At 32.6% G+C, this 119097-nt stretch overlaps 8 protein-coding genes across 14 annotated transcripts; 2 read left to right on the top strand and 6 right to left on the bottom strand.

Annotated features, from left to right (window-relative positions):
• Positions 1–5618: 5618 nt before the first annotated feature.
• Positions 5619–11080, bottom strand: LOC149486029 (glyoxalase domain-containing protein 4). The gene is made up of 5 exons (XM_089699323.1): positions 10823–11080; positions 10490–10539; positions 10021–10286; positions 7890–8045; positions 5619–6541 (listed from the first exon to the last, which is right to left on the bottom strand). The coding sequence occupies exons 1-5, from the start codon at positions 10910–10912 to the stop codon at positions 6249–6251; spliced, it is 855 nt and encodes a 284-aa protein (XP_089555449.1). The 5' UTR covers positions 10913–11080; the 3' UTR covers positions 5619–6248.
• A 1701-nt stretch (positions 11081–12781) lies between these two features.
• On the bottom strand, positions 12782–31174 carry IA-2 (tyrosine phosphatase IA-2). 3 transcript variants are annotated; one of them, XM_089699320.1, is made up of 24 exons: positions 31107–31174; positions 30675–30967; positions 29462–29551; positions 24563–24616; positions 24423–24486; positions 24038–24172; positions 23824–23917; positions 23595–23727; positions 22994–23512; positions 20325–20456; positions 19892–20053; positions 19318–19408; positions 19138–19227; positions 18971–19050; positions 18797–18864; positions 18409–18630; positions 17858–18003; positions 17598–17652; positions 17278–17499; positions 16059–16256; positions 15600–15766; positions 15372–15425; positions 14599–14776; positions 12782–14226 (listed from the first exon to the last, which is right to left on the bottom strand). In XM_089699320.1, the coding sequence occupies exons 3-24, from the start codon at positions 29544–29546 to the stop codon at positions 14116–14118; spliced, it is 3060 nt and encodes a 1019-aa protein (XP_089555446.1). In that variant the 5' UTR covers positions 29547–29551; positions 30675–30967; positions 31107–31174; the 3' UTR covers positions 12782–14115. The 3 variants fall into 3 exon arrangements, with proteins under 3 accessions (XP_089555446.1, XP_089555447.1, XP_089555448.1); XM_089699321.1 differs by having other exon boundaries at positions 18412–18630; XM_089699322.1 differs by lacking the exon at positions 19892–20053.
• A 1712-nt stretch (positions 31175–32886) lies between these two features.
• Ack (activated Cdc42 kinase) lies at positions 32887–44471 on the bottom strand. The gene is made up of 10 exons (XM_089699319.1): positions 44112–44471; positions 43780–44030; positions 43094–43508; positions 42461–42662; positions 41285–41480; positions 40815–40940; positions 40432–40508; positions 36823–37050; positions 36256–36378; positions 32887–36082 (listed from the first exon to the last, which is right to left on the bottom strand). The coding sequence occupies exons 1-10, from the start codon at positions 44196–44198 to the stop codon at positions 35064–35066; spliced, it is 2724 nt and encodes a 907-aa protein (XP_089555445.1). The 5' UTR covers positions 44199–44471; the 3' UTR covers positions 32887–35063.
• A 353-nt stretch (positions 44472–44824) lies between these two features.
• LOC149486026 (cilia- and flagella-associated protein 65-like) lies at positions 44825–55525 on the top strand. The gene is made up of 26 exons (XM_089699318.1): positions 44825–45331; positions 45985–46204; positions 46611–46765; positions 47274–47393; positions 48253–48535; positions 48785–48866; positions 48977–49151; positions 49375–49481; positions 49560–49692; positions 49941–50104; positions 50444–50611; positions 50691–50757; positions 50820–50990; positions 51166–51354; positions 51442–51518; positions 51749–52019; positions 52301–52540; positions 52841–53014; positions 53310–53453; positions 53547–53662; positions 53811–53930; positions 54099–54231; positions 54483–54620; positions 54880–54998; positions 55082–55204; positions 55314–55525. Exons 1-26 carry the CDS (start codon positions 45215–45217, stop codon positions 55411–55413), a joined length of 3906 nt encoding a protein of 1301 aa, XP_089555444.1. The 5' UTR covers positions 44825–45214; the 3' UTR covers positions 55414–55525.
• A 276-nt stretch (positions 55526–55801) lies between these two features.
• Positions 55802–61469, bottom strand: LOC149486025 (S1 RNA-binding domain-containing protein 1). Of its 2 annotated transcripts, none has more exons than XM_089699312.1 (12): positions 60897–61469; positions 60661–60814; positions 60356–60582; positions 59988–60239; positions 59671–59905; positions 59328–59449; positions 59034–59181; positions 58307–58390; positions 58018–58160; positions 57511–57723; positions 56301–56557; positions 55802–56047 (listed from the first exon to the last, which is right to left on the bottom strand). In XM_089699312.1, the coding sequence occupies exons 1-12, from the start codon at positions 61277–61279 to the stop codon at positions 55860–55862; spliced, it is 2406 nt and encodes an 801-aa protein (XP_089555438.1). In that variant the 5' UTR covers positions 61280–61469; the 3' UTR covers positions 55802–55859. The 2 variants fall into 2 exon arrangements, with proteins under 2 accessions (XP_089555438.1, XP_089555439.1); XM_089699313.1 differs by having other exon boundaries at positions 61333–61458.
• Positions 61470–61806: 337 nt separating this feature from the next.
• LOC149486024 (protein-lysine N-methyltransferase EEF2KMT) lies at positions 61807–63952 on the bottom strand. Its single transcript, XM_089699317.1, has 5 exons — positions 63574–63952; positions 63177–63500; positions 62834–63092; positions 62545–62760; positions 61807–62161 (listed from the first exon to the last, which is right to left on the bottom strand). Exons 1-5 carry the CDS (start codon positions 63793–63795, stop codon positions 62055–62057), a joined length of 1128 nt encoding a protein of 375 aa, XP_089555443.1. The 5' UTR covers positions 63796–63952; the 3' UTR covers positions 61807–62054.
• Positions 63953–64172: 220 nt separating this feature from the next.
• Positions 64173–67423, top strand: LOC149486023 (mitochondrial inner membrane protease ATP23 homolog). Its single transcript, XM_089699310.1, has 5 exons — positions 64173–64573; positions 64731–64776; positions 64943–65024; positions 65481–65705; positions 66491–67423. Exons 1-5 carry the CDS (start codon positions 64348–64350, stop codon positions 66683–66685), a joined length of 774 nt encoding a protein of 257 aa, XP_089555436.1. The 5' UTR covers positions 64173–64347; the 3' UTR covers positions 66686–67423.
• Positions 67424–68369: 946 nt separating this feature from the next.
• LOC149486022 (gamma-aminobutyric acid receptor subunit delta-like) lies at positions 68370–82155 on the bottom strand. Of its 4 annotated transcripts, none has more exons than XM_089699307.1 (10): positions 81502–82155; positions 75661–75728; positions 74437–74504; positions 73633–73850; positions 73028–73110; positions 72329–72481; positions 70987–71185; positions 70145–70352; positions 69743–69853; positions 68370–68848 (listed from the first exon to the last, which is right to left on the bottom strand). In XM_089699307.1, exons 1-10 carry the CDS (start codon positions 81591–81593, stop codon positions 68630–68632), a joined length of 1419 nt encoding a protein of 472 aa, XP_089555433.1. In that variant the 5' UTR covers positions 81594–82155; the 3' UTR covers positions 68370–68629. The 4 variants fall into 4 exon arrangements, with proteins under 4 accessions (XP_089555433.1, XP_089555435.1, XP_089555432.1 ...); XM_089699309.1 differs by having other exon boundaries at positions 73633–73853; positions 75661–75724; positions 81502–82154; XM_089699306.1 differs by having other exon boundaries at positions 73633–73853; positions 81502–82153.
• Between the last annotated feature and the right edge of the window lie 36942 nt (positions 82156–119097).

Genomic DNA, 119097 nt, shown 5'->3' with positions numbered 1-119097 from the left:
CCTTTTTAGTAATATTTTAATGGCACATCAGTCAAGTAGGTCTAATACAAATAATAAACTCGTTAATTACTAAAAATTAACATGACGCAGGCTATTATATTCGGAAGTAGGCAATTAATCTCGAAAATCGACTGGACCAATTTTCCGAACGTCATCGTTGATGGTGTACTTATCCCGTACAGCACGCAGGTTAAAAATCTTGGCCTCACTCTTGACCAAACTTTCTCCTGGGATGAGCAAATTAAACAAGTGAAAAAAAGGGTTTTTTCTTCTGCTTTTTCCTTACGGCGCTTACGCAACTTTCTTCCAATCTCAACCAAAACTGCGTTAGCTCAATCCCTCCTCCTTCCTCTCCTTGATTTTTCTGACTCCTGCTATCCTGATATTCGTGAATATCAGCTGGACACCCTTGAGAAGCTTCAAAATTTCTGTGTCAGATTTATATTTGGACTACGTAAATTTGACCATGTCTCTGAGCACAGAATACATAATAGTAGCTAAACGCTACAGAACGGACACTCTCCGCCTCCCGCCAAAATTAAACTTACCTCACCCCCGCGCGATGAGACATAAAATGGGCCATATTTTTCTGCAAGGACGATACGCAACGAAGATTGACAACATTAATCAAATTGACTTAAAGAAATTTTATTATTTTGGATTTGTGATTATCGTTTTTCGTAGAAAATGGTTAGATATTGTGCTGTTTACGGATGTATTTCATCAGAAAAACGCGAATTTTTTTTACGCTAGTCACAATTGTGCCAACCATAAAGCGTTAACACACACATTTGCAGTCTCTACAGTGTGACTGTCAAAACGATCATTTTGTATGGAGTGTCCGGGGTGTGCTCTGAGTTTAGGAAAAGATTAAAGTGGCTCCCCATCCGCCAACGCCGGGATACTCATTTGCTGCATCTTCTGTACACTATTCTATTTAGCCCTAAGTCACCGCAATACTTAAAGGACAACTTTGAGTATTTAAGCTCTAGCAATTCCCTCTCTCTTCGTTCTTCCAACCTGTTATTACTATGCACTCCTATCCACCATTCCAATTTTTTCAACAACTCTTTTACTGTTCGTGCTATCCAACTTTGGAACGCTTTACCTGAGAGTGTTAGACGCGCTAAAACGCTCTCCTCTTTTAAATCACTATTAAAAGATCACTACCTTTCCTTACTGTAGCTTTTTCCCTACCTTTCTGTTTCTGCTTGCTGACATCTGTAACTGTAACCATTGTTTTTGAATGTCTTATCATCTGTGTACTATGGCTTGTGTATAGTATGTATTTTGTAATATGTATGTGTATGTTTAGTATGTATTTAATATTATGTATGTGTATGTACAATATGTATTTTAGTAATATTTTATGTATGTATTTTAGTATGTACCTACATATTTTTGAAGTATATAATATGCAATATTTAGTTTATATAAATATGTGTGTAAATGTGTCTATTTTACATTATTTGCAATGTATTGTTATATGTAATTGTAATTATAGTCATTTATTTTGCGCTATCCCACGACCTTCTTACATTTCCTTTCCTACCAGGTTGCCTGGTAGAGATTGCTGTTCAGCAATAAGGCCGCCTTTTGTACAAATGATGCCTTTGTAATTTTGTTCTTTTTTTTCTGCTTTGTCCATTCATGTTTGTACAATGAAGTATTATAAATAAATAAATAAATAAATAAATGACGCCTTATGCGTAACATCAATTATAATCAGTCGAATCAACAAAATGTTTTATTGCATTCTTATATAACTAAATCTTTGACATAAATAGTTATTAACTATCAGTAATTTTTTTAAGTATTAGGTACAATCAGTGCTATAAATTATTTAAGTAAAAATATTCGAAAAAAATGTCAAAGATCAATTGGAAACACATTAATCTGACAAGTAGTTTGAATATGGCTCCATACAGCAAATGCAGCAGGATTAATCCTCTTCTCCTTCATCACCTTCTTCGTTTCCTCTCTTTTTTTGAGAACCTTAACCTTTTCAGTTTTACTGCCTGGTTTTGATCTTTTTCTTTCTTTGGTTTCTTCAGTAGGGATGGTGAAACAAATAAACACATTAAATCAACAATAAATTAATGCATTAATCCTTGTACTTTTTATTTCTTAGCTATAATCAGATGTTAAATTTTAACCGAGGAGAGTTGAAACAGTCTGTTTAAAAACACCTCAGTGAGAAAAATCCTCCCAATTTTTATTCAAATCACGATCAAGCAGTAAATACACAGAAATAAAATTTACCAAGTATATTTCATGAATCTATAGATAATGAGATTTCAAAACGTATATAACTCAACCCAAAATACAAAACCACTAATAAAGTACGAGCATCGTAAAAATTCGTGAAATACTTACTTTTAGCGATTTTCGAATTTCGGCACATGTCATTCAGAACTACACAACTGCACAACTGACGTCATCGGCGTAAACTGACGCGATAGCGGGTGGTGGGAGGTGGTTAAAAACTACGTTTCCAGATCGCTAACGGTTTTAGGTTCCGAGAAATCGGGACTGTTTCAACTCACCTTTGTTTCAAAACCCCTCGGTCTCCCCTACATAGATAGATTCTAAAGAGCTATAACGTTTAATACCTATATCTATGAATTACAATGGAGGTTATAAAATAATACGATTGTCTTTGAAACTATATACGTATTATTTGTATCTAGGTAAGTTAGTAGATAGTAAGAATTATCAATGTTATGTTTGTATATAATCCTGCTATAATATTCTGATACACACAAAATAAATGTTTAAAGAAGGAAGTGATACCTACTACTCTACTACTCTACATAGAGGCGAACAAATACCTGCCCCCTAGACAAGGGGCTTTCTATTAGCGTAAAGTTCAATAGAATAGATTATGAATGTATGAGATTTACGTTTGATTACGACGACGACGACGATTGATTACGTCAATATCATACATTCATAATCTATTCTATTGAACTTTACGCTAATAGAAAGCCACTTGTCTAGGGGGGCTGTATAGGTAACTACCTACTGCGGATGTTTATTCCAAAAAAATGTTATGAGTATGAAGCATAAGTTGTGATTTTTTAATAATAAATTAATCTGGTTTAGAGGCTAGAGCTCCCATAACATACCTATCATGGCTGGCAGGAATCAGTCTATGGACCATAATATAATACACGTTAAATAATTGTCGAATCGAAAACACGTTACATAAAAATTGGACTGATCACGAATACTCTACTAAATAATATAGGTAGGTACCTACTACCTACTACAGGTATCTATTAAATTTAGTGAACCCTGGTCCGTGATGGGTGTGATGATAGTTTATAGAACTTGACATATTTAAGCCATCAGATAGGTAATAAAAGTGTTTAAATTACTTCTACAGGACAAAACAAAGAGCTACCAAGTAACAACTCAATTAACTCATATTATTTATTAGGAAATTATATAATTTAGTGAGAAGATACTTAAGTATATTTATTTGCTAAATTCATGAAAAACCTCCAATTCCTGACGATAATGCAGTGCTAGTTTGTGCCAGTTCATAAAAAAATATTAAAATCCAATAAAAGTTTTATCGGCGCAAGTTGCTGCTTAAAAATAACCCCATACCACAGCCCATACTAAAGTAGCTGAATGGTCGTTAAGTTTCTTAGATTACAGCACATCACGCGATGAAGCAGTATTGCAAACCACAACTCACAAGGAACAATAAGTATCCATCCACATAATAAATCGATCAATCTATACGTAATGTAACACTTTGTTTATTGGTAGATAAAGTATTCATGATGTACCTATTTCTATATATGTACCTATTTGGTGGTCGCCGTAAGATTATATAAAGATCATTAGATTATAATAATTTAACTGGCTAGGTATTGTTATTGACCTGTCGACAAATTGATCCGAAACATTTGCTTCCAATTAAATTAATTGTTATCCGTGACACTATGCACGCGATTTTAGATGGTAGAATATTATGTATTATGCCGAGAATTATTTAGGTACTTTTACCAAACGTCGGTCAGGGTGCAGTTTGCCGAGTCATTTAAATAAATTAATTCTTTGGCATATTATGTAGTTAGATATAAGCTAAGGATATAAGTTACATATTATTATGTAAAATTCAATTGTAAGATTGACATTATTTTAAAAGAGCAACTACCTATGGAGTTTCTTGTCGGTTCTTCTCCATAGATACTGCTTTCCGAATCGGTGGTAATTGTTAAAAACAGTTAAAAATATGTAATGACGATTCGAAAGTGCTTCTAAAAGAAGTCTAATTGAATAAATAAAATAAAAAAATGTAATCCGCTTCTTTAAATAAATTATATTAGCAAAATATAATTTGTTCAGATATGTAGAATCATTTTCGCAGGCTATTTTTTTTACATAAAAACAATTTTAAGAAAAAATAAAACAATCGTAACAATATATTTGTGCAGCTTCGCACACGCTTCCATAGCTGGTCCACTTACCTAGTTGGATCTTTGTAGACCCCCAGTGGAAAAAGTGAGGATCACTTATATTTTCTAACTAGCGGTCCGCCCCGGCTTCGCCCGTGGTACATGTTTACGTTTTCTCTACATAAGAACCATCCTCGTACTTCAAGGAATATAATAAAAAAAGAATTATCGAAATCGGTGCAGCCGCTCTCGAGTTATGCGCTTACCAACACATTTTGCGATTCATTTTTATATATAAGAAGATTGCCCATGCCCGATTAATCTTAAATTGCTCCTAATTGTCTGATCTATCGATCTCTGTGTATCTCTGCACAAAAAAAATAATGACACATGCAAGTAGCTTGTATTCGTTAAAAATATAGTCTTAGAGCTCATGGTGGCCAGTTTGATCAACTTTTATAAAATTTAATTTATAATGTTTTTCCACTTCCCAAACTTCTTACAAGATTATTCTTAAATAAATAAAGGAAAAACCTAAAAAACTCAGAAAAATCGTATAATAAATCATCTATATTCTAGGTAAATGAATAATACAGAACCAAATATCTCTGTTCCTAATACGTTTCGAGATTTGTGTCAATAATAACTTTTGCTTACAATATATTGCTCTTTTAAAATATTCAAGTTTCATCACTGGCTGCGAAAGTTCATCACGACGTCAACTTTACCCAAACCCCTTTGAGTAACATCTTTGTTTAAAAACAACTATGGATGCGCCGAAATAGAATACTGAAAGGTCTGAAAGATTGTGGTTCTGAACTCTGAAGCCACAGGCAATCGAGTTACACTCATTATATTATTGTATTTTATGCCAAATTGTGAATTGCACAAAGATCGAAATCATTGAGATTTCCTCATATTTTGTGTAATAAGTGTAGAAAATTCAAATAAAGGCATTTTTTGTCGTATTTTCGTGGCAATAAATTTACTTATAAGGGGAAAATACTTGAATTTCAGAAATATGTAGTCTTAAATTAGCCAATTAACATTTCACGAACTATAAAATAAAGTCCGTGGTGTAACTTAGACGAATCTATTTTTTTTTTCATTATTTAACTTGGACACGGAAAAGGTCGCTTTTTTCCTTCTTATTACTGAAGCATGGTCAACGATTTGCAAACTTGGTTCAGAAATAATACAATACAAGATGTAAGTAAGATATTTTAATAAATACCAAATTAAATTACAGGTTTACAGGTTATAGATACAGTATTTAAACATTTTTATTTTACAATCTGAATATGGAAATGTTTTATAAGTTACATCTTACAATGTGTATTATGCGCAATATGTAATAAAACTGAATTATAATATTGAAGATCTAAGTAATAAAACTGAGGAAAGAAATCTTAAGACTATAAGGACATATTATTACTAGTACCATAACCAATACATAGTTATTATTTAATATCACATACATAAATTAAGCTTAAAGCTAGCAAAATCGTAAAATAGAACTTCATACTTTATAGAACAATATTCTATAGCTATACTCATATATTTCATAAATTGTGCTCTTACGCTATAACGTGCGATAAAGAAAAAAATGATATATTACGACGGAGATCTAATCCCCTGTCACGCTTAAAATAATATTCAAAAGAATACTGACGTAAATTCAACTTTAAAGGTGAGAAAAAATCTGAAATAAAACTTATAACAAAGGGCTTATTTAATGGAATAAAGTACTCTATAAGGCAAATCTACATTCGGCATTTTTGTTTACAGGCTGTTTTTGCAATTGGAGACGAGTACAAAGAAAAATAATGGACACATTTACGCTCTAGACTTGTCTGCTTTAATATATTTGTCTAAAGAGGCGTCACTGCCGGGGTCCACCTGTGAGAGTTGGCGGAAACTCTCGTCATCGACGAAGCAAATTTCATGATCGTCTGGATCGGCTAAAATAATGACTCTGACGGTCGCTTTTCCGGGAGTATCTAGGGAAATGAGTGGGGTGAGAATTTTTCCTTTGGCTTCTTGAATTTTCTGATCGATGATTGGCTGCTCGTCGAAGGGACAAGAGAACGCTATGCGGCCGTACGCTTTCGCGTGGTTGACTGGCCCACCTGAAATAACAAAAATGTAATAAATTTATTGAATAATCTGCCTTATTGTGCAACTAATATTCCGGAGGGTAGGATGTATGTTATGTGTTTCTGCTATAAAATAGTCGGACTGTGGACGTCATCCTATTTGTATACGTATATCGTTCTGTGTAAATTAGTGTATTTTATAAAATTGCACAATATGATGTTCAGCGATGAACACAAATCTTCAATTAAATAAACGATATCATAACTCAATATGATAAATTGTGTATAGATAATAGAGCACTGTTTTATCAGACTAAACTACATACATAATAGACGATATGAATAAACTAACATAAGAAATATATTTGATCATTAACTATGAGTCAATACATGACTCATTATAATGACTAGCATGAAGGAGAAAAATACGGACAAAAAACCGCAATACTTTCAATTACTAAATTCGATGAATTGAAATTTTTAAACATGCGTTCTATTTTCCTGTATAAATTATAGCATTTGTGATATCCTCATTGTGTTTGTTAACACTAAATTATTTATATTTTAAAAAGGTATGTAATATATTAAATAGTCAATTGGAAATATTGAAAACAATATTTATCAATCATCTTCCAAAAACATGCACTGGAGAAAATAATTATCTCTCACGCTGGTATATTTCCAAGTGCAATGTCTGATAAGCTTTTGTAACACGTCGTCGCGAATATAATCAAATATTGCTTCGGTAACATTTATCTGTTTAAAGATTTATTTATATATATACAAAAAATAATCTCTCTTTCCCTTGGTCTTGCCACAACTTCACCTTATAATTCATCCAAGAAATAAAGTTTCCCTATTATTACATTACATACAATGACTGAATCGTGTAAATCTCTGTACATTTTTTAACGAAATAAAAATTATATTAAACTCTCATTAAAGCTGTGTTTTAGTCCATCTGTGTATAACCAATTTATTGCATTATCTATGGACGTCAGCATTGTCTATGACAAATGATAATCTGCGCCTATTATCTACCAAAAAAAAGGGCATTGTGTATATTTTTCGTAACAACACAAAGTGTGAGGGATCACGCGTTGATGTGTTAGAACACATTATTCGAAACGTGAACACTATCATAGTTCCTACTTATGACATCGCTATCTAATCATACATCTTTCAAGATCATAAAACATGAGTATACTTATATCATTTATCGAATAAATAAAATAAATCCGACTGTCTGGTTACAATTATATTGTTTAACCAAATGTATGCTATCTGCATTTTGAGACATAAAACAAAATGTATTTCATATTTCACAAAACAAAAAACCATAACAATCGAAGTCAAAACTATATAAAAAAATCATTCTTACCAATATCAACAAGTTCCAATTTGGCCTGATCCTCGCTAAAACCAAGGAGGGCTGATTTCTCCGTCTTCTCAAAGACCTTTAGTGTCAAAAGACCATTCCAGTAAGCTACGGATCTAGATAGACTTGAGCTAGCTAAAGCCACTTTGACAACTGGATCTGAAAATAATAGACAACATTTTTTTAATAAGGCCAATTTCCTCTTATCTCTCTATAATTATGATAATAAATATATATAGTTGAATTCAAAATATAAATATTTTGAATCAATCGATGAAGTTATTAAAATAATATATTATGACACTATAAAATTATCATGCAAAATTGGCCTTTTCCTGTAGTCAGGACTTGCCAGATTTTTATAGTTCTTCAATCCAGATAATAATCATCACATTATTTAACATGTTTCGAGATTGAATAAAACAAATTGTGTACAAAAACAATAAAATTGATTTTTCTGTTTTAAAAAATAAGACCTGGTTTTATCTTATTGGTCTTAATGTAATGATATAGAGCCCATCCTGTCTTGTGAAAGAGTTTTTCAAATTGGATCCGTAGTTTCTGACATTAGCGCATTCAAGCAAACATACAAACAAACTTTTGAGCTTTATAATAATACTAAAGATAAACTGAAATCGTGATGATTTGAAACTTTAGATAAGCAAATTTATACAATACATTTTGAGATAAAGAATACACATTTAGGTATGCGAGAGTAGTAACAGACATTCTTTTATGTAACTTTCCTCTAGCCTATGTGATTGATTCTTTGAAATACTGATAATATAGGTGATATCGAGACATGAACAATCATGGTTCGTCTAATAAGATTACAACTTAGCATATTAATGTATAATTTATGGTGAAATACTTATTTTATGTCAATGATTAAGATCTGATAGATAACATTTATATAACTATAGGACAATATCGATTTACGATCACCATAAATAAATAAAAAAGTATACTTTTCGTAATTACTAATTCGGTTTCGAGGTACAGTAGAATACTGAATATGTAATATGTTATTACATATATTAAGAAACAAATTAAAATAATATTTGTGAGCAAAAAACAAGTGTTTTTCTTTCTGCTTAGCCATAAAATACTAGTGTATTGTATGGAGCTTGACTTTATCTAAAGTAGTTTTAAACAATTACGTTATTGTTTTGCAAACTTGAGATAGAGCATGCTCTTGAATAATGACATAAAGTAAACAGTATTTAACATATAGAAAACTCTTATTCTATATTGTATTATTACCATATTAAATTTACCTATAATATAGTCTGTTAACAAGTTAGAGTAGTATTTTCTATTATTTGATTTTATGTGATTATCAAGAATTAATCACATTCAAAATCCATTAAAATCTTTAATTTCTAATCAAGTTAAAGTATTTACCTACTTGAAAATCAATCATTTATTCAATATTATTGAGTGATTGATCTGATTAGCGTTTAAAATGTTTATTAACAAGAATTATATTGAGATTGTATTTTCATAACATAATATGATAATAATAAATACATTAACTACTTGCTTTCTGCTATATGATATGATATATGCTTTATAAGACATATGTATTATATAATATGTTTTATTTTTACATCAAAACTTATTTTTTGATTATTTATTTGAACTAACTGCAAGAAATGTTTACTTATTAGGATTCCAGTTATGTTCTCCAAATTAAAGTACGAAGAGTTCATACAGTGTCAATGATCCATAAATGAAGCAAAAAGTTTTAACTTTTGTATTGAACAAAAAAAGTATGCAGAGAAACTGTTACTAATCTAAGAGCGTATACGCACTATGCGGGTAGCCGCATTGCGGGTAGCCGTCCGGCTGACCGCAAGCACAATTATGTACGTAATATTCATTTCTATGCGCACTGCGATGCGGCTACCGCAGACCGCATAGTGCGTATACGCTCTAAGGTGTTACAGTTAAATTCTTGTCATAATGCTTGTAGCATCCTAATACAAGATTTATTATATAATATGTATTATTTACACATTTAAAGTTATTTTTTGGTTATTTCATTTGAACTCCACACAACTTCTAACTTAAGGGACCATTTAAACATGTAATGTGTTGAAATGTAAACAATAAATAAATATGATTAAATTACCTTTGTCTGTAGGTTGTGGTTTATCAATGATGTAGAATTTGTAGCCCCCAGGAGCCTCCACATACTTCAAGCCATTCTCTTCTTTTACTGGCCAATTTGTAGCTGCAGCTCTCTTTAGACTTTCACTGGACTGGATTGTGATACCGAGGAAATCATTTCCTTGCTCATAATGAGTAATACCATAGTTGTATGTGAGTTCAACAACAAAATGATTGTCTTCTGGGCCATATCCTACCATGGTTTTGCTCCATCTGTTTGCATAAGGTCTGAAACAATAGGTTTTGAGTTAGAGATTATTATTTTTTGTGTTTTATAAGCAGGTATTCAAGTTAAATTTTAGTTTGAACGATAAATATACTGTTTCTATGAATCATTTTAATAATAATAATTAATGGAAAATTTTGAAATTTTATTACAAATATTTGGAATCATTAGTCAAGGAATTTTCATAATATTGTGCAAGACTTACCCATTGCATGCAGCTTCACAACCCTCCGTAAATTCTTCATGGCGTAAAACCTAAAAGTAGAAAATTATAAATTTACATTTGCTTCACATTTAATAAAATAAACACTTTATAGCTATATAAATAATCATATTACAGCAAAAAATAAATAAATATATTGTTTCACACAATGACTTGAATGTGCATGATTATAACCAGTCATGAGACCTTGAAAACTAATTATACGGTAAGGTTGAAAGCCTTCACAGTTCACTGCAAGTACTTGGGTAAAGCCCTTTAACACTTGAAAAGCCCTTTAAAAATATTGTGTAAGAATTGTAGCGTATAGGTACTTACTTGCATTCCTAAAACTTCTCTGTAAAATTTTGCGGTCAATGTTCTGTCGGCGACTTTGAAAACAAAATGTAAAGCGCGGCCTGTAACCATTTTGGAAAAACTTTCACTTAAATGTTCAATATCACAAAATAATAAACACTAATATTCACAGTTACAAATATTTTAGGTTGGTAATTGGTTGTAAAATTTGTCAAAACTCTAATCGCAATCGGCAATTCAAGTGATTCATGCAATATAGGTACCGTCTACCGAACCGACGACCGACTGTAAAATGCGAAAGCGTTTTTGACACTTGACAGTGACTTTGGCACTTTGGCAGTAATATAATGCTTTTCCTTTATACGTAGTGGTTTGTCGAAACCACAGGTCGAAACGCATATAAATACGTGCAAAGTTATTTATAGTTGTTTTTATTTGAAACATGTTTTGCTTTATTACAGCGGCTCCTGCTATTCATCAACAAATTTTCATAGAATTTGTTAAGATAAAGTCGATTGATTCTGAACAATATCTGTTTGGATTGAAAATTATTATAGGTACCTGATTTTGCCCACAATATCCATGATCTTTGACTTTCTTTTTTGCTTTCAGCACTTTCAGTATAAAAATGGTAACTATCTAATGATAACTTCAACATCATTGTAGTTAGTTATTATACAATTTTCAAACATGAAACTGCGCGGGCTTCATATTGGATACCTTCGACCAACAAAAATAAGGTCCTTGGCCCCTACATGAAGAGATTAGGTAGACAACGGTTTCGAACTTAGAAAGATTTAGTGAACTTCTTTTTAATTGCTCCGCAACCTGCTCCTACACGTTGTATCGTGATGTATTTATATAGCCTTTCTCGATAAAATATAGATTACTTACCTATTCAAATCAAATATATATGTATTATGTAATGTTACAATTCGAATTTCGAACCAGTAGTTCCTGAGATTGGCGCGTACAAGAAACAAACAAACAGTCTTAATATTAGTACGTAATATTTCAGTTATCACAACTTTTCATCACTTTCTGCATGATAAGCTAATCTTCGTAGAATTTATCTAGAATATTATGACTAGTGACTAGTCTAATACTACACTACGAACCCATTTTAGGATGTTCACGCTGTGTGTGCGTGTTATTATGTTAAGTATTTGTTGACTAGGTCTAGTCCTCTTCATTCGATTGCGATAACATTTGAAAATGATAATATGTCTAAGACATGACTAGTGATGATATTATATGTATAGATAAGCTGACAATGTAAATTGATATAACTAAGTAGTGGGTACACACCTAATTTGTGCAAGAAATAATTTATAAAATTGACAAGAAAATTTATTTGATCTACTTACCTTTTTGAATGCTTTCCTTTTTTGTTAATGAAGCACCCGAAAGAGTAAAAAAATCGATTGGGGTATGATTGGGATTGTATACTTATTGAATGCTTTATGATATGCTGTAACCATGGCCTTTGGAATGCCTACGGCAAAGCGCGGCGAGTCATATCGCTACGTTAAAAAAAAATTGAATTTTTTTATGAAATATTTTAGATAATTTTACTTTTTAATTAAATTAAGTTTAATAAACTACATAGCTATGCTTGAATTTAATAAAACAATGGTGTATGTTAGATTGAGGAATTTTGAAATAGTCCACACACCATACAACATCTTTACATAACCAGCCTTGTGAAGTATAAATATATCAACCTTAAAAGTATAATTTGTTGCGCAGTGTGTCGGTATATAACTGTGCAGTGCTGAATGCTTACTGACATGAGTTACGATTTGAGAGTCCTCAAGTCCACCTTCTTGTGGTCAATGCGACAAGTATAATTTAAATCGAAAAATAACAACAAAATGTTATGATACTTGTTATTCTGTTTTCACTTTTGTTATAAATTTAGGCTATGCATGGGTAATATAGTTTTTGCAAGGAAAGGAAATTGAAAAGAAATGAAGGGTATTGGACAGTTTAACTAACATCACCCTAGAACATTTTAATAATCAAAACAATTGAAGTCAATTCATTCACATTAATCTACATATAATTTCATACAGAAATACGGTTAAATATATTTTTTCCTTAAATCTAAACTACAATCATAGTTTCGTGGGTATGTTATATTTTTTTTTACATTTTCTTAAAATATGCAATAAATATAATTTTATAAATTTTATAAACATACACAGATACGTTAGACGAATCCTATTGTTTCTGCTAAAGTCTGTAAATATTATCTTTCTCTCATCTATCTGATTATTTTTATCAGGTATTCCGTTATTTGTGGATATGATCATGGAAAGATATTGTTTGTCTAAGTCAAAGTAGGTACATCAATATTGAAATATCCTATACAATAAATAACATAGGCGAGTAACTTAAACAATAACTTTAACTATTAAATATAACGTTGAATATATAGCCTCCATATAAAGATATAAGTTATTTAAAATTAACAATTAACTATAAATGCACGACGATAAATGGAAATATATTATGGCAACATAAAGTTTCGCTATAATCATATTATTTATGTAAGTACTTATTTATACATAGCTAGAAATTCTATACAATGTAATTCGAAAAATATAGTTTAGTGAAGATGGATCGCAATTATTTAATAAGCTAAATGATAACGTTAATCTTGTATATAGGTAGTTAAAGCGTTGGTAAAATTTGCTGAAAATAATTTCTGGTATATTCCATAAAAATAAGCAATTAGACCATTTTCAGAAGGCCGTGTTATATGAATAATAATATATATTATGACGGTTTAAAAATAAACTTTTGTAGCATAAGAAGGCTTGGTCAGTAGAGAACATATAATAAAAAAAAGATAGATTGAAATTGTAGACAGCCCAACAATTGACCACGTAAAATAGACTATCGTTTTAAAGGCTTACATAGATAACAGTGTCAACTTCGAGAAATAAGCACATAAATATTACAAATGGATAAAAGCTAATAACGTAGCTTTTAATAAAATATTACTTAATTTACGTATATCCGAAAACATTTAAACATATTAGAAAAGAGTTGAGAATCTCGCAAAATTAAAAAGAAAATTCCATAGACAATGTTTTAGTTTCATTTTAGGTATCAGTGCCAACACTTGCGCTATAACTATCCTCAGTCTTGCCAACATGCCTTTAATAAAAAGAATAATAAAGTTATTAGTGCCTTAATAAGTAGGTATAATAGTCGAAAATGTCCATTCGGCGAAATTCCCAACCTTTAACAACATTTAACGTAAATACTATATTAAATGCAAATATAAAGAAATCGGTGCGTTATTATTAATTGTGTTTTTCCTTTTCAGAGCCATCTTTGTCTTTCTCCTTTTCCTTTTCTTTTTTCTCTTGAAGTTGTTGCAAGTGCGCCGGTAGAGCCTTGAGAATTGCGTGTACCTTTACAAACAAAGAATGAAAAACAAAGAATGAAAGACAATAATTATAATCTGTAACTATACTTTAAAACCTATCTACGTACATATTTATAATTAAATTTATTTAATTTTCACTGCTTTTTTAAGACAAGGTGCGGTAGGTATTTTTTTTTCATATAAACGCTCTCGTCTATTTATTTATTATCTTTAAGCCCCGTATGCATGTTAAACATTTAACAGCATTACAGTTAAACCAACATATTAGGAGTAGGCAGGATAAGCAGGAGAAAATTGGCAACACTTATAAGTGGTGTAAACACGCAGTGCGTTATTAACTCTGTAACTTGCAGAGTTAATTGTTGCTCAAATGTTACCCACGATTACTAGGTTTTACCTCTTCAGCAACTGCCATGAGCACGAACTCGAACTGCTGCTTAGTAGCGACCATACGAGGTCGTTGGTCGCGAATATGTTCCAGGGTTGCCGCTATATCGATCTCCTTAGCGCCTTTCGCCATACGATTCAGGACCATGTCGATGAGACAGTATGTTCCGGTGCGGCCAGCTCCATCACTATTGGAGAAGAACTTGGTAAAATCGTATAGAATAGAAAAAAAATCCTGGGCAAAAGATCCGTTTTGAAAAGTTTGGTCAGTTGTAATTATAAATTCTTCAAAAAATGTAAAGTTTCGAGTACGGAAACTAGGTCAAAATGATTGTGATGAATTACGAAATAAATACATGTTATTATCTACTTGCAAATCATATTTAGCCACTTGAAAAACACATTAGTCATCTTACATGACACAATATTTTGATGGCGCTATAAACAGATTTTGCTGGGTAGTAAATACAACTTGATTTGAACTTGTATTATAGGTACATTTTGCATGAAAACTATATAGATATTCATAAATTATTAGCTGTCCCGGCAAACGTTGTTCTGCCGTACTCTTGTCACTTAGGAGTATGAAAAATAGATGTTGGCCGATTCTCAGGTACGTATACCCAATATGCATACAAAATTTCATGATAATCAGTCTAGCCGTTTCAGAGGAGTATGGTTACTAACATTGTTACATGAGAATTTTATATGTATTAGAGAGAGAAGAGAAGAGAGGATAACAAACATTATTTGATACAGAGAGTAATGATGAATAATGCATACCTGCAGTGAACCACGATGGGGCAAGATCGTCCTCTGTATGACTTGTTCACCTTCCTGAAATATAAACTCTCATTAATTTCATACTTGGTAACACTAAAAACGTTAAAGTACCTATTCGATATCGTATTTAAATAGCAATATGCAATTCAAGCTTAATCATTGGAATAGAGCAGAATATACCAAAAGCATTGATGAATGTATGCCAAAATATGTGAAAATTTTTAATACCTCCTGAATTCAAGCAACGCCTTGGTGGATGAAGGCACTCCGTTCTCAGGCCAAGACAGGAAGTGGAACTGGGTGACCGTACGAGTTTCGCTTGTGCGTTGGTTCTTCAGGTAGAAGCTACGGACCAGGTAGTCGTCGCACCAGATGTGTTCGCTCACGAGATGCACCTGAATTAGAAAAAGAAAATTATATTATTAGTTATGTACATATTTCATTCTTAATTTACTATTCTCTAAAGTCTGCAAGTTCACGTACTTTTACTGTTTTTTTATTTACATTTACGGTTTAAACAATTTTAAATATAATTGATTGCAATATTTTTTAATACTCACTTTCGTATCAAACTACGTTAATCTCTATTTCGTTTGGAATTTCTACTAATTTTTATTTATAAGATATAATGAAAAAGTGAAACAATTTGCTGATAATTTTATGCACCACTTAGTAACTACTTCATACCTCATAAATATGGTAAAGTTCAGATCCTTCCTCGGGCCAGTAACGGTGGCACAGTTGTTGTCCGTTCTCCGTAAGCCGGGTCAGCATCACCATGACAACGCTCCCCTGTTCCCAGACCATTTGCCAGAAGTCAGACGAAGTGTGCGGCATTGGGCCCGACGCGGCGATGTAGGCTGGGTTGCGAGGGTCATGATCAGTCTGCAATATAAATCATATAAAAAGACGTGTGGCATTCGGGGACTGCCGCGGTAAAGCTATTGCATAGCATGCCTTCAAGCCACACCTCCGCCGTGCCCGTCGGAGTAGGGAGCGTGAGGTTTTTTTCGTTACGGAATTTCTGGATTCGGTCCCCGCGCTCAAGGCCCGCGATAGAAGCTATGCAATAGCTTAATAGGCATAATAGGAGAGGTACTAATTTATTTTAGGCTATATTTACACAAGTGACATGGTCTTTAACTTCTCCATTCTATGCGGAATCTAATGATTTTATTTATTGAGTGTAGCAAGCATACAGTAAGTTCATATTTCTGCAACAAGATAAAAAGTAAAACAACTAAAACCCAACTACGACAAAAAACGACGCTGAAAAAGTATAAAACAAAAGTTAAATTGATGAACTAATAAAGAAGCTATGAACGAAAAGATGTGAATTATATGCAATCAGCCCATGAATACAGGTAAAGTCACAAGCAAATGCTAGTAATATATATATATTCAAAATGTGCAAGTAAAAAGCTTTCAAATGATACCAAACACGGCATATTTATCTTAACTTTATTTTTTTACTCTGTATATTTTGTCCGCTAGAGGGCGCCACATTAGATTTTGTGAAACCCCATATAGCCTATAACCAGCGGACAATTAAGACGCTTCTAATGATATGTCATTTGTCGAATTCTGATAAGTAGTTTAGAAGTTACGAGGGAACAGATGAACATACATACATACATACATACATATATACATACATACATACATACATACATACATACATACATACATAGCCTGTCAAAATCATAACCCTCCTTTTGCTTTGCCGTAGTCGGGTAAAAAGTAACCGAAGAAGACCGTAGTAAAATTCCGATTTATTATTCAATATTTGTTTCACAATTTGTAAGATAAACTGTTTAGAGTACTTTGAGTTGAGCTGAAAATAGGATAATTTTGTATCAAACTTTCTAACTGTTCGAATGAAAACTGTAAAAATAAATTTACTCACGATAGTAGAAGCATTGATGTAGTCAGATCCAAGGTGGTTCGACAGAGGGTTCAAAGTCACTCTAGCATGATCGTACGGAAGGCAATGGGAGTATCTATTCTTGCCAGTATTATCTGCCTTATAAGCCGCAGTGGTCGTATTCGGTTCAGCCTCGTAAGCGCAAAGAGCTTTCCACTCCTGTTCCAAACGGTCCTTGTTGCGCAAGTGATCTTCCATATAAGCCTGATAAAGATAAAAAATTAATTAATATGATGTAGAATATCTAAAAGGAATATCTCCTTGAGAACAAGAAAAGGCTAGGTATATAAAATATGACGTACCAAGACCATGTGGCCAGTAGATATGTCCATGTTAGTAAGTGCTGGTTCCTCGCTCCTGTCGAAGTTAAAATACGTTTCAAACCTTATTTTTTATTAATTGTTAATACCATAAAATTTAATTTAGATAACGGCATGGATTGTATTTCAAGTGTTCAAGTAACCAAAAAATACCTATGTTTTTATTAAAATTTTGAGGATTTTTACATTAAATTGATTATTTTTAGATGAATTTATGGTATTCTTCACAACAGTATACGTACCAAGATGAAGTGCTAGAGCGTGTGGAAGGCGAGTTGCCCTCAGGTTCCCGGGACAACGACGTGATGCGTTGCGGAGCCTCCGTGGGATGCGGTGCGGGAGCCTGCTTGCCAGTCATCTTGCCAGACATACGGGCACGACATAATTCCTGAGATTCAAATGCCTACGTATAGCGACATTATCGAGTTAAATTTTTGATCTAATTTGTTTTTGACGTGACAACGTCTTATAATTCGATAGAGCCGGCTGCACGCACGAAAAAACATGACTCCTGCGGCGTTACCTCGCTCTGAGGCGTTCCATAGGCTTGAAGTGCAAGCAAGAGCGCGGAACGAGCGACAAAGAAGCACAATCGGACGTTGGCACGTTCAACTATCGTCAGTAAACCGACTTTACAGACAACCAATTTTTTTTAAAGAAAATCTATGTGAATACAAGTCAAAGTACCTGTATGATCATTTAAATTGAGCTTTTGCATCAAAAGCTTAACGAAAAATATCAACTAAAATGATTTTATTAAAATTTACTTAAATAAATGGATCCCGGTAACCACTACCTGATAGTCTCTCGTAGCTTCAGCGTCGATCTCGGCAGCCGAAGACAGTCCTTGCATCTTCCTCTTTGAGCTCATGTCCCGTTTTAGCAGAACCGCAAAAATAACCACTCCAACAATAAGAACAGCCAAACTTCCAACCAGAGCAAGAAGAACCGGCAGTTCTAAGCCGAAATATTTAGGTTCTCGCACTGCGTCTTGGCGCATTACATGGTACTGAGTCTGGAAAAATCGCGCAAATAAACTAAACGATATTTACAAAGAGTACCTACTTAGTTAAGTGTCAATTTAATTTTTATTTATTTGTAACTATATAAAGATCGAATGGATGTAACATATTTATTTAATAAATAGTCTAATATTTAATATTTTAAATAGACGTGCTTACCCTATCACCAATACCACTGGCAATAATTTGTGCTCCTGTTTCTTTGGCAACTTTATCTTTCATGTTACCTAAAATTTCAGAATAACATCATTTAATGTCCTTCACACATAATATTAGATACTGTAAGTCAAAACATATAATGAAATAGTCAAAATAAGACATATTGAAGCATACCAATCTGCCTGGCTACTTCCTCCGCATTCCATCCTCGGTTATTATTTTCAACTTTAAAAGTGACCTCTGTAGGGTCAACTCTGTAATGTAGGATTAAACAGTAGTATTTAATTAAAGAAAAGACATAATATAATATAAACATGAATAAATTAAGCAAATAAAGTTACCGTGGATTTGTAAAAGTATCTTTCTCTAAACCGAGCATTTCTTCTAGTCTTGCAATAAAAGAGATGCCTTTTTCCCAGTTTGTAAGGAATCTGAGGCAAATGAAAAGCAAAATGTATGTATTATTAAGTAGTTTGGAAGCAACATTTTGTTTAATAACTAAAAAAAATATATGCTTGTACCTATTTTGAAATTTAACAAAGGCATAAGACGGGTCATATTGATATTCATTATTATTGATGTCACTCGGCTTTCCCACTGGCGCTTCGTGGTCTGAAAATAAATCTTTAAATTAATTTAAACAATGATCATCCACTACCATAAATTATATTTAAATTACAAAGACGTACAACATTATATTATACAAAATTCATGCATTTAAGGATTCTTATGAAGAAATCGTATTTTCGCGTCATTCTTCCATATTTGATCGTTTTGTGTTACATCTTGTGATATATATTTACACCGATAGCACCACAACATAAAAATTCGTTAAAAATAAGCAAATAAATATTGGAGGGAAAATAACAAAAAATAAAATAATAATTACACAAATATGTTGGGGAGTGTACGGAGAACCAGAGAGCATCATGCGAATTGTGAAAATCGAGAATAGAATGTGCTAATTTAGGGTACATTTAGTGCGTACAATCTAGAGAATATTTAGCAGTGCAGTTAGTATTTTAAAACACATTCTTCACGGACGCTAAATTGGCTTTATAGCTTTTAGCTACTTTAGGCCACCGTGACACTAACCTGTCACAGACATACTCTTATTGTGGTATAAAATCTTTAAAGCTTGCGCGTCCAGCCGTGGCCCAGGCTTTTTAACATCATCTCTTTCCCTACGTTTAAAGCCCAATTCTCTATCAAGTAAGTCTTGAAAATCTTCGGATAAGTAAAATTTTGAATTTTCACCTGAAACATTGTCGGTAGATATGTAATAGCCTTTGCTCTGGATGACTCTATCTCAGAGCTTTAAGGTTTTTAATGAGATCATGATTTTTAAATAACATAATAAAACCTAAGGAAAAACATGGAAAAATTAAAAAAATAATTTTGTATGTTACAAATTATTTCAAGAAAGTAAAGTAGTGTATTGGTTTTTATAGTGCCGATGCAAAGAAGCAACACAAATTTCGTTTTGCCTACATAATATTACAGGTAGAGAGAAGACTTTAATTCCAACCTTGCAACTCATTTGGACCTAAGGGTCCACCTTCAGCTACAACTGCACCTTGAGGCCTAAGTTTTGATCCAATAATTTTGCTCCAATAATTCATTAAGTATTCCATGTTTTTGTCGTATTTCGCTTTATTTCCTGGAAATGCAATGCCTATATTGAGCAATATTTACTTTAAAAACATATATATAAACTAGCTGTGCCCGCGACTTCGTCCGCGTGGAATAGTGACTGCATAGTAGTTACTACTTAACACACAATTATTGAGTAAACACGTCTTGAAACACGTACTATCATATACAACTAAATTATAAGTACTTACACATTATTATAAAGTTAATAAATAAAATAAATAATAACACAAAAGAACTGTTAGTAAAATTTATTACTAAACTGAGCTATAAAACTTAGGTACAGAAGAGTTCAAAATTTCCAGGAAGTGGTTATTCTCCCGCTCCCATATTCCTTCTACTTTCACAGACTTTCAACTTTTCCCTTTCACCCCTAGTAAATGGCAGAACCGATTTTGATCTAAATTCTAAACCATGTCTAATCATACCTATATATATTATGTACATGTCATATCCTTTCGTTTGGTACTCCATTTGGATTATGTATCCCCACTATCACCCCAAGGTGCCCTATATGTAATAAACAGATTAACCAATTTTGATAAAACATGACTAATTGTAATTCACACGTCATTTGATATGCCGCTTGATTATATTATTATTTGACCACATTCGATTATTCATTCCCACTTTTACCGCTATAAATCAATAAATGGATGAACCGATTTTGATTAAATATGCCTCATCATACTTCTCACGTCAGGTCATGCCCTTTCATTTGATATGCCACTTGGGTATATTATTTGACAACTTTTATTCCCACTTTTATACCTATATCCAATAAATGGATGAACCAATTTTGATAAAATATTGTACTTTACACGTCATGTCTTTCATTAGATAAGTTACTTGAGTATATTTGATAAAATTTATTTATTTATTCCCACTTTTACCCCTATATGAAAAAAGACGTTTCATTTGATATATCACTTGGGTATAACAGACAGCATTCGTTTTTCTCATTCCCACTTTTGCCCTACATATAATTATTGGATGAACCGATTTTGATTAAATATGCCTCATTATACTTCTCACGTCAGGTCATGATCAGGTCACCCTTTCATTTGATATGCCACTTGGGTATATTCGACAACTTTTATTCCCACTTTTATACCTACATATTATATCCAATAAATGGATGAACCAATTTTGATAAAATATTATGTCTTATTGTACTTTACACGTCATGTCTTTCATTGGATACGTCACTTGAGTATATTTGATAAAATTTATTTATTTATTCCCACTTTAACCCTTTTATATCAAATAAATTGATGAACCAATTTTGATATAATTTGACTTGTTATTTCTGACAGGTCGTCCTTTTTCATTTGATATAATATCACTTGGGTATAACAGACAACATTCGTTTTTTTCATTCCCACTTTTACCCCTCTATATAATAAATGGATGAACCGATTTTGATTAAATACCAATGCCTCATTATACTTCTCACGTCAGGTCATGCCCTTTCATATTTTGATATGCCACTTAGGTATATTTGACAACTTTTATTGCCACTTTTATCCAATAAATGGATGAACCAATTTTGAATATGTCTTATTGTACTTTACACGTCATGTCTTTCATTAGATACGTCACTTGAGTATATTTGTTAAAATTCATTTATTTATTCCCACTTTTACCCCTATATCAAATAAATGGATGAACCGATTTTGATAAAATTTGACTAATTGTTTCTGACATGTCGTCTATTTTCATTTGATATTATCACTTGGGTATAACCTACATTAACAACCTACATTAACAACTAACATGCGTTTTTTTCACCCCTATATAATATTATAATAAACAACTAATGTAACAAAAAAACCGCATCTAATTCGTATTACCCGTTAGCGAGCTACGGTGTCACAGACAGACACGCAATACACACATAGCGGTCATAACACCCCTCTTTTTGCGTCGGGGGTTAAAAATATAATACCTACGACATAATTTCAAAGACCTTTTATATAGAAAATTTACCTAGAAGTAACCATAATGCTATTTGTGCAGGTTTTAGACTTATGAGCAAAAATCTAAATAAAGGTCCTTTGACCCCCCCTACTACCCCCTCAGCATAACCACCCCCCCCCCCCACGCTTGGGGACTTTCGATATGATCATCTGGACATGTCAAGGAATAACTTTAGCGTATAATTTACGAAATAAAGTAATTCATGTATAGAATGCCTTAGCAAATGTTCGCTGTGATTACTTAAATGGTCATAACTTTTTTATTTATGAACCGATTGACATGAAATAAACACTAAATGTTAAATGAAGCTTACCAGAATATATTAGTGAAAACCGCATCTAAATCGGATAAGCCGTTTCTGAGATTAGCGTGTTCAAACATACAGACAAACAGACAAACAGACAAACAGACAAACAGACAAAAATTTTTTTAACAACAGTTTTGGGTTTGGGATCGATTTAGTAATAACCCCTGCTATTTTTTTTTTTACATATTTTCATTGTACAGACACCACTTTTCTAGAATTTTATTATATGTATTGATGATGAATGTTATGAGGGCTACCTTTAGATTTATATGGGCCTAATTCTCCACTCCCAGGTTCAACTAATTCATCTTCCATGCCATCTTCATCAAAGTAAATACGCGATTCTGGTATATCTCCGGGATTCTCATATTCAAAGGGAAAGTTTTTCGCTGCAAAACTCTGTCTATATTTTTCTAAAGCGTTAGATTTAACTTCTGCATCTAAAGGAGAAAATCGATTTCCCGTCAAATACTCTGCTGTATATGGCGGAGGTTTTGTTTTATATTTTCTAAAATGGGCGCCCAAACGTTGTTCGTCAGTAAAATCATTGGTTTCTGGATTCGGCTCAAGTTTGTTTTGTTGCAGAGATTTTTTCTCTTTGTCGATAAATTGTTCAAGTTCTGAATTCGGTCTATTTCCATGTGTCATCTGAGCTCGTAGTCTCTCGCGAAAACCTCCAAAAGGAACAATAGGAGACTCTTCACCTTCATTCATCATCATAATGTTACCTACTTTATCACCCAGGATGTCATTTTCAGAGGGATCATTGTCGGAAGCTGAATTGCAAAAATAGAAAAATAAATAACATTTATTATTGCGTAAATCAGACATAATTAACAGCGACAAGCTTTAACGTACCTTCTGATATTAAATACGGGACCGGCTCATCATCCGGCGTCAAAGGAGGATTATATATTTCATTTGCATAATCGGAATCAACTAATTGCGAATTTGGCATAAATCGTATGTAAGCTGTCTCGTCCGGTTCGACCTAGCGTAGAAACAAATTAAAAGTATTTTATGTGTGTAATAGGATCAAAAAAGTGCTAAACATAAATTATTAATCTTATAATTAAACAAAACTTACTTCTACATTTTCGTCACCTTCCATAATTGGCGCAGAACTTAGTTTAGGATCAGCGAACTGATCACATAACTTTGAGTTCACATTTGTCGGGTCACTGCAAATAGTGCCAAAGTATATCATCACTATCAATTGATCAGTTTAAGTACTACATATGTACTGTACAAACTGAAATAACATCTTTAGAATTAAAGAAGAAGAAGAAAGAAGTACTTACAGTTGTTGTCGCAAAGCATAGAGCATGCTCTGCAATACGCACTGGGTGTAAGCATGCTCCCAGCGGTACCCTTGGGTGGCTAGACGCTGCAGCTCCCCCTCGAACCATTGCAGCTGGGTGGAGCTCATGTCATATCTAAACATATGATTGTAATTTGAAGTTTTGAGGTATGAATTACCGAATCCGATATAAAATTAGATTTAGAATTTATTTAATTATGTTTTCTTTGTTTTCAGATACTTATGAAAAATAATAAAAAGAAATACTTAAAAATATTTTTTTTTACCGAAATTAGGTATATAAAAGAACATATAATTTTCGGTTAAAACTATATCCTATCTTAAACATTTGCGTAATAAAATGTATTACAATAAAATATACTCACTGGTAGAGCGCCCCCTCCTCCACATCGCTTTCGTAGATAGGGATGCACTTCCCGAAGGCGAAATCTATATAATATTAACAAATGTTTAAATACAAAAAAAAATAAGAACTAATTAAAATTAAAAAAAATATATGACATACCATCGTAGCACCATTCCGCGCCCTCTACGCACAAAGTCGAACTAAACAAACACCCTGCAGGAATACAAAAGAGATTTATTTGCTTTTATCCTTATATTTATAGTCCATTGAATGAGTCCCTCCAAGGGGGGTCTAGAGTGCGTGAGTTAGTAACGTAAGATGTTTCTTCGGAAACATGTCAAGAGTCCCTAGGTAATAAACATACTAAAACCCCGGGCCACTAGGAGGAGCCCCGGAGTGGGGAGAGGGGGGAAATGGGTCCATTTTTTCATTTTTCGCTTAAATCTCAAAAACGGTACATGTTAGAGAAAAACTTTCAAGGAAAAGTTGAAAGGCCATAAAATTATCTACAAGTTGTAACTAAATCGTTTTTTCCTATATCCTACTGTTTCTAAGTTATACGCAGTAAAACATGATTTTGGCTCAAACAATTTCCACATCAATCGATCAAAAAATATTTCTTTCTTCCAAAAAACTCAAATGTGCAACTTGTGACCAGTACTGATAGATTGCTCTTAATTAGGTCTATAATTGGTAAAATAAACACATTCCTCCATGGAAGCCTTTAGGAGGAATCGATTGTCAAAATATTATGTTAGGGCAGTTTGAGTTACTGAACTTGATCTTTTTATTTTTTTCTTCCAAAAAACTCAAAAGTGCAACTTGTGACTGGTACAGATAGATTGCTCATAATTAGGTCTATCATTGCTAAAAATACCAGATTCCACCACGGAGGCGTTTACGGGGAATTGAATTTTATCAGGGTAGTTACGATACATGAACTTTTTATTTTTTTTCTTCCAAAAAGCTCAAAAGTGCAACTTGTGACCGGTACAGATAGATTGCTCATAATTAGGTCTATCATTGATAAAAATACCAGATTCCACCATGGAGGCGTTTACGGGGAATTGAATTTTATTAGGGTAGTTAGTTAAAAAGTTCATCTATCGTAACTACCCTAATAAAATTCAATACCTCCTAAACGCCTCCATGGTGGAATCTGGTTTTTTTATTAATGATAGACCTAATTATGAGCAATCTATCGGTACCGGTCACAAGTTGCACTTTTGAGTTTTTTTGGAAGAAAAAAAATAAAAAGTTCAAGTATCGTATCTACCCTAATAAAATTCAATTCCCCGTAAACGCCTCCGTGGTGGAATCTAGTATTTTTATCAATGATAGACCTTATTATGAGCAATCTATCTGTACCGGTCACAAGTTGCACTTTTGAGTTTTTTGGAAGAAAAAAATAAAAAGATCAAGTTCAGTAACTCAAACTACCCTAATATAGTATTTTGACAATCGATTCCTCCTAAAGGCTTCCATGGAGGAATGTGTTTATTTTACCAATTATAGACCTAATTAAGAGCAATCTAACAGTACCGGTCACAAGTTGCACTTTTGAGTTTTTTGGAAGAAAAAAATAAAAAGATCAAGTTAAATAACTCAAACTACCCTAATATAGTATTTTGACAATCGATTCCTCCTAAAGGCTTCCATGGAGGAATGTGTTTATTTTACTAATTATAGACCTAATTAAGAGCAATCTATCAGTATCGGTCACAAGTTGCACTTTTGAGTTTTTTTGGAGAAAAAAAATAAAATGTTCAAGTATCGTAACTACCCTAATAAAATTCAATTCCCCGTAAACGCCTCCGTGGTGGAATCTAGTATTTTTATCAATGATAGACCCAATTATGAGCAATCTATCTGTACCGGTCACAAGTTGCACTTTTGAGTTTTTTGGAAGAAAAAAATAAAAAGATCAAGTTCAGTAACTCAAACTATCATAATATAATATTTTGACAATCGATTCCTCCTAAAGGCTTCCATGGAGGAATGTGTTTATTTTACCAATTATAGACCTAATTAAGAGCAATCTATCAGTACTGGTCACAAGTTGCACATTTGAGTTTTTTGGAAGAAAGAAATATTTTTTGATCGATTGATGTGGAAATTGTTTGAGCCAAAATCATGTTTTACTGCGTATAACTCAGAAACGGTAGGATATAGGAAAAAATAATTCAGGTACAACTTGTAGATAATTTTATGGCCTTTCAACTTTTCCTTGAAAGTTTTTCTCTAACATGTACCGTTTTTGAGATTTAAGCGAAAAATGAAAAAATGGACCCATTTCCCCCCTCCCCCCACTCCGGGGCTCCTCCTAGTGGCCCGGGGTTTTAGTATGTTTATTACCTAGGGACTCTTGACATGTTTCCGAAGAAACATCTTACGTTACTAACTCACGCACTCTAGAACTTTTTATTCAATGGACTATTATTAGAGTTAACGATAATTTATCTGTACAATAATTCACTTCTCCTTGTGACTCCAGCTCAATAGGTAATATTATCGTAGAATATATCAAATATCATTGTGAAGACCGTTAAGTTTATATTTGTAATAAATCAACAAGTAAAACCTAATAAAATAAGTTTGGAAGAACATTTAAAGTTGTACATATTCAAGCAAAACTAGAGATTACAAACACAAAGTACCTAAAATTAAAAATTCGAAAGTTTGAGAGCGTGGATAGTTCGTTACTTTTTCATACAAAAACGGATGGCAGTAAATATATAAGTAATATGAAATTTAGGCCAGAGAGATTATAGTCTGGATTTGCACATTAATAAACTGTTGTAACATATAATTATGTATTTTGTAAAATTAAATTGTAAAACTGACATGATTTAAAAGAGCAACTATGGAGTTTCTTGCCGGTTCTTCTCCGTAGATACTGCTTTCCGAATCGGTGGTAAATGTTAAAATATGTAATGACGTTTCAAAAGTGCTTCTATAATTAAGAAGTCTAATTGAATAAATAAATGTTTGAGTTTGAGTTTGAGTGTAAAGCTGTGAACTTTATTTTATTAACCCGCCATTGGTGACCTCATATGTCTGTGAGACCGGGCAGTTAAAGAAACCCAAATATTTTTGTCACCGTTTATCGAATTGCACTGTGGTTTCGAGTAGCTGCCTAATTTCGCGCCCCCTACCCTACCCCTACCCCACGACAGCGACGCGGGCGCACGTTACTGAGTTTTGGCCAAAACCCGGTGCGTGAGACCGGCGTCACCAACCAAGTAAGTAAAATGGTTATTGTGTATTTTTTTTATTTTACTTATTTTGATAAAGCTATTGTTGTAATTTATAGTTTAATCATATAATTCTATTATTAGTAAGTGTTTTGCTAGATTTGATCGATATTTTACAAGAAATTACGTGTTTTTTGTTCAAATTGTGAACACTGTTTCAGCATGTCTTACGAAAGTAATCAGTGTCGTCTCGAGGCTCTTTTGCAAGAAGCAGTATCTGATGAGGACAGATTACAAACGTCATCGGAAAGTGAATCTGGAAGTGACTTCGAACCAGATAATTTCGAACCAGATCGCACGTAGTACCAATAACTTGCTCTAGTTGTTTGGCTGTTGAAGATGAGTGATTTTAGTATTGTATATTTTTTTTTTTGGTCGAAGTATTACTATTTATGTTACTTCATTTTATGTTTTCAGTGTCATAAGACTGACTAAGCCTAATTTTACTGTTAAATAATTAAGATTGATGCTTTATTTTTGAGTTTTAAAAAAACTTTGTTAAAATACTTGACAATTTTAGTTATTTCAAATATTTTGTCTTATGCTAATAAAAGAGATTTGATTTATTAAATACCTATGTTTTATTGACAATAAAAGATCAAATTTTATATCTATCCCAATGAAAAGTAGCATGAACCGTCAATTACAGATAAACTCGTAGTCAAAAACCCCGGTGCGTGAGACCGGGGTCACCAACGCTGTAAGTCAAATTCACGTCACCAATGGCGGGTTAAAGTCCAATATAACCCTTAGAATATTATAACCTTTCAACCTATCTTTTTAAAAATATCATACAGTGAATGTCTCTATTACAGGTAGAGTTATTTTGTATTCACAATTTCAGAGCTTTTATTTTGTAGCCCTAGTAATAGATTATTATTGTAAAATAAGCATCAATCGTGATATGTTGACGTGATATATACAGAAACAGAAAATAGAAATCCTTAATTCAGTGTAGGTTTAATATTATGTAGGTATTCTTTGATATAAAATGAGAAAATTGCAACCCACGGGCCACGTTGCATGAAGGCATTTTCATTATATCTTATGAAATTTCTAGAAGATGCTCGAGTCTATTTTTATTCATCAAACGATTTTAATCTCGAAGATTCCTCTTTAGGAAAGGAGCATGAATAGGTATAATCTCTCGGTAGGTACATAAATAGATTTTAATCTTAAAACGTCGAACTTTTATGTTAGACATCAAATTTCATATAGTTATATTCAGTTACTCAATATATCTAGGTTATATCCCCTAAATTATTGTTTGGGTGTTTTAACTTTTAAGTTACAATTCAGTTCAAATTTTCGAGCTTTAAAGAGCTTGAAAGTTGGGGGATAATTAACGATAAATAAATATATTTTTTTAACAAATTGTACGGAAGCATATTATAATGCTTTAGCATACCTACCTTGTAAATATTAATCTTTATTCTTAATTAAATAATTTTTTAAATGACTAATCATACTGATAACAATTTTCATGCATTTGTGACCCCAAGCAGACAAAAATTCTAAAATTGTGTTGGTCTAAAACTAAAAAGATCTGCTGATTATTTCGTTTTCTTTTTCAATCGACTTCCGAAAAGGAGGTTCTAATTCGACCGTAGGTATTTTTAAACGATACATTTTTGATTTTAACTAAAAATCTTATCGACGGGTTTTAACTTTTAAATTATTTTACCAGTTCTACAATCTTAAATCCAAGTCTTAACCCAATTACATAGGCTATACCTATTTATTCCGACATGGAATAAAAAAAATCTGGTCAAAGCCGGGAAACAGATTATCATATTATACATACCTATGTTCCCATCAGCGTTCGAGGGCGCCAGCGTGCTCAGAAGCGCCAGCGCCCATAGTGTTGACCGAAGATACATTCGGCACATTACATCTGCAAATAATAATGTTTTCCAAAACCACAGAAGCAAAAACAATCGCAAAACAAATAATTTTGTCGCAGCTGTTGATATCTATTTACACAAAAACATGGCAAACAATGTTTCTTTACGAAATAATTTCAAAATGATCAAATTAAAAAAAAAACCTCAATTTACCTAGGTAATAAAATATATGTAATAATAACTATAGCAATCAATGAATAATAAATATTGGATCACCTATTCCATTTACTATTATCTAGTTTAACCTCCCCTTAGGTAGGTACTATGAGATTTCATGGGGCATTTAATTTATGGACCTAATAAACTTGATGGATGTCCGCTGTAGATTGATTTAAGCTTAGCTAAATTTAATTTCGTCCGACGTTATTGCCACTTTATTTTTATTAAACGAAAAGCTAACGTAATAAATACTTATACCTATGTTCACTTCGCGAGTTAGAAAAGGAAGATAAATTATGGGGGATTGTTATCTGGACTTCTATCTTTAAATAAGTGAATTTCACCAAATAATAAATGATATGTAGATAATATGTATGACGAACTTTAACACAGTTAACGTATTAGGGATTATGCCTAGTGTATTTTTAATAAAGGAGTAATAATTCATAAACGTTATTAATCTATCCGATAGCTACAGATATTGCCGTTACATAGATAGATTACATTGACGTAGGCATCCATGCCCTTTAGGTACATCCCACGCAAACGCTTGGCCTAAAAACTTTCATCCCTATTTATGGGGATTCATTCTAACAAATAAATGAATAATTATGAACCTTTAAATGTAGTTAAATAGCACAAATGTAATATAATTCAAATTCTCTTACAAGGGATGAATAAATGCGCACACCTACGCAGTTAGCTAGGATAATGTCAAAGGGTTCCTGGTTCTAAAAATAGAACAAGCTGATTGATTTTAAAACAAGGAAAAGAAATTAAGAAAAAGCTTCACGTACCAGATAACGATCTTATAAACAAACACATTATCAAAACATCTCATTAACACTTTTAAGTAACAGGTTTTATAAACGGCAACTACAAAGAATACATTCACAGGAAAAAAATCGTATGTGAAATGATGATTCTGTTTATATAAAAGGTAAGAATACGCACCGTTCAAGATCAGCAATGATTACTGTAGCATTAGCTATGCAGGAAACACTGAAATCTTTCACAGCGGACACTGAGACACGGCTTCAGGCGGGTCGTCCGCGGCGAGATGCAAAGCGGCCAGCTGTATCGCCCAGCGAGCCTGCGCACTCCGCTATATCGATCTTGCGCCCATCCATTCACACAATACGTTCGCCGCCTACATAACTCGATCCGACTAGATGTTATACTTCAATCATCATTAGATAACACAATATTAGCAATTGGTCCTCGAAGCTTCCACTCGAAGCACTTCACTGTAACGCGAAATGAGCTCAATAAATATAACGACCGAATTTAGAATGCAATAATATTTGGTCGACACCAAAATACACTTGAACCTTTAGTGTATTTGTCAATACATGAAAAAGGAAGAGAATAATTGAAATATATTGCCTTGTTTAGGTATAAAGCGGCGACACTATGCCGGGTTATCTTGGTACAGCGTTTTGCATGCTAATGACGTTTCGATAACGATGTTGGGGCTAGAGTCGATAAACGAAGCGATGCTTGGTACCTACAGCCACCCACATACAATCATTTATAAACCACATGATATTTTCAAGGAATAAATAGAATATAATACTATATTATAAAGTAACTTATTGGTAAAGTAACTGCCTACTGAGCCGACGGTCCCGGGTTCGATCCCCGGTCAGGGCAAATATTTGTGTGATGTCTGGGTGTTATTATCTATATATGTATTTATTAAATATTATATTTATCGTCGCCTAGTACCCACAACACAAGCCTTAATTGAGCTTACTGTGGGACTAGGTCGATTTGTGTAATAATGTCCTATAATATTTATTTATTTATTTATTTATATAGGGCTATTATATTAAAAGTTCGGATTGCTTTAAAAAAAGACATAGATATTAGTATTTCCTGGAATAAGAAAAGCTAATAGGAGTCATTTTATCTTTTGGAATAATTTTAGCTTGATTAAATCCAAAAATCAATTCGAAAAATACCCCCCCGTTTAAATTGAAATGTAAAAAGCAACTTACATCAGGATTCAAGTACACAAATAAACGTGACAAGTCGAGAGAAAAACGTTAAGCTCTAGTTTAGTAACTTGAGCGAGTAAAAAGACTTTTAACTTTTAATAAGCTTATTACTACTGTCTATGTTATGCTTAGTACGTTATAAAATTAATCCTCCTTGAAAAATAAATTATTTCATTACAGATTGTGTACCTACCTAATCAAGCCATGGTTACTTTTATGTTTTAACCCAATTTAGGGGAACCTACAAATCCATGAAGTAACATTTTATGTAGGATTAAAATAAAATACAAGAAATAAAGAAAATCTCTGTATTATGATAACACAATTATAATACACATGATATAGTACTACTAAATTTTACATACTTTAAACTACTATACAGTTTTTACAGGTAATGTAATCGAGAAAATCGTCTACACTTATCATAAGTAGGTATATGTTTAAAAATACTAACATGCATACATCTTGTAAGAATTTTTGAATAAGGAATCTATACAAATATCGAAGCAGCGCTCAAATAAAATCGGATTTCAATGAGCTCTATTATTGTACAATATCGAAATATATTCTATATACAGTTGAACCTCGATAACTTAAACCTCGATAACATAAAAACCTCTGTAACTTCAAAAAATAATATGTTCCCTTCCCATCAGAGCCCAAAACCTCTTTAACTTAAAATACGCAACCTCTATAACTTAAATAAATAATCTCTGTATTGGACCTCAGTAACTTAAAGAAATGTTTCCACAACCTCTATAACATAAAATTGTTTGTCAATGAGTCATTTAGAAAGAGTGTCAAAACAAAAGGTTTCGGTATTTATTGCTTACACGTGTTTACTATGTATTGTTAACGTAAACAATACATTACCTATTGTTTGCTTTATCGTAATTCTTCAAAGCTTTGCGGCGGTTAGCTTTATGATAACGACTTACTTGCATAATAAGTTTTTGATCGTTGTCCTGGAAACATCACTTTACTTACTGTGTGATAAAACTGGCTTAAAATGAGTCCAAAAAGAAAACTAACAACCCTCACCTACGCTGATAAATTAAAAGCTATAGAAACAGTGAAAAATGGATAGACCCTTGATAACTTAAAACCTCTATAACTTAAAATATTTTGTGTTTCCCTTGGACTTTAACTTATCGAGGTTCTACTGTACTTAGCAGCTTCTAGAACAGGTACGTAATGGCGAGGCACCATGTGAAAATAAATTCTGTCTTAACACCATACAATAAAATTAATTTTTCAATGCACTGATGAAGATATATAATATTTTAATAAGGAGATGGGTAAGCATTGTAAAAAAGGCTCTTATTTGAATATTCTGAGTGCAGTTATTCCTGTAAACGACTCAGAGCACAATTTGATACACTTCTACCTATAACTTCACTTTGTGAAGAGTAACTTATGAGCATTTAAATGTTAATTAAAAATATAAGCCATCATTACAGAAAGTCTAAAAGAATATAGGATTATGATTATTTCTATACATGTCATTTATTTTTGTTTCTAAACTGATATATCTTTGATACCTTTTAATTTCTGGCAACACTAGGCATATTTTTAACTACCTATTACAAAAATATATTATTTTTACGTTGTGAAATTACCCAAATCTTATAAGTATTTCTTGACTAAATTAACCAATTATTAGACTGCCGATATAAATTATATTATATAAATAATAACATACTTTTATAGTAACTAGTACACAGTTAAATATTTCTCAAAGACAATACGCGCAAGACACATCCAAAATCCAAATAATTGTAACATATTCATATATTATTTGGATCATGAATGCACAAATTAAAAATCAGTCAACAATTTGTTAAATTAAAGACTTTGTATCTAATTTAAACGCGATTTATTAATAATTTTCGTTGTGAAAACTTTACAGCAAGGCCACGTGTCTTCGCGTGACCACGCTCATTATAAAGTGATCGAAATAACGGGATAAAAATATAATTAATAAATCGTGTTTTATAGTATGAGAAAATTAAAAAGTTCGGCAGAAATAATTCATGTAGTTTTGAAAATGGCTAAAGTTATTCCTTATCATGTCAAGATGATAATATCGAAAGTCCTCAATGGTAAGCTGAGGATTTGGGCAGGGCCCTTTAGATTTTTTCTCATAAGTCTAAAACCTGCACAAATAGATTTTCAAATCTACACGAATTATTTCCGCCGATGGCTGTAAAGTCTTTGATATAATGTTCGCTTAATATGAAACACAAAATATAATACTTTGTAAATAGATAAGATGCAAAGAAATAGTATCGATAATAGATAATGCAAGGAATAATTTAGAAAATGAGGGTCACTGAAAAACTAAAATAAAATAATTCAAAATCGAGCCCGATTGTAAAAAGTACTCACACACACAAACAAAACTAGATACTAATCTAAATCAAAAATTATTACACATAATACAAATTCAAACAATTTATTATGTTTTAAAAACAATAATTCTATATGAGAACCTTTTGTGAGATAAATTGATATGATAAAGGTACTTTAACTAAGAGAACATAAATAGCATACACATAATATCTAAATTACTACAATGAACACACTACATAACTTAATCTCAAAATAATACTCTTCAAATCAGAACATAAAGCAACGAAATGGCATTTACCGTATTGTCAGTCTTCTGACGATGTGATTATGCTCATATATGGAATAATCAAGGGAATAATTTACTTGCTAAAAAAGCTTCTTATGGGTTAAGGGGCACATGCATTTCACTTTTAATTCACTGGTAGTCTAGGAGTCTGTTCTGGACAAAATAGTTAAGCCGAAGTTCTGCCAGACCCGTATAGATTAGTCTTCACTAATTAATGTTCACTGTAGAACGCTGGGCCTTTTTTAGAATGTTATGATTCAAATATACCGGGTATATGTCGACTTATAATCAAGAGTTAATAATATTTTGTGTCACTATATTTTCCATATGAGTAAATTACACTAACTGTTAATTTCAATTAGGACGAAATATTAAATTAAGAACATGTCTTAAAGTTAGAGATACTTAAAAAAGTTCTTGACAATAATTTTTCCCTAGAAATGGGAAGACAGTAAAGTTCGAATTAAAAATAAAAATGACTATATACAATAACGAATCTTCATATAGTAGAAATTTAAAGTAAAGAAAAACTAGTCGTATAGCTGCTTTGAACCGTAGGCAAAAAAAATAAAGAAAAACGCAAATTGCGTATTTCTTGTACGTAGCTGCATTGATCATCATATTATATTATTAAAAATTCGCGTATTTACAACGTCCAAAATCGTATCCTAATATATTGGATAAACTTGACATTACTAAAAAACGTCATTTAGGTTTAGAAGGGCAAGGTGGTGCGGGTCGATGCGGGCGCGGTGATGGCTCGTACACTTCGTCATACAAACACGCGTTCGAGTACGTTGCTTGCGCGTAATACTGGCTCGGTTCATTAATCTCACTGTATATGTTACTTTCCGAATCGTTCACTTCGTCATACGCCGCATTTCGAGACGTAGACGCCCCATAACCGTACCCGGAATACCCATATTGCCCCATATCCACATTCTGATACTTTAGCGCCGTGTAGTTTTTAGAATTCTCCAATTGCTCGCTGAAATTCCGCAACTTCTCCCCCTCGTCCTTTGGCACGTATATGTTCTTCTCGTAGTTGCTTGTCACTTTTGGTGTGGAATATTTCGTGTAATAGTCCTTCGTTTCTAATATGAACTGCTGCTGTTCAGGGTTTATGTCGAAATTGTTGTAAACGGGAAAATCGTCTCTGTACTCGACTGCACTGGTACCCGATGTGGAAGGACCATTTTTATTAATTGCACTATTAGCGTAAATTACGTCATAATTAGTGTTTTTCGATCTGAGATTCAACGATTCAGATATCCTATCATCTAGAGACATTTGTGCTAATGAGTTGGTTACGCTTAATTCTGAGAGAGCTTCGCTATTTGAGTATGTATTTGTGGGAGTGCCATATGATAGCGTGTTTAAACTAGAGCTAGCTGCGTTTTCGTATGTTTGTGAGTTTGAGAAATCATTGCTTGAATATGTGCGAGTGTGAGATTCGTTGGTTTCGTGTGGAGTATTTGCTACGTTAATATCATAGTTGGGTCTTGTGCTATAGGTTTCGTTTGGTCTAGTGATGGGCCAAAACTGCGATGTATCGAATGGATCATTTCGTGTGTTGTTTTGATTGTTGCTAGGGGTCGCTAGAACATTGAGACTGTCTAATGATTTAGCACCGTAGAGATTAGATTGTTGCTGCTGGCTCGTTGCATTAGACGAATAGGTTGGTAGGCTTTCTATGCTCTGTTGACCCCAATCGGCTTCATTACCTGATTAAACATTGACAAAATATATTACAATTAAAAATATTAAATAATAGTGTATGACGAAACACCAATACAGGTTTATTTTACTTAAACATGATTTATATTAACAATTTCATTCTATTATTAAAACTGAAACTGTTGTATGAGATCAGAAAAAAATATTATAAATAACTTACCAACTTCAGGTACATCGATAGGTTCGTCAAGAATAGACACGTTTTGACTGACTGGTTTTTTAGCGGGTGTCGTGCGACTCGTCGATGGAGGAAGATCCAGGTCGATCAGGAGATCTTCTTTAACTACAAATAAAATATTTTTGTCAGATTATGGTTTTGAAATGCACTTCATTTTTGAAAATTCTAAGAAAAAGTATTAGTCTGACCAGTATTTGTTCATATGTAATGAACGAGTTCTTTCCATGATTCTTCGCTAATACAGAATATATTTTTATTGACCATATTATTCAGTATTGCCAAGTTAAACAATGCTTATACGCGCGTTGTATAATATATTTTTTGTTTCTACAAAATACATGAAATACATTTATGAAAAATTGGGATGTTTTAATGTTTGTGTAAATGTGATTGATCGGCTAGTTGAAGGGCTTGCTGGCGCTGTTGCCGGCCCGCTGGCCACTAGCCAAGTGAACACTATCGTGCGATGTTGCCCGGAATTCTATTCCTGCCCTCATATGAGTGATAATTCCGAGATTACACTAATTTTTGCCATTTTTTTTAACTTACCCTGGTTCAAACTCCTCGATTGATTATCCCTAGCTGCCCTCGCGATTCTTTCATTATGCTGTAGCGTTCTATCATTGATAAGCTTGTTGTAGTTGAATTGCTTGCTGGCGCTGTTGCCGGCCCGCGTCGTTGAGGGCTGAGTGGACTCTATCGTGCGACGTTTGCGCAGAATCACTTCCGAATCGTCTGACGCGATTGGTATTTTCGATGGCGACGTTTGGGTGGAGTCTAAAAATTAATTTGATGATTATTTAAGATTTTAATTTTTCTTTTTTTGTGACCATTCTTTGTTGTATAATGTTTTAGGTTTCTCAAATATCAATTACATTTTGGAAGGTCTAGTCTATTCCTTATAATTTCCTTATAATATCAAACGAATATTTTATTTTACATAATATGCTGTTCTCTGACCATTTCTTATCATCGAATAAAAGCCCATTTAAATAATTTTTACAGATAACTAATAGATTAGTCCGGATAAACAGATAAAAATTGATCAAATGTAAATTAGCGTACTTGGGTACTTAAAAAAAATATTTCACTTAATTTGCGTGACCAATAAAAAAAAACACTAATTAGTACAGTACCTACTTAGTAATAATACTACTAATGTTAATAGTTGGTTTATCTTATTTTCGTTTTTTATAATATCACATTATTGAACACCTGTTTACTCGTATCGTTTCAAGTTCACAAGGCATTGCTATAAGTTGCACGTATCCTCCTGACCTTGTGTGATACGCGGCAAGGCTAATCCGCACCCAATTCATAATTAATGTAACAAGAAGAAATAATCGTATCCTTCTAATATTATAAATGCGAAAGTTTGTGAGGATGGATGTTTGTTACTCTTTCATGCAAATACTACTGAACCGATTACATTGAAATTTGGTATGTAGGTAGCTGAAGACCCAGAATAAGACATAGGCTTAGGATAAAAATCCCGGAAATCCCACAGGACCGTTCCTAGAAAAACACGCATAGTCCCGTGACTATGCGAGTTTTTCTATGAAATCGCGGGCAAAGCCGCGGGTGAAAATCTAGTTTACTATATTTTTCTTTTGGTTTCTATTTATTTAGTGATTATTATCGATACTTTATTTGTTTTAAACGAAGTTATGGGTGTAACGTAAAACAAACAATGAATAATTTATTTTGATATACAAGCGTTATTTCCACTTAGTCACTGATTGTGAATTTTAATGTTAATGTATTTATATTTTATACCACATGCGTTATAGTAAAATTGTATAGCTTGCTATCCGTCTTTGTTAATTGTTTGGGTACATTTTAGATCTCGAGTAGGAATATTGTGCACATTGTAGACCATAACTTCAAAATATTATGTAAAAAATGTGAAATACAGACGAACTTTTACTTGACTATAACAAAAGTAGGTACAGATGCGTTAATATTTGAACAATATATTGATGGACTATTGTTTCCTACATCACAATATCTCATACAAATCCCACGAGTTTACCTTAAGGACAAAGCTAGTCGTCCGCTAAACGGATGAATAAAATAAATTAGTCGTCCGATTACCGGATGAATAAAATAATTTAATCGTCCGATAACATCTATTTATCTATATAGTTAGGTTATCGGGGTTTCTTTAGAGAACTGCCGCACGTATTATAGGTTTTTTGTGGGGGGAGGAGGGGGGAGGAGGGCACACGTTGGTATTTGATTTTTTTTTTGCGCGTCGACAGAGCCCCGCTTCGCGGGGCTCCTATTTCTGTGTAGTTTTTTTTTAAGAAACCTAACCTAACCTAACCTAACGGCTAACCTAACCTAAACTTGATTTTTTTTTGCGCGTCGACGGAGCCCCGCTTCGCGGGGCTCCTGTTTCTGTGTAGTTTTTTTTTAAGAAACCTAACCTAACCTAACCTAAAGGCTAACCTAACCTAAACCTAACCTAACGAATTAAGGGCGAATATCTCGGCCATTTTTGATTTTAGAGAAAAGTTGTTCCTATAAAACATGCTTATATTAGCGTAATCTTTACGATAAAATAATAATAAATAGGTGTTATAATGACACCAACTCCATCAAAAATTTTCTAAGTCCTGCGCCCCCTTTGCTTTAGTCCAACCCAACTAGCTTTAGTGCCATATCACACTAGCGGATTGCGAGCGGTTTCAAAGCGGAGCGGGTGCGCAACGAATACGTTGCGGGCGCGCAACGAACACGCCGCGGTTGCGCAGCGAATTCGTTGCGGACGCGTCATTTTGTATACTCTCGCACAAAAGCCAGCCCTTCCGCCTTGCCTAACTTCCATTCAATATTTCCATCGTTTCTGTAGCACTCAATTTTTTAACCGTACTGTGGAAATGCACTTACTTAACAGTTAACTAAAGATGTAATAACAACTGGAGTTGTTAAAAAAAGGTGCTATAAAATTGAATTACTAGGACTTTTAGAATGTACCATACATTCCAAAAGTATGTAACGACTGACCAGTATAATCTCTCCCATAGCAACGTATGTTATAAAGAGATTTTGTGAACCTAATTATGAGCAAAGTGATAGTGAGTTGCTGGTTGCTTGATAAAATTTTCTATTCACTGCTATTTATCTAATAATAAGATAGCCCTGTTTTAGTTAAGGAGCTTTAACATTTATTTCACTAATGAACTTTCTTAATGAGCAATTAAGTTATCTGATTGCATTTCGACCAAGATTTAATAGATAAAACAATACCCTAAACATTAACATGTTATGAAACTCGTAAAAAATAATGATCTCATAATTATTATACTATCACAAGTTATAAGTAACAACCAGCACGGATTCCATTTTGTTAATGAGTGTACATGACTGCGACGTAAACGTTGCGCATCTGCCACGCGTCCGCAACGAATTCGCTGCGCAACCGCAACGTATTCGTTGCGCACCCGCTCCGCTTTGAAACCGCTCGCAATCCGCTAGTGTGATATGTCACTTAGTGTTAAAAGGTTATCTATTAATCCGAATAATCGGACGATTAAATTATTTTATTCATCCGGTAATCGGACGATTAAATTATTTTATTCATCCGGTAATCGGACGACTAATTTATTTTATTTATCCGTTTAGCGGACGACTAGACACTTCGTTACCTTAAAGACTATATAGATATATAGGTAGAAGATATCATTATGTCATGTAAATTTAAAGTCAGTTTTAAATTTATAATGAAAAAATAGAGCACTAAAACCTACAAAATTGACTTTTATACGTGATAGTGAAACTATGACGCATACGACACTCCTGCGTCGCCATATACGTAAATACGATAATGAACCTTACATAATAGCCTCGTGCGTTTCATATTTACTAAGCTATATGCATATGGTTTGATTAATATTGGACGAGATCAGAGATCTTTATGCAAACAATTATAATCTTGGAATTGTATGTTACGATGTATTATTAGATAATAAATAGTAAAGCTAAGTTATTACTTTTCCCAATTTTTAATCATTAGCTTTTACCTACAAAAAAATATGGTTATATTTTAAATTTCAATATGTTAACATGTTAAAATCCGTAGGCGCAACAAATCCTACGCAATACATAAAAATACGTCATTAAAGTCAAATAAACTTAAGAAACAAGGTTACTTACGCCTTCTGCTTGGTGATAGAGTTTGAGCTTTTTTCGTTACTGCAACATTTTTGTTCTTTGCCACCGTTACAATAGTGCTGAAAAAAAAAACACAGTTTCAGTATCACTATGCATTTAAAATTATTATTGCTGCAAATCTTTGCACTTGACAAACTTAAAAATATCACTATTGTTTATATTCAGTTTATGACAAACAAAAATTGAACTCTAACTATTCTAAATATGCAAAAAAATTAAAAAAAAATGCCGCAATGCACCAAAATTTTATAATGGAAATAAGCTATACATATTAGACTAAGTATTAGTAATTTCATGTCCTTTCGAAAATATTTCGAAAGGACATGAAATTACTAATCTATTAAATGATACAAATACAATATTACCTAGGAAATAGTCCGACTTCCAGCGTGCGTTGGTTCTGTCCCTTCCACCAGTGCAACTCGGGCCGTTTATCAATCAGGATAATAGAGTCGCCCGCCTCTATTGTCATCTGACCTTGCTTTCTGTAACTGAATTGATGGGAAACATTCAAATAACATCGCTATTTTGCGATATATCGATATTTAAGAAATATATTATTTATAAATTTCGAACCACAAAATTTTTTAAAATCTTTATAGATCTTTAAATACATTTATAAAGCATATTTCAGTACAGAACGAGAATGAGGATTTATTTTCCACAAAAATAAAATGTAAACACATTTATTAGAAGCTTCTGTTCAATCAAATACGTGTTCGACGAAAAAACATTGAAAAATAAATCATTGATAATTTTGTAAATACATGCATATTATACATTTAACAAACACCTACTCTACAATTAAAATAAACGAAAAGTTAAATTAACTTACCTCAAATCAGCAACAGCCGTTTCAAATTTATTAGCTTCCATATACTGCAAGATGCCGGCAAAAGTGGGTCGTTCTTTGGGATTCAAGTCCCAACACTGCATCATCAACATGTACACGTCTGGAGGACAGGCTTTAGGCGCTGATAGTCTTTGGCCTTCGCGCATTATGAGACGAAGAATTTCTGATCCATTTAAACCTATGTGGGAAGAAAAATATGATATATATTCTATTAGATTTCGCCCGCTTTGTCAAAATTATAGCAAATTATGTAATTATAACTTCTATGACATTTTATAGTCAATAGTATGAAAATTGGTGCAGTCGTTTTTGACTATCGCAATCAGAGAGTAAAACAACAAATTTATAGTGATGAAAAAAACAATGATGTTCATATAGTTCACATAAAGTGCAGAATCGATATAAATAAAGTGGCGTGCAAGTAAAAGTAGTGACTAATGTTACTCTATCATTTTTAAAGTAAACAGTAAGAAGCATCTATCAAGAAAGGCACTTAATAAATTCACTGTGCACCTATTTATCATAAATTAGCATCAACATAATAACAAACAGTGCAATGTATGTAGGTATAACACTTTCATTGAATGCTTACATAAGGAATATTATACTTTAATAATCATCTTTTTTAACATTGTTTCCGTATACAAAACAATTATTTAATCACACTCTAATGATATAAAATATTACATATACAATTAGAAATACATGTTAGAATGCAATAGTAAGACATTATAATTTTTGCCTAACTAAAGCTTGTATTCAAATGCAATTCAATGTCGTTATCATCATGTTTTATATTTTATAAAATCTTACTATTCCCAATAACACTTTATTTAATTTATGTCATAATTATTTAAAAAGAAAAAAATAGCTCATCATAACATCGGTTTAAGTGTGTAAATGCGATGGATGCAGGTTCGAATCACACTGCATATTATTGAAGTGAAACTTCTTTATCGGGGTTGGACAAAAATTTAGTGTAACACTTTTGCGTTACGCCGTACTCGTGACATTTTTGCGTTACGCCGTCCGCGTGACATTTTTCGTTACGCCATACTCGTGACATTTTTAAGGTCATAAAGAAGTTTCACTTCTTACGTGTGTACTCTAGTACACGCATACATTTTTTTTTTTAATTAATATTCTTCTACAAATTACCTATCCACGGCTCATCTCCAAACGTATACATCTCCCATAGAGCTACAGCGAACATCCACACATCGGACGCATGTGAGAACTGCCTCGACCGTAGTGACTCTGGCGCGCACCAGGGGAACGGCACTCGACGTCGTTCGCTCATCACGTAACAGTCGTCCGCGTCTGGGAGCGCTCGCATTAGACCGAAGTCACCGATTTTCACCTGCGGGAGTATATGTTGTTATTTTTTGTAAACACATTAATTTGTGTGAGAGACAATAATTCTATAAATTTATAATGGTTTTATACTGTGGTTTTATATCAAAAGAATAAATATTTAACTAATGCATGGATGAACTTTGTGTAATTTTAACTATTATTCTTTACAATATGTAAACTGCTGTAATTTAAAATTTCTCTTTCTAAAGCGTGTTAAAATTTAATTAAAAAAGTATTGAACATAATATGTTATAAAATAATTTATGAATACAAATTATTTGATTTAATCCATCAGTCCCCGGAATCACAGACACAATAGATAATCTATTGTGTTGCGCCCCGATCGGGGCGCTCGGTGGTCAATGGGTTAATACATAAACAATAAACAATTAATATTAAATGGGTTTTAAATGATAACAAAAACTAGTTTCTTACCAGTTCCAAGCTTGACAATAAAATATTTCTACACGCAAGGTCTCTGTGAAGAAATCTGCTTTTCTCCAAATAAGCCATGCCGGCCGCAACTTGTCCGGACCACTTTGATATGTAGTTTAATGACACTTTCCCATTCTGAGCTCTAATGTAGTCTAATAAAGCACCCATAGTAGCAAGCTCACACACCATCATCAAGGGATGGAACACAACTCCATGGAGTTTTATTAAATTAGGATGTTTCAAACTATGCATAGCCTCTACTTCCCTTCGGAAATCGTCATATATCCCTGGCTGAGAAAAGGCATCAGCTTTTAACACTTTGACAGCTACTGGAAGTGTTTTATTATGCTCTGACATTTTCCATTCACCCTTCCGTACAACACCAAATGATCCCTTGCCCAATTCATTTTGTAATCTACAAAACAATAATATTGTTGTACAATTTTTTCTAGTTATAAGTGTAATCTGTTCTATAGTGTAATTTTATTATTGTTTTTACACATGAAAAATGGTGATTACAGTTGAATAATGTTATGACTGGCCTAAATTGTTAAAAATAAATCTATTTTTGTTTTATTTATATACATATGAACTTTAAACAAAATAATATAAAATTAAAATTTATATAACATGCCTGAACAAAGCTAACAAATATTGGGGTAAAAATTACTAAACAATACACTCACACAATATCTTTTTCTAATATGATACATGTAGTTCTGCTTTCTGTTTGGGTCTGAGGTCTCAGTGCCAGTTCAGTCTTTTCTCTTGATACAGAACCTGAAGAGCCAAACAGTTTATTCCAAAATTTACGATTCCATAGTTGCAATTTCTTCTTTCTTACAGCATCTAGCAGCCTACGAATCCCTGGTTTACTAATTCCAATTCTCTCAAGATCTTCTGTGTGCACATAGTCAAAATGTGCTAGTCTAGTAATCTAAAACAGATATTGAAAGCATATTATTGAAATATTTGTCTATTCTCTTGATATAAATAAACTTTGTTTTTATTTACATACCTGTAATTGATCTCTGATTGGTAAATAAAATTGTTCCAATTGAACATTTTGCAAAATTTCACACAACCAATCAGTTCCTGAATCCATGTTGAATTATATATTGTGCATTTCTTGTTTTTTCTAAAGAATCTCTTTATAAGGTAACATTTCACGCAGGATGTAAAAATTGAGTAGCGAGAGCGTTGGAATACCAATATTATTGAGAATTAAACCATCTATAATTAAAAGAAATAGAATATTCACACTTTTTTACTTTCCTTAAATCATAATCACACAAATGTTTTGTATCTATAATCACATTTTTTTACGAGCGTAATTAAAAATTTCACATAAAAACGAACAAGCAATCACATCGCAAGCCTTCACAAAATGCAAATTGCAGAGTTTAGCTGTCAAACTTCAACCCGTTAATGACAGATAATACAGATAAATAATATGATACAACAAACATTACACTTCTTAAAACGGAACGTATTTTCAAAAAGTACAATTAACTTTTAGGCAAAATACGAAAAAATATGTAAACACACACAATACAACACCGACAACACCGACTACAACTTATATTGCTATTAATTGCATTATACCTTTCATGTAAAAAAAAACAATAATAAAAATCACCTATAATCAGCAGAGCCCATTTTTGTGAAATTGCAATTAAATTACATATTTGCAATGGAATTAGAAAATATTTTTTTTTTTTTCAAAATAATTATTATGAAAGTGGAATAGGGAATTTTGTGAAGATTTTTCTCTTGCGTGAAATTACCTGTGGAAATTAGAGTACAAAGCGCGGGTAGTTTTTCATTCAGATAAAAATTATTGTATGATTGATGAAAGTACATACTTACTTACCTATTTTTTGATAATTATTTTTGTCACATTTTTGTGAAAAAATTTATAGGTATACCACCAAGATACCCACGGTATCACACACGGTATACTACGGTCTGTGACTACGGTATACCATAACTTTTTCGGGACATAGAAAAATAATTAACACTATGGTAAATAATAAAAAAAAAAAAAATATTGCAGGTTTCTTTGACATTTTTCTTTAGCTGTTTGATAGAAAACGTTATTGACTAATTTAATGATAGATTATGAATATGCAGAACGTTTCTCTCGATAGTATATCTGATACGCGAAACGTCGATTTTGGTTGTTTACCTGTCGACACAGTAGCAGAAAAATCCATCACTATTCAAAACACAAGTGGGGTAAGTTAATTGCAGTTATTTTGAGCATCATATCATAAAACGTACGATTATGATATAGTAGGTACGTATTATTCCTAAGCCGGCGCCAGACATGGGGATCAAAGTTTGAGCACACATTTTCAAAACTTCGATCAAACTTTATATATGCACAAATGTATCCGGCTAGACTTGTATTTCAAATGATTTACGGGCACAGTTACCGCAAAGATGGCTCACAGAATAGACGACGATTTTGATGACTCCGTCAGACTGTTTTATTTGAGTGCCTTTAATTTTTTTGTTTGAAGTAGCTCAATAAATAATTCTATTACTGCGTCATTACCCCACTCCATTATTGACGCTCAAAATACCACTCACAGATTAAGTATTGCATACAACTGCTCCGTTCAGCGGCGCACACGCAACAAGTGTGGCAGGCCGCACAAACTTTGAACTTTGTTTACTTTGATGTGCGCACTAAAAACCGACACATGATGGCAAACAACAAATATGTGTTCAAACTTTGCACAAATACGCAAATGTCAGTGCCACACTTCGCGACTTTGTAGGTATTTGCGTATTTGAACATATGTCTGGCGCCGGCTCTAGAAGATGTCTTCAGCACCTCTGATTCTGCTAACAAAAAATCTAATTCAAATATTTTATCATTTCAGAAACCGTTAATATACCGGATATCGCACACCTATATTTTAAATAGTATAGACAAAGTTTTCAAAGTCGTTATAACTTCTACTTCTATAGATCCTTTGAAATGCGCCCAAGTAACAATTACTTTTAAGCCAAATATTCCGGGCCAATCATTTACTGAATATTATTTAATTGATGACATAATCGGAAATATGTATAGATTGATAGTCACTGGTAAATGTTATGGTAAGTGAGCTTTTTATAAAAGAACTAGCTTTCCGCCCGCGGCTTCGCCCGCATTTTCAAAGATAAACCCGCATAGTTCCCATTCCCGTGGGATTTCCGGGATAAAACCTATCCTATGTGTTAATCTAAGTTACCCTCTATATGTATGCTAAAATTCATTGTAATCGGTTCAGTAGTTTTTGCGTGAAAGAGTAACAAACATCCATACAAACTTTCACATTTATAATACATATTAAATAGGATTAATAGGATGACTATATTAGTTACCTTTATAGTTTATACTGATAAGTAAGGTAACTTGCATTATATTTTTTACCCTCTAACTAGCTATAACGTTACAACTACAGAACTTCTTAAAGTCTTTTCTAGAATATAAGTAGTTAATTTCAATTAATTATCTATTTAGGACCGGAAGTTAAGCTAAGCAGACGAAAACTGGTCTTCAGAATATGCAAAAATGTAACTGAACAAAGGCACGAGACAATAAACATTATAAATAAGTCCGCGATCGATGCACCTTACCAGTGGCTCCTACCGATCAGCGGTCAAGGATTTTTCCAAGTAAATAATTGTTTCTTTAAATGTTCATTACGCATTACGCAAACACGTAGGCGACTATTTCTTACAACGTTAATAATTATTGTACTAAAGGGTGGCGTGTCTCTCTTATTGCCAAGGGACACATTAATAATTTTAAATAGTATACCTACGTTAAACAGTAGATGTATCGTAGCATTAACTCTATACCAACTGCCCCCCTATGCAAGTGGCTTTCTGTTAGCGTAGCGTTCAATAGAATAGACTACGAATGTATGAGATTGACGTAAGCTGTAGATACGTTTATCTATTCTATTCTATTGAACGCTACGCTAACAGAAAGCCACTTGCATAGGGGGGCTGTTAGGTGATCCTAATTTTTGTCACTATTTTATTTAACCGAGACCAATGTAAATCTAACATTTAACTTTATCTATATTTTACTCTATGAGGTGTCCCCTAACCATAGACCCCTAACTTACCAACGTCTGAGAATACGCGCCATGTAGGATTTACATAATGTTATAATTAGATATCAACTGGAAATTGCGGAGTCGTTCGGGCATTCGAGACAATAACTGCAAATGTAATTTTCAACGGTTCAGCACTTGGCATATACACAACTGAACTAGTCTGTCTAGTTTTGCATCAGGTATGTTCATAAAACAAATATTTTAACGAAACTTGTTAATATTTTAAAGGACGATGATAAAACCAGCCTAAAATACTTACACTATTCTGTATCTACATAGTAACTATAACCACTATTTACATATTTTTATTTCAAAACTCCCGCATTACCAGCATTAGGTAAGTACTATGAATCTTTTGATAATAATTCAGCGATTGAGATATTATGCCGGAGCTGCGTTTCTCGATTTCCCTAGTACTTATAAAGAACGATTTATAAAATTACATAGTTGCGTACAAAAATAAAGATTGATACCTACGCAAAAAACAATAGTTTGGAAAATCCAAAAGTGCACACCTCATAATTTTTTTTTAATAATTATTTATTAATTATTATTTTTGTTTATTTAATAACAATTAAACCACATCGAATCAGACCTTGAAAAATGAAAGGGTTCTATTCCTGAGCATACTCAAGCGTAAGAGAAAAAAAAAGACTCGTTTAGTAAAGTATCTCGGTCGCTATCGTGTTAACAAGAAAACCCTCCGCACATACAGACAGTAGACACACGGACGTCCAAGACAGAACTTTTTTAAACTGTTTTTTAACTACATAGTTTAAATAACAAAAATGACATCAAAAATATCATGAATGTTAAAAATAGTGTTTTTTCTTAATATGTGTGTGTATGTATTATCTTACAAGTGCAATGTATGATACATAAAGACATTTTAAGTTTGAAAAATCAGATGTTTTGCGCGAAGTGACAGTAGTACCCACCTCAACGCTTCGCTTATGAGGCGTGAAATAGTGGTTGTTAGCGGGAATTTGTATTAAATTTTAATTCTAAATTTTTAATTAACCCAACTTCACCTTCAAGGAGCCCATCTTTTTAAATGTTATTGCGGCCGTCGTACTCCCTGGAAACCCCCTATATAATATACATGATCATGTATTTGAGAAAAATTGGAAACGCAAGCGAAGATTCGTACACCTTATGGAGAATAGTCTGAATCGTTTGGACTATATTCCGCCAGCTTCTGCGTTTGAGAGATACCTGGACTTTGGTACAGGCAGTGTGACAGACATTACCCTCAATATATCGCAGACGTTGTGTATCACTAACCATAGAGAGGAGGATGTGTACATTCTTTGGCTTTTAGGTAAAATGTTCCCTTTTTTTACTGACGCTTTCAAGATCGCCGTAGAATTTCGAAATATTTTTTTTTAGGAAATAGATTAGCCAAAATGTTTTTACCCAATACAGAAGAAGAATTTCTTTTATCATTGTACATAGTTGTTTATTCTTCTCACCTTGTTTACTACGTATAATATATTTTATGTAGGTACTTTGATCATAGTTTTCGGGAAGTAAAAAAAAACACCTAACTACTCTATGAATTGTGTTTCAGATCCTGATAACGTGTTTTTAATAGACCCCATTGAGGCAGTAATACCTCCTAATGAGTCAAGATTGTTTACTATCAGATTTAGGTAAAAAATACCTAATAATTAGCAGACCTTCAATAAAATAAGAATCAGACCTTCAATAAAATAAGAATAATATGTTCTGTGATAATAAGCACTTTAAAATTATATTACAGACCAGATTTCGATAACGAAGTGTATGGTTTCTTGCTATGTGGAGATTGTCAACAGAAAGTCTACGATAGTAACAATGAAGTTAAAATCAAACACACGTGGTTTAGGATACCGTGTATCGGAAATACTTGGTCACCGTGTACTGAATGGACTACGGAATGGGATTGTCCGGTTGAGGTTTGAATATTTAAATCTTATTTCATGAATAATGATGTTCTGGGACCATATGGACCGGAGTAATATACCTACGTGCACCTTTTATCATTTTTTGTAATTTTATAAGCGACGCAATGTAATAATGTAGAGTTCTCAAATTCTCATATATTTTAAAATCATCATATTTAAAATACTGTATAAGAGATTTATTTGCTTAAGTTTTATCAACATAATTTTTGTACAGGTGGTGATGCCACCAACAGTTCCTGCAAGAACAACGTTTGCCAATTTCATGCTATCCAATAAACATGACATTCCAATGCATTTTAAATTCGAGGCACCGTCGAATACGTAAGGGCATTTTCTAATAAATCCAATCTCATTTGTGTGTAATGTGGGTAAACGTAATAAATATCTAACTACCTTCAGAAATTATGTTTTGATGCCCATGTGTGGTATAGTCCAAGGAAGAGGTTGGCAAATAATAGCAGTTGCTTTAGAACCAAAGGCATTCGGAGAATACTGTGAAACTTGGGATTTGATAATAAATAAAGTTCAAAAGGTAATGAAAAATACTTACAAGTGACTTTCCTAAATAAATGTTGTATTACAGTGACAGTTATATTGTAAAATTTGTACCGACAATTAATGCGTTTTCTTGGCATAGTAAACCAACTCGACGTTTCCAAGTACCCTCATTTGTAGTATAAGTGTATAACCTCTATAAGGTTCAATATAGCTTAGCAAATGTTTTAATTTGTTAACCTTTTCTGCTCATAAATCAAAACATTTTAATATATAATTCACCAGGCTCGTATATGCCTTTTCGGAAACGCGGAAACTAGTAAGGTAGAAGTGATGTCACACGGCTACAGCCCGCAAGCGCACGCCTTGTACGAGTTCCCGCCCACTATCACGGGCTGCACCAACTATTGTACCGCGTACCTGCATAATCTTACCAGAATGAGTATACAGTAAGACGATATTCTTAGATAGAATAGATGGGGAAATACATAAGTTGTAGTTGATGTAAAAAAACTTCATAGGCTCTAGAAGCAGGTTTCTTGGGACAAGTTTTTGGCAGGAAATGAGAAGCATACCTACCTTTATAGCCCTCACATTTAACCGGATATTCTGTATAACAAAATAAGTAACTAGTAAATAATAACGAAACTGAACTGACTGAAATGACTGAAATAAGAGCTATTGTTTGAAGCAGCTTTAAGTAGTTTTAGCTATCTAGATTTTTTAGCTGAATATACTCTTCTAATCTCAACCGTACTGATGAAGTTGGTTATATTATTTGTTTATAGTATGCGTGTCTTAAACACTGTGCCGTGGTTGGGAGCTGACAATAACGGTTGCATAGTAATGTCCCCAAAGGAAATCCTCCGTTTCCATTGGTGGTTCTTTCCCAAAGAACCGAATAAAGTCTACGAAACGACCGTCACGTGTTCCTGCATCTGTCTTATTGATGACAGGTGAAATATCATTCATCATTCATTTGTATAAAATACCATTCGCAAAAAAACGTTTGAATAAAATATAATTGTGTTATAGACCTGTCGGTGAGCCATCTGAGCTGTTTATACGTATAACCGGCTTTTCTGAACTTCCGGATTTGAGGGTAAGTTGAGTTTTTTAGCCGTACAATGTGTTTATTTAAAAGTAAGATGATGCATGTTTTAGGTCTTGCCAAAAACCCTAAATATCCACGATGCTGTTGTTGAAGAGAGTGTTCTATTTACTATAACACTGTATAATTATGGATCATGTTATTTCACATCAAAACTTTATCATGTAATCGACGGTATGGGCGATGATCATAGTGGAGATAAATTTGAAATAGATTCTAATGTGGTAAAGATTTTTTAATAAATAATTGCCAATTCAAACAGTTCTTATTAAAACAAGGCATGCTATTATGATGACGTCCTTAATAAACCCAACGTTTCGTTAAATAAAATATAAGGGACCGATAACACGATGATTTTGCTGAAATATGTACCTATGATACAAATTTTATAAATTTTAGAATAGCCTCAAACCATCTAACCACTGCGAAGTAAAATTAAAAGTAACAGCGCACGGTGCGGGCTCCAGACAAATAGATATAAAATACACCGTGCTCTTTAGAACTGAGTTCGATGAAGTTGAGGAGATACAGCCAATAAAGAAAACAATTTGCATTGTTTGGTACCACGGTATCTATCCAACCATAAAGGTTAGATTTTACAATGTCTGCATCGAATTTGAGAATTACAACTGATTCACGTCGGCTTTCATGCAATTTGTGAATGTCCCGTTGCAGATAAAACGAACGATATCTGTTAAATGTCCAGTGATTTTGAGCAATCACTGCGTTTGGCATATTACCAATGTAAAAGAGTAAGTTGAACATTGCGATTTACAAAAAGTTCATAGTAGGTACCAATAGTACCTAACTTTTCTAATAACGTCTGCTATTGTCTTCATCACCAATTAATACATTCACAAGTTTAGATTCTACAATTTATTTTAACAACATCTAATACCTACATTCGTACCTAATCGTTTCTAATAGTTTCCAATGATTATTTTGAGTTCTGCGAATGTTAATCTTCATCACAATATTGCAGACTCAACAAAGCGTTAGAAGACTGTAGACCAAATAAGCCCCTAAACGTGAATCTATACGCACCAGATTTATGCTTACGCTCTGAGCGAGTTGAGTTAATCTTTATCATGGGTTGTGTGTACCGAGTGCCAGTGGCTTGGAACTTGAGGAGAGAGAAGATATGTGATTGTGAAATGGTGGAAGTACAACAGGGTATATCTACGTATGTGATGAAGCATACGTGCGTGCATAGGGCTCTGGTGGAACTGACCCCGAATAATGGAATAGTTTCGGTATGGAATTTGTCCTAGTTATGTACACAAGAGTATTTGGGAATAAAAATTGTGACAGGGAAAAGACAGAATATATTCTTGTTTTAGTTTTTAATAATTTAGAGAAGGTACTCCGATGCACAAATTTCGGCCAATTGAATTTGGAAAAAATACTGTACACACGCACCCCTAATCCGATGGGACTTAAGACCATCACAACAGTAGAGACAGTTTTAAAATCTATTCTAGTCTAGTCTATTTTAACCAGAAATGTTTATTTTTAAATGACCACTTAATTTTAGCCCACGAATCCAGGAATATTACAAATGAACCTACAATACTGTCTCGAAGGGAAGAATACCTTATGCTACATATTAACGATGTCGAATAACCGCACAATAAACATATTCATTAATATTTTCACGCACTTGAAGTCCAAAGGTGTTCTCACGCCACTAAGACGAAACGTCGAAAATAATGACTACCTGACCATATTGGACTGTGGGAGAGTACCTATTAATAACCTAGATCCTGTTATTCGAGTAAGTTAAGTTCCACTTTCGTATTATAGTGAAGCTTAATCAATTTAACGGCATTGGCACAGTTATACTGTTCAGTTTCATGATAATTATAGACAACGCAAAATACTAATTTTACACAACTATAACTAAATAAATAGGCTTCATGACGAAATGTATTTGCTCAATGAAGGTAGGATATAAAATCCTAGAAATGGAAAAAAATATCATTAAAAACGGATAGCAAAAGCGCCTCACCACGTCATTTGTTACGACTTTCCTTGGAGACGGTTTCTTTGGATTTATACGAAATCAATATTCCAGATTGTATGGCTTTACAACCCAACAGACGTATTTACCACATGGCGCTTACTTCGAGGAAACACGATAACTCCAGACACAGTCATACGATGCTTGCAATATTTCGCAGAAGTGCCTCCTTTGGACAAATTGGCTGTACCATTTGCTTTCATGCCTACTGAAATGATCGATTATGAGGTGATCCTAAGTATCTAAGACCATATCTAATGGAAAACTGTTTCTAAAATATTATTGCCTAGCTTTTTCTCCCGCTATCGCGTGATCGTTTTAACGCCATCTATCAGAATTTTTGAGAGATTAAAACACGCATCTTTTTGGTCTTCCCATAGGAATTTGATAGGAATGACATGTTTACCTATGGTAAAAAGTAGCCTATGTCACTCTTTAGCCTCCTTTCTATTTTCAGTCACAAAATTTATATATATATATATATTATTTATTTATTTATATAGACTATATTATTTATTTAAAGGTGGTATTCTTCTGCTCCTTCGGGTACGATATTGTCAAGATCTTGGTGAAGGGACAAGGCGGTTTACCAAATTGCATTGAAACTCGATTGGATATCCCAAGCTATGTGGAACAAGTTATCCGATCTGCGTGTACACAAAATATTGTATGTGTTTTGTTACAGATTTATCTTTTTTTATCCAATTTTGATTGTTAGTTCGTGTAATTAATAAAAAGTGTTAATAATAACGTGTTCAAGGTATATTTATCAAAGGATCATATAACTTTGCCAATTATGCCCACGCATTCACTCTCAAGAGATGTTATAGCTGTAAACAATGACACGGATCATGTTTTACGATTTATTTGGATGCCGTGAGTATTTTTAGTTTCACAAAATAATAGATTTAATTGGGGATAAATATATGAATATGAAACAAGCTGACCCACGCAACTTCGTGAGTAGTTAAAAGGAATATTTTTCATTGCTTCAGTCTTTATTGATAAAATTGACATTAAACAGGGAAAGAATAGCGAATATAGTTAACATTGTTATGACCCCGTGGTGGGGGGTGCTGCAACCGAAATCATCGGAATGGATTACTATGACTGTTTACACTCTTCAAGAGCCTGCGACATTTACGTAAGCTATTTCGCTCTCATTATTGAAAAAAATCAGATTATTAGACAAATTAGTAAGTTCATCTTGGATAAAGTAGACATCACACGTGATAAATCACTTTTGTACGAATCAATAGTTTTCATTGAAGTAAAAAAATGTATAGCAATTGTGCCTTATGTATGAATTTAGCACCACGATTGCTTGCGAGATTTTGGATTTAACGGAGCGAAGACGATATCAACGCAATGAACTTCTGAGAAGGAACAAAACAGAAAAATGCAACCAGGAATTCATTATCACAGAGGAAGGGATGTTCCATCCTGTAAGTTTATGTTAACAACATTACTATTTGTTCTAAATTTTAGAATAGAACATTGAACTGCATTGATTAAAACCTACAATTTAAGTAATAGTATCTCAATGATTTTAAAGGATGTTTTGAGAACGTAATTTAATTTTAATGTTCTCAAAATTTCCAAGATTCTTAATTCGTAGCAACTTCATCACAACGTGCTCCATAGAAATAATTTTCAGAAATACTTTTTCATTTTAAAATTATTTTACTCTTTGAAGGGTATCAATGATTTTCCTCCATACGTATTGGATCTCAAAAAACCTCAACCGTCATATTTGTCTATGACTGTATCCGTATCATCGAAAGGACAACGTGACGGTGTTCCGAGAATGCTAATGAAACAAATGTGGGAACAGGTGTCTTGCTTAACGATATTTTAAAATACATATTATTATTAGCAGATGTCGATTTTTGACTTGGACCAAAAAATAAAGTGATACATAACTACAATCAGACTCCAAAAGACGGATCACGGATGTTTAAACAAATTAAAATTTAATCGTACCGTAAGATCTCATAAGATAGAAACATGTTTTTTTTTCGAATAAAGTATAATATTTGAATCTAATAACTATCATGAGATGAAAGTAATTTTAAAATTATTTACACTAACAGGCACCACCGTATGATTTAATGTCATCCGATTTTAACGACTACGGCTCTTCTGGCGCTGGTACTAGTGGAAACAATATGACAGTTGCCGACATTATACGTATTATTGATGGAATATTATGGTGAGTCTGTTTACAGTTTATTTATTTATTCTTTGGACTTAAATTATTAAGAAATTTGAGGATGTCTAAATTAAAATTTTCAGGGACGCCATGCATAGCAAAATGTTTAAATATCATTTACAATATTATTCCAAGGAAGATTTACCTATGTATGGACACCTGTTAAAGGTGATGGAAACTGATTCCAAACCGAAACTCAGTAGAAGGTATTTCTTTTATTTTCTATGTCGTAAACTTCTTTTACTTTAATTAATATGTAAACTGTTTAAAAAAATATTTTTGTCATCTATTATCGGTGTATTTATTTGGTTTCAGGGTAACTTCGGGAATATGTGATGCTATCGTTAACAAGGCTGTTTTTCACGTTTACAATCTTAATTCAAGACGTGATGTTTCTATACTTGAAGCAGAATAATGTTCATTATTTAAATTAAAAATATTATTTTGTTTTCCATTCTTGTAGTTAGTGTTATTTAAGTTATATTAAAATGCACTATAATACAAGACATTAAAATATGAACTAAAAATGTCTTTGAATAGAGGAGTAGGTATATTATATACATATAGCGAACTAGCTTTCCACCCGCAGCTTCGCCCGCGCAGTCAAAGAAAAACCCGCATAGTTCCCGTTCCCGTGGGATTTCCGGGATAAAACGCGTATGTCCTTTCTCGGATATCAAAATATCTCTATACCAAATTTCATGCGAATTGGTTCAGTAGTTAAGGCGTTATTGAGTAACAGACAGACAGACAGAGTTACTTTCGCATTTATAATATTAAAGTATGGATTAATAAAACAACACTTCATTGAGATTATTTTTATTCAATCATTAACAAAGCTATCACAGTATAATCAGTCGTTTAGTCAAGTATCTTATCCAATCTAAGCTGTAGTTTCTTAGGTTTAGGGGTGTTTATCACAGTCACTGCTACTCGATCACCAAGTTTGGGGGTTTGGTTGCCTCCTAAATTACTTCTATGTATAAGCCCGTTGTCTCCAACCCCGCAATCGACGAAACATCCAAAAGGCACTACATTTCTTACAACACCTGAAAAATAAGATACAATTGTTAATTTTTCGAATTTTTCATATAAATGTATTTAATATTCGATCGATAACAATGAATGTCATAGGTTTAGGTTTGCAGGACAAAAAATAAAACAGTCTTTACCACAAAAATGGAAATTTATACGTGGATTATAATAATTAATGAGAAATGATTGGGTTATTTAAAAAAAAACAGACAATGCTCATATGAAGTTAAACTATAAAAAATAAAAGCTTTGTCTATGGTACTCTACCTGTCAACGAAGTTCCCGCCACCAACTGTTCGCTCGTTTGCACAGATAACGAATACACGGGCCTACAAAATGTGATCACATTGTCTTCATACGACTTCTGCTTGAACGCAGTAATGATCAACTCCAGTGTACTAACATCAGTGTCCAAATCTTTGCTTATTGATACTTTATCGATACTTTCCGTTTTTCCTTCTACTCTTTGAGGGAAATCTGGCCGTGTTAAATGTTTTATGTCGACGCCAATTTTCTTGGCAAATCTACAATGCGAAATAATTTTTATAAATTTTTCTTCATGCAAAGAATCTTATTAAATAAAAAAGTTTTGAATAAACTATTTGAATTACATACCTAAAATATTTATTAAACTATTGGACCAACAACGTCTTAAAATCTTGGAAGTTCTCAAGATAATATTACCACAGTATTACCATTATTTCCTACAGTAGTGCGACGAATGTACTTGTGCAGAGAAACGGAGGGGAACTGGCGGGGGTCGGGCGACGCGGGCCGCGTAAAGCAAACACGCTTAGTTTGCTTTACCTAGCGCGAAAGGATGACGCAGTCGTTTTTTTTGTGTAATAATTTTATTATACATAGGTACTTACATATTCTATTATGGCGCGCACAAACTGTTCGGTTTACGGATGTAAATCTACATTGAAATCCCAGAAGGAAACAATATTTCAGAAAGATTGTATTAATTGTATCTGTTGAATTAAAATGAAAGCTATGTATATGTTGTCCTCATTATTTTCTAATCAGATTGTACTTTCCAATGCGAATGCATTACTTAGTTAAATGTTATAATATACAATTAAGAACATCCAAAAATAAAGTGTCCACGTAAATAATATTTAGCAGTGCAATATCTGTAATTATATATTAATTATGAACAAATAATTACATCAGATTTAATAATCGCAATTATTTTGAATGTACATATGAATAAAGATTTCATCATAATATTAATAATCACAATTGTTTTATTTCCCATTTGTTGCAACCCTAGCGTATTTTCGTGTGGCAGCGTCATTACCTACGCTGGCGGCGGCATCGCGCGACATCAAAGGCGATTCCCTACTGTAGGAAATAATGGTAATACTGTGATATTACCGTGCAAGGACTTACGTGGAAAATTAATAACTTATTACTTAAACTGATCAAAATATGTACACAATAAGTAGCTTTGCTAATTATTATTATTACTCACAATTTAGCTACTCCATAGCTCTCTGGATGTATGATAGTGCTGTCCAATGGTTCAGAGCCTCCTATTATTTTCAAGAATCCAATACATTGTTGATACGTTATTTTTCCAATACCGGATACTTTTAGTATTTCAGCCCGCGTTTTGAAGGCACCGTTATCTTCGCGATACGATATTATTTTTTTAGCTCTCCCATCATTAAGGCCAGATATTCGCCTGTAAGTTATACAACGTGGTGCTAAAGTGTCGGGCGGTGGGATAAAGCAATTTATATTCGAGAAGTATGGAAAATTAGTTCAGAGTTAATAGCATTAAAAAAAAATTGCAACTTTTTCTCAGTTTGCGAAATTGTACGCGTTTGTAGAAATATTCCGTTTTCTCATTCGGTAAATGGCACACAACTTAGTTAAATAGGAATTTGCGCAAACATTTGACCTACGAATAAAAAAAAATATTCGTAAATTGTGACTTATTCTGGTGCCAATTAGGTGTAGATATATTATGTCTTACCTAAGCATAGCTTGAGATGCAGTGTTGATGTCCACTCCTACTAAACTGACAACTTTTTCAACAGCATTATCTAGCGCAGATTCAAGCATTTTTGCTGGAATGTCGTGTTGATATAATCCGACTCCTAAATTTTTTGGTTCAACCTATTGGAAATTAGAAAATCAGTGTTTGAATTATGTTTGTAGTTTCTTGTATGTTATTTGCCACATAGGTAAATAAGACACTCTTATTCGTTGGGAATAAACAGCATAGGAACATATCATATTCAATCTAATAAAATACGAATTACCTTAATTAATTCGCCCAGAGGATCTAACACCCTTCTGGCAATTGATAGAGCTGATATTAAATTTGGATCCATGTTTGGATGTTCCTGAAACCAAATTATATTATATATACCTAATTCGATAGCCACTCATCACGCAGTGTAATTCGAAATTCCACGCATTCGCGTGACCTAACGCAACGCACGAATGCGTGATCTAACGTTTGTATGGTATTCCATTTGTATACAACCTGTCCGGAATTTGGGGAACTATGCTCAAAGGAACTTTTAGTTTACGTAAAAGATGACATTATTTGAATAAGACGAAACACGTCCACAAAACGTGAGCGCTCGTAACAAAGATCGCGCGTGAATGCGTAAAAATACCGAACAATTATGCAGATCTTCACTCCCGCAGTGCAACATCATGTTTACATTAGTATAAATAAACACACTTATATACAAAATATTATATAGAACAGGGTATGCTTTTGACCAGAAATATAATAAAAATAAAAAAAATGTTGTGTGGTTTTATGAAACCACGGTAAAAGTGAAACTTAGGCACAAAATTATCGTATATCTGTACGATAATGACTCCGAACACTGCTTTATACCTACTCGGCAGCCGACCGTCACGCGACATGCGCTACACAGACCAAAAAGTTTGAGACGATGTAATAAAAGTTTCACTTTAATTAAAATAGATATGTTTAACTAGCTAGTTTAAACACTTTTAAAAATTATTTACCTTTTGTGCTTCCTTGCTAATGGAGTAAATAGAGGCGCCTTGTTCTGGTACAATGATAATTGGAATATCATCAGCTATGTGATGATATTTCAACCAAGTCTCTGTTTCCCGACAGGCTGTACCATTGCCCAAACCAATGAGTTCTACTCTAAAAATTGTTGAATTAGAAACTAATAATATTAAAACTACAAGAGATTATTATTTAAATACAGCATTTTATATAAACTTTAATCATGGTATAGTTTATACTAATAAATAAGTAGTTAAATACATATTTACATTAATATGATATACCTGTGTTTTCCTAATAATTCCTTTAATTCTCTTGCTGCATTGTCGTTGCTATTAGTATTGCGTAAATTAGGATATATCGTGCAAGCTTCTAATTTTGCACCATTTACATCAATTATACCTACCTGTAATAAAATTATTATCATGTTCAATTTTGTATATTATTATGAAATTTTCAAATGAACACAACATTACTTTATAAAGAAGTTTGAATTTATTAACCTATATTTTACTACATTTTTATTTCTTAACCCGTTGACCACCGAGCGCCCCGATCGGGGCGCGACACAATAGATTATCTATTGTGTCTGTGATTCCGGGGACTGATGGATTAATAGTAACATACTTTACATCCTGCTTTGAAACCAGGATCAAGACCTGCTATTCGTCTATTTTTAATTGGTTCAGTAAGTAAGTATTTTTCCAAATTTGCTGTAAATGTTTTGATTGCTTCCTTCTCAGCTGCTGCAGTAAGGTCAGATCTAACTTGTCGAGATAACCAGGGCTTTATAAGTCTATTGTAGGCATCTTGTAATCCCTTGTGCACCCAATGGTTACTTTTCCAAATTGAAAAGCAGAATCTGAAATAATCAAATATATATTTTGAATTGTAAATTTATCACAATGTATTAGTTACTTAAAATATATTTTATTTTAAATTACTTTTCAAGTTTATTATAAAACCAATCAGGCACAATAACTTTGACTGATAAAATTTTTTCATCTTCCCCTCTATTAATTGCTAATGTTTGGTAACTCTTCACAAAATGGACGGGACATTTCCACTCAAAATACAATTTGTATGTTTCAGGGTCTGATTTTGTGTCAATCTTCTTGTTCTCTTTATCCTTCTTTGGTTCTTTTGTGGAACTTTTTGTTCTACTGCTTTGTAAAGTGAATCTTGTTTCTTCTTTTCTGAAAATTTTACATTATGTTAAAAATATAAAATAGCACCTAATCTTAAATTATAATGGTATAATATATAACTAGTATATTGTAATTAGGTAGTAAGTTTTATAAAAACTACTTACAAACTCCTCATTTGCTCTAACACCCTTGTATCTTTATAAATGATATCAGCAACTATATGAGTTATATGTGTGTCTACTTTCTCTGCATTGGAAAGTTCCTCACAACCATCGCAGAGAGAGTTTATATCGATATATTCACCATTTAGTGCTCTAATTGCATATGGTTCTAGACCCAGATTTCTAGCTCTTTCAGCTAGTGATAAGGAATGTGATTTAAGAGGTGCATACTGGAATATAAATAATGTGTTTATTTATAAGAGCAACATCAAACATTATATTTTGAAAGATTAAAAACTATATCTTACCACTAAATCAAGCTCAGACAGATTTCTAGCATTCAGTATACTTTTCTCAATCTCTGGTGTGAGCTTTTTTGACTTTTTCAAACTTTCTAACACAGATTTGACTTTCTTTTTAAAATGGACAATATTCTGATAACTTTCATAAATTTCCTGAAGCCTGAAAATAGAACAGTGTTTGTTTGATTATAATTTAACTTTATTAGTTTACCTTTACTTATACTATTTTCGTTATTATTTACCGGTCGGGAAGTAAGTGATCAACGGCCTCCTTACGATACCTAGCAATAAAAGGCAAAGTGCAACCTTCATTTAACAATGTAATAAATTTTCGGGCTAACAGCTGTGGAACCTTTTCTACATATGAAAGCATATCATCTTCATTCCACAAATTGTTAGTTACATTATCGTTTGAACCAACCGAACTAATATCATCTGAGTTTTCAACATTCATTGTTGCTTTAGGTTTTAAAACTTTAGCTTCCTTCTTTGCAATTTTCTTGATTTTCTCTTTTGGCTCGCATACTGCAGATTTAGTCTTTTTAGTCAAAGGTACACTATTTTCCTCTTTTTCCTCTTTTATAACAGCTTTTCTTTTACGAGTAACAGGTTTTTTCCCGTCCATATTTAAAGAATATATGTATAGAGAAATATTAATTATAGACTTGTAGTTTTTACCCTTTACTGTTGTATTTATAAATAAACTGTTTGTTCATTCATTCAAATAATAAATAAATTGTTTGAAAATTAGAGCAGATACTTTTGTTATCATCGCAACAGCTGCTATTTGACGTACAGTAAACAGGTTTGCCAGTTCACCCAGTTGTGTTATACTCTGTCACTGTCAATATGTTCTTGTTTCTAGCAAGCATGCTAGCAAGTATAATTGGCGGGAAATATATAATTTCCTATTTAATTTACCAAAGTCGCTTTCTGAGTCCTTAAATTCCTATGTATGTTTAAATCTTAAAAACTACACAACGGATTTTGAGGTGGTTTTTTAAATAGATAGAATGATTCAAGAGGAAGGTTTTAGTGTAGTGTCATATTTTTACCGCCATACATCAATAGAAAAAGTTACAACTCACAACACTACTATTTTTATAATAAAACAAAACAAAAAATATCGTGTTATTTCTGCATTAGTCTAGTAAGTCTAGTTTTAGGTCTTATAAACCTTGTTAAGTTTCTGGCCAACCCTCCTAATGCTGTAGTCTATCTCTTCCTTTCGTGACATTTATTCCAAAATATTAAACTGTGAATTTTAATCCATTCCACTGCTAATCGAGATTTAAAAATTACCCCCAAACACTGCACATATGTATGTACTTATGTATGTTTGAATCCCTTTCTGTTTTCAATAATTTTCTAAAATTGTTGTCGAAAAGAAAACACAAAATTTATACTTTGTAGTTTATTTTTATAAAACATCTATTTACACTTGAATCCCATTCAATATGAACATTGCCTCTTACTGTTAATTTCTCTATGGACATATTCTGTGATTCTGTAAAAAAAAGCATTTGAGATTTAAACATATATTTAAGGTGTTTGTATATATACATTGTTTTTATTATAAATAAAAAATAAATAAATATTATAGGACATTATTACACAAATCGACCTAGTCCCACAGTAAGCTCAATTAAGGCTTGTGTTGTGGGTACTAGGCGACGATAAATATAATATCTAATAAATACAAATATGTATAGATAACACCCAGACCCAAGAACAAATAATTGAGTTCATCACACAAATATTTGCCCTGACCGGGGATCGAACCCGGGACCGTCGGCTCAGTAGGCAGTTACTTTACCACTGCGCCAACCGCATCATCAATTTCAAAATTTTATTGAAAATTATTTAAGTTTGTTGTTAATGCAATCTTACCTAAAACTGTAAAAAACTCTTTAAGTGTATCCTCATTGCGTATAATGCATGCAATGTATACTTCCATATGTTTATTGTTCTCAAATAATATTTTCAGAACATTTGAAAGTGGTTGCAATATAGAGGGATCATAGACAATATCAGCTCCAATTACAATGTCTGGACTTTCAATAGATTTTATATCTTCAACAAAATTCCAGTCCAACTTTGTAACACCTGTAACCAGTATTAATTTTTAATCTGTTTTTTTCAGTTTTTTTCATCATTGATCAGCTTGTGTCTATCTCACCTATCCTTTTATCGTCATACTCATAGATAATTGAATTATTTCCACAAATTTTGTTTGCATCTGCAAAATTTATTTGTATATTATCATTTATTGTATTTATAACATCATCATGACAATCCGTTAAGCTGATACTTGATATTTCACATAATTTTGCAACACAGATGCCTGTAAAACCTACACCAGACCCCAATTCTAGGACTTTTTTATTTTTAAATAGATCCTTATGACTAATTATCCAATCTGCCAATATTAATGCAGCCTGAAAAATGTTTCAACATAGTTTAAATACAAATTGTTACAATTAATAATTTAAATGATTTTAATTATTATTGGAAGTAACTACCTCCCAAGTTTTCATGCCTGTTGTGCCATTAATCACCATATTCTTTGTTTCTTTCATTGTAACTATATTTTTTAAATTATTGTCAATAACATAATGCCTGTAGCAAAAGTCATTTTTATTTTGTTTATTTGCCATTATTGAACACATGTAGTCATAGATGCCTTCATGAACTTCATGATGCGGCTCTAAATAATTCAAAATTGTTTTCAAATAAAGTCTAACAAATTCTGCACTTAATGGATACTTTTTTATAAGGATGTTATTTATAGTCAAATTTAAAAGCTGTTCTTGCACACTCCAACTTAATGTTTGTAGTTCATTGGCCTTTAAAGAAAAATAAAATATAAACAGATATAATTAAGGTTAATAAAGTGTTAATTGGAAGAAGTTATCTCACATCTAAATGAAACTTATATGACCCATTATAAAAATGTTTGGCCAGTTTATGAATAACTATATTTTCGTCAATTTGGATAGTATCCATCATCAGCATGTAATTTAAAATATTAATTTTTGGATTTGAAATCACTCCACTATCACTATAATTATTGTTTTGAAATTTGACAGGATAGTTTTTTTGAAACCATATGATGTTGCCACTTGCCACAAAAATAATCATAGAATTTAGAAACAATCTTTTTTTTCTCTCAATGAGTCACATCTGTGGGGTCTCACACATTCTGATGTTAGTTTCAATCACAATACAATACTATATTTTACTTCACTTCGAAAGTTATCCATTTCAAGTTCAATTTGAATCGAGAGTGAAGTATTATTCCCCGTTTTCCAATTACAGCACTAGAGCGCATTATGCGGCATAATGCTTAATGTTGATGCGTGCAATCGATGCCAACTGTGACAGAAAATAAAAGCTTGCAAATACGCAAATTGCATTCAAGTTTTACTTGCAAAATATGTAAATTTACTTTATGATAAGCTTGTATGTGCCCACCTTGTATATGCAGCAAGCTACGCCGGATCTATTTTACTGGTACGTGTATTCCATCCTTTAAATATTGACATTGACATATTTTGATTGCCAATTGTCAAATTTGACATTACCATTTACCAGCTAGAACTTGGAACTTCCATGAATAGGTTAGATTGGCCCATCTACGTACAGAATTTTGTGTAAGATTGTATAGATATTATTAAAATTTTACATGTAAATATGAACGCGGAAGCAACATCGCCTCAACCCGAGGCACAAGTGCAAGGAGATATGCTTAAACAAGAAAATGGTGACCCCAAAGGCGAATCATGGGGTTATGATCTTTATCCCGAGAGAAGAGGAACATTTAAGCCAAAATTGACTAACATTTTAATGGGAAAAGAAGGAAAAGAGGGCATAGAAAAATTTAAATGCGAGAAAAATGTTTATCATTGTGTAAAAAACAGTGAGTATCAAGTATGCTATGTAGGCCAGTATACAATAATATAAATATATAATGTAGTTTGCTCTTCTAGTCTCATAATAACTACTTTGCCAATTTAGCAATTAAATATTTTTCACTACTTAGGTACTTAATTCAAAATTATTTTATTAATTTCCAGGTCCTATTGTAAAAACAATGATGTCCGCTCTTAAAAGTTCTGGTTGGTTAGTTGTTTATATAATTATTTATTTTATTTTAACTATTCTCTAGTATTGTATCAGTTATAAACATGTTATTTTTACATTGTTTTCTTGAATATTGTTAAATACTTGTTAAGTAAACAAGTGAATAGGTTCACTTAAATTTAAATTAATTTTATTCTGATTTCAGCCCAGTTGATATTCGTAGACACATATCGTGTGAAGTGTGTGATTACTCAGTGAGTGGAGGGTATGATCCTCAACTGAATCAGGTATCTATGCCATTATCTATAATAATATTATAAAGCTGAAGAGTTTGTTTATTTTTTTGTTTGAACGCGCTAATCTCAGAAACTACTGGTCCGATTTGAAAAATTCTTTCGGTGTTAGATAGCCCATTTATCGAGGAATCCTATAGGCTTTATATCATACCGCTAAGACCAATAGGAGCAGAGCACTGCAGGTAAAAGCGTGGTAGCTAGTTTTATTATAATTGTCCTCAGTTGATTTATCTGATTTATTTTTGCATTATTAACATATCCCTACATAACATTTTTACTATAAGTATATAATTATGACTAATCTTTTAATTTTTTTTACAATGTATATTCTTAATTAAATATATTATGCTAATGCTTGCAATTGTATATGAACAATTTAACAAAATATAACAAACAACAAAAATCTAAAAAACGATGACAAAATTCTCTCAATAATTTATATTACAGATAGTTGTATGCCAAAACGTGTCAACAAGAAAAGCAATGGTGCAAGGAGTTCTCACTCATGAGATGATACACATGTTCGACTATTGCCGTAATCACTTGGACTTCAAGAATATGGAACACTTGGCGTGTACAGAGATCAGAGCAGCCAATCTAACACATTGTTCGTTCATCAGTGCCTGGTCGCAGGGCGATGCTTCTTGGTTTAAAGTCAAAAAAGCACATGAGGTATGTTAATACTACACATGGTATGTTTTTTTGTTATGTTGTATTATGCTAGGCGTCTATTACAGGCGGATCGGGCCGGGCCGCATCGCAACGGGCCGTCTCTAATGGACGCGCTGTTTGCTCCTGCGTCCACCTGTACGGGGCGCGGCGGACCGCCTAGGCGGATTTTATCTAACAGACGCTCGCCGCTCACATCCGCCTGCCTGCGTCCACTAGACGGGTCGGGGCGGGCCGGACCGCAGCGCACCGCCGGTAGAAATCCGCCTGCGAAGCGATATCCGCCAATGCGTTGCGGCCCGATCCGTCGCTAATGGACGATGTTTCATACAAAACATAGGCCGGCGTATTTTTGCGTTGCGATGCGGCCCGGCCCGATCCGCCTAGTGGACGCCAGCCATTAGTAGGTCTTAATATTGGCGCTTTAATGATTAAATTAATAATGAATAAGATTGATCAAAGTATTTAATACTAATTAAAAAGTAATATATATATCTCGAAACTTTAATTTGGTTAAGGCTGTATCATTATAGTTTACTTCATGGGAAGGCATTACATCATACATATAACATTTTCGAAAGCATGTTTGAAATGCATATTTCTATGAAACTATGTATTTAATCAAATTTTGCAATATCATAGTTTATTTCCAAATTATTTGAAAAATTTCCATTTTCCTGTCTCTTCCATTTCTTAAGTTAAACATGTAGATTGTAGAACATTGAAAATTGGTCTCTATATAAATAAATAATAAGATATTAATTGGCTCATAATCATTTTCTTTTCAGGATTGTGTCAAAACAAAAGCCCTGTATTCTGTGCTTGCAGTGAGGCAAATTGGAAAACTAGAAGCTGTTGAGATTATTGAAAAAGTTTTTCCCAAATGTTATAATGATTTAGAGCCAATTGGCAGAAGAATAAGACGAAATTCAGATGATATGATGAGAGTTTACAGAGATGCCTCATATTATGGTTATGTATAAATAATATATTTTAATTAGTCTAATAAATTAAATCATGTAGATATTAAATAGTGTACTATACTGGTTAGGAAACTAGAATAGTAAGAGGAAAAATAAAAGCAATACTTAATAATTAAAATAATGTCTTTTATTTCATTATTTTATATATTTACAATGGGTATATTTTAAAATGTTCATTTTTATGTTCTGCAAGTTTCACAATTTAATACTTGGCAATGAAATGCAATTACAATGTCCCCAATTATTTCATTATAATTAAAAATATGTAATATTTGTTATGGCAAACTTAAGAGTTGAACTGTAAGATTGTTCATAACAAATCGAGAATTAGCAATCTACTTTTATACAAAGCAGTTTTATTGCAAATCTAACTAAAACTACTCTTTACAATAGGTAAATAAATAATTATTGTTGTCATCAAATTATTAATTACATTCAAAGTGCTATTTGTGCATTGGCTTTGAAACTTTGAAACCGCATTATTATTGTATTTTTCAAAATTTACTTTGTGACTGAGATAGTCTTTATATAAAGGCTGCGTCTTATGTGATGTAAAAAAGTGTATGTGCAGCTTACGTTCGCCGACACACATGTATAAAAAACTTTAGTGTGTGTTTGAATTGCCGCTCTTTCTCGGTTTATAGCGATTATTATTATTCTAAGTACAAAAGACGAATATTTTCGTATGATGTGCCATAGTATGTTATTACTTATTAGGTATTTAGGTGTCGCTCACATGCTTCATGAAGCTGTGCTTTTGTTGTAGAAATTGGTTTCCTATTGCGTTCATTAAGTACCTAATAATTATGCAAATATGGTGCAAATGTGCATATAATATTATTATTTATAATCACCAGGCATTTGGTTGTATATTTATTATTATACGCAATTATTGTTTAAAGTGGTTGATATTTATTTTATACTTAAATTTATAATCTGAATTGGACGGTTGGCAATGGACGGTTGTTAATGTGACTAGAATAAAATAAATTTAAATGTAGCTACTATTTTTGATTAATTTAAAATATTCTAGATTTTTAAACTAAGTATTCTTATTTTTAAGCTCATAATTTTGGTACAATTTTCTAGACGAAAAGTTGATTTCTTATATACCTATTGAGAGTTAATATTAGATATTAATATAGTCAAAATGTTTAATTTTTGACTAGCAATTAATATTATGCAGGGTAATAAAAGTATATGATCCAAATAAATTACTTAATACTTAGCTATTTATTAAACAAAGTGTCCTGTCACAATCAGAGTGTACTGTGTAGGTACTATATTATATAATTACAAACCATGAAAAGTACCTAGGTACCTAGGTATTCTTAACTCGCAGCTTACAACATTCTGTAGTGTCCTTTAAACTTACGTCTAAGCTATATAATATACTTGTTAAAAAATAATTGCTAATATACTTATTAAAAATTGATGCACTAAAGACGTATCGTCAATATACGTAGGATAAATCTATGAATAGTAATAAATATTAGTAATTCTACTAGGTGCAATAAGTATTAAATTTAATTGTAATCGGTTTATTTTATTACCTATTATGATTCTTTCAAGGTATTGTCTTCATCCTTATATTATGATAGTCTATGAAGGTATGAGGTATCTCATTACCTTCTACGCTTCGGGTACATTGTACCAATAGCCATAGAATTATAAGAAGGCACTCTTAAAAAATAAAACTTAATTTATTATAAATATTATAGGTATCGAATATTTACATTTTGGGAGATAAACATTCTTTAGCTTACATAACTTACAATTTCATGGACGTTTTAAAATGGTAGGTACTACGTACCTCTTAATATATTTATGTCATTTTGCTATAGCAGAGTTCCAATATGTACAATCACAACTTTGCTTATTAGGCACTGTTCACAATCAATTGATATGCAATTAACGATAGCACTATTGGTCCATGAACCTATGTCACCCATGCAGCGCTCGGTGCGCCTCACTGAGGTACGTGGTCCAGTAGATTACTGTGAAGAGTATGAAGCACATGGGAAACACCATGAGGGCGTATTTGTCGAGGGCTCCGTGCTGCGCGCCGCAGAACATGACGCCGCGTTCGGCCGCTGCGGCTATCCTCGACCACAGGGTATTTGCTGAACCAGTTCGGGGCATGGCCTCCAAAATTGGCGAGTCCTAAAAAGAATAACAAATCAAATAATAAAGTATAGATCTTTTAAAGAAGTGTGCCCTTACAATTGGGATAAGAGATGCGATTTTTTATTTTACAATTAACTGGGTATAGTTTCTGACTGACTGTATTTGGGCCGATAGTATCAAATCCCGACGTGAATTTGTTAAATTTTCGTGCTGTCGAAAGCAATACCAGTGCACATTGTTTCTGATTTTAAACCCAGTTTTGGCGTAAAAATCCTTTTGGCAGATAAGGGATCTAAAGGAACTATACTATGTAACGTAGGTAATATACAGTAGGAGTTGACAGTGATCTTTTAATTCTAGGCCTGGGATTTAAATCTACGAAATTCATAATAGTTTACGCAGCAAATTCGTTATAGGTACAGTTCACTAAAAGTGTTCGAAAATCTATGCAATTCGTCTAGTTGTGCTGCAATCTATTTCTTTTTAATTTAGCTGTGTTTAGCGATACCATTTCACTCTGTGCTGGGTTGGTGTTGAACACTTTTTTCATCTTTTACCTTACTAACGTGTCTCGTCTCACATCCAACCTTATTTCCTCTCCAACTTCTCCTTTCCGAAGAGGTGGACTAGAAATTTTTGCTCGTTTAAATACTACCGATCTTTTTCTTTTTGCCTTTTTTATCATAAGGGAGAGAAAAGCATTAATATAAATTCCGGATAACACATACTTAATAACATGGATGGTTTTCATTTAATTGACGATTCGATACCAATATCTTCTTTTGTAGACTTGCGACTTTTCTTCAATATCAATTTCCTATTTCAACCTACATTTAGTGCATTGCATTGTGACCATCATGTAATAGAATGAGGGTGATATACATCTATGGAATCTACTTCCTAAGACGCTTGATCGAGTAAAATATTTACCCTTTGAATGGTTTGATGTGAGAACTGTTGTTTGAGGCCTTCATCTTCGACACTTAGTTGTGGTGAAAAAACGCCGCCTTGCGGTGTTCCGGTCACCGGCGTGCTAAGCCTCTGCAAATTTAACATATTAATTATGATATTTCGTATAACATTTTGATTTGATAATTGATATTATTAAGTATTTAAATTTTAAACGGGGAAGGGGTACTATAATCTGTAATTAAATAATAGTCCAACGCTTTTTAAGCGTTAGGTGTAATTGGTGCCTGAAATTCCCGTCTTTATTAGTTCCTAAATATCCCGCCTAATATTTTATAGTATCAACAACAATATGTAGGTACCTAAGTATCATAAATTAAGGTCATATTTCTTTTATATGGATTTTAAAACGGCAATTGTTACCTGTGAATGATTCATATGTAAGGGTGGTGCAAGTTGTGCTGCAGAAGCTGCTCGTCGAAGGTCCTGCCTCCGGCGGCTCCAGCTCTTGTCGTATCGGATACCGAAGAGGACCACGAAGTACTCCAGCAGAGCGAGGAATACGAATATCGTGCATGAGATCAGCCAGACTTCTATACACTTCAATTCTAGCGCGTCAGGTGAGTTCGTGCTGGAAATTAGATAAACTGTAATATCTGTAGCTTTTGTCACGTTTTGTCGAATTTTATACTTGTTGTTGTGGAACTTTAGAAGGTTCAAAATCAACTAGAGGAGGAAATTATTAAGTTCGGTAGTTAATCACTAGGTCGCTAACAGTATCGTGAAATTATTTAAAATAGGCGATTATTTTGAAACTTGTATGTTGAATTGCAAGAAAATAATTATACCTAATGAGACGTCCATATAACCTATAGATATAAACATAAGGAGATACGAAGGAAAATTGCTAGTAATTTCATAATAGCCTGAGCAAACAGCAATCAACTTTAAAGCTTTGCTGTGCGTCAAGTGGGGGAATAAATTCAATTTTTTAAGAGGGCAATTAATGGTATCGATGACGATACTTAAAAAATTAACGTTATTACTTATACACATACACAATAGGTATACATAGATATACATTAGTCAATTATCTTCTAAACATAAAATAACATTTTCATGTAATTCGTTCTTGAATCTTGCATTTACATATAAATATGATCCGCATGTTGTTTTGAAAGTCAGAAGCCTTTCAAATATTACATACCTACTTATATACATTCTTAAAATGCCTTAGCTACAAGTTATTATTCTGTTTAGCTCACCTCACAGTATCGAACATCGTGACCAACGAAAGCAGCGTAGTGACCAGCAGGACCATGCGTCCAGGAACGATTTCTGGAATAACGCAGAAACTTCCCCAGGAGATTATGACGAACAACGACGACGGGAGGTAGCTCTCCAGGAGATAGCCTCGCAGTTCTCTTGATAATTTAATTTGTAAACGTGCTGCTGAATGTTCACCTATTATGGAAAATACTTAGTAACATGTCTTGATTAATATGATCATGTATTTGGAGTCATTTTGACGTCTTCGATATAAGAAGACTTCGAATACATTACCTAATATTCCACATAAAAATGTGATTTATTATTATTACTAATTAGTTTACTATTATATGTATTACTAGGTACATGTACAGTTTTTAAAACGGTACGGTGAACCGTTATTTTTTTAATTTGTTAAAGAATATAGGTATCTATGGAAGATAGATAGATGAAGTAGAATCAGCACTAAATCGGGAGTCATAGCTGCAAAAGCTTCTTAGCAATAAGTTTAGATAATAATAACTACGTATTTAGTACTAAGTATTTATATTTATACCTACTCTAACATAACATGCTTCCACTACTTTGTCTACTATTCTACTGCAGCCTACAAGTTCATGGCATTATCATTGATACTGCTACATCTACGTTATGGTAACATTTAACATTCATGTTTCTTTTTTCATTGTACTTACATTGCATTAAACACATTTGTACAGTAGATCGTAGCTCTGGTAGCCTTATTTTAACCACAGACATTAGAACAAATACCATGCAACGTTTACACTCACTTACACGCGAAGATAAGAAAAGTTTGGGTTAGTAACATTGGTGTTACAATGTTTACGTTTTGAACAAATAACAAACATGCATGCAATCTGTATTTACAATTATTATATCTTCTTTATTTAATTAAGACGCTTCGCTCTTATTTCTTACATCAGGTTACAATATAAGATGTAGGTATTTAATTAAAAAACTGAGTAGGTATGAACATATTCGATATGTATAAATATAGATAATCATATTCATAATTTTTAAAGTTAATTTTATACGCAAAGAATTGCTCTTATGAAGAGATAGTTAGTGTGTCAATCAAAATATTTATTCCCATATCATAAAAAAATGACATTCTGGCAGTTAAATGCCTTCATAATAAAGATATCAGATACCCTGATCATCTGTAAGGTATTTTCCGAGTTCCGGTCCAAACAATTTGAGCTTTGCGTCAAGAAGTATCGCGGTATGCGTGCACATTGCGCTAGCGTTAGTAAATAGATACACGTTATTACAATATAACGCGCAAACAGAAGCGCAAAGCCATAAGTATACATTTACCTTCACCAAAATTTCGAATATGATTACTTTTATCAGTAACGAATGTGACCACGTATTTGGGCAGCCGGAACTCGTGACGTTGCTCGCCGCCCAGCCCGAACCACGGTGCGACCTCTCGCCACTCGAAGCGGACGTCTTCTGTGGTGTATTTATCTGGAGATCATAATTTGATAGGAAGTTAATTAAATATAAACAGCAATGCATAAAGTTTACGCACGAGTAGTCTGTTATGTACCTATAAATGACTGAAAATTATTTATATTTATCGAAATGCTTACCTTTATACATATAATTTACTTTCACTATGTTATTTTATAGAGAACTTTAATAAACATACTTTAAAATTATACATTATATAATTATTTATTTAACCAAACGTAGCGTTAGTGGTCCGCATTTTTATTGAGCGTGGTGCGTGGAACAATATATCATAGCGTGATTAATCTGATTAATTTTTAATTATTTAACTGAATGACTTTATTAAATCACCCATAAAATACACAAACGCGTATAAATGTGATATTTGTTTAATAAATAGGTGAAAGAAAAAAAAAGTAAGAAGTATATATGTACCTAATTACGAAACTGCTTGCCGCGTTTTAAAATTCACCATTGAAAATAGTGATATGGATTTCATAACATGTTCAGTTCTCAATAAAGTATTATTTAGTAAAATTACATTTTTTTCATAATACTTACAACTACTGAAGTCTATCGCACAGTTCTGTACGTCTAATGGGTAAAGAACGAAGTCCATCTCGCACTTTATTGTTATTGTAGCACTGTAACATAAAACAGAATTAAATACTAATATTACTCGCCCGTACAGTAAATCTGTGAAATTTCTATTCAAATTCAAAGGAGTAGTAGTTCCTATGGAATATTTTAGTGTCCCCTTTAAACAGAAGAGGACGCGAATAACATCTATAAACCTTATGTCCATGCGGTCTATAAAAAAACGTCGTATCGCATTACGAGAGTATGGTAAATGTAGATAGTATATTATCACATATTAGGCTTGCGGATATATTTGGAAGCAGAAATATACCATTCATAATAATAATCATCGTCAACTGTAGGTCAAGAATGGATATTTTCAACGATTGGACTAAGTGTTAAATTTAAATCTAACAAAAATAACTTTATCAAAATATGAACTGTCGCTTTCAGTCACTTAAAATAGGCGATGACTGTTTCTGATGACGGAGTTACGTGTTAATAGTGAAAATAACATTTTCTTATTTCATAATGGACATATAAGTTTGATAAACTGCGTGTATGTTAAAAATATACAACAGACGAACCCAATACTGACTGAGACGGTGCGGTTTGCGTATAGCCTTAAGGAGGCCATTTCTTGCAGTACTGAGAGGATCCTCATAGTCTGCAACTGCCAAATATACAAATCTGGGGTCCAGATCAGCTGGCGGAACTCCCATGGCAGGTCTATGAACGCCATGCCAGGTGGCACGTTTAATCGTAACTCTTCCCACGACACTTGTAGGAAAACATCTAACGTTATCTCCTAGAACAAAACAAAATTCACTACAAAATTCTATGATCGAAAAGAAAGAAATGGATGAGTATTATTAAAGCTTCCTGATGGAAATGCTATTGCAGATTGTCAAAAAGGAGTAGGTAGTGCTCTAATTGAAATAAAATGTACATACCTAATTTACGGGCACGGTATTGTTGTTATTAATTAAAATTTAAGCTCAAAAATACCTTTCCATCCAGAAAGTCGTTTATGAATCATCCCTCTGAATTCCATAATAAATAGGCCAATTGAACTATGTGCTTTACGTCATCAGAATATTAATACTCTTAACAATATTTAGGTTGTGTAGGCGTCACCAAATTTCACGTAATTGTTTGCAATGCATTATCAAATATCAAATATTATTGAAATATTGCCAGTTCAATTGAAGTTAGTAAATATATATCAATTGGTATTGCTGAATCGCGTTAAGAACTACCTAAGCGAGAGAAAATATTTTGTAAATTAATTACACGAGCTTATGATTTTTACATTTCTCTACATTTTTGGTACCTATTATGAAATTTTAATTATAGTGCAGAAGTGTTAGATATGGACAATGGACATGTACCTCTTTATTCTCGTCGACACCAGACACTCGGTTTACATTTATACCTATGTATACTGTAGTATTTTTGCCTGAAACATAAAAACAAAGATTTAATATTAAGTTTCATAGTAAGTTGCGGTTAGTTTCATTGATATCCATAAACTGTTGCATAGGTTGTAGGAATTATCAGTTTTATGGCTCTTGGTGGAGATATCACCGATACGCGCCTTGTTCCATAATAACCAACTGTATTCAGGTTTCGATGTTTTTACATAATCAATACAATGTCTGTAAATTGATTATACGATCATGTTGTAATAGGTGATTTATCACATATTAAATATATGTTAACAATCTTACATGTCCCATGAATTTATACACTCTAGTTAGTAAACTTACTATCTTTGTTGTGGAAATTTGTAGACGTTCTTTCTTTTGATGAAAACTATAATATTTTTCGATTTAAGGGCATCTCAACAATTTTAGAGTGAATGATCTCTACGTCAAATTTATCCTTCCTGCTTCCTATCTAATATTACATTAGATAATATACAAACTTTAATTTGGAACTAACAAAAGAAAGTTTATTATTTTAGACGTCTAGGGTCTGTCCTTCATTAACTATAGATAGAAATTCTAATACACATTTTCGTAATATGTTAAGCGGAAATTATAGTTTGACTAATGACTGCCTATGCTAACAACGTCTATTTTCCGCTGAATAATGTCCGGTCTTAAGTGGATAGCTGTCTGATTTGGCCCCATCATGAGAGATCAGCGCAAAATTAAAATTGCTAAAAATATCTGCGTGGATATAAATAGAAGGTCGCGTCTAAAGTAAAAACAAATATCCATAACTTCCTATCGTAGCGTTGCCCTGACCTTTTTGGTGGCCTGAACGAAAAGTGACAGTTCGATTACTGAAAGAGTGGAATAGAGGAGACATTACATAGCGTTTATTTCTTAACTAAAAGTTCTCTAGCATTTTATATTTACAATCTTATGATCATATTTAAATATAATCATAAGATTGTTATATCATATGTAAAAATATGAGAATTTTTACATTATAACTTTTAAATCAAAGCAACCAATCTATAAAACCGTTCATTGTAACTTTGTAAGGGAAGGTTTCATAAGAAATAAGCTGTTAAACTGTAAGTGGATTACAAGTGTCATTGCCGTAACCCTGGAGCAGTGGATGAAAGGATTACACAATAGATTTAATAATAGAGAAATACTTACCAGGCGGAATGTTTCTGCTGTAGTTGGTTGGTAGCTGATACGCGTATTGGTCTATGTATAGGATCTGGCTGAAAGAAAGTGGATATATATAATATTTAATTAAATTATAATATTACCGTACACGATACAGGTGGACAGATCAAACTGGTTATTTATTATTAACATTCTAAGATTTTTATTCTAGATGGCAAATCATGAAATCCTTTGAAATGGGAATGTAATATTGTAGGCTCTATTAGTATTAAGATTATGAAAATTGTAGAGTTCACCTTTAAAAGTTAACTCGTAAACGTTTGACTATTTTATATTTGAATTATGAATTATTTTATTTCAAATTGTGTAGGTACCAAATCCGAAAAGTCTTCTTCTGTACTTTTTTTTTAAATTCTTCATATAAATATTTTCATACGATCGGTTGATAAGATAAGTTATACTTTGTATTATTGCCTCTAGGTGGAACTTCGCTGTAGAGTTTTAGATAAAAAAAATGAACTGGAGCTAGACTTAAGTGCCGTTATACCTATAGCTAAGAATTACTAAATTATAATTATACTTCGCACTCGAAAGTCATTGTTGGAAAATTGTTAAGTACTATTGAAATTTTAATATTTATTTGGAGCTCCATTCGTTTCTTATTTTTTGATTGTTGGTCTTAAAGTATTTTAGCCAATACGTTGTCTATAGTAACTTTGATCTTGATCATAATGTTATCAAAACACAATAAACAATTATTTATGGTTCTAAAGCAAACATCTGAAGGTTCATGTATTATTATTCCTAATCATTATTTAATTTATAATCCATTATTAAATATAAGACGTCAATTTGATCTAACAAAGTGTAGATAACATGTTTGTAATAAATACAATACTTGATGTGAAGTTGCTCTAGTTAATACACATTTGTGGTAAACAATTTCTGTATATGATTGTATCCTGGCTATCCATTCCTAATCCATTACGCTTTGGATAATTTTATTTCCTTGTACTACCGAATTTCCACATATATACTTACTGTGTGGAAATTTTCAATGGGCCCTGGAGGGAAAGTACATGAATTAATACTGAAGAAGAATTTAAAAAGAAATAGAACTGCATTCAAAATTTTCGAAAATTCACTTGCATCGACCGGGAATGAAACTAACTAAAAATGAAAAAATTGAAATTTGTAATTTTATTCTTAAAATCGATACAAATAGGCCTTATCCGTAAAACATTAAATCTTTATTATGGAGTACATATGGGCCTTAATCAAGGTCTACCAAATTCTACCAGCTTTATAATATTAGTATAGATTACTTTATGTCGCAATTAAACTAGTTAAATAATGACTGAGATATTAAGAATGTACTAATAATGTATCTAATATAAAAAAATCCTCTAGGGTGCATTATTTTACAAGGATATTCTTGTAGTAAAAAAAGTATTCATAGTTGCAAATTGACGTGACACACCCTTTGCGTGGCGACCATTATAATTTCCCAACGAATATGTGTAACTGCATTAGCTTGGAATCAACCTTGAGTGGTAAAGTGGGAACAAACTCATGTAGAAACTGTAATTGCAGCGGTCGGTAAATCGCATGTCTCGAACTTGACACGACTTTATACCTACCGCCTACAGTCTACACGTTCTGTCTTACACGGCCCTTTGTGAAGAAAATTCTCGGTTGAGATAAAGAGTGTAATAATTAATAGCGATGCATGTATGAAAATTGCGTATGGGCGTTGTTGCTGAAATGATTACTTATTATTATTGAAGTACGAGGATGACAGATTTTGATTAATATTAGCTACGATAATGCGCAGGTATGAGTATGATACATCAGGTTAATGGTGATATCTTGAAGATGAAAAGAAGCCAAGCAATAAAAAAATATCTGAGGGCCTTTCCGAGTTCATTAGATAGGTACATAGAGCTATATTTACAAATGCTATCGAAAGCGAATAAAATAAATGTAAATTTTCAAAGTTTGGTATTACACGGTCACAAAATTATAGTTAACATGGAAATATCTCGTTTGTTACTTGAACCTCAGAGCATTGGGATTTAAAAATCATTTGGTCAGATAAATATCATAATACACATTGAACTGATGAACATTTCGTAAGGGTAAATGGCCGTCTGGTTTCTGTAATCTGCCATTTAGATATTTTACTTTCAGAGAATAAAGGCCAGATTTTCCAATTCAAGGCTTTGTTTAAGGAAAACTATAACATAAATATAAATATACCTAATATAACACAAAAAATTTTTAAGTAAATACTTGTTCCAAATAAAGCAAATGGACTACTTAATATTTTTATAATACCTAACTAAATAATAAGACGAATCATTTGTCAGGAAAGGCGAAGGCGTAGGTATAAGAAATGTCTGCAAAAATAACGAAAGTCCGATATTTTCTAAAAATATTTTGCATTCATGCGTGTGTTATTAGCTAAGAGTAAATCCTTGCTTATACAGACAAGAAAAATATAATAAAAGCGTATGATTGTCGGCTCAATGGTCATTTAACAGCACATAAATGTTTCTCAAACGTTTTATGTGTTAGCCGTTGTTTTGATGTTCGGGAGATTATTAGCGTTTTTTATTTCAGATGCCCTTAAGTTTTTCCACCTAGTAGTTGAGCATGTTTTGAAATCAATTGGATCAGATGTTTTTCCTCTAATAAGAATGTAGGAACCATATTAATAATGTCGAATGTTGGATATTATTAATTTAAGGGAATTTTGGATATAATGATAAAGAAGGTGTGTGGAACGCTTGGGATAGCTGGGATTAATAACGGCATATAGAAAGTTTCATGAAAAACACATTCGGAGTGTCACCATACTACTCACTTACACAATTGACGATACGTGAGACGAAGGTAAGAAGAAGGATGCAATTATTGAACATTAGAATAAAACCCTACCCAGTATGTTTAAGGGTTGGTGGCAGAAGAATTGAAAATGAAAAGAATTGAAATTCGCTAATTTTCATACTTAGTATTTGATAAGATCTATCCTAATGGCTTTACAAAGTGTTACAAGTATGATCTACTTACTTATAAACAATATTTTCATATTGTGATTCTTTATATCGATATGGGGAGGAATACCATCGAATCTGATAAGGCTTCAGTTAAGTCTATGGGGGTATTAATACTCTTAGGAGTATATGTAATTATGTACTTGTTACGTATATACAACCTAACGTAATAAATAATTAATCTTATTGAGAGGCAAAAATAAGTCTTGGAGCACTGTTTATACCACAGTTTATACATAATATTAATAAGAAGTAAAGATTGTTCAAAGAAGTTGTATTGTAGTATCAAATTTCGGACCACCAAACCGATTTTGACAATTACTTCGCCTGTAGAACTACTACTACTATTTGTAGGATGAGATAGAGATTTTTTTTTGTGTAATATGGAGTTTATTCAAGCGGAGCAGGAGTAAGCGAATATATTGCATAAAAAGTGAATAGATGACATTATCCAATGTATTTAGCGATTCGTTTGATAATGTTTCGGGTAAATGGTATGTGGCAGCCACTCAGGCGCTTCTGGCGAATGTCCAGATTGTCTACGGGTTAGTTATAAAGCAATATAATTTAATTGTACAACAAATTACATATTTTTAAACAGTTGTCATAAACATGAACCCTTTGATCAATTTCACTTTTAAGTTGTTTGATTCGTTCAAATCTTACATTGTTGAGTGTTTCTTGTCTCTATATTTAATTGAGTCGAAACACTTTTGATCATATTGTTTATGTAATATGTTATATTTACCGTAAAAATAACAAATACACAAAAAGATAATTAATTTAGGACCTTATAAATTAAACGAAACACTTTAAGATAATTTACCTACTCTTAAATATATTCAGAATTCTGATATTTTGTAGACGACCTAAATTTGACGCTCTATTTAATTAATAATAATTGAATGACTTATGTTCAAAATTAAATAAGTCAAATAACAAATGAAATATTATTATTGGACGACCGTACTAACGCATGAGATGATGCATTTTTCACGCGTGTAGGCACCTAGAGCTGAATACGACGTATAGTATTAAATTATCTGTGATACGACAGACGCAGTTGCAATGTTAGTTATTCAGAGCAAGGGTTTATTTTTGTTGTCACAGTTACCGCGATAGCTGCAGTATATTTGGGTTATAAGTGACGCACATTCGTCTGATGATTACAGCTAATTTTGGCATCTGTTAACTCTATTATTATCGATCATTAGACTCTTTGATTGGCATTGCTAACCTTGTGTTCTTTTGTAGAGCTCGTATGACACGCTTTGGGATGGATTAAAATATCAATTTATTTATAATATTACATTTAATTGAATTTTCTCAACAAAGTTTTTAAAGTTGCTTGCTTATTAGAAGACATTATATGAACTTATTTATTAGTATAGTTTTTGATCTTGTAGTAAATTAAAGGTCGTAGGTGAATTCTGTGTGAATTTTTGACAAATAAGTTAAAGAAATTGGAATTTATCTACATCAAACCTAAATAAGTAGGTACATAATAATTCAAAACTCAATGCACGAAGGTGTACTTCAAATGACTTTAAATGCAACTAATATAATAAGTCTTACGTTAATTGTATATGTCAGGTTCAAAGTTCAACGGTCTATTTTTAACGATCGTTGAGTTTTAGTTTACAATTATTGTTTAGTTTGTCATCAGTTCATCACACACCGATTGCAGATACCGTGATGATGCCTGTGCGTCATACTGACGTACCTTTGTAGTAATCTAAACTCTTAGTGTTGCCAAAAATAATTCTGAACGGCATTTAAAGGAAAATATTGCAGCTATATTGTGCTGTAATGGGCAAGACCACTTTGTGTACAAAGTGAGTACGTTACTACAAATTAGGTAATCATTCAATAAGGTTTATTTCAGCTTATGTTTACCGCCTGCAATAAATAACCGCATCACTGATACACGCTTACTATGATTCAACTCTTGTTTTTTCCAGCTATAACTACACACAATTATATACATAAAAATCCATTTACCTATGTTCGTTGGCGATTTCAACTTTATTAATGGCAAGTTTTATAAGAATAAATGTTAAAGCCGAATTTAATTATGTTGATCGTAAATATCTACAGTAATTGCGTTGCAAGCTTTTAAAGGATATTCAGGTCAGAACGTTAACTTTCGATTTTTACTGAAAAACATATACTTCAGCTGTAATTGGCGCGTCCGGTAAATCTGTCACAAATGTGGCAGATCGTTGCACCTGGCCAAGCTCAGGCGGTTGGCGCTTCGTTAGCGAGATCTGTTTATGTCAACAACTAGCTGTGCCAAGCGACGCTGTGTCCAGTCGCAATTTTTGATGACATCCAGCTCTTTATGGTTTCAATGAATATGCATGCTTTTGTTTATGTCTGGTGTTAATATTTTCATTCTACGCCCTCATATTTCACCGTTGGACGTTTTTATTTCGTGTAAATAGATTTTTAAATAGAATTTCGTGTATAATAAAAGTTCACTCGAAAAAATGATACTAACTACAACAAAAGCTTCGCGTATAACTGGAGTTATATCATCAACTTTTACCGGAAATTGAAAACAAATCAAGATACGACAGTTATCGCGCCATGTTTCCTCAAAACATTCCCATTCGAAAGTGGTGACAATGCCAAATAAATCTGAATCTAGCATCTGGGCATAGTTACAGCGAAGCAGCGACAACTAGTATTCGCGTGTTTTGCGAGCCCATCTGAATTATTTTTGTAGCTCATTCGAGGTCCCAGCGACATTTGCCAGGTTTACAGCTTTTATAATGCACTAAATATGTGTGAACGCGCGCGAGCTACGAACCTTGCACATTCTAGGAGTTCTTTGTTGGGGGCGAAGGAGGCTCCCCCGCCGGGCGCGACCAGCGCAAGGAGGAGCATCAGCAGTATCCACATGGCGGGCTACGGGCGCGCGGGTCTGCGCCGCTCGCGCACTCTCTTATCCACAACACACACTCGTCTGCACATGATCAGTTCACAGACACATCACTGATGTCGATCGAGAACACGGCTCTTTAAAATCCACGGGTCCGAGGTCCGAGAAGCAGCGAGTGCGGCACGAGACTGACGATGAAGCCGGGCGGGCGCGGGCGCGGTCATGGGCGCAACCTTCGCTTCCGCGCGATCACCCTGTGATGCGGAGCGATGCGAGAGGACTGCTCGCTACGAAATATGCTACGCAGCCCGCGTTTGCAGGCTTTGCGTGTGCGGCTTAAGCAATAAGAGCGCCCGCGATTTACTGACACATTTTTATCCAGCATTGTTGTAGATATTTATTAGCACAGACATGATTCGGAACGATGTTCTATTTACGAAAACATATTTACAGTAATTTTATAATGAAACAACAAACATTTTAATGACAACCAGGAGCTGGGTTGGTGTGTCGCGATCGCGTGACGAGCCTGCCGTGCCCAATCGTTAGACAACATTTGACTTTTGCAAACTCGAAACAACTGAAATAGACAGAGACGATTAAGTTGGCAAGTTTTTTCGGCAGTATTCACGTTGTGCCAACATCTTAACGCAGTGCGATGTTGATAAGAAAACCTTGCTACTCATTCATTTGCAGACATAAATATCGTATAATTTAACGGAAACAAAATCGAATACATAAGGGAATAATTTTGTAAACTGATACCTCAATAGAATAGGCTCTATATAAAGTAGGAATTTAGATTTTGAGGACCTATTTTTAATATTAACCTTAATTATTTTAATATCAAAATATCAATTTACTAATCATACGTTTTAATTTTAAGCACTATGTTAAATGTATGTGTGTATGATTGATGTAGGTACGTATCTTAAAGAATAAAGATTTTTTTATTATAATATAATAAAACAATATAAATAAAGTCCTTTGTTATTGTTATTCAAAATTGCAATTAAAATGATTATTGAAGGGTTAAATAAATAATTTAAAACTACATACATTAGAAACACTTAACGGCATTCATTTGTTTTGTTAGACATTACCATTTCAATGAAACTACAAATATTGTTCTTTGTTTTCTAAGTCAATGTTTAAAGGTTGATAACCTAATTACTAAAATGTATCATAAGGAATTTTATCCATCTAGTTGGTAACTGGATTTCATAATTTTTACTTGCGTCATCGAATGATAACATTATTTTTCTATTTTTTTTAAATAATGTAATTTGTTAGATGTTCTTCAAGCTTAAAACCTGAAACTAAAAAATAATTATTAATAGCACGCTCATGTGCATTTGAAACTATCGGACGAAAGAAATTCTGCATACATATTTCTATCAACTATTTCTCTTCCTTATAGGTATTAAGGAAAACCTTATAACTCAACTGGGTTCTATCACAAAAAAGACGACAACTAATTTTTATCATCGGTAAAGAAATATTAAGTAGTCTATCCCTGTATCAATTTGCTTATTCAAAGCAATTACAAAGGGAATATCAAATTGCCAGAAACATAGAATAAACTTGCAATTATTATTTCACAATAACAATAATTATTAGAGACGCGCAAATGCCCCTAGAGAATAGACCATAACACACTAGATTAAGCTGTTGGAAAGCGAAAGCTCTTTATTACATACTCAATATTTAAATAACCATAAACTAAAATGTTTTGAGGGCGCGAAATGAACTAAATATTTTCAGTGTCTCGGTGCTGGTCAGCCAGATAAAGATGGGCCAAAAATAAATAGCAGCGTAGTTTTGTCGCAAATGCGTGAAGTGCGGCTACGTAGGCAGCCCGGGAGTTCTGTTGTGACCATAGAGCGTACATTGAACTGGATGAGACAGTTGAAAAATAACACTTTTGTTTATTATTTACTATTGACTTAGTTATACGCTGTGTATACCATTATTTTTAAAAGAATAAGAGTTTGTATTTATTTAAATAATAATAAACCACATGATACACAGAATCTTTACAATATCGTTTATATAAATCATATATCATCGTTCTCGTGAATCGTGACGTCTATACTCAAATGACTATGGTTTTGTAATAAGATGCATTTACCATCTAGTATATATAATATGTGATCTGTGGTTGTTACGTTTCCGTAAAGTCCGAATGTAATAATTTTCCGGAAGTATTGTGATTAAGCATCACGCGAATTGATTAAATTAAAGTATAATTCTGATAAATGCCTACTTTCATAATTAATATGAAAGTAGGCATTGTTTTTTTACTAGCGACGTAACGACTGGTCATTGAAACTTGACCGATAATAAAAATTATTGTAGAGTCGTGACAATTATTTTAGGTAAAAAAATGCGATCTAGTATGATCTTGTAAAATATTTTAAATTTGTCAAAGATAAACTTATAGATACGGTCTTATCTTGATAATAGTGACTAATACCTACAATAGTCTATTCTAATTTCCATAAAATACAATAAGCGTAGGCAATAGGAAAAATAGGAAGTAATGACCACTTACGTAAATTTATTATTATTTATTAATTTATAATTTGAATGATAAAAAACAAAAATATCAAATGCAAGACAAATCTTATTTTTTGTGTAGTAAATAAGATTAATAAATAAGACAATTTGCCGGACACATAAGTTCTTTCATTTTCCGTGGTGTCTTCAGAAAAAACAGTCTCTGTACCTACTCAATATCTCTATCCCTCTATTAGTCAAACTGTTTTGGATCAGTCCTATAGGCCATAACTAACTTTACTTACCAGTTATCTTTACTCCCCTTAGAACGCTAGAAAACTTTCAATTTTTCATACTCTTTCCTGTTCGAGTGGCATTATACTTGTAGAGCAATTCTCTATTTATATAACAATAAAAAAAGTAAACTGTTTCATGATGTTATATTTTTTTTTTCAAATTGATTTGAAAACAAGTCGGTATTTCTACAATAGATTCAAATAGTTGCAATTAATATTGAAAAAATAAGTTATAGACACGGTGCATTGAACTCGCATCTGACCGTTCAATTTACTATTGAGTGTATCATTAGAAAATAGTTTAGTGCTTTCCATTACTCAGTCCCAGACAACTTTCTCTACGTCACGGAAATGGTTTCACGTCGGTACACGTGCGTAGGCCGTATTTTTTTTTGTTTGGCCGTCGTCCAGGTGTTTTGGCGGTCTCTGTCAATGTTGTATTTATTAATACTTCGCATTGTTGCGCTTCTGGCTCGTCTGAACGTCTGACCTTATCAGTTTTTTTCGACAATTACGTTTACCCTATTAAATCGCATGTCGTGGATTCCATGTGTGTATGTGTCGAAAAATTCTGGACGTTATCTAATTATAATAGTCTTTTTAATAATTTACAATGGACTTTATATGTATGAAACTGCAATTTTATGAGAAGTTGATACAGCGCGCGAGGTAATCGGTAAACAAAACAAATTTTAATCGTAATTATTATTAGTAATTATTATACAATAAATAAATGTGTTGAAGTAAATGGTTTCATTCAATAATTAAAATAATATCTAGTCATTTTTTTTTGTTTATACCATTACTTAAATTATATTTGTTGTGATTTTGATATAAATACTTTGCGTCGGAATAAGGGTAGGTACATTTTATCCAGCCTTCAATATTTTCAATCCGTGCTACGGTCATGTTTCGTAAACGATATGCCTTACTCCTGGCCCTTTTGATCACATTTTATTGCCCTTACTTCTAAACAAGATATTGAGGACTAATCGCAGAATTCCTTGAAGTCTATGCTAATTACACTGTACTCAAATACCAGGTACCCGTATTTAATGAAGGTTGGATAATTATCGAAGCAATAAATATGATCTAGTATTCATAAAGGACAACAAAAGAATTTATATGTTTACAGTCTACCATTATAGTAGTTTAAAAAAAGATTTCTCTGCATAATGAAGAAATAAAAGATCGAAAGCAAATAAACTCATAAGGGTGATAAAAAATCCAAGAGCGAAGCCAAGAACGTTCCACATTGTTCACGACCCAAATTTCACGACGTATTTATTTAGTTGAATGGTCGTTGCATTGATTGTTATTTGTTGGTAATTAAATTGAAAACCTCAATTACAATGTTTTACAAAGTGCAGATGTGCCAATTTTCTTATGCTAAAAAATCTACCTACATGGAGCACCTAGCTCCATTTGTAAGATCCTTCTACAATCTCATTTTTTTGATCAGGAGGGGTAACCTATTTTTTTGTATCCAGGCAATCATGTCGTTTGCATTGTATTAATTTTTTGCATTAATCATTGTTTGAGTGCTTATACAAACCGTAAGATTCTTTATCTGATTTTACTTGTGGACATTTTACTGTACTTATTGTCAATATTATGGATATGTATCTATCTAATAAACGTAGATTTAACACATTATTATAGTACATTGGTACTAAAGCTCTTTATGTTTAGCTAAGTACAACGTTTAAAAGAGTTTCCCGAACGAATAATTAATGCGCTATTTTTAAGTTTTTTTGCAAGACGATAAGTTTCATATTGCGTGTTTGTAACGATCTTAGCAAAGTTGAACACAACACACATTATTTTGAACTTATTACTGGTAAACAGTAATTGTACTATATTTGATAAATAGGTCTATGACAAACTTTAGTATAGCGACAAATTATAAGTATCAGTGTATTGCAGGCTTTGAATAACTTTGAAATTACTTCACTGCTATCTAAGTTAGTTTATTTATTTAATTATTTCATAAATTAATTTTCTATTAGACAATTCCTGTAAAGAACTCTATCTTTCTTAATATTAATGCAACACTATAGGTATTCGCTTTTAAGCGATAAGGCCGCCAAATTGTACATTTATTTTAAGTTACATATCGTTTCTGTTAATTCTGTTTTTGTGTGCATTGTACAATAAAGTGTTTTCTATTCTATTCACAAACAAGCAGATTCTATTACTTTCAGGAAATTAGTTCATGTTCATTGTGTCATTCAAAGTTATTCTCTAAACCACGACCTTGAAAAACACAAGTTACTTTGTAATAACCAGCAACTTTTTAAACTCAATTATAATTCATAATTTTCGTGCGTTATTAGCGAGCGCAATGGAAAATTAACTACATAATGCACCAATCAAATGCCAACTAAAAGTTCTCATAAAATTCACCTTGCAATTAAGTACAGGCATGAACTACTAATTCAGTAATTTGCTGACTGACGTGCTGCGCCAAATTCGCAATAATTAAAATTCGTTTCGTGTCATTTTCGTATAAACCGTTTCCGACATTGGGCTCCATTTGACCTCGTAAGGATTGCAACTGTGTCAAGAAAGTCCCTTTTGTTTTCCAGCGCCATAATCCTTTCATGGTAACGTTATGCACGCGATTTGAATGACGGGTGTTCTTGAGGGCGATATTCCTCAATATTTTACATGTCCTTATTGGTTTCAATTGTTTTTCGTGTTGAATAATATATAAAGCTTAGAGCTTGTTTGTTTGTAACGCGCTAATCTCAGGAACTACTTGAAATTCTTTCGGTCCGATTTGAAAAATTATTTCGGTGTTAGATAGCTCATTTATCGAAATAAGGCTATGGGCTATATTATATCATCACGATAAGACCAACAGGAGCGGAGCACTGCGGGTAAAACCGCGGAGCATAGCTAGTGATTTGTTAATTCAATAAGAGTTGATGTAGAAGATGCCGATTTTCGTGACTATTGACAAGAACCAACATAGACATGTTTTACTCTTACATCTAAACACTCACTCTACGTTAATCTTATACTCTAAAATTACTCATTCACTCACTCATTACATTACTCTTATGGCGCGTCCACACATGCCGCCGGGATTCAGACCGCCTTGCCGCTGAATGCAGGCCGCCGTCAGCTTGACCGGCGGCAAATTCGCTTCATCTCGAAGCCGCAAGTAAACTGCCGCCTCCAACCAAAAGACGCGCGTGCTGCAGGTAAAAGATGCAAATGCCGGCGGGCATGTGTGAATGCGCCATTATTCTCTACACTTTAGTCTACATTACAAATTATCGACTTCTGTTTGTTTTCTTTGTTTAGAATGTAGCCTAGGAAGTATAAATGAATACGAGTTTAGGTATAGTTACTAATTTTTCATATTTATTTTTAGAGTAAGTAAATGATTCTTCAACATTGAAAATACTTTCAGTTAGATTGACGAAAAAATGGCAATCATTTGAACTTGTCGATAGCTAAATATTGTTTTGATTTGTTTCAGTACAACGTAACTGTAGAGACAGTTACGTTGTACGCATAGGCGTATTGTAACTGAAAGAAGCTCCAGTATGAACCCGTCTTTGCCTGATGAGACTAAGTTTATAATTTCTTTATATCTTAAGGAATCTATAATTATTAAGGAAATACAGTAAACAATCCGCTTAAAGCGCAGCATGAATGTTAAATGTTCCAGATATAATAATATCTATCTATATGTATGTTTTCTTAAATATATTTATTATCAAAAAGTAATATGCGATGTACAAAATGTTTCTATGAGATAAGTACTAATTGGGTACTAATAATAATAATTCATCAATCATAATAAAAAATGCAACTTTCTGTGATTTACAAATAAAATAAACAAGGCGTGTATTTGACAGCAATAATGATAATAAATAAAGATATATAGTATCGATAAGTATTAACATAAATAACATTTATGTTAATATTAGGTTGACATTATTTTTACGACAACGCGAATACTTCCTCGTCCTTGGCAAAGTCTTTTGTTGTTATAATTCGCGTGATTAAACAGATTATCGTGCAAATTATATGTAAGTACCAAACATTTAACGTTTATAAATCTACACTAATAAAAATATCGCATAATGAGCACTGCATTATACATTATGCAAATCTTTGGTCCTATCAACTCTTTACATTAATTAAATCATATTTGCCTTTTTGTCGGAAGAATTGTTACATGTAGGATATTTTAATGACTTCATTTGAATACAAAAATATTTCGTAACTGTTTTGGAGGGCTATTTTCAAATGGTGTTCTTTTCACTAGAGATAATAAACTGCTACCTTTTGTATTTCAGGGTGTATTTTGTTACCTGTATAATATTCAAGCTTACTTAACATAGAACGCTATTGTTACAGTATCGCTACACAAAACCTTAGCCTAAAACTGTAGAATTCCATATTAAAACACTAGTAACATAGCGGTCACCTACGGCATATAATTCGGACAAAACAGTCGACTCTACCACGCAAAAGTAAAGCCAATTCAATTATATTTCGTTTTAAATTCATATCTGTATAAAAATTTGGGGATTCGAGTGAATCTCTCTCATTCATATGCATAGCATTTACCCAGAAGGGACCTTTGTTACCTTGTTACTGAGCGGCCGTCATACATCGACATTGATGCCACGAAATCATTTAAAATTTTACTCAAACCCATCACGTTGTTGGCACACGTCTTCCGAATTGGTTTTGTCGATTTTGACACGCGATTCATTGTAAATTATAAAATTTTCAATGATACCCGTGGAATATTATTTGCTATACATTTGTTTTGGATAACATTTTTATAATTCATATAAATTTTGAACGTTACCCATTATTGTATGGGTTTATATTATGCATAATATTAAACAACCTCGTCCTTATGCTGAAAAGAATCAGTTCATACTAAGAAAATACAGATTTGAATACTTACCAAGTAAAAATTGAACAATAACATGTAAAACACAATTCTAATGAACATAAACAATATCAAATATAGTGAGAAAATCAATCACGCGTGGGCATATCAAAATCAAAGTAGGTATAAAACGTGATCACACGCCATATTGACACATATAAGAGGCTTATTAAGCCTTAAAAATGCACTCTTTGTCTACGCAGGTGGCTATAAATAAGATGTGTTGATGTACACCGCATATCATTTTTATGGGGCAGTGTTATTGTGTGCAGAGTTGTTTAAAACAGTATAAATACACAAAAGATGCCTAAAAAGTATCGTATTAACGGGTCTTTTTTAGTCTTGGAGACAATTTTGTTTCTGCTCACAATCATCAGAGAAACAAACCCTCAAGTTAAATAAATGAATGCATTATGCTATAGAATATTATAAACAATTAAGTAATGTATAGTTAAACGAGTTTGTACTTAGATGTTAATCTCTGTAGCTACTGAACTGATTTTGATGTTTTCCCAATAGAAAACTACATTATTTGTGTCATTACGTGCTTTTTTTTCATTGTAATTAGGTAAAAATTATTAATTGCGATATTAACTCATAACGAATATTAACTACGAATTTAATAATTATATTTGTTAGTATTTAACGATTCCATCGCTATAGAATTTGATCAAAATGTATAAATGGTGTGAAAAAGAGGAAGGAAAATGTTAAATGAGAAGATAGTTTGTCGCACAATAGTATTTGTGGATTGTTGCGATGCCGTGCTAAAAATGATAGCACATATTTCATTATAATAACTTCCTTAGTAAACCTATCATAATAAGGTTATTTTTTGATAAATCGCTATTTAAACCTTGCTATCCGTGTGCTTTCCTTAACAACAGAATTATGGATTAACAGCGAAAAATATTTCTTTTTATAAAGTTTTCCTTCAATAAAATATACAGATGTACTGAAAAGCGACATCTGTCGTAAAACTGTAATATCACGAAACAAGCTTGGTTTCATGTAATTCTGCACGGAATATTATTTTGTTCTGATAGGGGCAATAGTTACCTTTTTTTCAGTAGATGGCGTGAATGTTTCACTTTCATGAATGGTCTCTCAATTTTATACTGATTCGAAATATCGCTAAATTCGCCATTTTCTCACACATTTATAGCTTCACTAAACTTTTAGATAATTTATGGCATATGATTGCAACATTACATACATACAACATATTATAATTGTACGGAAATTGGGCGACTTTTTCAGTTCAGTGAGCAAAAACTTGAAAGTGTTTTTCATTGCACCAATCACCACTATTGTTTATCATGGATGTAATAGAGTTGTACATTCCTAATGTGTTCCTAATTAACTAGTATGTAGCTGGGATGTTAACATATTAATGGTTTCTTCATAGCGGTAGCCGATTCTTTAGGTAGTCCATTAAGTAAAAATCATTTTAAATATAAAAATGTGCATAAATATAAATAGAGACTATAGGTCCTGTATGGATAAAGTGTAACTATATAAAATACTAGCAATGCCCTGCGGTTTCACCCGCATAGATAGCGATATCGTTACAGTGAAAAGTCTACTATAGGTCGGATAGGTTTCATTTTTAATCACATGAAAATAACCTTTACCCCGTCCCGCACTACGGCCTTTTTTTTTTGTTTTAGTGGGGAAATCTTTCATAGATACCCACGGCCTCCGGGGGAGGGGGTTATGTCGGATTCCTACCGACCAAAACCCCACTGTGTTCCGTCAAGACGCATATTGGTAGAATTCCTCCGTGACCCCCGCACTACGGCCTGCTCGAACAGTATATCTACCTACTATTTTCTGTAGATTGACACTTTTAAAAATTCGTTATATCTTTTGAATGGAATATCCAATTCTTTTAATTTAAAAAGTATTTTGCTGGTATTGAAACAGTCTATAATAAAACATCATTAAACGGGATAAGGATTAATATATGTGTATGGATAACATGGTTTGATTACTGTCGGCGCTTCTATTTACTTTGAAAACGTAAAAAAGTTGTTGTAGTAACATAACTACTGAAGATGGACATATGGTATCGCGGACTTTCTTGTAGATATTGATCCATTCTATAATACCGTAGAACATTTTTTTGTTCTATCTTCAATAGATTCCGCAGCGCACGCGATGACAGAAGTTTTATTGAGGATTTTTTTACACCTTGGGTTACATTATTGCATTTTTGGTAAGGATCTCTAATTTTTTTGAAAATGTAATATAGCCTATGTTGCTCAGTAAAGATGCAGCTTTCTAATGGTGAAAGAATTTTTGAAATCGGTCCAGTAGTTTTTGCGTGAAAACCATACATACATACATACATACATACTTACAAACTTTTCCTCTTTATAATATTAAGTATAGATATAATGTACTATAGCTACTCACCTCGCCTACATCCCGGAAGACGTTACTTTTTTGGTTAGATTTTCTATTTTTCAGTATAAAGTTTAAGTTTTATACCTACATACAAGTTCCTCACCCAAGAAGACACAAATTCAACGAAACCAAATCACTTAAATCATTCTTTCTTTAGTGAGCCATATTTGGTGTATTTAAATTTTAAAACTTTATTTTAATTCAATTTATTAGTTTACCTATACAATAGAACCTATGCGTTAACATCACGAGAAAATTAACAATTCTTCGCAAATCATTAACACATACTTGGCACAGAAACAAAATTCGATACTAGACTCTACATGCGAAGTTTGGAACTAATCACTTACCTAACTTCCACGAAACTTGGGCAGAAACTGGATACCCTTAGTTTGATGTTCGACACAATACGTAGGTGCTTCGGAAGTGGTACCCTATTAAAGAAGTTTAGCCTTTCAAAATCATTCAGTGTCAAGTGTCAATTTTCCGAATAGCATTGTTACCCGCAAAGGGCATTTGCCCGAAAAATCCCTCCTTTTCTTCACGGAAACTCTATTTTTTTCCGTTTAACTAGCTTTTAGCGCGCGGCTTCGCCAGCTTTTCAGGAAACTTAACAACTTATGTACTAAAACCTTCCTTAAGAACTACTCTATCTATGAAAAATTCCTCACCAAAATCCGTTGCGTAGTTTTAAAGATTACGGACAGACAGCGACAACGACTTTGTTTTATAATATAACTAGCTGCTCCGCGCGGTTTCACCCCCGTGGCTCCACTCCTGTTGCCCGTAACGTTGATGAAATATAGCCTATAACCTTCCTCGATAAACAGGCTATCTAACACCGAAAGAATTTTTCAAATCGGACCAGTAGTTCCCGAGATTAGTGCGTTCAAACAAACAAACAAACAAAGAAACAAACTCTTCAGCTTTATAATATTAGTATAGATTTATATAATATTCTTAAACAAATTGAAAATCGGGCTGAAGACATACGGTAAGGTTTAATTTCTTTTTGATCTACTATTTGTTTGATTTAAGCTTGAAATCGAGGATTTAGATTGGTTTTTCGTAAACCGAAAGATAAACCTTACCGTGTTGTTGTTTTAGGACAGCGACGAAGAGCGACGATCGTAGGACACAAAAATACTTATTTGTACTCCGTTATATCCTAATTCTATTTCTTTTTAAGGAAGATTTTACGATACGATTGCTTTTCTAACTTCTAAAAATCTTGTTAATCATTTGTCACACAGAGTTTGATGAGAGTGTGAATTTTCACTTACAAACTTAGCCACAATCAGCTACGTGGATAAAAATTAATTTGTACATTATTTTAAGATAGTAAATGCAATAATTAGAAATATTTTTTGTGACAAGAATTAACTCACATGCAACCAAACATTTCAATTTTAATAATCAGTTAGACTAAAGATGTAACCGAGACAATTGATGATAGAGCACACTTAGTATCTTCAATTGAATTATATTAGATATATGTGACCTAATAACTTATTTTAATATAAATCAGTTTATTAGCTTTGTAGACAGGTATATTCATTTGATAGTGCACGCAAGGTACACGCAGATTGGAAGAACAACGTGGTATTTTGGTTACAGCATAGCACCGAACCTGAAAACTTCATGGGAACAAAACAAGTATGGTCATTTATGAAATGAATAATCCCGTCACCATTTATGATCGTCACTAATTATTTATTGATCACTTTGCTATAGCAACGAGCGGATGAACAAATGTTTGTGTAGCCGCCATAGCGCTTGACGCTCGGAACCAAGCGTCATCAATACACGTCGTTTGTGTCAACATTTTGATGAGTCCATTTGCTCGTCATGACGGATCAGCAAATGTGAAGCCTATTACTCTTGTTTTACATACGTTTTGAAAGCAAATTTGCATACGCTTTGTTTTTGTGGAAATTTGTATAATATGCTTTTATAGTAAAGTATAATTATTAGCCTCAAACATGCATGTTTAGCAAATCTGTACCTCCTATACATGAACATTGAACATTAGAGTAGAATTTTTTTAAATTCTATTTGTTTATGTTATTATACGTTATTTTTGTTTTGAGCGTATTTCTATACCTATACGAATCGAATATCCGGGATGTGTATAATGAATAATATAATAGTTAGGCTGCTATTTTTCTGTTTGGCGAAACCCGAAGCAAATTAAAGCCAATGTGCTAGCATTAGCATAAATTATACAGGGTGTCCCAAAAAGTAGTGATGAACGGAAGCTGGGAGGTAGAGCTGTAGGTACTCAGCGATAGATGAAAAATTGAAAAAAATGTTATAACTCCGAAAATACGAAAGAGCGCATAACATACATGGGGGTGATTCGGATAGCCCACTTAGTATTCTACCTCCCAGATTTCGTTCATCCCTACTTTTTGGGACACCCTGTATAATTATATTTTATTAGCAAAAAATATATTACAATACTTAATTGTATTATTCTTTATGTGTAAGTTGTTACAAATATAATTACTTTTTATTTTTTCTCATGAAAAAATATAGCCTATTGTTAAGGATTCGTGTAGGTATAATATCTATCATCGAATAAATATGCGCATGTAGTAATTTAGTCTAAAGTTTTTCTTCTTAGTCTTAGTCGAATTTCTTTTAGAATAAAAATTAAGTTATTACAACGAAAAGTCATTCCTTACCATTGAGATAATATTACTACGTATGGAGGAGACACCACGAACAAAATCTGTGCGCCATTTTTTTGCTCTAACTAAGTTTTAAAAATTATTATTTAGTTAGGTACTTAACGATGAAAGTTATTCCTTTGCACTTTTCCGTATTATTTGTATTATTTGTGCAATATCGTAACACACACGAAGGCATGTTTGATGCGTTTCACTTTAAAACCATTAAAAAATACCCCTCAACATACGTCACATGACGTATGTTGAGTGGAACATAAGTGATGTAGGCGGTGTCGTCTCCTATTAATATTATCTCAATGTTCCTTACCGAATAAAGATTTCCAATTTTCAATAAGCCGAGCCTTCACGAAGTCCTTAAAGTAGGTATAGGCGCTCGAGAAATAAATTACTTATAAAATTAGATTTTTGTCACGATCACTTGTAATAATAAAATAATTATTTTATTTCTTGTTGTATATTTAGAAGACGAAGAAGGGAATGAATTTGAATCTGAAATAAATACACACTGCGCAAATAAATTTTCTTAAAAAATATAAGATAATCCGTAGAATCGTAGTGCTAAAAGCAAATAATGTAATAAAATCCACATTGTTCCCGCTAGTAAGTAAACAAAAACCGATAAATTGACTTTTGAATAATCCTTTCCAGAGATTTGCAAGTCGTATTCAGTGAAAACTGATTGAATAAGCCCTGTTTTCAATTCAAATTTCATAGCCTGTTAAAGTTTTGATTGAGGTCGACTCACCATTTAAATTAAGGACAAATAGTAATTACACTGTATAACAATTGGCTGTTACAATTACTAATCTTTAATAAATTCCTCTATTGTAATTGTTAATAGTTTGTAACAAACTTTAATCCGACTCGTAACAACAAGGTTTCTAATTTCGTTTTCATAATGGCATAATTTAATTGTGAAACCCGATTGATTAATGAAAATACTTTTTTCATTCATCACGAATTGTTTAAGCAATTTTCTATTGTAAATGAATAGCAAGCCTTGTGTATTGTTCTTTCTTTTTAAAAAACCTTGAGAATATCTCGACACAAAATCGTTTTAGTGGCATTCGAAGGATAGGTCATCATGTAAGGTTTCTCAAAGGATAAAAATATATTGGGCAACTGCCCATAAGGTAATGTCGATCGATTTCCTGAGCGCGTGTGCAAGTAGGTATATGTAAATGTTTATAAATCACCAAAGATCCTTGAGATTACATTAACAATTTATTTCTAAAAATCTTAAATTTAATAGCTTTGTCAGTTTATAGTAACTGTGTAAGTAAGTATCTAAGATGCGAATTTAATTGACTCTCGATGCGATACATGTTATAACGTAAGCAGTCAATTAATTTTCTACGCTTCGATTCTAAGAAGAGAAAATAAAATGTTATTGAACACAATCAGTACACGTTCACTTACTTGGTGTTTGTGTACGAGATTTCACGTTTTCTTTATTATATTATGGGTATCTGTTTGTTAAAAAAATATAAATGACAACATTTGAAACGGTAGGTACGATTATTTTAAAATAGAGCATTATTTAATATTTAAAAAAGCCAAGAAACTACTTTTGCAAGCTATTTTTGCTAGTTATTCAAACTCAAACTCAAACATTTATTTATTCAATTAGATTTCTTCCAGAAGCACTTTTGAATCGTCATTACATTCTTTAAATTTACCACCGATTCGGAAAGCAGTATCTATGGAGAAGAACCGGCAAGAAACTCCATAGTTGCTCTTTTAAAGTCATGTCCATACAATATAATTTTACATTACATGTTACTTACATCTAACTACATAATACTATATACATTGTATTATCATAATATGCCAAAGAACTGTCCTGTTATTCTTACGCGACAACCCTCCATGGATTTTCATCTTCCATATATTCCTTAATGCTGTAGTAGGCTCTCTGAACTAATACATTTTTTAAATAAGTTTTAAATTTAACACTACTAAACTCTTTAATACTATGGGGAATTCTATTGAAAAAACGTATACCTTGGCCCATAAATGAATTTTTAACTTTAGCTAACCTATAAAATGGCATTTCAATTTTATTTCTATTCCTTGTGCCATAACAGTGTCTATCTCCTACTTTTGTGTGTAAGTCCGCGTTTTTGTGTACATGTAAAACATTATTAAATATATACTGTGATGGTACAGTGAGGATACCAATATTCTTAAAGAGATCTCTTAGTGAGTCCCGAGCACGTAAATTATATACAGCTTATATGTATATAGAGCGTATGGCTCTTTTCTGTAATATTGTTACCAAAACATTATATTTGCAATGTGGTTTTCTTAATAATCCTCTAAAAAATATTCTTGTTAGATGAAATCGTAGTATTGATACCTACGGAAACAAAACACCTTGAAAAATTTCCCGGTAGAGTGCACTTCATGTAAATCCACTTTATTCATTACAAAGAAGATTTTTCTCAGAATATTGGTCATAGTAGAAGCATTAAGAATGTTTTCTCCAAACCGAAATCGAGTTTAACTTAAGGATTTCAAGTACAAAATGTGCCACGAGTTATATAAATTGAAAAAGTTGGTTGTTTTTGGACATCAGTTCAACAACAACACAAGCTTTGTATTGAATTATATAGTACAGTCTGTGGTACAGTTTAGAAATTATTTCAGTAGATATGTACTAGTAATCGTCTGATAATGTTCGTAGCCCGTAGGGTCAAAATGTAAGGATTCATGTATATTAAAATATGTACCTAATATGCTATTTACAACACAGACACTTGGTTTCAGTTTTTAAATGTTATTCATACATGAGTCAAAGAGAACGATTTTGTGAATATTACAAGATTTATATTCTCCTATAATATGATTTCTCCGTTCGAGATATATTTTTATTTTATATTTACTCAGTTCGATTGTATGATATGGGATTATGATAACCTTTGGGAGCGAGCGTAACGTAAAGTCAATATATTTTAGAATATAAATTATACCTACTCTACCGAAAATAATATACTATGGTAATATTGAGAAATAGATTTTCAACCTTATGTTGAATAGAAATCCTAATGAACTTAATAAAGCTTTTCCTTTTATGAAAAAGCAGTCGCAAACAAACTTGTTATTCATGTTTATTCTATAATAATAGGTAAAATGTTGGCCATGAAATATTTTACATTGAAATTACATTCTCCGGAAAAACCGACTGAGCATTTGAGTTATTTCCTCGAAATTTATTCTCTATAGACCGATTTGCATAAGTAGTCACTGCGTAATTTCTGTGGAATTAGCTAATTTTAAGTCTTGTTTAAATAAAGCCCTTGAGCTTCAATTTAAATTAGAATGAGCAAGTTCTAATAATTAATTATTCGAGGTTGCTAGCATGTGGCCACCTAAATAACGGTCACAGTAAAATCTACTTGATTAAAAAAAAAGAACGATATTGAATTCCATAAGCTGGTACTACAATATTGTTTCTTGTCTTGTCAGGGGCTTTGACGCTGGCACGACTTATTCTTTTACTATGTTCCATGTTCTGAAGTCTTTCAATTTAGTTACAGCAGCCGAAAGCTGCGCAAAACTTTATGAAAATAAATGACTTGTAAGTTAACATTGCTTCGTAGTTGTTTAATTATGAATATTAGAATTAAATTTTCGTTAAGATTTCTTATTTGAAATTATGCAGAATTATATTTGTTCGAACCTTTATGCAAAGGTTTATTTGCGCTCAATTTAACTTAAGTCTTTTTTATAATTAAGTTATTATGATAACACGAATATTTAACAACGTCTGAAGGCCAGCTGGAACAGTAATTTAATTTCTGCCAGTAAATATATAATAAGATTGAAGCTTTGTAGGACTCACAATGTAATTCTTGTAATTATATTTTACCCCTTAGAGTTTTGATTTACATTATTATTTTGTTTTAAATCTTTTAACTGTTTTTTCAAGAATTACAAATTATTGTAAGCAACATCGGTTTCATAACAGTATTAATAAAAATTATAAGTATGTTCTATTTGTACAAATTTTCTATATTATTGTAACTAATTGATTAAACATAAAGGCAAAGGTCCGCGATAAGGTATTTTAACAATAAAATCTATGTGTCACCGCTGAAGCTCTAAGTGATACCTACTATATGTATATTCATGTATTTAGGTCCTGTATTATCAGTGCTCAAACTCAGCTTGAAATTCAATAATTACGGTGTTAATTTGTTTTTTGTAAGTATATGAATGGCAAACGATAAAATTATAAAATAAGTTGACAAGTGAGTTTTTCGCTATGTAGGGACCTCTATCAGGCAACACTTATAATAATTAAAAAAAAAGAAAAACTAATCGTGGTTAAGCAAACATAAGTTTATTAAGAGAGGAAGCAAAAGAGGGAAAATAAAATACAATATTCTATAATGTATAACGTACTATGTATTAAATAATCATTAAATGTGCAGAATTTATAATAAAACGAAATACTTTGTATAATTTTGACCCCACTTCAACTACGCAGCGGCGATATAACAAAATTATGTTCGGTACTTTTTACACTCTATTTAAATTTGCCTTTGTAAGAGATCATAATATAGTTATAGATAATAGAAGAGCTTCTATTTCATTAATACAACTTGGAACTGAATTGTTAGGCCCATTGTACTGTAACGTTCATGTGTAGGCGGTTTTTCATAAAACTTTATTGAATTAGAGCCGCCCGCGCCGTGCACGTCTGTAGCAAACAATATTTTTTCATACATGTTACAATAGACGGCCTGAATTGCATAGCCTGAAATACAATTTAAGAACTCAAATCTATTCTTTATATTGCAACGAAAGTAATTTATATAAATATCTTAGAATACAGATATCGTAAAGATTAGTAGTTAAATGTAATCAATAATCATTATTATTTTTCATAATTTCTATACCTACAATGATAAAATATTCGGTTTTAACAAAAATATTAATATTATGTTCATGTTTGATTTAAAACTTGCTTGTCTATCTATTTATTAAAATTATTATTCAAGAAGGTTATATGGTGCGTAGGAACTTAGTTTTTGTTTGTAAATGATATTTGAAATGTATTTGCATAATTTCAACGAAGCGTGTAATACGTTTTCTACCCACGATGACATTATTTGTGATAACATCCTGAAAGGGTTATAACTTACGTATTCGGAGTTTTCGAACTTGTGTATGATTTTATATGTATATCTTCTTATATATGCAAGTATTATATTATGCCACAAGGGTGGCTTTAGATTTCATACATGTGGAGATATGAATACGTCAATTATTAATAAATACGTCAATTTTTGTGGGGTGTTTGTTGATTTTTATTTATTTTATTCAATAGTTAGGTACATATTATTAGTCTGTGGTTACATGTACATAACCGATGTTTCCGTGTTATTAATCTTTTACAAGAGGGTTTTAATTTATTATATGATGATTGCATGTTCCCGTTCCCTGTTTTGTATCATTACATGCAATATGATCGAGTGATGCTAGGACATAATATAAATGAAAGTTCTATTTTTCCTCTGAACTTTCTTGAACATTGATACAATTTTTATATATTACAACAATTCACAAAGGTTATATTTCTTATATTGGATTTCTTTGGCTAATTATAGGCAAAAAATGTGCAAACATTTTGTGTGAAAGCTACACGGGCGTAACGATCACAAATTCACAAGGATTCAATTTATGTATGTCACATCTCGTCAATTATTTTTGAAGTCCCATGTTATAAGGGGAAAACTTATTACCTATTGGCAGAGACATATATTTAAGGACCCCACTTATTTAATATTCAAATTGTGTAAAAATGACGATCAAATAGCCACCTATCATTTTTATTAAAGTTTATGTGAAATTATAAATACATACATAATATTATGTGTATACATATTATATTACTAAAACGTATATTCGGCTTATAATTTAATTGTATTCTTTCTAATTTTACAGGTCAATCTGAGGTGTATATTAGTTTTCTATAAATAGTATTTCAAGGAAAAATACTACTGACGACATTGTTAGTGTTAATCCTTCATAGAAAAATGTTGAAAAATTATTTATTGAATGCGTAGGTTTTTGTAATTTCGTGGACCTTGTTATTTACGTGAAGTTCATACCTACTTGTTTATATTACCTACTTGATCATGAGATGAGAATTAACACATACATAACATAATGATTGTCAAATTACGGATGTTAATGGTACCTATTAATAGCTGAATAATAATATGCATTGATATTGGAATATATTGACTAATCACTACATAGTATAAAACAAAGTCGCTTTCTCTGTCCCTATGTCCCTATGTATGCTTAAATCTTTAAAACTACGCAACGGATTTTGATGCGGTTTTTTTTAATAGATAGAGTGATTCAAGAGGAAGGTTTTAGTATATAATTTATTATGTTTTAGACAAAGCGGGCGAAGCCGCGGGCGGAAAGCTAGTTGAGTAATAATTATTGTCCCACTTTATATTTTTAATTGGATTGTTTATGCTATTAAAATAAAACATTATGCTTCACGGTGACTTCCACACTTTAAATTCTCATTGATACATCTGTTTAAATTATTTTTATTCTTAAACTAGCTTCCGCCCGCGACTCCGTCCGCGCGGAAAAATTAAGAAAAATTAAGATTTATTTTTTTCTACGTATTTTTCCGGGATAAAAAGTATCCTATTTTATGCCCAGGATAATAAGGTATAATTATACCAAGTTTCATCGAAATCGAACCGTTAGTTTTTACGTGATGCCTTCACATACATACAGACAGACAGACAGACAGACAGACAAAAAATTTTTTAATCACATATTTGGGTTTGGTATCGATCCAGTAACACCCCCTGCTATTTATTTTTTCAATATTTTCAATGTACAGAATTGACCCTTCTACAGATTTATTATATGTATATAGATTGCTAATTTTATAATTAAGATTCTTATTATAAGCATTAACTATATTGTAAATTTTATTAGAGATGTAATAAAGATGTGCATATATGAACCTTTTTATTTCTTTTATATTTTAAAACAAATCCTGGAAAATTTACTAAAATAATAGATTATTTTAATCGAATGATAAAGTCAAATGAACTTTTATAGATTTCAATATCAAATTCAACATACGCAATCCCTTCTTGGAGACAGTCCTATTAAAAATTTAATTATAAGAGAATTCAATTTTTTTCATTTGTATGCAAATTGAGAAATTATTGCAACAAACTTTTAGTAACTCGTGATTGAAATTAAACGTAAAGTGGATAGGTGATTTTTTTACTGAGATTGTCATTTTGTTATCTCTATTAACTTTAGATATGAGAAATTTTATATTATAATATCGACTTATAAGTCAAATATAAGTTTGAGGATGTATCTCATATCCTCAAACCACAGATAGCTGCTATACTAACTACTAGTACTCAAAATTTATTACTCTAAAGAAGAGACTTTTGAAAGAAAACAGCATGAATCGAGATCACATTGATATTTATCGTACTTTTGAAATTAAAATATATTTTTTTTTACCTAGCAATAATTTACAAGGTACCCGTAGGTACCCCGTACCCGTTGGTATCTGAGGATCAGTCCCACAGGAATGAAACAAAAGAGAGCATTTATATCACAGTATTACAATATTTCGTTATGTGACGCAGATAGCGAGCATTAATTACATTTGTATGACGGGTTTTAAATTTAAATACGTCTGTTATTAGCTTTTAAAGTACCTACCCGTTGATATTCTCATTTCATGAGTTCTACGCAACAATAAAAATGTAAAAGTGGGGGCGTTAGAAAAATGATGCTTGGTCGAATGTTTCATTTTTGTGTAGGTGTTACAATGTTTGACGTATAACAAAGGAATCGTATTTAATTATGCTTACGTGGGAGGTTGATAGTTCAATCATATTTTTTGCGTTTTATTTAATTGATAAAATTAATTATTCCTAGAAAACTAGGTTTGTGCTAAATATAGTAGGTAGTTAGGTTATACCGACTCTAAACCTTAATATTGTTAACATTATTTTACCTAAATTGCATTATTTTACCTAAATACCTAAATGCTTCACATCTCAAAAAATATTAAGTTTACTGCTTACTAAATTTATATCTTTAATCTAGTGGTTAACGATCCACAACACAAAAGAGGGATTTAAAATTCTTCACATGATATCCATAAATATCCTCAAACATTAGTCCTGTACGTGTTGGTCTCTAGTTGTAAACACGATAACATACTGTAAATATGCACTATATCCCGGAACCCCTTAGAGACAGTGGGAACTTCTCTTGTACAACGGGGACTTAATTCATGCTTTGCAGCACTCCGACTTACTCAACAAGCAAATATTGAATCACATGGAAAACGGAGAAATGTTTTATTTTATTCACTTTAATAAAAGTAAATTGGTCAATATTCAATTACATATTTTGACGATTCAAAAGTGCTTAAGGAAATAATAAATGTTGAGTTTGAGTTTGAGTTAAAGCAAAAATATTTGCTATCTGTCGTTTGTTTGATTGGGACAACATCAGGGAATGACGTATATTTTTTATTACGTATTTTTTTTTCATAAAATAGTGAAAGCTCAAGTGAAAATATCAAAGGCATCATGGTTGAACGACAAGAAGTCGACGTTTTCTGTCAATGATGGCTGATTTCTTGGGATTCCTTTTATGTTCAAGCACATGGATTTAATGGCTTCGAAGACTCAGTTATTAATTTTTTATTGTGGAGGAAGCATCGTTTATATTAAATAATAGACTTAGTTCACCGTGTTTTTTTCTCGGAATATTACATGCTAAACAACATTAAAACACATGAAAATATGACTGAGATGTTGTATGAAGACTGAACTGAAGAATTATACATTATTGTACAATATTAGGAAAGCTTTTTACTCTTCTTCTGTAAGAATATTGCCATACTTTAAGTTCTTTACTGTTACATATTATGTAGCGTCAGGAGTGAACATTATTATTTTTTCGCTTAGTTATTTCGTGATAGCAGATGCTCTCTTTATGCGTCATAATTTTTGTCATACACTTTGTTTGAAGGATTGTTATTATTAAAAATAGTATCTAATGATTCCCTCCAGATTCAAATAAATTAAATTACATATTATATTAGTTCAATATATTGTAGGAATGTATGATGTAGGTATGCACAGGGAATTTAAAGCTTACGTATAAAATTTTATTAATCATAACAGCCGGCTTTTTGTCACATTAACTAACAAAAACCCTATCCACTTTTAAACTATGAAAAAGTTAAGTCCAGTGAGTATGTTAAGATGGTTAAGAAAATAATGAAAGACTGATTTTGCGAGTTCATCACAATAATAAAAAGGTATTTTTAATTTTTTAATCAATTATGAAACAATGATACATAGCTTTGTACATTTTATCTGCATGACGATACCACATGTTAACATAACGCCATCATAATACATCACTCCAATATAAATTCCAAACAAATGACGAAATTATTAATGACTGAGGTTTTGTAAAATGCTAATGCCTTATTATGAATTCGAGTTAACCAATGTATTAGCATATGAATTAATTCTGCGCATTATCTGAAAATCGAACAAATTCAATTAAAACACAAACATGTGTAGGTGTAAATGAAAAGCTTTTAGGATTTATTGTGTTGAATTCATATGCAAAACGGATTGCTAAATTATTTATAACTAATTTCCCGCCCGCGGCTCCTCTCTTGCATGTCCTGCACGTGCTACATAGTATAAAACAAAGTCGCTTTCTCTGTCCCTATGTCCCTAATTTATGCTTAAATCTTTCAAACTATGCAACGGATTTTGATGTGGTTTTTTTAATAGATAGAGTGATTCAAGAGGAAGGTTTTAGTAAATAATTTATTATGTTTTAGACAAAGCGGGCGAAGCCGCGGACGGAAAGCTAGTCTAATATTAATTTTACTCTTTTCAGCTTTTTCTAATTGCAACGTTTTGTTGTTAGTTCATACATTCCGTCCTGCGATTCAGGCGTCCGTTAAAAAATATAAACATAATCTTTTGGATTAACAATAATGAATGTATTCGAAAATTTATCTCATTTTAATCAATTTGAATGAAATGATTCTATAAAGTAGGATAAAGGCACAAAGAGTGATAATTATTTATTAACGAATGGAGCCAGGTGCTCGTTAATATTGGAGACAAAATTGAACGTACCGATCCTGCGTTAAAATAAGTAAATTTTATATCATTGAGATTTTCCAACGGATACGTTTACGTTGTATAGAAAGTTTTCACTTTTTATATATTTTGAATATTTGGGCCAAAGTTTCATCCAAATACAAATAGGTACTTACCTTTAGTAGTTACACTTACAAAGTTCTAGAAACTAACAACATAACAGGGACACAAACACACTAGACAGCACAGGATTTGACTACGGTAACTCGTAACTATGCTTATCAGTTTCTAGTTCTTCGTCACATTAATGTGATTTTACTAAACTATTTACATATTTTTAAGTAATCCGGTTTATTGGATAATAATTGGAAATGCAGTAAAACAGATCTTCAGTATCAATTATTTCAATAATGTTTGATAATAAGTATCAACAAAATAGAGATACTTAATAAATAGAGATACTTAATGGGTCAGTTCAAATATTAGTTAGTTATCAGCCTTTAGGCTTTAAATGATAAAATATCTCTCAGTAAAAATGTATTTCATTCTCAAACAAATCCCTAAATATTGGTACATAAGGACTACAAACATAAAACTAAATATCTCTGCTCGCCTTCATAAAGATACTATTACTCGGTTTCGTGCGGATAAATAGGTATTATCATAATGTTTTCTAATCTCCATACACTCGTTATTTAATAGAATAAGCAATCTTTTTTAGTCACATATACCAAAATACAATATGAAGCATCTGAACTTCATATTGTTGTATAAATAAATTTTCTTTTAGAAAATGTTTTGAATATTATAACAATTAAGTATCAGCGGTTCGGAAAACCGTTTACCAAAGAAGATTAAATATTTTTATGTGTGTAGAAAGTATACTTTATACATTAAAAAGTTTTCATAATAAATTATCTTACGGATAGATAATGGAGAAACAAAGTGTTTGTGAGAGGTTGATGGAAGGTATAAGCACCTGATGTTATTGATAAAACTATCTACTGTTATTAAAGAAAAGTTTTTAAAATAACTACTGGTTCGATAACTGATCCGAATCTTTGGTACAGTGGATGACGCGTGAGCGTAAAACCGAGGGGTCCTGGGTTCGATTCCCGGTGGAGACGAAGAAAAAAAAATATGTCTCGGTCTGGCAGGACACACAAGACTGATCACCTACATGTCTCTAAAGAAATTCGATCAGTGAAACAGATGTATAATCTGCCCCTTACCCCACTAGGGGACATGGGACTTCACTTTTTCGATAACTGATAATGGTTCATAACAGCTATCGAACTTACATTCGGAAATATGTTTCATTTTACAGTCGAAATAGGTATGATTTAACATGATAATTTGTTTGTGTACCAAAAAATAAATATAGGTATGTGGTCTCCGAAATCCCTCGTTTCAGTTATGAAATAAAATAACTGATGAAGATTATCATCCACTCATGCTTTATGACTGAACAAAACATAAAAGCAAATATTTATTTTAAAAGGCAATTACTTGGCTTATAGTTACTAGATCAAAATGCAAACCGTGTACGCTTATACTAAAACGTAGATTGGAAACTGTGAATAATCCTCTTACCCGGGGATCGACGACAAGTAACTCATGAAGTTGTCAGCTAATGAACAACTTTGTGTACTAGGAAATTGGGCTGTCGTTAATATAAATTTCGAAACTATTTTGATATTATCAGCATGGATGTTTTAATACCAAGGAGTATTGAACGATTTGTTTAATCCTTCTAGTTTACCTAATCCTTCACGTGCGTTGTGTGTGTGGTGTAAATCTAAATAATTTGGAAAATCCAAAAGTGCACGCCTCATAATTTTTTTTAATAAATATTTATTAATTATTATTTTTGTTTATTTAATAACAATTAAACCACATCGAATCAGACCCTGAAAAATGAAAGGGTTCTATTCCTGAGCATACTCAAGCGTAAGAGAAAAAAAAAAGACTCGATTAGTAAAGTATTTCGGTCGAGCTATCGTGTTAACAAGAAAAAGGATCCGCACATACAGACACACGGACGTCCAAGACAGAACTTTTTTAAACTGTTTTTTAACTAGTTTAAATAACAAAAATGACATCAAAAATATCATGAACGTTAAAAATAGTGTTTTTTCTTAATATGTGTGTGTATGTATTATCTTACAAGTGCAATGTATGATACATAAAGACATTTTAAGTTTGAAAAATCAGATGTTTTGCGCGAAGTGACAGTAGTACCCACCTCAACGCTTCGCTTATGAGGCGTGCAATAAAAATGATTTAAGGGCAAGTTATTCTATAACAAAACTTATACTTAGCTGTGAGGTCGTGAAAGTTATTAAATTAACTTAGTAATTTTTTAACAGTTTATCAAAAATCGTCATCATTTAGATTGTGGTAAGATGGAGCTTCCATCAAATTTTTGTGATAAAGCATATACTTATATTTGTTATGAAGCGTGTTAATTTGTTTAACTTCAATAATTTTCTATATAATACGCATTACATACACCAATACGTCTTCAATCCGCGGAGGAAAACACCGTGAGGAAACACTTCCAAGATTTTCAAAATGTTCGTCAAATTGTGATAGTCTGAATATGTTTCATCCGTGCATGGGCTAATCTGAGCTGAGGATGTTAAATGATGATCAGTTCACAAAAATTTATAAATATTAAACGCACTATAAAAATCTTTCACACATTTAGATCTTTCGCTGAAAAGCAGCAAAGTTTTAATATAAATCTCCCCGATTTTCCTATACGTTCCACGTAACTTTATTACCTACACGAGTTGCAACGACCAGGCAATAAGTGTTTCTAACGTAGTACAAAGTACCGGTACACTAATGAACACCGGCTTTGAGCTGAGCTCGGCTGGAATGGTGATCAGTCTTGCTATACGCGAAAAACATTTCGAATAAAATACTTCGGTAAACGACCGAGAGCGGTGAAAATTTGACGATATCGTGCATCCATTGTTTTGGGGCATAAAGGCTTGATTGTTATTAAGCGAATACAAAGACTTTTAGCTCGTCTTTTGGATAAAGCGGATTTGTGGGAACATTTTTATGTTCTATGTTAAACTGTGAATAACAGAGGTAGCTCAAGATATAGATGTACGGAAAATAACAAGGTTTATTCCAAAAATAAAACTGCTTTGTAGCTGTTTATGCTAATATATGCCTACCTACTAGCTTATCGCCCCCTTCTACGCTCGCGAAGACAAAGGATTTTCCGATGCGAACGAGATGCTTTACCGCAGTAAAAAGTAGCCTCTATCGTGACAGAGAGACAAACCATTATACTTTCGTATTTATAATATTACTCAGGACAATTATGTTAATGAATTTTAAATGTGAAGTGCCTGTAACGATTTCTTTCTTCTTTCTTTCGCGACTAAACCACAACTAAACTGATTAATTGATTGAATTCTTCCGGTACGATTCCGTCAAATATGGACCTCTTTTGTATCATGAGTATGTAATAGAAATAAAATTTAGAAGTAGTAATTTTCAAATTGGGAAGGTAGTTTCTAAGTTAACGATTTTTAATAAAACGGTTTAATACTGACCAATGACCATGTTAAAAGCTCTCTGAGAAAAAATGTAAACTTTTCACGATACTTATTTTACAATAATTATTCTAGTATCAAAATTTCTTGGCAGATTGTCGAGGAAATATCTAGGTGGAAATTCTTAGTTATTTAAATTTTGTCATGTTATCTAAAATTCTAGATTATAACAGACAATTTAAACTTTTGAAACGAAATTTGGACGAACTCCAAAGACAAAGTTAAAAAAACTAGTAAACTGGGACTTGGGAGAGACCTAGACTGGGATGTTGACTTCTAGACGTTTCCCTTGTCTTCAATAATACAATCGACATGCAATTTATGCAACGAATCGTTTTTTTTAATATGTACATACATCTCATTTATTGTTTCTATTGTTTCTATAGAAGCTTACAGGTTAGGATCCCATGGGAAAGGGATCTTTGTGAGTTTTCCTTTGCCTATACGGGTGAGGCCGTAGACAGTAAGCTTGTATTTCATAAATGACGGTTTAGGGTGCACTCACACACATCAGTCACCGTCACGGCACGTCACCGGACAGGATTAAAAAAAAATATGTATCAATAGTTCTAGTATGACTCTGTTCCCACACGACAGTCGCCGGCACGAAATCTATCAGTGACGTCACCGGTCAGGCACGTCAAATAATCTTTCCATACATGTATCATACTTTTATCCCCACTCACCCGGTGCCGTCACGTCTCAGTTCAGTCAGCGTCGTGCTACCGTCAATTGCTACATGTTCTCTAGCGTGACACACGTCTAATCACTGACTAACCTGATGTATGTGTTCAATGATTCAGTCAAACCGGCGACGTGACTGACGGACAACATGACGGTGACTGGTGTTTGTGGATACGTACACAAATCGTCACCGATCAGTCATCGGTGACTTGACGGTGACTGATGTGTGTGAGTGCACCCTAAATCAGTAAAAACAATAGAAAGAAAACCTCAGATTATATCTAACTAATGGATAAAACAATGTCATTTAATATGAAATTGTACATATTTGTCACTGTCACTCAAGTGATCTCGAATGTTCTTTAAATTATGTCCGAGTACTTTATTTATCTCTTTGTGTACACGGACTTCCCACAATATAAGTTATGACTTTGTATACAGAAACTCTACTTGTTATTGTTTTATATAACGACTAATTGCACGCCTCATAAGCGAAGCGTTGAGGTGGGTACTACTGTCACTTCGCGCAAAACATCTGATTTTTCAAACTTAAAATGTCTTTATGTATCATACATTGCACTTGTAAGATAATACATACACACACATATTAAGAAAAAACACTATTTTTAACGTTCATGATATTTTTGATGTCATTTTTGTTATTTAAACTAGTTAAAAAACAGTTTAAAAAAGTTCTGTCTTGGACGTCCGTGTGTCTGTATGTGCGGATCCTCTTTCTTGTTAACACGATAGCGACCGAAATACTTTACTAATCGAGTCTTTTTTTTTCTCTTACGCTTGAGTATGCTCAGGAATAGAACCCTTTCATTTTTCAGGGTCTGATTCGATGTGGTTTAATTGTTATTAAATAAACAAAAATAATAATTAATAAATATTTATTAAAAAAAAATTATGAGGCGTGCACTTTTGGATTTTCCAAATTATTTTTTATCTATATCTTGGTACTGAAGTAATTTTAATCAAACTTATCTTGAAGGTAATATAAACCAAACAAACAAAAAATTTAAAATTAATTGGAAATTATCACCAAACAAAACATTGCAGTTGCTTCAATTGGTTAGTACATAATCATTTCAAGTCGATTAAAAACTGACAATTAAATTTCTTAGTTTTATGTATCTAAGAAGAAAATTATTGTCGCAGATAATTAATATCCCAGCTCTATTTGATACTGGTTTTGAAAGCTTTTGGTCCCATATTTAATATTTTAAATGAGTCCTTTGCAAAAATATATTTGTCTAAAACAAGCTGTGCTTACGTTAATTTCTTCATAAATTTAAAATATTGTGCAGGGTAAAAGGGAGAAAGGCGCTTGCCTTAACAAAGGTCAAAGCTTTTTATAAAACTCCCCTTTTTGTTTTAGCTTCGAACTTAAGCTGATGAATATCGTAATATAGAATGTTTAAGTTTTATAATGGATCATGGCTTTGTTGTAAATATCCAGTGTGAATATTCTAATTGCCTGCATTAAAATAGTGTTCGCAATTCGAACTAAAAGTTGTAATCCAATATAAATCCTTGTTCAAACTAATTAAATACAAAAGTATTTCAATATTACAATTTAAACTTGAACTGCAATTTAAATCCTTTAAAATTGCAGTTCTCGAGATCAAATAAACGTGCTCAATCTCAGAGAAAATTAATACATTTTCCAGTTCGAATAAATTGTTTATAGGTGTGCTCGACGCTTTACCGATAAGCAGGTAATATTCTTTGGATCAGACCCTCAAAGCAATAAGTGTATTGATCGGCGGATATTATTCTATCTAAACTGCTCTATACTTGACCTTATAATACTTACCTTAAATATGTATAATAATGTGGCATTTAAAATGCAAAGGTAAGGAATTCTAATGGAAGAGCCCTCTTGAAGAGATGTTTTAAAATTGATGAGTTGAAAATTAGATTCAATTGGTTCTGTTCGAATTGGTTTTTTATTAACAGTGCAAAATTATTGCTCATTTAGCTCAAGCGTGGCGGTAATTTATTATCGTATGATTGAGAAGTACCTACTATCTACATAAATATCCTACTCTATATGTCAGCATCTTTGTTAAATGGCAGTTAGTTATAAATAAGCAATGTTGCATTTATAAAAGTATTTATTGATTAGAACGAACCAATAATTATTAATCTTTAATTGTATAGTAGGTAATATAACAAACATTGTAACCGTAAACGTTCATTACACAATTTCGACCTGCTCAAGTATAAATTGGAACAGTCACCTCAAAACCTGTTAGTTAGACTTTGTAGAGGCTACACCACAATAATATGGGCTTGTCCATTGGTGTAGAAAATGAATCCTTTCCCTATCAGCCATCGCAGACGTGGGCGGCTGAGATCACAAGATGTGTTGATTCTAAACATTTAAGGGGAACTAAATTGTCGATTGAATAATAATGTGATTGATAGTATATATTAATTTGTGATTCTGATTATGCAAATAGACATTTTAACATATTGTCTACGCTTATCAAACCATTGAGTGTATAAATGGTAGACAATAACATAACGACTATTAATTTTCAATTCTAGGTAAATTCAATAATTTACAAGAATTGAATAGATTTATTATTGTACTCGAAGAACGTGATTCCTTTTATATATAGGTTGAAAATGTTCAATATTATTTAAGTTTTATTTTGCTTTATGCGCCCCCTTAACGATGGGTTCACCCTTATAAGAAACAGAAGGGAGAATGCTTCTTCATTTCTCAGAACGAAATCCCTTCCTTGTTCTATGAATAATAAATATAGCAAGGCAGTATGATTACCTACATTATTACGTTTTATTTTTTTTAGTCTTAAGGCGCAAGTTAGAAATAAATATTTATATAAATTAAAGATAGCCAGGTGGTAACTGGTATAATATAAGTAGAAAGGTACTGTTAGTAATTTTCATCCGTTGCCATTTAACAAAGGATTCTAAATGCGACACCCAAAGTCAAACCACGCTCGAGATAGCAGGAAAAATCTCTTTGGATTTATGAAGACATTATAACTTACCCTGCGAGTATTACTGTGCCCTGCGGCACCCTTCCGTACTATCTGGGCGTTTTCTTGACAAGTTAACAATCGTATTAAGAGTTAACACACTTTAGGAACGAAGTAATTTGAACTTTCACACAAGTTCTCAAATGCGTAGTTATTAAATGTATCGTACGTTTGTCCAAAAACTTTTTTTGCTCATTCGTTAAATTATAACAAAAAAAAAATAGTTTTGTGTTTTGTCAAAAAAACCTTTGTATTATAAAGCAGTAACTATTAAAAAAAATGGTGAATGTATGAATAAATAGGAACTTAAATATATTATATACTACCAAGTAAGCAGTAATTGGCGATCAGTGTTTACGGTAAATGTCATGAATAGTGGAAAACATAAGTTTTTCTCACAACGTTTGCGTGTTCCGCCATTATTAATCATTTGTCAGAAAACTGTTCTTTCGCGTTCCTAATTTATTTTGTGTATTACTGATTGTAGACTAGATACATTTATGCTTCACTACATAGTATAAAACAAAGTCGCTTTCCCTGTCCCTATGTCCCTTTGTACGCTTAAATCTTTGAAACTACGCAACGGATTTTGATGCGGTTTTTTTTAATAGATAGAGTGATTCAAGAGGAAGGTTTATATGTATAATAACATCCATTAAATAGTGGAGAAGTACTGTTATTTTTGAGGTTTCTAATGTGATGTCGTAAAAATTTACATTTTTTCCGCTTACATTGCAAACGCAGGCTGAACCCGACGAGTTTTATCAAAATAATGTACTAAGTATTATACACATTGAAAAGGTCGACAGAAAAGTCCGCGGTGGTATATGTCTATCTCTTATGGATAACCCACAATAACTTTTTTTTGTCATTTACTTTTTACGACAAATAATGGCTAATTTTCGATGCAATTTTAACCAATACAGCATTAATCTTTAACCAATTAAATACATTGAATACAATGTTTGTTTAATATAGATCTATATGGCCCTTTACACCGTAGGATTTAAGTGAATATTTTCGAAGATATTACAGATTTAAAAATTGCGGGACGTAGCGTTTGCGGCGGTACCGGCCGGCCGGCCCGGCTATATAATATTTTATACCCGAAGGAAGCCGGAGCGGGCCGCTGTTTTTATATAAAACGTTCACAGTTTTTCTGTAGTGTATTTAGTATCAGCATTGCACCCGTGCGAAGCCGGGGCGGGTCGCTAGTTATTCATAAATATAATTTCCAATTAAATCTTCCACTATTCCTGAAAATAATTTAACAAGAACTAGGTAAACTTATCGCAAAAGTATGTTAACAAATAAATTGCAATAATCTTTAGATAATTAAAAAACTTCACATATGTAAAACATTAAGAATACAAATAATAATTGCAATTATTATCATATTTTAGTGAGTCAAACAAAAATATACTTAGAATATATTGTAAACCTTTGTTTAAATAAAATGACATCAAAAAGAAATAGACAATGTTCGATACGCCGCTTAAATAGAACAATCTAGATAGGTTTTATTGATTATTGCTAATCAGCAGTCGTGGCGCATGAGGGATGCCAAGAATTATACACATATCAATTGGAAGGTAAATGTCGATGTAATTAAATAACAATGCTTGAGGTTGTGGGTCGTCTACATATTGTGTGCTCGAGACATAAGCTGTTGATTGATTTTCATTTATAAAATACAATAGGTTATTGCGCTTAGCCTAATGCAATCAAAACAGTGCGTGCAAAAGTATATTGTATTTTATTTAAACATTTAATACTTGCAAGGAAATAAGGTACTACGAATGACGTCGTTTAAATGTCACACTTAAAATTTTCTATCCCTTTGAAACTTCCCAAATGGAAAATATACGCATTTAGAATGCTTTGCTGTGGTTATAACGTGGTCCTATTCATAAGATAAATGTAAAGTAAAACATTATATATATATAATATATTATTCTATATTACTTTTCTCACATTTCAAAATAATTGTTTTGCAAACCAACCTTAAACATTTATAAAAGCCCAAAGGCTTCGTAAGATTAATTCCAATAGAAGCAACCTTTTGAAATAACTATTTGAAAGTTGTAACAAACTCTACTTGAAACGAAAACTTTTACTTTTACTTATAAATTGGATAAACCAGCTGCCATTTTGACGTCGACATACAAAATCCATTAATCAGCCGGGTTCAAGCTTTGGTCTTTCTCAAGCAGTTATTTATTGGTTAAAACGTTTTAAGAAACTTTTAAGCTATTAACTTAATAATAATTCATCGGTTTATCTTTACAGTTATAATATTGTAAAGACGTTTCACGACCTATTTCCAATGGACCCCTTATGATATTATGTATGTTACTTGTTAGAGCGTGATTGTATTTCGTAATTAAATACTGATATAATATTTCTTAGACATCTTTACTCAACCAAAGTCAAGACAAGAATGATTCGCAACTGCAGACGACCGTTAGGCGTTAATTATTACACGTTCAAAACAACTATTCGAGTGGTGTGAGCATGGTGTGAGTCAGCGCAGATGTTAATTAGCTGGGTCCACACCGGCCGATCCACCGCGATCCGATCGCGCGCGGCAGGCGCGCGATCCAAAGATGCGGGCGGTGTGGACGTGCCGCGCGCGATCCATGCACGCGTTTTGCCGCGCGCGATCCCTACCTCGTGCGATCCGTTAGCGGGCGGTTTTTGTACCCGCTTCAAAGGTGCCTCAGTTGCGTGATGCGCGCGGTGTGGACGGTTGTGTTGGATCGCGCGATCCACCTCACCATGGACATCTCAGAAAGTCGAATATCTCAAATTGAATAGCATTCATTCTTGCAAAATTGTGTTCCACTTCATCTGCAACTAACTCTGCGTACAGCTGAGTCCCAGATTCCAATCGATTTTTGTAATGTTGTTTCACCCAAAACCGTCGATTTCTTTTTTTTATTTTTTGCGCAAACATTTCAGTATAATAAAAGTTACTGCTGCAACGGCAAGACGCCGCCGTTGTACGTGTGACTCCATATCGTACAAGAGTTAGACTGGCTGAATCACGGATCGCCTTAGGATCACTTGGAGCGCATATTTTGGATCGCAAGTTTTTAAAGTGGATCGGCCTAACATGATCCACGATCCATGCTCCGCGATCCTGGATCGCGGATCGCGGGATCACTGGATCGGCCGGTGTGGACCCAGCTATTTGTGTTGTTTTGATCGTTAGTTTGAATATGACATGAAATATTATTATTATTTGATAATTAAATTATTGTGAATACTTACTTTTATCCAATTGATTATTATTAAATTAATAAATTAAGATAATCAATTGATTTACTTTTAAAATACAATTTTATCGTTAAATTAAACGCGCTATCATGTATATTTAAAAGTTATATTAGAATTATGTACCAGCTTTCCAGCCGCGGCTTCGTTCGCCTAGTCAAAAGAAATTCCCAGGGGAATGAGATGTTTCAGATGTCGCAGTAAAAAGTTGCCTGCTTGATGGTACATCTGCAGACACAAAAGTAATATCATGAAATTGCTCTATTGCGACGTAAACGAAGTATGAACAAACAAACTCATTTTCGCACTTCTATTTATCATAAGCTAGCGATTAGAAATAAAATTCATCCGTCGTGTAAACAAGTTCTATTCCACCTTCAAATTACATAAAAAGGAAAGGAATGCTTTTTCTGAACCCATTAATTTTACAAAACACCACCTTACCTTTATAACTCGTACTAAGTCCTCCTCCATTTATTTATGTTACGTTTTCAAACCCCAACTGCGTAACAAAGGTACTTTCATTTATAATATTAGTGGGTCGGGAAGTGGGATAATGCAATAATACAGCCTACTTTCCTTGAGTTGATTTAGCAAAATAAATGAGCCGGGTGGATGTTCTGCCCCGCAGAATGCGGTTAAGTGACCGGAGACTGTAATTTTCCCTACCCGATTGGATTTAATAAGCAAAACGTAATAACTTTCTGTCATATATTTATATTAAAACTAGTTGCCCGCCCGACTCCGCTTGACTCTATTTTGTGCAAGTTTTTCAAATTTCTGACAATTATTATCTTCATTCCAGCGGAGACATATCCAACAAACAAAACATACATTTAAAGTATGTTTTGTTTGCCGTTCAGCCGTTCTGAAGTTATAAGTGGTGGTAACACGACTTTATATTTTATAGATTAGAAATATAAATAGTATTTTTTTAATCTCTATACACGTTCTATACGTTATGTAACTATGGAATTTAAATATGAACAGTAAGCGTGAAAGCATGTGGATTGTGGAAGGTGACAAATAAAAATCTGTCGGAAAAGAACACAAAAGCTTGATTGTTTGTGTAGGAATTCGATCAGCAAAATAGATTTCGGAATTTTGCTTTATTTGTAACTATACCAAGCGTTTTTTATACTGCTAATGCTGTACTGCAGTTTATTTCTATCGTTTTTAGATCAATTAATTATTAAACATATTATATGAGTAATACTATACACCTATCAAATAGGACTGCAATAAACGTTATTAAATACATTATGTTACGTTTAATATATGAATCACTTGTCTTATAACAATTACAGTGCCGTGGGTAAATCATTTTCTTCAACATATTGTACCGTAAAAGTTTTATAACAAAGCCAAACGCTGAAAGCCATCCCGGTGCACTATAAAATGAAAGAAATACGAGCTGTAATCAAGGTAAAGTACGAGTAAAAGATAATATTGCTTTTATTATTTTATAGGAAGGTGTTTACTTCTGAAGGGCGAGTGGTCAAATTATTAAAGGTTTTATAAATAAATTCTCTAGATCCGAGCCTTATTTGATCACAAAAATAGCAACAGGTTTTCAAATAAAGTTATTGTTTCGCTGTCTTCTCAAGATTTTCGCTAGAAAAACTCTACATCTTTCTCGGACATCTTTCTCGTTGTGTTTCTTTAGAATCATCCAAACCATCCTATTAATATTATAAATGTGAAAGTTTGTATGGATGTATGGATGTTTGTTACTCTATCACGCAAAAACTACTGAACCGATTACAATGAATTTTAGCACACATATAGAGGGTAACTTGAATTAACACATAGAAATTGAATTAAAACCTATCGTTTTATCCCGGAAATCCCACGGGAACGGGAACTTTGCGGGTTTATCTTTGAAAATGCGGGCGAAGCCGCGGACGGAAAGCTAGTTGAATAATAATCCAGGCCACTTGCTTGAGACAAACTATTATCCCAGCAACTTCATAAAAGAGACCAATTAGTTACGAGCCAGCAGCAAATGTTCCTAATGATTCTAATTTGTATCGATTTTCATTTCTCTTGTCTAAATCGTCCGGTTCGTTTTCCCCTACAAGTGTTTATACATTCAAATATAAAAACTCTTTCGTTTATGCTTGTGAATATTGTAACATCATATTTTTTCATTTCGCTTCGTGAGTTTCATAGTTTCATAGTTGCACAGCACACACACGTCGTTGTTTTTTGCGGGAACAGTGCAATGAATTGCGAGAAATATTGATAAAAATGTCGTCGGATGAATGATTGAATACTGAAATAACCGAATCCAAAACAAAAGAAATGAAACAATTGTAAATTTAGCTGCTATTTCGAAGTACCTACACCTACGAATATTTATATAACTAATCTTAACATGACTAAAATAGTTACATAAATTCTTACATATACCTAATAGAAACTGTCAGGTGTGAATTACGAAGATAATTCGTTCAATTAATTCATATTTGATCTTTTTCTATCGTAATATAATAATACTAAAGAGCACGTACGCATTTGTTATTCAATTGTTTTTATTCTCGTCCATTTCGTCTGTCAATACAGATTAATTCAATATTATATTGATATGATATCACATTTCCACCGACATCTTGCATGCGAGTCAGAGAACCAATTAATTGGGGGTTGACCTAAAATGATTGATATGTTAGAGAATAATATGTACGCAAAGAAAATAAAAGACGTATAATTGAATAAATTACTAGTTTATGAACTTTGGTCTTGGTACAATGGCAATATAATTTTGTATTCAATTAGCTTGATACGTAAGACAAGAAAATGAGGCAGAACAGACGTAAGATCCTCCAAGTGTGTTTAGTCGTAGGGAATAAATCCTTAACCTTATGTTTTATAATCCCATACGCTAATTTAGCATTGTTTCGTACCTTTAAGTTTATAAATTGCTTTTAAGATTTATGAAATTTCCTTCTACAAATTACTAGCAGTATTTCCGCTTTTCGATACAGAATAAATAAAGACCCACCTATTTATATGAATTCATTCAATATGATTAGAATCTATGTGCATGTAACATAGATATTCCGAAACGAATAAGTAATGTAAGAAGGCTTCATTTTGAGATACATTTCTAGGTAAACCTGGTAACTAAAGCAAGGGCTTATAAAACCAGGTCATTTATTTTCTGTTACAACCTAAATTATCTTTCATTTTTCTTCATATTTTTGTTTTTGGAGCAAGGAAATTATGGTTTAGGTAAGATTATTGTTGAAAAACGCAAGTAAAAATTATGTTTACTATATGTGTATTTTACTATATTTAATAAATTTTATTCTACTTAACTTTTTTTTATTGTACAATAGAGGAGCACTTGGCCGTGCTACACTCTTTACTCTTTTCATAACAAGTTCCTAAGCAGTTACAGTTAACAGATAGGTATATATAATTATTTTTAACAGAAATACAAATTGTTAGCAAGAATTTTATGGATTTTTTTAAATATTTATTATCTGAACTTTGAGATCTATTTAGTGATCAGTAAACAAATAAAGTATATCACAGCTCTGATTGATGTAGCCGGACTATTTCATACTTCGTTAGCTTGAAATCTTCTCGGTTGAATAAAGCTTTTCAAGTTACGGAGCCGTAGCATCTGAAATCTTTTATCAGGACGGCACACACTTATTCGAAAGTGGCCCAATAAATCTTTTAGATAAAAGAGTGAAATATTGGCTTTAACCTTTAATAAATAAAAATACATATCAACAGATATTGCAATGGTTAAAATCTTCTGCACGATAAATAACTATAATCTGTAGAACCTATAAAGGGCCATTTTCAATTTAAAGGTCGCATGAAGATAAGTAATAAGTGTACCGAATACAGGCAGACAGGCCGTCTACACGAAATACTCGACTTACAACTAGTAAAGTCTGGCACAAAATCGTTCCCCAGACATCGATTTAACGTGATCATAAAGTTGACAACACCACTTAAGCTGAACCTGCACATTAAA

The sequence above is a fragment of the Colias philodice genome, chromosome 9, assembly GCF_061535455.1.
Source record: "Colias philodice isolate Cphi_HAF_F1 chromosome 9, ilColPhil1 Martin Lab GWU primary, whole genome shotgun sequence".
In the NCBI taxonomy this organism is placed as follows: Eukaryota; Metazoa; Arthropoda; class Insecta; order Lepidoptera; family Pieridae; genus Colias; species Colias philodice.
Note: the sequence above shows the minus strand (reverse complement) of the source record. Positions and strands in the feature narration are given on the sequence as shown.

Bases quoted from the DNA above. Each gene is read 5' to 3' on its own strand.
- LOC149486029 (XM_089699323.1), bottom strand. From the start codon at position 10,912: ATGGTTACAGGCCGCGCTTTACATTTTGTTTTCAAAGTCGCCGACAGA. The intron at 10,540-10,822 runs GTAAGTACCTAT...TTCTACTTTTAG, and splicing joins GAGAAGTTTTAGGAATGCAA to GTTTTACGCCATGAAGAATT. The intron at 8,046-10,020 runs GTAATTTAATCA...TATTATTTTCAG, and splicing joins ACCACAACCTACAGACAAAG to ATCCAGTTGTCAAAGTGGCT.
- IA-2 (XM_089699320.1), bottom strand. From the start codon at position 29,546: ATGTGCCGAATGTATCTTCGGTCAACACTATGGGCGCTGGCGCTTCTG. The intron at 20,054-20,324 runs GTTGGAATTAAA...ACAATGTTTCAG, and splicing joins AGGTCCAAATGAGTTGCAAG to GTGAAAATTCAAAATTTTAC. The intron at 17,653-17,857 runs GTACGTATACTG...TAACTTCGACAG, and splicing joins CGCTCTAGCACTTCATCTTG to GAGCGAGGAACCAGCACTTA.
- Ack (XM_089699319.1), bottom strand. From the start codon at position 44,198: ATGGATTCAGGAACTGATTGGTTGTGTGAAATTTTGCAAAATGTTCAA. The intron at 41,481-42,460 runs GTAATTTGTAGA...CTTCCCACATAG, and splicing joins TGGAGATGAGCCGTGGATAG to GTTTAAATGGATCAGAAATT. The intron at 36,379-36,822 runs GTAAGTTAAAAA...TTTTATTTGTAG, and splicing joins ATCGAGGAGTTTGAACCAGG to TTAAAGAAGATCTCCTGATC.
- LOC149486026 (XM_089699318.1), top strand. From the start codon at position 45,215: ATGAATATGCAGAACGTTTCTCTCGATAGTATATCTGATACGCGAAAC. The intron at 45,332-45,984 runs GTAAGTTAATTG...TTATCATTTCAG, and splicing joins CTATTCAAAACACAAGTGGG to AAACCGTTAATATACCGGAT. The intron at 49,693-49,940 runs GTAATGAAAAAT...ATAATTCACCAG, and splicing joins TAATAAATAAAGTTCAAAAG to GCTCGTATATGCCTTTTCGG.
- LOC149486025 (XM_089699312.1), bottom strand. From the start codon at position 61,279: ATGGACGGGAAAAAACCTGTTACTCGTAAAAGAAAAGCTGTTATAAAA. The intron at 58,391-59,033 runs GTAAATAATTTT...ATTTGGTTTCAG, and splicing joins TTAGCAAGGAAGCACAAAAG to GAACATCCAAACATGGATCC. The intron at 56,558-57,510 runs GTGAGTAATAAT...TTCGCATTGTAG, and splicing joins AGCTATGGAGTAGCTAAATT to ATTTGCCAAGAAAATTGGCG.
- LOC149486024 (XM_089699317.1), bottom strand. From the start codon at position 63,795: ATGATTATTTTTGTGGCAAGTGGCAACATCATATGGTTTCAAAAAAAC. The intron at 63,501-63,573 runs GTGAGATAACTT...TTTTCTTTAAAG, and splicing joins CATATAAGTTTCATTTAGAT to GCCAATGAACTACAAACATT. The intron at 62,162-62,544 runs GTAAGATTGCAT...TTTTTTTTACAG, and splicing joins AGAGTTTTTTACAGTTTTAG to AATCACAGAATATGTCCATA.
- LOC149486023 (XM_089699310.1), top strand. From the start codon at position 64,348: ATGAACGCGGAAGCAACATCGCCTCAACCCGAGGCACAAGTGCAAGGA. The intron at 64,574-64,730 runs GTGAGTATCAAG...ATTAATTTCCAG, and splicing joins TTATCATTGTGTAAAAAACA to GTCCTATTGTAAAAACAATG. The intron at 65,706-66,490 runs GTATGTTAATAC...TTTTCTTTTCAG, and splicing joins AAGTCAAAAAAGCACATGAG to GATTGTGTCAAAACAAAAGC.
- LOC149486022 (XM_089699306.1), bottom strand. From the start codon at position 81,593: ATGTGGATACTGCTGATGCTCCTCCTTGCGCTGGTCGCGCCCGGCGGG. The intron at 73,111-73,632 runs GTTCGTCTGTTG...TTTATGTTACAG, and splicing joins ACCGTCTCAGTCAGTATTGG to TGCTACAATAACAATAAAGT. The intron at 68,849-69,742 runs GTAAATATTTTA...TATTCTTTTTAG, and splicing joins CACATCAAACCATTCAAAGG to GACTCGCCAATTTTGGAGGC.